At 49.1% G+C, this 107,483-nt stretch overlaps 8 protein-coding genes across 8 annotated transcripts in view; 1 reads left to right on the top strand and 7 right to left on the bottom strand.

The window, feature by feature from the left end:
- Positions 1–1,184, bottom strand: part of Cep85 (centrosomal protein 85) — a 48,270-nt gene extending 47,086 nt beyond the window's left edge. The window contains exon 1 of the mRNA XM_032896498.1: positions 1,067–1,184. The gene's annotated coding sequence lies outside the window, so the exon portion shown is untranslated. The remainder of the gene's footprint in view (positions 1–1,066) is intronic.
- A 4,422-nt stretch (positions 1,185–5,606) lies between these two features.
- On the bottom strand, positions 5,607–17,892 carry LOC116890289 (mucin-2-like). The gene is made up of 8 exons (XM_032891000.1): positions 16,824–17,892; positions 15,158–15,363; positions 12,023–12,180; positions 10,102–10,338; positions 7,834–7,993; positions 7,314–7,428; positions 6,642–6,674; positions 5,607–5,659 (listed from the first exon to the last, which is right to left on the bottom strand). The coding sequence occupies exons 1-8, from the start codon at positions 17,890–17,892 to the stop codon at positions 5,607–5,609; spliced, it is 2,031 nt and encodes a 676-aa protein (XP_032746891.1).
- An 11,863-nt stretch (positions 17,893–29,755) lies between these two features.
- Catsper4 (cation channel sperm associated 4) lies at positions 29,756–46,267 on the bottom strand. Its single transcript, XM_032888231.1, has 11 exons — positions 46,202–46,267; positions 46,032–46,106; positions 45,487–45,630; positions 41,019–41,120; positions 36,445–36,542; positions 36,151–36,271; positions 35,842–35,975; positions 33,120–33,297; positions 31,372–31,583; positions 30,941–31,106; positions 29,756–30,071 (listed from the first exon to the last, which is right to left on the bottom strand). The coding sequence occupies exons 1-11, from the start codon at positions 46,265–46,267 to the stop codon at positions 30,021–30,023; spliced, it is 1,347 nt and encodes a 448-aa protein (XP_032744122.1). The 3' UTR covers positions 29,756–30,020.
- An 822-nt stretch (positions 46,268–47,089) lies between these two features.
- Cnksr1 (connector enhancer of kinase suppressor of Ras 1) lies at positions 47,090–57,985 on the bottom strand. The gene is made up of 21 exons (XM_032896493.1): positions 57,870–57,985; positions 55,351–55,508; positions 55,061–55,242; positions 54,311–54,395; positions 53,854–53,895; positions 53,675–53,779; positions 52,830–52,889; positions 52,669–52,731; positions 52,243–52,344; positions 52,103–52,164; positions 51,954–52,027; positions 51,719–51,825; positions 51,610–51,640; positions 51,021–51,193; positions 49,476–49,549; positions 49,238–49,309; positions 48,669–48,742; positions 48,466–48,527; positions 48,282–48,366; positions 48,015–48,196; positions 47,090–47,693 (listed from the first exon to the last, which is right to left on the bottom strand). Exons 1-21 carry the CDS (start codon positions 57,919–57,921, stop codon positions 47,424–47,426), a joined length of 2,115 nt encoding a protein of 704 aa, XP_032752384.1. The 5' UTR covers positions 57,922–57,985; the 3' UTR covers positions 47,090–47,423.
- Positions 57,986–62,887: 4,902 nt separating this feature from the next.
- On the bottom strand, positions 62,888–65,196 carry Znf593 (zinc finger protein 593). Its single transcript, XM_032896481.1, has 3 exons — positions 64,900–65,196; positions 64,611–64,673; positions 62,888–64,516 (listed from the first exon to the last, which is right to left on the bottom strand). Exons 1-3 carry the CDS (start codon positions 65,097–65,099, stop codon positions 64,375–64,377), a joined length of 405 nt encoding a protein of 134 aa, XP_032752372.1. The 5' UTR covers positions 65,100–65,196; the 3' UTR covers positions 62,888–64,374.
- Positions 65,197–66,571: 1,375 nt separating this feature from the next.
- Positions 66,572–69,740, top strand: C1H1orf232 (chromosome 1 C1orf232 homolog). Its single transcript, XM_032888230.1, has 4 exons — positions 66,572–66,763; positions 68,074–68,157; positions 68,278–68,375; positions 69,440–69,740. The coding sequence occupies exons 1-4, from the start codon at positions 66,680–66,682 to the stop codon at positions 69,738–69,740; spliced, it is 567 nt and encodes a 188-aa protein (XP_032744121.1). The 5' UTR covers positions 66,572–66,679.
- Positions 69,741–70,771: 1,031 nt separating this feature from the next.
- Fam110d (family with sequence similarity 110 member D) lies at positions 70,772–72,275 on the bottom strand. Its single transcript, XM_032896468.1, has one exon. The coding sequence runs from the start codon at positions 71,983–71,985 to the stop codon at positions 71,014–71,016; it is 972 nt and encodes a 323-aa protein (XP_032752359.1). The 5' UTR covers positions 71,986–72,275; the 3' UTR covers positions 70,772–71,013.
- A 22,724-nt stretch (positions 72,276–94,999) lies between these two features.
- On the bottom strand, positions 95,000–105,849 carry Pdik1l (PDLIM1 interacting kinase 1 like). The gene is made up of 3 exons (XM_032896456.1): positions 105,590–105,849; positions 102,633–102,934; positions 95,000–98,256 (listed from the first exon to the last, which is right to left on the bottom strand). Exons 2-3 carry the CDS (start codon positions 102,915–102,917, stop codon positions 97,516–97,518), a joined length of 1,026 nt encoding a protein of 341 aa, XP_032752347.1. The 5' UTR covers positions 102,918–102,934; positions 105,590–105,849; the 3' UTR covers positions 95,000–97,515.
- Positions 105,850–107,483: the final 1,634 nt, after the last annotated feature.

Here is a 107,483-nt window from a genome sequence, read left to right as displayed (position 1 = left end):
AAAACAAAACAAAAAACCCATGAATTCAAGACAGCCTGGGCCTGATATGGTGATGCACATTTTTAATCCCAGCAAGGGAGACTGAAGGCAAGAGGATCTCTGGGAGTTCAATGCCACCCTGGTCTACATAGTGAGTGCCAGGTCAGCAAAGACTACATAGTGAGACCTTGTCTCAAGATCCGAAACAACAGTAAAAGGCCAGCCTGGGCTATACAGGAAATTCCAGGCCAGCCTGGACTACATAGCAAGATCTAAAAACAGAAAGAAAAGGGAGGGAGGGCAGAGAACTAAGTAGTGGAGTCTGCTTCGCTTGGGCTAAGGGCTTATTTAATGCTCAACAACATAACAAAGCAGACACGGTTTGACCTTTCTAATCTACTGAAGTCAAATGTTCTAACTCTCTGCTACACAATCTAAAGTTTTGTTCCATCCCAAGCCTCAGACCAAAATTCCTCAACTTGACCACCGTTGACCTTAGCTTCAGCTAATTGCGAGTGGGAGTTGGGGGGCAGTCACGTACAGGCGTCGAGTAGCATCGCTAGCTTCTTCGTGCCAGATGCAGTAGCAAAGCCCTAGGACAGGTCTAGGCCATCCCCAGGTGTCCTCTGCCCCTCAACTACCCCTCAGCTCAGACACCACCTCCGCGGGGATAGCTCGCTGACCCCACCACAACGGCGCCTTCAGTTCCCGGCCGTTTGTGAAAGGTCTCCACTCGCCGAATCCGGCTCTTCCCGCGGGCCGTGGACTCTTAAGAGAGCAGGGGGCGTCTGGCACACAAGTACGGAAACTGCCGTGCAGTTAATGAAAAGGGGAAACGCAAGGTGCCGGGAGGAGGGACAGAGACGCGAGGGGGCGTGTGAGGATCCTAAGCCAGGAAACTCAGCCGGAGAAGAGATTGGGGTGGAATTACGGCTCGGTCCATCTGCGCATGCGCTTCGCTCTCCACGGGGTTCCCCCCCCCACAAAACCCCAAGAAGCTAGGTCCCGACTTTCCAAGGTTTTCCCGGGCTTACGAAAAGAGGGACAGGGGTCGCCGCTTCGGCGGGAGCCCCCAAAAAGAACTTACTCGGGCCTGAGAGCGAGCGGCGAACCCCCTCACTCTGGGATACTGAAGGCGGCCACCACGTCCGCACGAGCGGCGAATCCGCTCCTCAGGTCGTCTAACGGCCGTTCCACGCCCGTCAAGTCGCACGCCCCGGAGCGCGCGCCGCCCGGCTCCGCCTCTTTCTGCTTGCCCCTAGCCAATAGAAAGTCGAGGCGCGTGGATGCTCCGCCTCTTTTTGCCCTACAATTGACCAATGGAGACCCAGGCTGCTCTCGTGTCCCGCCCTTTCACCGTGTCCAGGGCTGTGGGCGGGTGGATCTCTGCGCTGGAGGCGCTGGACCAGTGCGTCGCTCTGCGCATGACACAGAGGCTACTTAGATCAGTCTCTTCGCACCATACCGGGTTCCGCCACTCGGTGGCGCTGTGTCCACGAGGCTTAGGGAGGCTTGCGGGGCTTTAGCTAGGCTTTAGGGAATCCCGCCCAACCTACCTCGGCCCCCCTCCCTCCGGAACCAGGAAGTCACATTATGCATGTGACCTGCCAGGGTCACTGCCAACTCAGGGTCACTATTAGAATTAAGAGGTAATGATGGGGGGTTGGGGATTTAGCTCAGTGGTAGAGCACTTGCCTAGCAAGCCGCAAGGCCCTGGGTTCGGTCCCCAGCTCCGAAAAAAAGAAAAGAAAAGAAAAGAAAAAAAAAAAAAAAAAAAAAAGAGAGCTAATGATGGGCGGCTGGAGAGCTGGCTCGGCGGTTAAAAGCTATTGCTGCTGCTCTTTGAAGGGATCTATGTTCGGTTCCCAGCATCCACGTCTGGCCACTCAAAACCATGTCTCTCCTGGCCTTGGAGGCCAGAATAAATGAAAAATACAATTAAATCCAAATAAGTGATAAAAATACAATTTAAAGCACTTAGGAATAACAAGTTGTTGGATGTTGACCCTGGGAATGACAGATGAATTTAGAGAAAATTCACCGAAATTAGGATCAAGGAGGCTTTATTAAAACGAATTAATAAAGTCTTGGACGTCTAAAAAATGAATTGATGAACTAATGGAAAGAAGGTGAGTTTTCCCAGTTGGTGGCTTCTGTTTCTTTTGTAGGGAAGGAGGGAACAAAGACAGAATGTGGGCTAAGAAGTGTCGGTCCTGGGGAGGAAGGAAACTTGAAATTGTGGACTTGTTAGGATTTAAATCTATAAATGGCAACAAAAACAAAAACCAGCCAACCAAACCATGAGCTGGGGCAATGTACTATACCTGTAATCACAACTCAGCAAGCTGAACCTGTAGGGCCAGGAGTTTGATGCTAGCCTGGGGCATACAATGAGATCCTGTCTCAAAAGAAGGTGTATTTCTACAGTCCTCTTCAATGGGGTCTTGCTATGCACCCTCAGGCTCCCATCAGACTCCTGATACTACTGACTTGGCCTCTTGAATTGGTTCTTGTGCATTTTTTCCGTGTGTGTGTGTGTGTGTGTGTGTGTGTGTGTGTGTGTGTGTGTGTGCATGTGTTCGTGCTTGTGCATGCTGCTCTATCTACATGTACACCTGCAAACTAGAAAAAGGCTTTGGATCCTTCATGGTTGTGAGCCACCATGTGGTTGCTGGGAATTGAACTCAGGACCTCTGGAAGAGCAGTCAGTGCTCTTAACCACTGAGCCATCTCTCCAGCCCCCGCCCCCCATAATTTTTAAGTATGCATAAATCTTCAGTTACTTTAGTATTGTTTGTCTACTCAGAATTTCATGTAAACAAAGTTAGCTTCAAACTCACTTTGTAATTCTTGCAAACCTTGAGCTTTTGATCTTCCTGTCCCTACCACTTAAATGCTGTGGTTAATTTATTATTCTTTATTTCTTTATTTTTGGTAGACCTGGCTGTCTTGGAACTCACTCTGTACACCAGGTGGGCCTTAAACACACAGAAATCTGCTTGTCTCTACCTCTCGAGTGCTGGGATTAAAGGCATGTGCTGCCGCCCCCTGTCTTACTTTATTATGTTAAAAAGACTTGCTGCATATGTAATAAAATAATATATCAATGAAAGTTTACCAACAAGCATGATTAAAAGCGAAAAGACTAGATTTGGGGTTGGAGAGATGGCTCAGTAGTTAAGAGCACTTGCTGCTCTTACAGAGGACTGGGGTTTGATTCCAGGCACCTACATAATAGCTCTCAACCTGTTCAACAACTCCAGTTCCAAGGGACATAGCACCCTGGGTTTGGCCTCTGTGGGTACCAAACATACAAGTAGTACTGTTTACATACATACAGGCGAAACACTCATTCCCAGCTAAGCATGGTGACTCATATCTTTAATCCCAGCACTCTTGAGTCAGAGACAAGTGGGTCTCTATACATTTGAGGAGAGCTTTGTCAATATAGCAAATCCCAGCACAGCCAGGGCTACATCAGGAGATGCTATCTAGAAACATATAATTTTTATTAAATGTTAGACTTGGTTAAACATAACTTTCCCATTTAACCAAATAGAATCAGAAGAGTGGAATGCAGGGTCGTAAATTCAAGGACAGCCTGATCCATAAATGAAACCCGGTTTCAGAAAGAACTTAGTTAAATCTCTCTCCAGCCACCCACCCGTCTCTTTTCATATAGTTTTTGAGACGAGGTCTCGGAACTCACGATGTGAACCAGCCTGGTCCCCAAGTCGTAGTGCTCTGCATGTCTGTGCTTCCCAAGTGCTGGGATTAAAGGTCTGCACCATCATACCCAGGTCCATAAATGGAATTTTTATTCTGCTTTTTACTGTTGCATAGCTACTGCCTCCAACTGAAACACTCTATCCTGGAGGGAAGCGGAAGGCTCCTAAGAAAGCTACGAAAAATTCCAAGGTTCAGGGTGCTGACAAAACTTCCAACACTCACAGAGCTCTCCCAAGGTTGTATAAGCAATGGCCACTGGGGAAGAGGTTTTGGTACAGCTACCTTTTGGGCAGGCTGCTCCAGGGATGTAGCCTTTGTGGCTTCCCCCATAGCAGGGAGGGCCTCTTGCTGATGCATCCACCTTTGAGTCAACTAAGCTCCTGGAAATAAACCTTCCCCTATGCTCCTATCGGTAACCCCAATAAACTTGTTGGCTCCCCAAGCTAGATTTAGCTGACAACTTTTTTGTTGTTGTTTTGGTTTGGGTTTGTTTGTTTGTTTGTTTGTTTGTTTTTTTTCGGAGCTGGGGACCGAACCCAGGGCCTTGCGCTTCCTAAGCAAGCGCTCTAACCACTGAGCTAAATCCCCAACCCGGTTTGTTTGTTTTTTAATCAGTCTTCAGTACTCCTTGAGTTTGCCATTTGTTTTGGACAAGGTTCCGTGAAGCTCAGGCTGTCAAATTCACTACGTAGCTGAGCAAACTCAGGATGACTTTGAACTCCTGACCTTCCTGACTCCAGCTCTCCCGAGTGGTGATGTCAGACATGCACCACTGGATCTAGCTTCCGTTTTCCAATTGCTTTTTCTTGGCGTATGTCTGGGGGTTGTTTGAGTTTGTTTACTGTGGTTTTGAGAATCAAGCTCAAGGTATTGTATATGCTGTGCAAAGGCTCTACTGCTGAGTCGAACCTTTTTGTGGGATTTTGTTTTTGTTTGTTTGTTTGTTTGTTTGTTTGTTTGAGGCAGGGTCCTGACGTACAACCCAGGCTGGCCTCAGACTCAGGATAATCCTCCAGCCTCAGTCTTCTGGCCACTGGGATGCTAAGATTCCCTTGTGAGCTGTTGAATCCCCAGGGTGTAACACAGTCCCAGGGATGTAATAGATTCTGGTTTGGGATGGTAGCAAAACGACTGTTGCTATAGCTACCCTCGACTATGAAAGGGGGGCTGAGGAGGCCTGGAGTAACCAAGGGATAGGACGAAAAGGCTTGGGCAACATTATATAAGTGCGTTTAACTCTCATTCTGGAACTGAACAGTTTTGATCATTTTACAGGAGAGGGGGGGGGGAGGGAGGAAGGAAGGAAGGAAGGAAGAGAAAGTGGAGTCAGCTGACCAAGGGAATGATTCCCACAGTGAAGCAGAGGTCTCTGGTCAAACACTTGCACTCTACATGTGTGGAGATGAAGCCCCATAGAGAATAAAGTGATTTTCACACAGGTATGCACGCGTGCACACACACCTCTCTCTCTCTCTCTCTCTCTCTCTCTCTCTCTCTCTCTCTCTCTCCCTGTACCACCTCCAATCATTCACCCCATTGACCTGGAACACTGAATCATTCTGCTCAGATTATACAGACAGGAATCAGAAAAGGTAGAATTTCTCGTGTTTACTGAACACAAGTTCGCTACTCTTCCCCCATCGTATTGAGCAGTGTAATCACACCCCTCCCCCAGGAGTCCCCGTTGAAGAAGGTTTGACGAGTAAGCAACAGGCCGTTGTGCAGCAGCCACGTTCCTCACAGCATCGAGCTACACGCTGGCCCATGCGCAGCTTCTCGGGTACCTAACAGAGGCCACGCTACCTGCCTTGGCTAACTCTTCCCCCTCTCCACCCTTGTCTCTGCAAGTAAACTACACACTAATCTCTAGGGTTGGCCTCCGGAGGCTGGGTCAGATTTTATTCCAGTATCCAGCCAATCACGATCAGGAGAAAGATGGCTATCCAGGCTCCTGGAAGAAAGAAAGAAATGGTTGCAAAATAGTATTAAAAGGGCTGGAGAGGTGGCTCAGTAGTTAAGAACACTGGCTGCTCTTACAGAGGACTTCTGCTTGGTTTCCAGCACCCACATAGGACAGATCAGTTCCAGGGTGATCTGACACCTCTGGCATCCCTGGGTGCTAGCACTCATGTGCACACAGTATACACACACACATGTACACATAATGTAAATAAAATAAATATTTAAAAGTGGGATTTGAGGAGCTTTAAGGAGAGTTTTAAATTTTATTACATTGATTGATTGAATGATTGATTGATTGACTGACTGACTGATTGATTGATTGATTGATTGCAAGTCATGGAGTACATGTGGAAGTCAGAGGACATCTTTTCCTGATTCTCTCCTACTAAACATGATTCCCGGGGATAAACTCATATCAAACTTAGCAGCAAGCCCCTCTCCCCACTAAGCAACCTCAGTTTGGAGTGTTATTGTGTTTTGTTGTGTTTGTTTCGTTTCTTCTTTTGCCTTAAGACACATAGTCCAGGCTGGTCTCACATTTGCTCTGTAGCCAAGGATAGCTTTGACCACTTGATTCTCCTGCCTGTATCTCCTAAGTGCTAGGATTATAGGATAAACCTCTCTGCCTGGCTTTTATGTCAAGTAGGGTCTCACTATCTTGCACAGGCTGATTCTAAACTTCCGGGCTCCAGAATGCTACACTGTGCCCGTTGCCTTTTAAACCTTCAACCACTCACTCTGAGTCATTTCTGGGTAGTATCAGAGTTTGAGGCAAGATAAGGCAACAGCCTCACGTTAACTCTGCCACATACCCTCCAACTGAGACTCAGGAGGTTAATGGACATCGGGGTCACATACCTCAGAGCAGAAACAGTATCCAAGGTCAGCACCAGCCTAGACCCCCTGTGAACTCTTAGAGAACCCATGTGACATTCGACCTTTTTCCCCTAAAGCAATCCCTTTATACCAACCTGCTGAGTTCCTGCTGCCGGAGGCTCTGGACTCTGTAACCACACAGAAACAGAGACTGAGTTCAAAGCGCCCCTCACATAGGACATGGCCAGAACACTCACCCTCCAACCCACCGATGTGGCACAAGGGAGGCCGCTTTGTTTGTTTGTTTGTTTGTTGTTTTGAAAACTGGGACTCAGAAGTGTGAGAAGACACGTCTGGGTTGATTTACTAAAGGTGTGGAATTTCCCAGTGAGGGTTAAAGTACTCTAACAATAGAGAAAGACAAAAGAGGGTTCCAGGACAAGAAAAATGATCAAATTGAGCTTGGCATGGAAGACAACTTGAGAAGGCTGAGTTGATGTGACAGGAAAGGAGATGGAAAGTCTAGAGGGACTGGAGAGATGGCTCAGTGGTTAAGAGCACTGAATGCAGGGGGTTGGGGATTTAGCTCAGTGGTAGAGCACTTGCCTAGAAAGCACAAGGCCCTGGGTTCGGTCCCCAGCTCCGAAAAAAAAAAAAAGAACCAAAAAAAAAAAAAAAAAAAAATTAAAAAAAAAAAAAAAAAAAAAAGAGCACTGAATGCTCTTTCAGACATCCTGAGTTCAAATCCCAGCAACCACATGGTGGCTCACAACCATCTGTGACTCCGGTTCCAGGGTATTGGATGCCCTTCTGGTTTATCCATGTACCACTTATTCGAAGAGGTCCAAACACGATCCACTTGCCGCTGCTAGGCTCCATCTGGGTCCCGGCTCGAGCATCCCAGGGTGACTTTCTCCTCAGAGGATTCTTTCCACTACAAGCCTGTGAGTGACAAGACAACTTTGGGGACTTTTCCACAGGACTTCAAAGACTCATGCTCTGCCACCCCATGACCCAAATAAGTTCACTCATTCTCTTTGGGCTGGAGAGATGGCTCAGCGGTTAAGAGCACTGACGGCTCTTCCAGGGGTCCTGAGTTCAATTCCCAGCAACCACGTGGTGGCTCACAACCATCTGTAATGGGATCTGATGCCCTCTTCTGGTGTGTCTGAGGATAGTGACAGTGTACTCATATAAATAAAAATAAATAAATCTTAAAAAAAAAAAAAAAGATGTAGGTCTTCAGATGCCAGCCCTTAACTCTCCCTACAAATCTGGTCCCTAGAAAATGAAACCACCACACAATCCCATAACTGCCCTTGGTTCAGTCCCAGCCGCACTGCTTACCGGTTGGCATGGTTGTCCCACTTGCTTGTCACAGAGGGTCACTCGGGCGTGTAGGTAAAGCATGTCACTATTCAAGAATCGTGAGAGAGTGAAGGCCAGTGTCACAAACATGGAGACCCCATTGCTCAAATCCCGGAGCATCCGGCCCCGGACTGGGCAGCTGCAAGAAGAACACCATGCATCCATCTTTGGGACCCAGGTTTGGGTCCCATGGTTTGGACACAGTTTGATTTCTGCCACTTTAACTTGTCCCTGTGTAAAAATGGGTACTGGTTCTCTGCCTGAGAACTAACTTTACATGGCTTATTTAGTTTCATTCCCTACATCAATACTCTGAGGAAGACCATGCTTTTGACTGCTTTCCATTTTTCAGGGTTTATTTTCTTTTATTTTGTCTGTCAGTGTTTGCCTGTAGTGTGTGTACCACAGGAATTCAGTGTCCCCAGAGGTCAGAAGAGGCTGTCCCAAGACCTGGAACAGAAGTTTCAGATGATTGTGGGCAACCATGTGAGTGCTGGGGACCTAAACCAAGTCCTGTGGGAGAGCAGCAAGTGCTTTTAACTGCTAAGCCATCTCTCCAGACCCCTGCCCCGCTCTTTTGTTTTTAAACAAGGAGGAAACTGAGGTTTGGAGATGTTAGGTAGGTCTTCAAGGTTGGGCCAGAGAGCTATTTGTGCAGGCTGCTGGCCCTAGGTAGGAACCCCAGAGCCTTTGGAATACAGGAGACGCTAACTGCACACTAGGACAAATTCAGCAGTGTGAGCACCCCTTCACCAGACTGAGCCTGCTGCTCTCTCATCTGCACAGTGGGGGGAAATGATCCTTCGTGGGGTTCTTTTGTGATCTGTAAGTGGATGGGTAATTCACTATTCGCTATGGAGACTATTGCCAACATGAATAAAATGTGGTACAAAAAGGAGATATTCATTCTCTTGCCAATTTTGAGAGTCACGATCTCATGCAAACCAGGCTGGTCTGGAATTCACTACGTAGCTGAAGCTAGCCTTTAAGCCCCTATTCTGTCTGAGAACTTGGGTTACAGGCATGCATCACCATGTCCAGATTATTTATTATTGTTGTTGTTGTTGTTAAGATTTATTGATTTATTATGTATGTGGTGTCCTGGCTGCATATATGCCTTCAGGCCAGAAGAGATTACAGATGGTTGTGAGTCATGTGGCTGCTGGGAATTGAACTCAGGACCGCTGGAAGTGCTCTCAACCTCTGAGCCATCTCTCCAGCCCCCAATAATTATTATTTTTTAAAATAGGGTCTTGCTGCCTTACTTGGCTAGCCTGGTACTATAATTGCCCTGCCTCGGGGTTGGGGATTTAGCTCAGTGGTAGAGCGCTTGCCTAGAAAGCGCAAGGCCCTGGGTTTGGTCCCGAGCTCCGAAAAAAAGAACCAAAATAATAATAATAATAATAATAATAATAATAATAATAATAATAATAATTCCCCTGCCTCAGCCTTCGAAGTGCTTGGATCTGGGGCCTAGGCTACCACAGCTGGCTAAGAGACCCAGCTCTTGTCTTAGCATGCTCAACCCTTAGCAAAGCGATCCGCCCACCAACACCTGAGCTAAGCCTTGCTTTCTGCTTGAGTAAGATGGGAATCAAAATAGAACTACACCGTCGTGTGTGAGATTTAAATTAACTGATGTGTGTGAAGTGGCTCAAACTGTGCCTGGCGCGGGACAGATGCTATGATGTTCTTCGCTGTTTGCTACTGCGCCTAATGTACTTCATGTACGACAGCAGGTAGCACGCTGAAATGTTGGCATTATTTTTTAACTCATCCCTCTAGGTCCTCGGTAACTGTTTGGGGAAGGGGAGAAGAATAGAAGAAATGAATGTCGCCTCTTGGCTGTGAGATCTTGAGCAGGTTTCACTCTCCCTGAGCCTCAGTTTCCTCATCTGTAAAGTGAAGCTGAAAGGGTTCACTCAGCAGATACTCACCGGCCCTTGCCTTGCTTCCCGTGTTTGTTTGCCAGGGTGTAGAGGAATCGCAAAGAACTAGAAAGGGTGAGCTTATTCAGCAGTAAGCCCCAAGACAACAATTATGCCGGGAGAATAAAAGTTCCTTTTAGGGGTTGGGGATTTGGCTCAGTGGTAGAGGGCTTGCCTAGCAAGCGCAAGGCCCTGGGTTCGGTCCCCAGTTCCAAAAAAAAAAAGAAAAAAAAAGTTCCTTTCACTCCTGGACTACAGAAAGGAGGCTAGAGTACAAAAGAAACCGAGTAAATCACAGCCCAAGCCTGACGGACTTTACCTCTCCTTCACAAAGTGATAGGTGGCCTTAGCCTCTGTGTTGGAGAAGTTGGTACTTGCAAAGATCTCGTTAACCACCAGGGCAAACCGGTCAGGGTCAGTGTTGGTGGACGTGAGAACCACGTAGAGAGGCATGCCGACAGCAGCCGTACTGTTCTTGAGGGGAGCGGAGAGTTCAGAGTCCGTGAAGATGTTCAGGATGATGACAGTCTCCCCGGTATTTGGAACATGGATGGAGCTGTATCCAGAGAGGAACGAGAATGAGCACCATGAAACCTCCCAGAGAAGAAGGACGCGTCTTCACCTTCTGACTTACTCTCGAGGTCACTGAGTTGCAAACACAGGACCAGGACAGCATATGTTACTGCACAGCAGGAGGACTCGAGATCAAGCCCCGTAACCCATGTTAAAAAACCCCAGAGGGCTGGGGGTTTAGCTCAGTGGTAGAGCGCTTGCCTAGCAAGCACAAGGCCTTGGGTTCTGTCCCCAGCTCCAAAAAATAGAAAAGGAAAAAAAAAAAAAAAAACAACCCAGGATGCCAAGCGGCAGTGATCCCAGGGTTCAGGAGGTAGAGGCAGGCAACCTCTGTGAGTTCAAGGCCAGCCTAGTCTACAAAGAAAGTTCCAGGACAAGGCCGTTATGTAGAGAAACCCTGTCTCAAAAAAACGAATAAAATCTCATAATTGAATTTAAAATTAAACAAATGAAATGTAGCACACTCTTTTAATACCAACACTCAGGAGTCAGAGGCAGGCAGACCTCTGTCAGTTCAAGGGTAGCCTGGCCTACATAGTGAGTTCCAGGACTGTCAAGGCTATGTAAAGAGACCCTATCTCAAAAGAAAAAATAAATAAATAAGTAAGCAAATAAATAAGTTGGAGAGTGATTAAGGAATACCAGAGATTTTCCTTAGCACAAACATGTACTAAGAAAGAGAAAGAAAGGACTGGAGAGATGGCTCAGTGGTTAAGAACACTGAATGCCCTTCCGCAAGTCCTGAGTACAGTTCCCAGCAACCACATGGTGGCTCACAGCCATCTGTAATGAGATCTGATGTCCTCTTCTGGTGTGTCTGAAGACAGCTACGGTGTACTCATATAAATAAAAATAAATAAATCTTAAAAGGAAAAAAAAGAAAGAGAAAGATGGGTCAGCAAGATGGCTTGGTGGGTAAAGGCTCCTGCTGTCATGCTTGACCTGAGGAAATCAAGAACAGACTTGTGCCTCTCTCTCTCTCTCTCTCTCTCTCTCTCTCTCTCTCTCTCTCTCTCTCTCCTCTCTCACACGCACATGCACAAGCACACACACACACAAGCATAATAAAAGAAGGTTAGGAGAAGGGTAAATCTTTTTTTTTTTTCTTTTTCTTTTTTTCAGAGCTGGGGACTGAACCCAGGGCCTTGTGCTTGCTAGGCAAGCGCTCTACCACTGAGCTAAATCCCCAACCCCAGGGGTAAATCTTTTTTTTTTTTAAAGATTTATTAATTTATTATATATAGGTACACTGTAGCTGTCTTCAGATACACCAGAAGAGGGCATCAGATCCCATTACAGATGGTTGTGAGCCACCATGTGGTTGCTGGGAATTGAACTCAGGACCTCTGGAAGAGCAGACAGTGCTCTTAACCGCTGAGCCATCTGTCCAGCCCAGGGCTAAATCTTTTAACCTTCCTATGGACCACCTAAAAAGATGAAGTGCTACATCATAGGTCCCCAAGACCTTGGCAGCTCTCTAACTCCATGGTGATTTACATAGGCAACCAGCACTGCATTTCTTCTCACAAGCAGTCTCCCTCTGTGTGAGAGGTGCTTACATATGCCGGATGAACATGTGCCTCTCTGGCCTGCGTTAGAGATAGCAATGAGAACTCAGGGCGTCCCACGGCTAGCTACAGAGACAGCTGACTGGGCATTATACTCACGGGATGGAGACCTCCTGGTAGGATACAGGTTTGCTGACGTTCACGGCCAGTGGATAGGCGCAGCTGAAGTGAAACACTCTAAAGGCAGTGCTGTTGGAGCCAGGGAGAGCCTGTTCAAGGTACACGTCCAAAGAGTGCAGGGCATGGCTGCTGTTGGTCTAGAAAAGACATTTGGTTGTGAGTTTAATGTGTGGATGTATTGTGGATTGAGAATTTAACATATAAATATGATTGATAAATTAGTTTATTGAGTCCTGATTTCACCAGGTAGTTGGGAGTCTATTCCTTAACTACCAGGGGGCCGTTGTTGGGAGTGCGGGCAAAGTCCATGGCAGGGAGGCGGGATAGGCAGCCCATGCTGGACTTCTGGAGCCCCGACTTTAGCGGTAGCTGGAACCAGAGAGCTCCCGGTTAACAGAGAGCCTCCAGGAGAGATACTAACCAGAGATAAATTATGGTTAGTTCCATATGGCCCTCCAGTGCCAGAACTAACTCTATCTAGGGACCAGCGTGGGGTCCCACGCTGGAATGGCTTGCGGACCGCCTGGGTCTGAGAGTACTTGTAGGCAGCGTGGAGCAATGACGAGCTGGAACCAGAGCCAATGAGATAAAAGTTTCCCACAGTGCCATATGGCCCTACGGTGCCCGCACTAGCGCAGGATAAAAGCTTACCTATTTTTAATATAGGCAACAACAAGATGTTTATTAAAATAAAATTAATAGCTGAACTCTTTGAGCCTGGTCCTGTAGCTTGAACATAGCTTTGTTATTAGCCCCATTTTATGAATGAGTAAATGAAGGCTCAGAAAGGTTTAGAGAAGTACAAAGCAAGCAGCGGAGCTTAAACCCAACGTCACTCCGGCTCTGGGGCCCAACACTTTCATGCCGTGGTGCCTACGTTTCTTTTCTTGAAACGGAGTCTCATGTAGCTCAGGCTAGCCTTGGTGACTATGTAGCTAAGGATGGTCTTGAGTCCATTGACCCACGTAGGATTCCACTGGGTTCCACCTCCCAGGGCCGGTTACCAGTTTGTGCCACGGTGCCCAATTTATACGGTAGTGGGAATCGAACCGAGAGTGCCAAAGGGGGTTCTTATCCCGTGGTTCTTAGATGCCAATGCTTATTTTGATCTTACCTTGTTTTTGAGACAGGGCATCGTGTAGCCCAAATTAGTCTCCAACTATATAGCCAAAGATAGCCTTGAACCCTCTCCTGCCTCTGCTTCCCAAGCGCCGAGCTTATTAGCACGTGTCACCACATCTGGCTTGTTTTATTGTTATTTTGGGGTGATGGTGGCTGTCTTGAGAGAGAACTTTTATATGATTAGTTTTTCCTCACTGACATAAAAATAGTGTATTCCTTTGTTTTGGTTGGATTTTTTTTTATTTATTTACATTTCAAATGTTATCCCCTTTCCCGGTTTCCCTTCCACAAACCTCCTATCCCACCCCTCTCCTCCTTCTTCTATGAGGGTGTCCCCCGCCCATCCACCACCCCTGCCTGCCTCCCTGCCCTGACATTCCCCTATGCTTGTCTTAGCAATCATGTACCTGTGTGTATCTCTCTATGGGTGTGTGCACAACAGTGCGGGTGTCCAGAGAGGACAGAGGAGGGCCTCAAATCGGCTGGATCTGGATTTGAAGCAAGTGTGAACTGCTGGTGCTGAGAGAACTTGGGGGGCCCTCTGAAGTATCAACTCTTAACTGCTGAGCCACCTCTCCATTCCAGGGAGAGCATTTTGCTCTGTAGCCCAGGCTGTCCAGAGTCGTGCAATCCTCCAATCTCGGCTTCCTGAATTCTTGAATTATAGGTCTAAATTTGCATTTTAGAATCTATTTGGGGGGGACACCGAGCTGTTAAGAATTCCGAGTTGGGGGGCTGGAGAGGTGGCTCAGGGGTTAAGAACACTGACTGCTCTTCCAGAGGTCCTGAGTTCAACTCCCAGCAACCACATGATGGCTCACAACCATCTGTAATGGGATCCGATGCCCTCTTCTGGTGTGTCTGAGGACAGCTACAGTGTACTCACATACATCAAATAAATAAATAAATCTTTAAAAAAAAAAAAAAAGGAATTCCAAGTTGGGTGTAACGGTATATCTTAAATTCCATCACTTGGGAGGCAGAGGCCAGCCTGGTCTACTGATCTACATAGAGAGTTTCAGGACACCCAGGGCCACATAGAAAGACCACCCCCCTCAAAAAAGAAAAAAGAATTCTAAATCTGGGCTGGGTGTGGTACACATTTAATCCCAGCACCGAGAGGTGGAAGCAGATGGATCTTGGTGAGTTTCAGGCTAGCCTGCTCTACACAGTGAGTTCCATACCAGCCAAGGTTAAATAGTGAGATAGTGTCTCAAAACAAAATAAATCTTTGAAAAGAATTTCAGCTCCTAGGGTTGGGGAATGTATCTTGGTTGTAGAGTATTTGTGTAGCACACATTGAGTCTCTGACACCGAAAACACAAAATAAAACAAACACAAAATAAAACAACAAACAAAAACAAAAACAAACAAGCAAAAAAAAAAAAAAAAAAAAAAGAAGGAAAGAGAGTGAGCTGAGGTCTGACGATGAGACCGAGGTTTTAGGGGCACTGTTGTTGTTCGAGGGCATTTTATTATTTATGTGAGTTATGCTTTGTTTATGAAACTAATCTCTGTATGCTGGTGCAACCATGTAATCCCAGGACTCAGGAGGCTGAGGCAGGAGAGTTACCTCAAGTTCAAACTGCAATTTGAGAAAGTCTTTTAAGTTCTCTGAGCCATTGATCACTCGTCTATAGTGAAAAACCTCTCAGGATTAGAACCATTAAAAATGATTTGATAGACTTGGCGTTTGGCCGGAAATCAATAAACAACTGCTTGTAGCTAACTATTTTACAGTGTTTCATGGCCGACAGTTCGGGAACCAATCAATATTCCAACTCAGCAAACACAGCACGTGCAAAGAAAGGATTTCCCAGTCTGGAGACTTGGTCTTTTTCTTCGTCAGTGATGGTCTGATGGCAAAGATTTGAGTCCACCAAAGTCGAGTTACCCAACCTCTCCTTTCCCAGCCCCGCCCATAGCCGGCCACAGCCCCGCCCATAGCTGGCCAAGCCCCTCCCACAGCCTCTTAAATCCCGGTCAGCTTACAAAGATGTGGAGTCCACAAGTTCCCTCCTTCTTCTCCAACTGAAAGACCTGGACCCGATGACCCTCTTCTGTCGTATTGCTACTGAAACATTTCTTGAAGGCATCTTGCTTCAGGACCCAGTGTTGAGTCTTCAGGAAGCAGCTCCTGAGCGACACCTCAATGTCCTGTGGCCTGCAGCGCAGGGTCGCTATCTCTCTAGATAGTTCTGCAGAGGAACAAGAGCCAGAGGTGGGGTCTCCTGAGGATCCGGGAGGATGCCGTGAGAAGGAGTAGGTAAAGGCTTACCATGGAGACCTGAGTTCAATTCTTAGAGCCCACATAAAGTAGAAAGAGATCTGACTCACAAAGGTCCTCTGACCTTCGCATGTACACCATGGCATGTGTGCCCCTAATACACACACACATACACACACACACTATACTAACACACCAATAAATTTAAGCATATCTGGACATAGTAGTGCATGTCTTTAATCCTAGCACTCAGGAGATAGAAACAGGCAGATTTTTATGAATTTGAGGACAGCCTGGTCTACAGAGCAAGTTCTAGGATAGCCAGGACTACCCAGAGAAACCTGACTTGAAATTTGAAACACCAGGAAAAATAAATATATTTAAATACAGATTTTCACACACGTGGATCCCAAGAACCATCTTTTGAGTTCTGGGATTCTGATTCTTGGCCCTCACAAGTCCTTAGAATCTCTCTTCCAAGAATTACCACCAGGGGGCTGGAGAGATGGCTCAGTGGTTAAGAGCTCTGACTGCTCTTCCAGAGGTCCTGAGTTCAAATCCCAGCAACCACATGCTGGCTCATAACCACATGTAATGGGATCTGATGCCCTCTTCTGGTGTGTCTGAAGACAGCTACAGTGTACTTGCTTATTTAAAAATAAATAAATCTTTAAAAAAAAAAAAAGGATTACCACCAGGGTCTCAAGGGCTAGGAATATAGCTTAAAAAGAGGTGGCTCCTGCTACTCTCCAATTTCAGTCTCCAGAGTTCTTCTCCAATGCTAAGCAGGAAGCTAGACCCCCTCTCTCTCTCTCTCTCTCTCTCTCTCTCTCTCTCTCTCTCTCTCTCTCTCTGTGTGTGTGTGTGTGTGTGTGTGTGTGTGTTTGGCGTGTGCAAAACTGGACACGCCACACATGCTTGTAACCCCCATCAGTATCTGGACAGAGCAGCTCAGGTCCCGGGAGCTAGAGCAGGATAGATGGTCTCATCTGCACAGCTGCCTACTGTCTCATGAGACATCGCTTGTGGTGATCATTCATTTCATGCTAATGCCTTACCAACCTTTGGACAGGATTCCTCTGGGCCTTCTCAGACTTCCATGACCTTTCTAGTTCCTGCCATCTGTGTGGTTTGCTCACATGAGTTATTCATGTCACTCCATGATATCCATACACATAAAATTAAAATAAAAGAGAAGCTTGAGGAGGAGGAGGAGGAGGAGGAGGAGGAGAAGGAGGAAGAAGAGGATGAGGAAGAGGAGGAGGAAGAGAAGGAGGAGAAGGAGGAGGAGGAAGAAGAGGAGGAGGAGGAGGAAGAAGAGGAGGAGGAGGAGGAGGAGGAAGAGGAGGAGGAGAAGGAGGAGGAGGAGGAGGAGAAACAGCAGCAGCAGCGGACAACGATAACCTCCTGGAACGGCTTGTACACACTTACCCAAGTGGGAATAGTAGCTGTCCTTGCACGCACAGCCTCCGGTACTGTCTGGATCCTCATCCAAAGCACAGGGTCCACCTCCTGGACCACCACTCTGACTAGAGTTGGGGGGTGCTTTTCCAGTCCCAATCACAGTGGAGGATTTGGTTGTCTCTGAAGAGCTAGGAACAAGGCCTGTGGAATGGTCAGATGATTGGCTGTTGCTTGAGCTCATCTGCACTGTCTGGGAAGGTGTCTGTGTGACTGTGCTATGGTGTGTGTCCAGTGGCTTACTCGTTGTGGGGCTTGTCACTGGGGTCGGAGATACAGTTGTAGTGTCCCTTTCCTGAGTCTCAGATGTGGCTGTGCTAAGCACAGTTGTCCTCAGTGTGGTTGTGGTTGGTGAAGAGGTGTCGATAGTTGCCGTGGTCGCCATGGGTAAAGGTTTGATTGTGTCAATGACTTTGTCTGGTGTTGATGAGGGTGGAGTTAGAGTTAACTTCTCAGACACAGTGGGTGTCCCAGTTCCAGATGACAGGATGGTGTGCTTTGGTGTGCTTGATGCCATTGAAGGTGTCATTGAAGGTGTCAACAAAGGTGTCGTCATGGTCACGTCTGTCTCCCCTGGGTTTGGGGACTCTGATGATCTCATTTCAGTGGTGATAGACCTTGGTGGTGACAGTGTTGTGAGTTCAGTCACGCCGACATCAGAGCCAGTCCGTAGTGGCTGGGAAGGTGTCTGTGTGACTGTGCTATGGTGTGTGTCCAGTGGCTTACTCGTTGTGGGGCTTGTCACTGGGGTCGGGGGTACAGCTGTAGTGTCCCTTTCCTGAGTCTCAGATGTGGCTGTGCTAAGCACAGTTGTCCTCAGTGTGGTTGTGGTTGGTGAAGAGGTGTCGATAGTTGCCGTGGTTGCCATGGGTAAAGGTTTGATTGTGTCAATGACTTTGTCTGGTGTTGATGAGGGTGGAGTTAGAGTTAACTTCTCAGACACAGTGGGTGTCCCAGTTCCAGATGACAGGATGGTGTGCTTTGGTGTGCTTGATGCCATTGAAGGTGTCATTGAAGGTGTCAACAAAGGTGTCGTCATGGTCACGTCTGTCTCCCCTGGGTTTGGGGACTCTGATGATCTCATTTCAGTGGTGATAGACCTTGGTGGTGACAGTGTTGTGAGTTCAGTCACGCCGACATCAGAGCCAGTCTGTAGTGGCTGGGAAGGTGTCTGTGTGACTGTGCTATGGTGTGTGTCCAGTGGCTTACTCGTTGTGGGGCTTGTCTCTGGGGTCGGGGGTACAGTTGTAGTGTCCCTTTCCTGAGTCTCAGATGTGGCTGTGCTAAGCACAGTTGTCCTCAGTGTGGTTGTGGTTGGTGAAGAGGTGTCCATAGTTGCCGTGGTTGTGGTTGGTGAAGAGGTGTCCATAGTTGCCGTGGTTGTGGTTGGTGAAGAGGTGTCCATAGTTGCCGTGGTTGTGGTTGGTGAAGAGGTGTCGATAGTTGTCGTGGTCGCCATGGGTAAAGGTTTGTTTGTGTCAGTGTCTTTGCCTGGTGTTGATGAGGGTAGAGTTTGATTTGGCTGTGTGGTCTCAGCTGAAGTGGCCAAGGTGAATTTTGTGGTTTTGGATGACCCTACTGGCTCCTTTGCTGTAGAGGTCACTGTGGGATCTAACTGTGGCATACCATTGGTGACTGTCGTGACGGCTGTGTGCACTGTCGAGGCCGTCCGCTCCGTGGGCCCTGTTTCACTACCGCTTTGGGGTGATATCATCTGTTCCTGGGACTTAGGTGTGGATTCCTTTGACCTGTGAAGCACAACCGAGCTCGTAGATGAGCAGGATAGATTCTCGTCAAGCACAGAGCCTTCTGTGGAACGTAAACCCGAGGCGACCGCCCAGACTAAAACACTGCCTGCAAAAACCAGAACAGCAATGAAAATAAAGTCACTCACTGACCTAATGCTCCTACTGCTTCGCAGGCGCTCTGGCTCCCACGCATCCAATGAGGAGTCCCAATAAAAGTAATTGCAGCGGCGAGTCTGTATGGAGAGCCACGCTCATCCGGTGCCAGCTCTACCCTGATAGATTTCAGTGGCTGGCAGAAGAGCCTACTACTGCGCTTTCCTAACTGCATCATTCCAAATACTCACCTCATAGATAGCTACACAGAAGTGTGGCTCTCACCGGTCAGCAGCAGCAGCAATAGACGGACGCCGTTACAGAAAGCCACAACTGGTTAAAACACAGAGAACTGACTTTGAAGGGCCCAGTCCCAACTGATGGGTCTAAAACATATCCTTTCACCCAAAGGCTGGGGTGGGGGTTGGGTGGGGGTGCTGGAAAGATTGTGAGAGCTAGAAGACTTAGATGTTTACTTAGAAATAGTGTCTTCGGGGGCTGGAGAGATGGCTCAGTGGTTAAGAGCACTGACTGCTCTTCCAGAGGTCCTGAGTTAAAACCCCAGCAACCACGTGGTGGCTCACAACCATCTTTAATGAGATCCGATGCCCTCTTCTGGTGTGTCTGAAGACAGCTACAGTATACTTATAATAAATAAATAAATTAATTAATTAATTAAAAGAAATAGTGTCTTCTTTTTTAAAAAAAAAGAGAGAGGGTAGGGTGATGCTTTGTGTTAAATTCTATTTATTTATTTAATATATATGAGTGCTCTATCTGCATGTACGCCTGCCTGACAGAAGAAGGCATCAGATCCCATTACAGATGGTTGTGAGCCACCATGTGATTGCTGGGAATTGAACCCAGGACCTCTGGAAGAGCAGTCAGTGCTCTTAGCCGCAAAGCCATCTCTCCAGCTACAACTCCCAACCAATTGACGAAACTATTAATTTTTCAAATGCTTCAGGTCAGAGAAGAGAGAGTGTGCAACTCTGTGGCAGCCTTTATCTCATTCAAATTAACGTCTCCTCTAGGAGGGGTGAGAATCCAGACAACACACCTGGAACCCTGTAGTGCTTTATGATGGCAGTGTTGGGGCTCAAACTCAAGGCCTTGTAAAGACCAGGCAGTGTTCTTTTTTATTGGTTGAGACAGAGTCTCACTAGGAAGCCCCATGCTATAACCTAAACTGGCTTGGGATCTGTGGCCATCCTCCTGCCTCTGCCTCCCAAAGTCTGCAATAATAATACTTGGAACCAAGCCTACTTCTTCATTGTGGGTCTCGCAGCTTGGACTAGCCTCCAACTTCCCATACATAGCCAAGGATGATGTAGGTTGATGTCAATATGCAGGTGAGGGCTGGGACAAGTTAGGTCAAGGCCATGATTGGACAGCAAAAAAATAAGGTGGGACAAAGCTTTTGTAAGGCAGGAGAGAAGGAGAAGGAAGGAGAATCAAGATGGAGATGGGGAAGGATGACCCAGATCCGGGTGGTCCTGAATTGACAAGTTAACTGGGATGGATTTCTGTAGGCAGATTTATCTTATCTAGGTGGGCGGTCTATATCCTTATCACTTGGTTGTGAGTTTATTGTGCGGATGTATTGTGGATTGAGAATTTAACCTATAAATCTGATTGTTGGGTTTAGTCTTGATTTTAACTGCTTGTTGGGAATTTATACCATAACTATTAGGGGTCAGATGTTGGGAATGTAAACAGAGCAGCGTCAGAGAGTTACGAGAAGGTAGCCACCTCCGGGACCAGGGGTGGACGCTGGAAGTGTGAGCAGAGTCCACAGTAAGAGAGCTGTGAGATAGGCGGTCTCTGTATGAAACTGTCATGGCAGTGACCCGCCTAGGGAACAGGATGGGTAGAGAGATTGCTGCAGGGCTCAGAGAGTAGCCGTCGGCAGTGTGAGATCGGATGGAGCTTGGTGGGTGAGACACTTTGCTGACTGAGATGAAAATATCCTGCAGATGCCATGTGGCCCTACTGTGTGCCGGGTAGCTCGGGATAAAAGAAACCCTTTTTAATTCTTTTACAGGAACAGGATAACCTTGAACTTTTGATCCTCCGGCCTCTGCCTTTCTATTTTGGAGATTGTCGGTGTAAGCCAGTCAGTCACTCATCTTGCTTTGTTTTTCTTTTTTAATTATTTATTTTTTTTAAAAAAATGGATTTGTGTGTGTGTGTGTGTGTGTGTATGTGTGTGTGTGTGTGTGTATGTGCGCGCGCACGTGCATGCGTGCATGCATGCGCCATAATGAGCATGTGGAGGTTAGAGGACAACTTGCAGGAGTTAGTCCTTCCCTTCTCCCATATAGACATGGATTCTTGGGATTGAACTCAGGTTATCAGGCTTGGCAGCAAGTGACTGTATTCACGGAACCATGTCACCGACTCCTACTTTGTATTTAGTTTACTTGTGTATTATTTGAGACAGGGTCTCTATGTATCCCTGGCAGACCTCAAAGTCTCTATGTAGACCAGTCTCTATACAGACTAAAGTCTCTATGACGTTCAACTCACAGTGATCTGCCCGTCTCTGCCTCGTGAGTGCTGGGATTAAAGGCATGTGCCCCAGGAACTGAAGCTACAGTTGTGAGCCATCGGATGGGTGTTAGGAACCAAATCTTCTGCAAGAGCGGTAAGTGCTCATAACGAACTATCTCTTCAGTCCTTACGGTGTTTTATTTGTTGGTGTTTTCTTCCGGGTTTATTTGTTTAACATGTATGAGTGTTTTGCCCGCCTGTCTATATGTGTAGCACATGTGTGCCTGGTGCCTTTGGAGGTCAGAAGAGGGTGTCACCTCTCCTGGGACTAGCATTAGAGGTGGATGTGGGTGCTGTGAACCAAAACAGACATTTTGGAAGAGGAGATGTCATGATTTGCATATGCTTGGCCAAGGGAGTGGCACTATTTAGAGGTGTGGCCCTGTTGGAGTAGGTGTGTCACTGTCAGTTTAGGCTTAAGACCCTCATCCTAACTGCCTGGAAGCCAGTCTTCTCCTAGCAGCCTTCAGATGAAGATGTAGAACTCTCAGCTCCTCCTGCACCATGCCTGCCGGGATGCTGCCATGCTCCCACCTTGATAATAATGGACTGAACCTCTGTAGCTGTAAGCCAGCTCTAATTAAATATTATCCTTTATAAGAGTTGCCTTGGACTGGAGAGATAGCTCAGAGGTTAAGAGCCCTGACTGCTCTTCCAGAGGTCCTGAGTTCAATTCCCAGCAACCACATGGTGGCTCATAATCATCTGTAATGAGATCTGACGCCCTCTTCTGGTGTGTTTGAAGACAGCATACTCACACATTCTGGTGTGTTTGAAGACAGCATACTCACACATATAAAATAAATAAATCTTAAAAAAAAAAAAAAAAGCAAAAAACAACGTGCCTTGGTCATGGTGTCTGTTCCCAGCAGTAAAACCCTAACTAAGACAGGAGCCCAGGCTCCTAACCACTGAGCAACCTCTCCAGCCCTGTTGGGGCTTTTTGGTTGGTTGGTTTTTAGTTTTGTATGTTTCGTGCATTTAAGCGTTCTCCTACACGTAAATCTGTGTACCACCCGAATGTCTGGAAGACACGGAGACCAGGGGAGAATGTTGGGTCACCTGAAACGAAGTCACAGATGGTTATGAGCCGCTGCATCCTTTGCATGAATCAAACCCAGGTCCTTTAAAAGAGCAGCCAGTGTTCTTACGGATGAGCCATCTCTTTAGCCTTCTGCTTCGTTTCTAAAGGTAAGGTCTTACGTTGTGTCCAGGGTTAGCCTCGAACTCACAATGAGCCCAGGGTGGCCTTAAATTCCCATTTGCCCCATTCAAGTCTTTGTTTTGTTTTTGTTGAAATCGGATCTTATGTATTTTAGGCTGGCCAGACTACAAAGCTAGGGTGACCCTGAACTCCCCACCTGCCTGCATCTACATACTGAGTGTCCATGGAGACTGCCTTTTGTCGGAGCTGGGGACCGAACCCAGGGCCTTGCGCTTGCTAGGCAAGCGCTCTACCACTGAGCTAAATCCCCAACCCCTGTTGTTTGGCTTCTTGATGCCTTGTTTGAACGTAGTTGAATTCGTTGCTCCGTGGTTAAGAGCACACTGGTTACTCTCCCCAAACACCTACCTGCAGTTCAGAGCACCCACCTGGTGGCTCACAGCCATCTGCAACTCTGGTCACACCTACATACATGAAGGCAAAAGGCTGGTACACATTAAGCAAATAAACCCAGAACAAAAACAAAACGGGGGCTGGAGAGACAGTTTAGCCATTAAGAGGGCTTGCCGTTCTCGCAGACAGTTGGATCTGGTTTACAGCACTCATGAGATAGTTCACAACTGTCTGGAGCTCCAGTTACAGAATCTGATGCCTTCTCCTGGCCTCCAAGGGCACCAGATGCTCATGTGGTACGCAGTCATATATGAGTGCAAAATATTCCCTCGACACACATATACCTTGAAACAAAAATGGGGCCTAAACAAACTAAAGATACAAAAGTGTCGTGCGCCGTAATAGTGCAAGCTGTCTGGAGACACACAATGGTAGAAAGCTTTTCTAATAACCTTGGCTTCAATCCTTAGTACCATATACACACACCAGTGCTTCTCAACCTTCCTGACGCTGTGACCCTTTAATACAGATCCTCATGTTGTGGTGACCCCAAACATACGATTGTCTTTATCCCTATGCTGCATCTGTAATTTCACCATTGCTATGGATCATAAAGTAAATATCTGTGTTTTCCTATGGTCTTAGGTGAAAGGGTCATTGGATTCCCAAAGGGTTGAGAACTGCTGAGGTATACAAGAAGCCAGATGTACTAGCAAATGCCTTAATGTAGTGCTTGGGAAGCAGAGGGGGAGTCCCAAAGCAAGTCCGAGGCCAGCCAGGGCCACATAGCAAGATCCTGCTTCAAAAAAATAGAAAACAAAAAAACGCAACAATGTAGGCTGGGCATGAGGTATAATCCTTCAGTCCTACCACTAGGAGGCAGAGGCAGAAAGGCAGAGAGGCAGAGAGGCAGAGAGAGAGAGAAGGGCAGAGAGGGGCAGAGACAGAGGGGCAGAGACAGAGAGGCAGAGACAGAGAGAGGCAGAGAGCAGAGGCAGAGACAGAGGCAGAGGCAGAGACCCAGAGAGGCAGAGGGGGAGAGGCAGAGGCAATGGCAGAGGCAGATGAGGAGGCAAAGAGACAGAGGTAGAGAGACAGAGGCTGAGGCAGAGAGGCAGAGAAAGAGAGAGAGACACAGAGGCAGAGGCAGAGAGAAAGAGAAGCAGAGACAGAGAGGCAGAGGCAGAGACAGAGACAGAGACAGAGACAGAGACAGAGAGGCAGAGGCAGAGAGACAGAGGCAGAGACAGCAGAGGCAGAGAGACAGAGACAGAGAGACAGAGACAGAGAGGCAGAGGCAGAGAGACAGAGGCAGAGAGAGAGGCAGAAGGAGACAGAGAGAGAGACAGGCAGAGAGCAGAGAAGCAGAGACAGAGAGGCAGAGACAGAGAGGCAGAGGCAGAGCCAGAGAGAGGCAAGAGGATCTCTGTGAGTTCAAACCACTCTGGTCAAAGAGTAACCCGGTCTCTCTGCAGGATCAGTAAGATGGTTTATCAGGCAAAAATGATACTCAGAGCTGACACCTGAGTTTAACCCCCAAATCCCATAATCAGAGAGAACTCACTTCTGAGGTCCACCGTCTGACTGCTAGCTGTACTGTAGTGTGCTCACCACACACACGTACACTGATGATAATAATAAATTGGTTTTCAAACATTAGTGGGGGCTGGAGAGATGGCTCAGTGGTTAAGAGCACTGACTGCTCTTCCAGAAGTTCTGAGTTCAAATCCCAGCAACCACATGGTGGCTCACAGCCATCTGTAATGAGATTTGATGCTCTCTTCTAGTGTGTCTGAAGACAGCTACAGTGTACTTAAAATATAATAAATAAAAAACATTAGGCATCCAGGATGACCTTGACATAGTTTACTCCCATTTGTCTAAAGCACCAGAATTGACTCACAGATTGTTCACTGAATTTGGTAAGGTCTATTATCCTTACATACCAGGCATTGACACTGAGGCTAAAACAGATAGAGCATTCTGTCCAAGGCCACGCCCCTAGGAGGTAGGGATGCTGCATTTGAGACCCGATCCATAAGACCTGAGTCTTTTTTTCTCAGCTGCCCTGTGAAGCTTACAATAACATTGCCTCATTTCCAAGACTGAGCTGAGCCACTCTCTCTGTCCCTTGAGGGGAAAACCCACACGAATATGCTGAACCAGGTCCCCAGGAAAGCTTGCTCCTTCCCCTGGGCAAAGGGCAGAAACAGGCCATCACCTGATGCCCTCCTCTAGATCCCTAGCAACTAGCAGTCAGCTGATTCAGAGATGGAAGGCGAGCTCGCGTGGGCCAAGCTCTCTTTCCCATCAACTACATCGGAAGAGGCGCTGGCCCTTGGCCTTTGCACATCTGCATGCCCCTGTCTCACCAATACTCCAAGGTCTTCCTCCTGTGCAGACCTGAGGAGTCGCCATAGGGGAACAGCTGCCTGGAACGCTTGCAAAGAGTAGAGAAGCTTGGGATGGCAGCTGGTTCTAATGTCTGTTTCCTGTGTGACTTTGTGGAAGCCTACAGCTTGCTCTGGTCTCCATGTCCCGCTCAGCATGATTTCCTTGTGCTCAGTGTTAGAGGAGCCACGAAATCCCAGGCTAACAGAGCAGACACCTTGTCATTGAGACCTCATTTGAACTGCGTGCTTTGTTTTTTTTTTTTTTTTTTTTTTTTTTTTTTTTTTGGATATTTTGGAGGCGGGGTTTTGAGTAGCCCAGGCTAACCTTCAAATCCAGATCTTCCTCTTTCCCAGGGCTGGGATTATAGGCAGGCACTACGACACCCAATCTGACTTCATGCTTTTTCTGAAGTGATTGACCAGTTGCTCTGTCCCTCTGCAGAAGTCTCTCTTTTCCCCACTGCTGAATCATACTGATACGTCTTGCAATCTGCGCAGATCCCTGCTGTCTTTTCATTGGCTGGCTTACTTCTGTGTCACTGCACCAATGTCAGCAACATCTGTTCCTTTATGTCTCCCCCCCACCTCTACCCCTAGTCTTCCATTTTTGTCCTTCAAATAAAAAAAAAAAAAAATTGCTTTGGGGTGGGGTGGCCTAGAGAGATGGCTCACAGTTAAAAGTACTTGCTAGGGCTGGAGAGACGGCTCAGCGGTTAAGAGCACTGACTGCTCTTCCAGAGGCCCTGAGTTCAATTCCCAGCAACCACATGGTGGCTCACAACCATCTGTAATGGGATCTGATGCCCTCTTCTGGTGTGTCTGAAGACAGCAACAGTGGACAGTGTACTCAGATACATGAAATAAATAAGTAAATCTTTAAAAAAAAAAAAAAAAAAGCACTTGTTCTTCTTCCAGAAGACGGAGTCCTATTCCCAGTGCCCATGTTGCATGTTGCAACTCTGGCTCCGGGGCATCTGACATCCTAGTAATAGCCAGGGCTTTAAGGGGGCTAATGGCCCAGGGCTGCTTTGGACCCTGCTACCTTCCTCTACCCTGCTCTGTCCTCTATAAGGCCACCAGTCTGATGTCTGACCCTTTCACCGTCTCTTCTCGGGGCTGAGATTACAAGCATATACCACCACTTCTGACCTAACTGTATGCTTCTTCCAATGTCTCTCTCTCTCTCTCTCTCTCTCTCTCTCTCTCTCTCTCTCTCTCTCACACACACACACACACACACACACACACACACACACACACTATCATGGATACTTTTACAATCCTTTTAGTTTTTTTTTTTTTTTTTTGTTTGTGGTTTTTTTTGTTGTTTTTTTACTTTTTGGACTCTTTGACACCGTAGCCAAGGCCGATCTTGAGTATCTGATCCACCTGCTTCCACCTCCCAAATGCTGGGATCACAAGTTTGGGCTGCCACAGTCACTTCCGTCTTCCCTTTCTCCTTTCTAACACATCTCAGAATCAGCTTGTCTACCAGACCTGATTGGGATTTTAATTATCTTCGGGATAACTGAGACTCTCTACCCTCAGCCAGGCCTTGTGACCTAGACTTCAGAGTCTAGGGGGCAATCCCTACTGCGTGATTGGGGACAGTTCCTACTGTGTGACTGGGAGGACAGGGAAATCAACATGTGAGTCTAAGCCTCGGTTTCCTCATTGCGAGGCGGGGATGCTGACCCTGAGATTGCCTAAGGCAGGCAACAGAAGCCCTCACAGAAGCCGGCCCTGGGGCAGGCTCAGGCAGGTGCTCCGTGAGCGGAACCCCGCAACTAGAGCGCATGAGCGGAACCCCGTAACTAGAGCGATGCCATCACCCACGCCTCTGCTCCTTTCAGCACGCTAACTAATGCCTGCCTCTTCAGGGCTCTGTCAAAGAGACGCCTGTGCGCGGTCCAAGTCACAGACCCCGGGAGCTGGTAATACACGCGGTGTCGTGCCTGCATCTTCCCTCCCACCGACCTAGGAACTCAGAACCCAGAATGCTTTCCTTTCTGAAACTGCGAGGCACCAGGGAGCTGGTCTTGTCAGAGGAGGGCAAAGCAACAGAGTCCGAATGCCTAGGCCCTCAGCCCGCTGAAAGCTCAAGGTTATTAACCTGTCACGGATGGAAAGGACAGACGAAGGGGAAGACAGACAGACGGAGGAGTCAGACAGGCAGAGATAAGCTGGTGCTTTGGAAGCGACGTGTGGGAGAGGTCAGGGCCATGGAGGTCATCCTGTCTTTATAACTCTGGTGCCTCTGCCCTGTGCCTTTCAGACTGCCACCTCCGGAGAAGCATCACCTGCATTTCTAGCAAGTTCTTCCCCACCCTGGCCGGTCAGAAAAGGAGCTACGAGTGGGAGATGGGAAGGGGTTGGGTACTCACCAGGCAGGTTGAAGGTTCTGTCCCCACTGAGTAGCAGCAGAAGCAGCAGAAACCAGTGGGTGCCCATGTCTGTGCCGGTGGGTGGTCCTGGGGGATGTTAGGAAGGAGCTGCAGCCCGAACAAAGGAACAGACAACAAGACAACACGGTCCTGGGGCTTTTACCGTTAGAACCAATGCTGGTGGGGAATCAGAGCAGGGGGAGAAACTGTTTCCCATCAGCTGTAATCAGTGGCCCTCTGGGGGACTGCAGTTCCAACTAGTAATTATCCCCAAGGACCCTAGGTGTCAGCCTTTAACGAATAGCAGGGCAGAACTCTGAGCTACCTAGCGTCCCTGTCCCCAGCACCAGAGACTTAGGCGACTCCCAGCTCCCTGTCAGACACCTGACTTGGAACACATGCCATTCTTCTCACATAAAAGAACATCTCCTGTGGTCATGTAGGCTCAAAGCAGAGTTCTCCCTGCTAATGAGGTACCTGGAGGGCTTAGCCAATAAGCTTCCCTTCCCAGACACTGCTCCCTGCAAAAGATATTTAATCCCAGGCCCACCCTGAGAAGTGGGGAATGGTTTTACACATCCGCTTTCCGCCATGACAATAAACTGCTTAGAACCATGGGCTGCCTCTTCTCATCAAGATCGCGGCGAGGAGACACGGAGAAGGCCTTCTGCAGCCTGATCTCCTATAGAAGGCTTCTCTGAGTTCCCAACCACAGTCACTACCAAACCTGCCTCTGCCAAGCCAAGGACAATCATCTCTGCTGGGACCAACTAGAGCTCCCCCCATCCCCCGTCCCAGCTAGACGCTGTCCCCAGCCCCTGGGCCCCTGACTCTGTTCTCTGCTCTTCTGAGACTCCCAGCAGCATCTGGAAGTCTCAAGATGAGTCTGAGAACCTCACAGCCCTGGCCTCTTTGCATACCCAGGGACACCCCCCCCAACCCAAAACCAACTCCAGTGTTCCACAACTCAGCCTGCACTGTCTCACCCCTGGAGCGGTGTCTCAAAGCATTCCCTACACAAAGCACCCCCCCCTGTGGCAGGGTGGGATAAGTACAGTCAAACTCCCTCAGTTCTACCTCCCCAAGTGGCTATGCCCTGTGGCCTACAGCCCTACATGTACTGATCCAGCTTTCTCTGTGGTGGTTTGAATGAGAATGGTTTCCTTAGGTTCCTATATTTATATGCTTGGTCCCCAGTTAGTGGAACTGTTTGGGAAGGATTGGGAGGTGTGGCCTTGTTGAAGACTGGGGATGGCTTTGAGATTTCAAAAGCCTCCACCATCCATTCCCAGTATTCCCTCTACCTCATGCTTGCAGACCTTGATATAAGCTCTCAGCTACCACTCCATCCACAGGCCCTGAGTTCTCCCACCAGACTTCATTTGACTCACAAAATCCTCCCACTTCTCCCCAGTAAGCCTCAATATGGTTCTTTTCCAGAAAGCCTTTGAGGACTCACACTTTAGCTGGCCACCCTTTGATGTCCAAGGGTACAGCTACCTGTGCAGCACGGACTGTGGTAACCCTGTCAGGGCTTCCTAGGGTGAGAGAGGACAGAGGACTCAGCCTGCTTCTTCAGACAGGGACTCCCAAGCATGATACCAGAAACAGCACCCTCACCCTAATTTAGCTCAGGGGTTATATCTCTATCATTAAGTCAAAATGATCTGAGGAACAACTTCATAGGATCAGAAGCCCTTAAGGGGGTCATCAGACTAACCGACCATTTTCCTACCCCAACCCCCAAAACAAGTTCTCACTGAGAAGTCCAGGCTAGCTTCCAACTCTCTTCAAGCTTCCTCTCTCAGTCTCTCAGGAGCTGGGATTGTATAGTTGTCACCACATTCAGCACAGACTGGTGGGTTTGTATGTTTTGTTTTGTTAGAGATGGTGTCTTATGTTACCCATGCTGGCCTTTAATTACATGTAGCTGAGGATGTCCTTGAATTCTTGATTCTCCTACCTCTATGTCCTAACTGCTGGGAATAAGGTATGAACCACCATCTTCCAAGCAAGGGGGCTTTGAGGATATAAGATCTATCTTCTCTTTACACCAAAGGCAGGGGTGCGGAACAGGTAGCAGGCAGACACATTGGTTATAACACCAAAGTTTATTTTCAGTGCACACGGTCTCACTGGCCTGGCTCTTCTCTTTATGGTGCTTGGGCCCGCACAGGCCTCATCCAGCTCTGGCTGAAGCAGAGGTCAGGGATACTCATCTTTAGGCCAAAGTCTGGCTACGCCTTTCTGTACTTCCACTCTCGTCCAGAATCCTGACTCCTCTGGACTTGAGGCTCCCAGGCATAAGCCCTGCAGATGCTGCCACCTTTCCAGCCCCATGGCTCTGCTGCCCGGGTGGAAGGGAGAGGGATGGGCTCCAGTTTGGGATGCAGCAGCTGGCCCTGTGTGTGCAGGCCTTCAGTTCCCATACTGCCGTCTCAGTGGCTGGACTTGTGTTTGATACCTAGGTTTGTGGTAGACTCATACACCTGCAAACCAAGAGATCTTTTTGTCATTCTGCTTCCTTAATGGGACAGCCTGCTCCCTCCTCCTCTTCCTCCTCTCCTCCTCCTCCCCCTTTTCTTCCCTCCTCCTCCCCTCCTCCCTCCTCCTCCTCTTCTTCTTCCTCCTCCTCCTCTTCCTCTTCCTCCTCCTCCTCTTCCTCCACCTCCTCCTCTTCTTCCTCCTCCTCCTCCTCTTCCTCCATCTCCTCCTCTTCCTCCTCCTCCTCCTCTTCCTCCCCCTCCTCCTCCTCCTCCTCCTCCTCCTCAGCAGCTGCTCCATCCGGGTAACTCTAGCATGCTTAGTACCCACTCTAAACTGAAGAGCTCAGGTATCCCCAAGACTGTTTCCCTGCAGTCCCATGAACTAGGAGACAGACAGACAGACAGACAGACACACACACACACACACACACACACACACACACACACAGAAACATATAGACACTCAGAGACAAACACATAAACACATAGATATACATACACACAAACTCACAGAGACAGACACAGACACACACAGAAGGCCCTTTGCCCAAGGTGGAGCTAAACATCTGTTTGTAAGGAAGAGCCGAGCTGGCAGAAGCACTCAAGAATAGATTTGTAGGTGCCGAGGGTGGGGAACAACACGGATTGGCTCCCTAGGCCTGATGGGAGGAGACAGGACCTCTCTGAGAAGGAAATGATAAGGCTTGGCCAGATTGGGTGGTGCCAGCTAAGATGAGTGGGGATTTTAGTGGGTCTACAGGAAAAGGAAGGAAACCTTCGCTATGCGCCTGTAGGCTATTGGTACCCGTGGGGTGTGTGTGTTTGGGGGTGGGGGGCAGGGATGTCGATTAGGTAGAGAAAGGAACTCGCACCTTTTCCCTGTCGACTAGTGCAGTGATCAAGTCTTGCTTGTTAGCCATCTCCCGAATGTCTGCAGAGGACTCGCTTGGGAACGTCATGCTTTTGGAGGTACGCTTGTGCATGATCACGTTTTCCTGCTCCTGGTTATAACGGATGGAGCGCACCTCCTCCATGATCCTGGGGGAAGAAGAGAGAGTGTGTTTGCTGGCGTTGTTGAAGCCTGTCCATCTCCTCCCTGGTGTGCACCTTCTTTTCCCCTCCCTGCTAACTACTTCTCCTGGCCTTTGAAACAGCCTTCAGGGAGACCCAGGCTGTGTGGACTCCTCCCAGCAGACAAGAATGACCCAAGGGTCAGGATGCAGCTCCTGAGCTGAGAAGCATGAACCCTGGGCAAATGAGCTGGAGGCCAGGCCTAGCTCAGACTCCCCAGAACCCTCCCCACGTGTTGAGCTCGTCTCGGATCTCTTTGTATTCCAGCAAGTTCTCCTGTATTGCTTCAAGAACCAAGCAGAAGTTATCACAGGTCTTTTCTGAGAGGTTACACAGGGGGCCCCCAACCAGTGGTTCCTGAGGGACTGCGGAAGTCTCCTTGCGGGCCTCTGTATAATGGACCAGTGGTAGCTCATCGGTCCAGTCCTCTTCCTCTGCATCTGTCTGGGGACAGTGGATGGAGGGAGAGAGACAGTTCAGGGTCGTGGGGCTTCAGGGAGGATGCATCTCTTAGGACATTCCCCTTTAACTTCATTAGGTATCAGAACATTTTAATCTGTCCATACTAAGGATGGAACCCAGGGCCTCCAACAAGCTAGGCAAGCCATCTAACACCTGGCCCAGTTCTTAGCTCCAGTCATACTTAGCCTAGCTTGTTGCGGTAATTCAAATTCAGGCACATAAGCCCCTCTTTTACCTCTGGAAATTCTTACTCCAGCAAACCTCTAAAGTTCTACCTACTCTGAAGTGATGGTGGCCGTGGCTCTCTAACCTTTCCAAAGTCCACGTCCACTCCACCTTACAGAAATTCTGGGGCTGGAGAGATGGCTCAGTGGTTAAGAGCACTGACTGCTCTTCCAGAGGTCCTGAGTTCAATTCCTTGCAACCACATGGTGGCTCACAACCATCTGTAATGGGATCTGATGCCCTCTTCTGGTGTCTGAAGACAGCGACAGTGTACTCATATATATAATAAATAAATCTTGAAAGAAAAAGAAAGAGAAAGAAAGAAAGAAAGAAAGAAAGAAAGAAAGAAAGAAAGAAAAGAAATTCTGCCAAGTGAATACTAGGTAGTTAACATTTAACAAGTTCTCTCTTTCTCTCTCTCTCTCTCTCTCTCTCTCTCTCTCTCTCTCTCTCCCTCCCTCCCCCCCACCCTCTTTTTCAAGACAAAGTTTCTCTGTAGCCCTGGCTAGAACTCATTCTATTAGACCAAGCTGACCTCAAATTAAGAGATCCACCTGCCTCCACAGGAGTCAAAGGTGTGCACCCACGCCCAGCAAGTATTTACTTTTATTGAATGTGTAGGAATGGCTTGCCTATGTATATGTAAGTAAAGGTACCATGTACATGTAAGGCCTGTGGAGACCAGAGAAAGTGAGGGATCTCCTAGAACTAGAGTTACCAATAATTGTGAGTAGCCATGTAAGTGGGACCCGAACCCAGGACCTCAGCAAGAGCAGCAAGTGCTCTTAAGGACAGAGCTACCTCTCCAGAGGCTCTCCAACACACTTGTTGGGTTCTTACTTCTGAGCTGTCATTAGATCCTTTGAGATTCTCCTGAGAGTTCTGGCAAGCGAGTATCATTACCATTCCCGTCATAGAGAGGAACTTCGGATGCAGATGCAGTTGGGTAAATGCCCCAGGGCCACCCCAGGCTCAGCTTCAATTGTGGCATATCTAGGAATGCACTCCCAGTCTCCAGGAGCCTCAGTCACAGAGTGGACATCACAGATGTGGGGTCTTAACTCCAGGCCTTGGATTTGGCTTTCTCCATGCACTCTAGTGTGCAAAACCACAGGCATATCCACAGGTGCTCAGGTCATCCATGCACATATTCTGTCCTTTTCTCCCCATCCCACAGTCCTGGGTGTCCTGGAACTCCCTTTGGAGACCAGGCTGGCCTCGAACTCGCAGCAACCCAAGTGCCTAGAGCTCCCGCGCTGGGACTAAAGGCGTGCACAACCACACCCAGCTCACCTCCTTGACAGTTATGTGCTGCAGATGCCCCTCCTCCTCGCCCGTCTTCATCATTTGTTCCAGATTTGTGGTCACCACGACGACAAACAAGTTGAGGCCAATGAAGGCACCGAGGGTGATAAAGATAGCAAAGTAGATGGCGCCCCCGACCTCCATTGCGTACTCTCTTTCCTCCACCCTGAAAATGGTGGTCAGGGGCTCCATTATTTCCCTGGCCCTTTATGCTTCAGTGATTTAGGGCTGGAGAGATGGCTCAGCGGTTAAGAGCACTGACTGCTCTTCCAGAGGTCCTGAGTTCAATCCCCAGCAACCCCATGGTGGCTCACAACCATCTGTAATGGGATCTGATGCCCTCTTCTCTGTAAATGCAGAGAGAGTGCTCTCCTGCTGGTCGTAGCAGCTCTTCCCTGAGACATGTTCTGCTGACTGACAGCAGGGCCAGCTCTCAGAAGTCAGCACCCTTTTCTATGTCCAGTACAAGTCCCAGCCATACTTAACATCTACTGGAAATGGCAGCACTCTATGCTGAGCTGCACTACAGAAGTCTACAGATCTTTCTAGACTGATCCTCATGCCATCCTATGAGGTAGTCCATACTGTATTTTTTTTAAAGATTTATTTATTTATTCTATATGAGTACACAGTTGCTGTCTTCAGACAGAAGAGAGCATCAGATCCCATTACAAGTGGTTGTGAGCCACCATGTGGTTGCTGGGAACCCAGGACCTCTGGAAGAGCAGTCGGTGCTCTTAACCACTGAGTCATCTCTCCAGCCTGTCAATACCGCATTGCAGTCTCTAATTATGAGTGATTAAATAGAGGATCAGAGAAGTAATAAAGCCCAGCTCTCAGGAAATAGAAATAGGAGAGCAGAAGTTCAAAGCTAGTCTGGATACCTGAGTTTCTGTCTCCAAAACAAAACAAAACAAAGAACCTAGAAAAATGAAACATGGTTGGTGGAGTGTTTGCCTAGTAAGCATGAAGCCTCTGCATCGCCTAAGCTAGTGGGGTCACATGACCATAAGCTTAGCACTTGGGAAGTGAGCAGAGGAAGAGCTAGAGTGATGGACTATCCTGGACTATGCTAGACCGCATTTAAAGACAAAACAGATAAAACGAATCCCTCCAACTTTTTTTTTCTTTTTTCTTTTTTTTTTTCGGAGCTGGGGACCGAACCCAGGGCCTTGTGCTTGCTAGGCAAGCGCTCTACCACTGAGCTAAATCCCCAACCCCCCTCCAACTTTTAAAAGCTAGAAGTTGGAGCTGCAGCTTGGTAATAGAAGGCTTCCCGAGCATGCTTACGGGCCCAGACCCACAAGATAAATAAATACACACATAAACAAACTGGTCTTGGTGACCCACATCTGTAACCTCAGCATTTAAGAGACAGAGGCAGGAAGATGGCTGCCAGTTTGAGGCCAACAGTGGAATCATTTGTCTAACGTCACAGGGCCATTGCAAGGGGAGAGACTCAAAAGCCCAGTGCCACCCCACTGTGCAGTCCACATGGACCTGGCTGGCCTGGAACAGAGGTCGCACTGCCTCTGCCTTCCCTGTGCCACCCAGCAATCATGCTCTGGGCCTCAGTGCCCCACCTTTTGTTGGTGGTGGTGGTTTGGTGATATTGTTTGTGTTTGTTTGTTTGTTTGTTTGTTTGTTTGTTTTGAAACAAGGTCTTACCATGTAACTCTGGTTAGCCTGAAATGGGGTCTGTAGACCAGGCTGGCCCAGTTCTTTCAAAGCTCCTCCTGCCTCTGACTCCCAAGTGCTAGGACTAAAGTCGTGTGCCGCTGTGTCAGCCTTTTCTCTCTGTTTATGTTCTCAGACTGGCCTCTCACAGTGCAATGTAGGTAGAGGCCACCAATCTTGCTTTGCTCAGTTCTGGGGATTGAACCCAAGCTAGGCAAACACTCTACCCCAGCATGTCTCTCCTCCTACCCCTCCCCTCTTGTTCCTTTTTGAAGCAAGTCTTGTTAATTATAGCCAACAATTAACTTGAACTCCTGATTCGCCCCTCTCTGCTTCCTGAATGCTGGGAGCTCTGTTCCCTGTGTCTAGATGAATCCTGACTGCAGAAACCCAATTGGCTTCTACTTCACAGCGAAGAGTGGGACAGAGTGAAACTGGACTTGGACTTGACAGAGAAGAAGCAAAGAATAGAACACAAAAATGACCTTGGGGAGCAGGTTTGAGCAGGAATGGTTAAACCCAAACTTCCCAGGAATCTAGGTGGCTCGTTGCGCTCTGGTACAATCTGGAAGCCACCAGTAACCTCAGACACAACCACAGGCTTGCTTCCTGGCCAGAAGTTGAGTCATACAACTGTACCACAGTAGCTGAGATCTCCGTGAACAGGGTCAGGTGGTCCTACGAACGTGTGAGGCTTCTGTGGCAATAAGATTCAAGTACCACAAAGCCATGATTTCTTTGGGTATTTACTTCCTGTGAGGCCAGCTTCCTGGAAGTCTCAGGAGCCCAGTCTCATCACTTCCCAGGAGCCCCCTCTCTCATCACTTCCCAGGAGCCCCCTCTCTCATCACTTTCCAGGAGCCCCCTCTCTCATCACTTCCCAGGAGCCCCCTCTCTCATCACTTCCAAGGAGCCCCCTCTCTCATCACTTCTCAGGAGCCCCCTCTCACACTTGTTTTCCTCTTGCAGGAACTCCAGCCCTGCCCTAGCCAGGAGGAGACGGAGCTTGAGAGCCCCAGTGAGCTGTACTCACTGGAAGTCCATGTAGATGTCCAGCCATCCGTCCTGGGTGATGCAGATGAAGAGTGTATACAGAGCCACCCCCATGTTCTGGAAATGCCTGGGCACGAACGCACCAAAGAGCGTGACCCCAAACACAGAAAATACCTGTCAGAGAGACCAGAACCCACCCTGATCTCACCCAGCAGCCTTGGAGCTTGGTAAGCAAATACTGCCAAGGATTCAGACCCAAGTCCTTCACTTCTCTGGGCACCTGCCCCTCCCTACTGCCTTTCAGGCTCTATTCAGGGAGAGAGACAGGCTGGGGTCGGAAGACACTTGCCAGCATAAAGAAGAGGATGAGGGCCATGACATTGGCCAGGTCCGGCATCGACTGCAGGATGACCCTGATGATTCTGGCCAGGGGTTCCACCGCCATACACACATGAAACAGCCGAAGAGCCCTGTGGGAAGTGCCTCTCAGAGATGCCTCTTGACCTTTCCCATCCCCTTCCTCCTTGTTGCCTCCCTCCCACCAACTTCCCAAACCGGCAGAGCTGAGCCCCAGGTGGTAACGATTGCTCTTCTTCCTGGAGCCAGACAGATGCCCCTCTTACCTTCAGGGTTCCCAACTCACCTGAGAGGGTAGGTGATGAAGGTTTCGTTCAGTTGTTTTATGAAGAACCCCATAAACAAGATAAAGACAATGGCGAAGTTGAGGATATTCCAGCCATCCTGAATAGGGGAGCAGCCCATAAGGGTATATCAAGCCCAGCCCATGTGAGCATCCCATCAGCCCTACCACACCCCAAGCATGGGAGATTTGACGATCCTCTAAGAACAAAACTAGATGACTGCCATCTCACGGCTGTCACCCCACTGTCCCAACATGCTGCAGACACAGAATCACAGTCCTACACCTATGTCAACTGTCAACAGCCATCACACACACACACACACACACACATGGCTAGCCCCTTAGACAGTGACTTGACCTACAGTTAGGTGACTTGAACACTCCTGGATGCTCCTGCCTTAGTGTGATGTGTAACATACACTATAATTAATACAATTAAAGTAGCTAGGCCTGGTGGTTACGTGTGTCTTTAATCGGAGCACTCGGGAGGCAGAAGCGATTAGATCTCTGTGAGTTTGAGACCAGCCTGGTCTACAGAGGGAGTTCCAGGCCAGGCAGTGTTACATAGTGAGACCATCTCTAAACAAACAAACAAATAAGAAGTTGAAACAACGAACAGGACCAGCAATGGGGGACAAAAGGAGCAACTGTACATCTATCATGTGTTAGTACAGACAGAATTCCAGGACCCGCCCTGCCCCCCGATAAGTGCCAGCAACTTAGTGCAAAAGCGCTGTTTACCAAAGGCTACTGTCAGAGAAGGAAGCACTAAAAATACACGCCTATTTGCCAAGGATTATAAACCAGCCGCTGAGAAGATAAACGGGCTGTAAGAAGATTACCTAAAGAGATTGAACACAATGGGTTGAGGGGTTGGAGTGGACCCAGGACTCCACATGCTTTACAGTAAAGTTTTGGCCACTGTGTCTGAAGAAAAGGTTCAAAAAACAACAAACGAACCCTACATTTTAATGGAGGATGTCCTTAAATTTGGGAAGCAATCTGTATAAATACACGTTTGCCTCATGACTGCAGTCTGTGCCACATCATATATCACACACACAGGGGACACAGGTCTGCCCCTCTGTGGAGTCAAGGCCCCCCAGGAGGCTAAAGTAGGGGTTAGGATGGTGACGTGGGTAAGGGCTCTTTGGAGAGTCAGTTGTGTCGGATGGTGTTTTGCTGGGGCAAACACGTGAAGGGATGTTTCCCTGAAGCAGACACAGGTTAAAGGAGGTTCTGCTAAAGCAAGCACGCGAACGGATGCTTAAAACTTCCGGTGGTGTGCCTGCCGCAGCTTCTGCCACTTCCGCAGACTCGGGCCGATTGGCGCAGTGACGTCACCTCGGACAGACTCACTTCTTGCCGAGGCAAGACACATGGTGAGGCAAGACCTTTGGAGGACATGCGATGTTTGGAGAGAGTATGAGAGGACTCCGCAGGCCGGTGATGGAGGCTGAGCTAGGCTTGCTTATAGAACTAGCTGTCAATGCTTGTTGGTCTCCTGCCTTCACTGATCTTTGCTTTGCTAAGACGGGTACAGCCGAGAACTTCTCTTGGCACCCCTGATGGTCTGAATCCTTCCTGCTGACTCATGCTGAGGCTTAGGATAACTCATGCTGAGGCCTGGCTCGTACTGCTAGGTCATGCCACCGCTGCTGCTGTCCCCCCACTACCAAGCTGGACTGCTGATATATTCATGACGTGTTTGTGAGTGGACTGAGCTGTCGCTGTGAACCTGTGAACTGAGCTGCTGATTTCCTGACAACACAGATGGGACTTGCTCCAAAGAACCATTTTTAAACAGGGCCATTTCCCCCATATCCTTTCTTTTCCCCTACCTCTGGTAAGTGGTGGGCTACAAGGGAGGTTAAAGAGTTTAAGAACCATCATTAAAAGTAGATTTCAAAAAATTAAAGCTACAGGAGGTCTCCCCTAATTCAAGGCTTATCTGGGCTATGGTGTAAGCTCAGGATCATTTCTGGGAAGCTTAATAAGGCTCAAAGTAAAAAGAGGGCCATGGGACAGGCCATGGTGGGCTTATGCTTTTAGTCCCAGTACTTGAGAGGAAGAGGCAGAGGCAGGCAGATCTCTGAGTTCAAGGCCAGCTTTGTCTAAAGAGCAAGTTCCAGGACAGCCAGGGCTACACAGGGAAACCCTGAGGGGCCAAAGTGTAACTTGGCGGATGGGTAAATAAGCCTAGTGTGGTATGGGTTTGAATGAGAGTGGCCCCCGCAGGCTCATATATTTGAATGCTTGGTCACCAGGGAGTAGAACTGTTGGGAAGGACTGGGAGGTGTGGTCTTCTTGGAGTAGATTTGGCCTTGTTGGAGGAGATGTGTCACTGGAAATAGGCTTTAACATTTTAAAAGCCCATGCTAGGCTCAGCTCCTCTCCCTCTTCCTCTGCCTCTGCTTCTTCCCCCTCTCCCTCTCCCTCTTCCCCCACCCCCTCTCCCTCTCCCTCCCCCTTACTGCCTATTGCTGTGGACCAGGATGCAAAGCTCTTAGCTACTGCCTCAGCACACTGCCTGCCTGCCTACTGCCATGCTTCCTGTCTGATGATAATGGACTCACCCTCTGAAACTGTAAGCCAGCCTCAATAAATGCTTTACTTTATAAGAGCCTTGGTCATGGTGTCTCTTCATTGCACTAGAACAGCGAATGAGACACCAGGTAAGTGTGAGACCCCTGGCTCAGTTCTCCGCACAAATTGGCTGGGCTACAAATCCACCAGAGTTAAGCTCCTGCTGGATCCCCTATCTTTTTTTTTTTTTTTTTTAAAGATTTATTTATGTATGAGCACACTGTCACTGACTTCAGACACACCAGAAGAGGGGACCAGATCCCATTACAGATGGCTGTGAGCCACCATGTGGTTGCTGGGAATTGAACTCAGGACCTCTGGAAGAGCAGTCGGTGCTCTTAACCACTGAGTCATCTCTCCAGTCCCTGGATCCCCTATCTTTTTTTTTTTTTTTTTTTGGTTCTTTTTTCGGAGCTGGGGACCAACCCAGGGCCTTGCGCTTCAGGCAAGCGCCTGCACCACTGAGCTAAATCCCCAACCCCTGGATCCTATCTTGATCCATTTTCTGAAGATACAAATTTTTGCCCTGCTGGGCTCACAGATTCTTCTGAGAGAGGCAGATAGAGAATAGACATTAACTTTACCAGAGAGGGCTGGAGAGATGGCTCAGCGGTTAGGAGCACTGACTGCTCTTCCAGAGGTCCTGAGTTCAAGTCCCAGCCACCACATGGTGGCTCACAACCATCTGTCATGGGATCTGATGCCCTCTTCTGGTGTGTCTGAAGACAGCTACGGTGTATTGAAAGTATAATAAATAAATAAATAAGTACATCTAAAAAAAAAAACTTTACCAGAGAGAGAAGTAGAAACTCGAATGGAGACTCAGAGCAACACAGGCCTAGTCTGGAAGAACCTTCCTGAAGACATCCTAAGGAGTTGGTGCGTGGTTTTTAAAGCAAGGGAAGGGGCTGGAGAGATGGCTCAGAGGTTAAGAGCACTGTCTGCTCATCCAGAGGTCCAGAGTTCAATTCCCAGCAACCACATGGTGGCTCCCAACCATCTGTAATGAGATCGGATGCCCTCTTCTGGCCTGCACGTGTACATGCAGGTGCAACGCTGTATACATAATAAATCTTTAAAAAAAAATAAAAATAAAAAAATAAAGGAAGCGTAAGGCCTGGGTTTGGTCCCCAGCATCAAAAAAAAAAAAAAAAAAAAAGAAAGAAAGAAAGGGAAGGAGGGGACATGAGCAGACTGGCTTGGGAAATGTGAAACTTACAGGAAACTCAAATCTCAGTGTTCACACACAAAGTGTCTGGGCTTCTGGAGACAGTGCCCCATGACTTAGGCCAGGCAGGCCTTGAACTCATGACCCTTTTACCTCAGCCTCGTAACTACTGGGATTGTAAGTGTGCGTTACTGTGCTTGGCACACTGGACTAGAGCCAATCCAGATAGTAGTCCCAGTTAATTGGATCTCAGGGGTTTGGGGTCAGCCTGGGCCACATAGTAAGACTCTCAAATAAACAAATGAACAAACACTTTATCAACAACCCTGGGGTGGGGGAAAGAGCTTTTCTGGAATATAGCCACGCCCATTCATCCAGGTTCTGTCTGGCACGGCTTTGTGCTACCTGGCAGAGGTGAATTGTTGCGACGGGGACTAGGACCCAGAAAGCTTAAAATACAAATGACCTAATTACAGAAGTTGTTTACGGAAGTACTGATCCAGGACCTTGTAAATCAAGGTAGACACTCTCAATCCCTCAACTCCATTTCCCAGATACAGAAATCTGGTTGTGGGTGAATAGAGGGGTCTGGGAAGGCAGGAGCAGGGGTTGCAACACAAGGAGGGGGCATTTCCTGAACTCCTCATATTCTGCTACACACACACACACACACACACACACACACACACACACACACACACCCCTTCATTCACTCACCGATACACAATCTCTCCATACAAAAACCCTTCACTTTGCAGGGCAAAGGCTCAATAATGGAGGGATAAGGTAAGGGCATTGCCAGGAATTCCCCCGAGCTCACCTTCCAGAAAATCCAGAATCCGTTCAGCCAGCCAAGGAGAACCTCACAGATAAGGATCGTCAACACAATGTCATCTATAGTCGAGAACAACTCATAGTGTTTCTATATGGAAGACAGAGAAAGGGGGATGAGGTGTCAGTGAGCAGGACTTACGTCCGGCTGGAGACAGGGTACATGTGTGTGGAGGGGGTACCCTGGCTACTCTTCCTCCTCAATATCTCTATGGTTTCCTTTGGCGGGAGGGATACTCCCTGCACAGAAGCCAGGCCGTACCAAAACTGTGTCGCGTGACTGTCAATATTGCTTTGGAAAGTAGTTTCCTTTTCTGTCGCATCTCACAGATGGAGAATTAGGAGCCAGCTAGCCTTCTTCACCCCTGACCTCTAGAGCAGGCTATTTGGGAAAGGGAGATGTAAAAACGTCTAAGTGGACTCTGGAACTTCAAGAAAAAGGCATGGCCCCCAGGAGCTGCAGGGCCCCACATTCCAGGCAGCTTCTCTGCTAGTCTGGCCTCTACAACCCCTGCTTATTCCAGCATCTCAAGTTCTCTGGGTCAGGTCTGAGGTGCCCTCCCCACTGTAGATCCAGGGCATGTACCCTGGGTGTACGATTCGGTGGATGAGTAGCCAGGGTTTGCCCAAACCAAATTCCCTCCTGGCCAACAGTGGTCTTTCTGTTTTCTCATAGCTGTGACCCACCCCCACAAACAACTCCCAGTCCACAGAGTTAACCCCAGCAAAGCAGTCACCTCACTCCTCTATTTCTATGCCCCAGCAGTCAACAGGTTCCCTGTCCCTCGTGTGGGCCATCTTGCTGTTCACACCCACGATTATTGAGCCTACATGCTTCTAGGGACTGACCTCCATAGTCACAAACTCAACAGTAGGCTTTCGGGCTTCATCTTTTTTTTTTTTTTTCCCCTGTTTTACTATGTTATCGGAGACAATCTCATGTAGCCCAGGCTGGCCCCAAAACTACATAGCCAAGGATGACCTTGAATTCCTTATTTACCAACTGCACGACATCCTCAACCCCAGTTCCGGCAGTTTTGACTGAGAACCATAATAAGAGCTGCTTTACATTTGAGAAAATGGTCTTCAGAGACTGGCAGGATGGCTCAGTGGCCAGAGGTGTGCCAGCATGCCTGACCACCTTAGTTGGGTCCCACAATGGAAGGAGAGAACTCACTCCTCCTGCAAGTTGTTCTTGGATGTCCCATTTTTTTTTTTTTTTTTTTTTTTTTGGTTCTTTTTTTGGAGCTGGGGACCGAACCCAGGGCCTTGCCCTAGGCAAGCGCTCTACCACTGAGCCAAATCCCCAACCCCAGGATGTCCGCATTCTTGTTGTGGTAACATACAGAGGCGGGGGGGGGGGGGGAATGTGGCTCCCCTGTCCCTCTGCCCTCCCTTTTTTCTCCCAGTTCCATTTCACTGTCAGAATGCTGACATCTGCAGTCTGAATTCATTTCATAACCTGGCAATGGCTCATGCATGGACCTCCACTGTCCTCACTGTGCAAGTTGCATAAATGAGTTGCTGCTCCCCTGATAGCCGGTTCTGGGGGGAAGCCAAGGGTGCTAACTCTGGGGAGTCTTTGTCAGGCTTGCTCCTCACCAGGGCCTGCCCTACAGGCTGTTCCCCTTGGCTGTCACTCTCCTGAGTTCACTATTTGCCATTGGTCACCCCTCAGTCAGCCTCCCACCTTCGCCATCCCCTCCTCTTCTGGGGAACCTGTCCTGGCCCTCTCCTGCCCTCACACTCTAAATGCCATGTCCGCTCAACCTTGCCCCCGACCCCAACACGGGCAGCTCTCCAGTGCTCACCCCCAGCCCTGTGCACCCAGCCTTTTAGGTCTCTCTGCTCCTCTTGAGCTGTCCCCGTAAGCACCGGTCCCACATGGTTGCCCATGCCACAAAGTCAACTATCAACTTGCTGCAGTTCCTGTGTCTCCCTGCACAAAGTGACATGTGGTCAAAAATAAGGTGGTAAAGGCTCGCTAAATCTGACTAGTCATGTAATTCATCAGAGAAGCCCATGACCTTAAGGCTCTGGTATAAGGTTAGCCTAGCATGTGCCAGGCCTTGGGCTCAGTCCAAGTGCCATGAGGAGGGGCGGAAGAGCACATGGACATGAGCTCTTCTTACCTACCACCATCATCCTGGTCCGGGTCACAGTATCTTTCTCCGGGACATCTCTGACCCATCTCAGTTTATTTTCTCTCATTCTTAGCCCTCTTCATTGCATAGTCCACACTGTTGGCAACCTGTGTCTTTTACGAGATTCTTTTCTTATAAAAAGTGTGCAGTTCGTATGTGCACCACACACGTGCAGGGTGCCCTTAGAGACCAAAAGAGGTCTAGACCTTGTGTTATAGGCCGTTGTAAACTGCTTGATGTATGTTCCAGAAACCAAGAGCTACAAGTGCTCTAACCACTGGTCTATCTCTCCAGCCCCAGCCAGTACATTTTCTAAAAGTCAGCTCAATTCAATTCTAAACTTCATTTCACTTCAACGCTGCTTCAATCTTTTCCTGGATACAAATGTATCTCCCTTGACGTAAAGACCATATGTGATCTGGCCACCGACCATCTTTCTGAACTCAGCTGTCACCACCACCCGGGACTTACTGAATTTAAGCAGCATATATATCTAGAACTCATCAGAAATGCCAGATGGGGTGACTCACATCTGGATTCTCAGAACTTAGGAGGAAGCTGTAGGCTTTCAAATCCCTCCTCGGATTATGCATATATGTATACATATATATATATTTTTTTCTATTCTTTTTTTTTTTTTTTTTTTTTTTGGAGCTGGGACCGAACCCAGGGCCTTGCGCTTGCTAGGCAAGCGCTACCACTGAGCCAAATCCCCAACCCCTGTATACATATATATGCACACACGTATATGTATATATATACATGCACACACATATACGTGTATATATACATATACGCCCACACATATGTGTATTTATACATGCACACACATATACGTGTATATATACATATACGCCCACACATATGTGTATATATACATGCACACACACATATATACACACATATATATGTATGTATGTGTATATGTACATATATGTGTGTGTATATATATAATATACATACATACATACATTTATATGAAGGCATCTTGGGCTATATGGAGCTCTGTCTAAAGAACAAATAAAAAAACAAACAAAGGTGCTGGAGAGATGGCTCAGTGGTTAAGAGCACTGATTGCTCTTTCAGAGATCCTGAGTTCAATTCCCAGCAACCACATGGTGGCTCACAACCATCTGTAATGAGATCTGATGCCCTCTTCTGGTGTGTCTGAGGACAGCTACAGTGTACTTGTATACATAAAATAAATAAATATTTAAAACAAACAAACAAACAAACAACCCATCAGGCACGGCGGCATACATCTGTAATCGCAGCACTCAGGTGCTTGAGATTGGAGAGTCATAAATCTGAGACCAAGCTGAGTCACGCAGTAAGATCTTGTCTCAAACCAAGGAGATAAATAAAAACTAAAAGAACAGGAAATCTATCAAGTGTCACAGAGCACAGGTATAATAGCAGCACTAACAAAACTAAAGTAGTTTGGAGTTTGAGGGCAGCCTGGGAGACAGGGGAAATTTGAAGCAAGCCTGGGCTCTCAAGTTAATGAATTCTCTCATGTTTCTTTTCTCTTTCTCCTCCTCTTCCTCGCTGTGTCCCTGTGTGTGTGTGTAGCTCTGTGCGTGCCTGTGTATGTGCCTGTTGTATGTGGGCCTGTGTATCCCTGTGTATATGTGCCTATGTGTGTCCCTGTGTGTGTGCATGTGTATGTGCCTGCATGTGTGCACACACCTGTGTGTTTGTGTGTACGTGGCAATCAGAGAACAATGTAAGAACTGGTCCCTGCCCGTTTGGAAGCAGGGTCTTGTCTTCCTGTTTGCCACCCTGGTGAATACTCCAGGCTAGCTAACCTGAGTTTCTGGGGAATTCTGCTGTCCCCACTTCCCATGTCTCCACAGGAGAGCTGGGATTACAGACATATACTGGACCGTGGCCTCCATCTTATATTTTGATTCTGGGGATCCATACTGGGTTCGCTGGAAGAGCAGCAAGCATTCTTAGCCCCTGAGCCATGTCTCCACCCCAAGGAGTTTTTCTCAATGTACAGATCCCACGCAAGACCAACACACACTATTTACTTTAGCATAGTCTCACCAGCATAGCATGGAACCTGCTGAACAGACAAGAGATCCATCTGCCTCTGCCTCTGCCTCTCTGCCCCTCTCTGCCCCTCTCTGCCCCTCTCTGCCCCTCTCTGCCTCTGTCTTAGGTTTGCTACCCCACGTCTGGGTGGAGACCTGACTTTGGAAGAACCAATGCAACCATCACACACAGACAAAGAGCCACGGGCCAGAGAGGAAAGCTACTTGTCCCAGGTCAGAGCCTGTGGGGGTAGAGATCAGGCCAGCATCCCACCTGACCGAGATAAGAGTTGGTGCGGAGAGCAATGGTAATGGCGTTAGTCACCAGCAGAAAGGCCAGCAGCAGCTGGAAGGCCGGATGGCGAAGCAACTGCTTGACGTACATTTGAGTGATGAACTCCTGCACGTCCCAGGCATCCTGGAAGGAGACAGAAGCCCTTCCTTCAGGCAGGAGTCACTACCATGACCGTAACTCCTCTGCCCCTTCCTGGTGAAGGGGTTACTCAGGGGTCTGACCTAGAGGAGGATGACGTCTGAGTTCACGAGAGGCCTGTTTCTATATAGTAGTCACAACCTAAATGGTCATCAAAAAGAGGGACACTACTGGGGACCTTCGGGATTTTGGGGGGGTCTCTGCTGCTGAGTGGCTGTCACATTATAGGGGCTTCTATGAAGAATCACTCCAATGGGCATTATTTCCGAAGGAAGGTCCTCAGGGAGGGCATTTAAAGGGCAGAGAGCTGCAAGAGGGACATATGGGGTGACAGTCACCTCGGATATTAGCCCTGCCTGTCCCTGCCTTCCTCCCTCCCTCCTCACCTTCTTCTCCATGACGTCCCTGCGGTTGATAAGCACTTGCTCCTCATGCCGACCCATGAGCTCATAGGTTTTTTTCTGTCGAGGAGAGGAACAGACCTTCAGTGTGGCCACTGTCCCCACCCAACCTAGGATGCCGGCTCGGGGGCAAGTGCCAGGCAGGGGCTCCCTACCTTAAAGCCCCCCTGTTGAACATCGATGGAGTCCACCTGGTGCCACCACTTGTGTTTTTCAGTCATCTTTGCTCTGTCCCCTTCTCCTCAGAGTCTGCCTCTTTGCTGCAAGCAATCTTTCTCCCCCTTGTGGTGAGATCACAGAGGCAGCTGTTACCTACAACCTTCTGTGTTCCATCCAGACATTCCAAGCAGATCAAAAAAAACAAAAAAAAACAAAAAGCAAAAAAAAAAAAAAAAACAAAACTCCTCCCACGAGGTACCTCACAGAGAGAGCCAAGTATTCAGCCAAGGGTGGGAATAGGTCTAGCCTCTCCTACCGTCTAAATACAGCAAACAGAGGTCCCCTTTCTAGATCCAGGTACTAGAGGTGGGGCTGAGTGAAGGGGAAGACAAGAGACATGCCCATGTCCCACTGGCCTTTCAGAAAGATAAATCTCTTTACTAAGTGGACGTTGTTCCCTAGGGCTAGGACAGGGGAGCAGGTCTGACCTCTAAAGTCTAGGAAGAGATAGACAGGCCAGATACATGACAACAGAGCTTAGTACCCTGGCACAGGGGCCCTGGGTGTATAACTCAAGGTAACAGGCTACACAGAGAGCTTGTCACCTATGTCACCCTACAATGGAAAGCACTCACTGTAGCCTGACATGACATCTCTTTTTTTTTTTTTTTTTTTTTTTTTTTTTTTTTTTTTTTTTTTTTTTTTTTTTTTTCCGGAGCTGGGGACCGAACCCAGGGCCTTTGCGTTTGCTAGGCAAGCGCTCTACCACTGAGCTAAATCCCCAACCCCGACATGACATCTCTTTATCCCTGTGTTAGTAGGGCAGGGGTGAGTGGGGGGTGGAAGAGGGCACAGAGCCCAATTCTAAAGCAAAGACACATGGGTTCACTTCAGAAAAATCAACTTTATTTGGTGGAAAAGTATCTCTCGTGTAAAATAAACGCCTATCTAGGAAGGTCTGGGAAACCTTTTTGAATGACCCAGGGAGGCAGGTACATCCCAAATCTGAGGATGGGTTGAGGGATTTCTACCTCACAGAGAAGAGAGGAACTTTCCTTCCACCATGAGGGACTTGTGAGCAGAAACTGTGGAAGCCCAGCATAGAGGGACCGGTTTGGAGGTAAGCTGAGGGCTAACGCTCCTTCTGGTCTCTCACAGACCCCTTGGACATGTTTTAAGCACATCAGAGACTGGGGATGAAGTAGTCCTCAGCCAGGGTCAGAGGTCAGGAGGTTGGAGGCTGTTCTCTGGGGTCGAGGGGAAAAGCTGGGAGGGCTCTTCAGGGTCAGAGGGTAGAGGCTGTGGGGATTGACCCCTGGAGTCAGTGTTTGGGTCTGGGGAGCTGGTCTGGGCCCACATCCCTCCCCAGGTCCTCAGGCCCTCTGAGTACAGCTCGTGGTTCTGTTCCTTCCACTGGCGAAATTTTGCTCCTGTGAGTTCAGGATCACCCAGGACTTCCTCCAGGGCCTGCAGTTCCTGTAGCTTTGCCTGAGGTAAAAGTCGGGGGTTGGGGGGGAAGATCCACTGTCACCCAAGGAGGAACAGAACCCAGAAGTAGCTCTAAGTCCTGTGCCCACCACCAGGATACCCCGGCCCAAGAGTCTCTGTACACAGAACCTTCTAGAACTTGCCTCAGAACACAGTTGAGCCTGGAATGGAGTATGGAGCCCAGGACTGGGCCCCAGAAAATCCAGGGCTTGTAGCCTTCAGTCTCCAGTCCAGAGCTCACAGTAGAGCTGGGAACCAGACACCGCCAGGGCCTGAGGCCCAGAACCTTATCTTAGCTGGTGCTCTGTGCGTCCAGCTCACCTTGAGTGTGCTCTGTAGTGCCCGGACACGGTGCACACGCTCATTGAGATGAGGGTCACGGTTTCGCCGCATGAAAGAACTCCGCCACTGTTCATGGGTCAGGGGCTGTGGCTGGCCCAGGAGGGACACGCCCCCCTGCCTCAGCCCCTGTACCATTCCTTCCAGAGCTCTGTCACTGCTATCTGTGGAATCAGGACGCAGGATGAGTACAGGTGACTATGCTCAGGACAGCCCCAGAGCCCAGTTCCCTGCTCCCAGGGGCAGCACCTAATGAAGAGCCAAAGGAGGTCCTAGGACTCTGCAGGGGTGAAGCCGCGGGCGATGTGTCATTCCAAGCTTGAGCTGGACCAGGCTGTGTCATGGCAGGAGGAGGAGGAGGATTAGCCTGAGCCCCACCCCACAACCTGCCATTCAGTCCCTACCTCCTGCTTGGAAGAGAGACTCTACTCACAGAAGCTGAGCGGGACCCTGCCTCTTCATCAGGGTCTTCCGCTTCGGTCTCACTGTAGCAGTCTAGGGTGGGGATTGGAGGAGCACAGATTGGGTTTGCAGAGCCATGGAGTGGGCCGGGGGATTTGAGTTGTGGCATGGGCCTGGGGAAAGGCAGAGACTCCCTGGTGCTGGGCTGCTCCTCCCACTCTGTGGTACACTCACCTTCCTCTCTGGCGGAGGGGGCCCGGCCTGGAGTCTGATACTTGGAAATGCAGGTGACAAGATGCCGCACCCACCTGTAGGGACATGTGTGGATCATGGGGTTGCCACTCACCGTAGGTCCTAGCTCTTCACGGTTAACCGACATCTTCTAATTTTTTCCCCCTGAACTTTTTGTCTGATCCTGGAGCCTGAGTGTAGGGAAGTACCCTACACTAAGCTAAATCTTCCACTTTCTTTCCACTTTCTTTGTTTTCTTGAGACAGTGTCTTACTAGATTGCTCTGGTTGGCCTGAAACACACCACGTAGCCCAAGCCGGCCTCATACTTGTAATTCTCCTGCCTCAGCCTTGTAAATGCTGGAATTAGAGGGGTGACCCACCATGTCCCAGATCCACAGAACTTACACTCAGGGAGCAAGTGAGGTAGGAATACTTCTTTGCCCGTTTTGCAGATGACGAAACTGAGGCTTTCTGAGGGTTGGGGTTTGAGTCCCGAGTCCCCTGAGCTCAGCTCTCAAGCGCTTGGTAGCTAGGGACTGCATAGAGTAGGGACGAGGAAGAGGCACTCACATGCTCAGATCAGACAGGGTCTCCGCGGCAAAGATGAAGGGCTTGTACACATCGTGGGTCAGCTGGAACACACTGCCAGGACACAGAAAGAAGTCACAGCCCGCTCTGGCCATTCCTGGCCAGAATCCAGAAAGAGGCTAGATCAGGAATCCCAGCCGCCTGCCACTCTCCCGAGTCCCCTCCACCCTACCCTTCCTCTCCCCTTTTCTCCCAACCCCATCTCAGTCTGAGACTTAACTATTTTTTCTTCTGGTCATGCCCGCACTCCAGGCTGTAATTGGAGATGTTGATAAGTCCTTCCGCCTTTTCATCCTGGGGCAACCACAGCATGAGGGTCAGCAGGAAGCCATGGGCCCTCGAGGCTCAGCCAGCTTCCTAGTTACCCCTGACGCTCAGGGCTGAAGGTGTGGTCAAGGGTCACCTCTGAGCAGGGAAAGGGAGCAAAGGCAGCCGGAAAAACAGCCAAAGGGGAGGAGCCCTGCTCCGGTACACCCTTTAGCTGCTTTGTCTCCCAAAGCCTTTCCCTTCCTCATTTTCCTCCCTTTTCCCTTTCATGTGACAAACATCCAAACTCAGCTTTCCAAAGAAGTCTAAGGTCCCTGGAATAGAATGTGGGGGACCGGGCTCCCACACATCCCTTGTGATTTCCTGTATCCTAGCACGTGGCCCATTGTCCTTAAGGATGTATTCAGCCTTTTCCCCCCAAGTGCCTCTAAGATGTAGAGGGTCAGGGACTATCCGAGTCTTCCCTGTGGCCTTCAGTGCTCTACCTCAGACCTAGATGCAGTAGGCACCCAAATGTCTATTGAGTGGCCTATCACTGGGAAGGATAAAAATATCGGGAGGGAAAGAAGAGGTAGGGAGAATAAAAGTGACTTTCTCTATACTTAAAAAAAAATGGTTTAGGGCTGGAGAGGTGGCTCAGCAGTTAAGAGCACTGACTGCTCTTCCAGAGGTCCTGAGTTTAATTCCCAGCAACCACATGGTGGCTCACAACCATCTATAAGGAGATCCAATGCCCTCTTCTGGTGTGTCTGAAGACAGTGACAGTGTACCTATATATAATAAATGAATAAATCTTTAAAAAAAAAGTTTACATTTATGCATTTGGGGGCGGGGCTTCCCACGTATGCCACAGACACATGGAGCTCAGAGGACTGCTTGTCAGACCATGTGGGTTCTGGGTACCATAACCACCCAAGTCATCAACCTTGATGACAGGTGCCGGTACCCGCTAAGCCATCTCACTGGCCTTTGTTTTCCAAAACGTAAGTCTCACTCTAGTCTGGGCTGGTCTGAAATTTGCTATGTAGCCCAGTCTGATGCATGTCTGTGCACCCACATGAGTGCCCACGGAAGTTAGAAGAGGGCACTGGATTCCCTGGAACTGGAGTTACCGTGTGGGTGCTGGAACCAAACGAGACCTCTGCAAGAGTTGTTTCAAGTGCTTTTTTTTTTTTTCTTTTTCTTTTTTTTTTTTTTTTGGTTCTTTTTTTCGGAGATGGGGACCAAACCTAGGGCCTTGTGCTTCCTAGGCAAGCGCTCTACCACTGAGCTAAATTCCCAACCCCTTCAAATGCTTTTTAACTGCTGAGCTGCTCTTCCAGTCCCCCTAGAACATTCCTTTATACATGTATAAACTCATTTCTCTACGAAAAGCCACCCCCACTTTACAAACAGGAATATTGAGGCCTGCGAAAATATGGGGCTCCCCTGAGTGGAAGGTGAGAGAGGTGGCCCTCAGGTTCCCCTGTTACCTAGGCAAGTGTATGTGGGCTCTCACCTGCGGTTGGCGGTACCAGTATAGGGTGTGTCCCTTGAGCACGAACCAGCAGCGGCGCCAGCGTGCGCCCATAAAACCACCGGGGACCTTCCGCAGTAGAAGCCATCCATCACAGTCTGGCAGACCCAGCTGTCGGCAGGACACCCGCCGGCGGCTCAGCCTCGTGGCTATACCTGCCACAACACAGCAGACCCTGTTGGTGAGCGGCTGGCAAACATCCTTCCCTGAGTCTGCCTGCCCCTGTGGGACCCCCCCAGTAGAACTGAGATCCTCCTCAGGGCTTGTAATGACGTTACAGATGTCCTCAGGCAGAGTGACTTTGACTAGAGAAGCTGGGCATATAGATGGTGGTAGAGGGCAGAGTCAAGTGTGACACACACACACACACACACACACACACACACACACACACACACGACAAAATTGACAATAGAGGGTGCTTTCTCACTGTCTCAGAGGCCTATGCTAGAAACCAAGATCTATGCTTCCGGGAAAAGCTGTCGTGCAGGAGACATGGATGTGCAGTGAGGGGGTCATACTCAGCCCTGTAAAGATTTCTAAGACCCCACTCAGTCAGGGCCTCTCATACCTTTTGAATTCTTCCGACCAACGGTGGGACTCTGAAAAGACCACGAAGAGATTAGAGAAGGGTCTAGATCCGGAGCCCGCGCCCCTCCCTGCCGAGTCCTTGAGTTTACCTTGTCAAGGTGTCCCGAAGCCTCCAGAGGTTCAGCTGTTTCTTCTGGAAGAGTGCCTGGTGGCCCAGGGGGAGTGGGCGTGGGCTGAGCGTCAAGGGAGGTAGAGTCTATCAGGCAGGGAGGAGGGATTGGGAAAATCCATGAGCTAGCGAGCTAGGCCCAGGCCTGAGGGCAGGAGTGTCAGCATGGAGAGTCCGTTAGGCACTCAGAGGGCCTGGCCAGAGCATGAAGATACCTGTCCACGCAGGGCTGGGGCTGGGGTTTCCATCTGTAGACAGGTTGAAGGCAAAAAGACCTTCGCATGGAACCCTGTGGAGAGCAAGGAGACAGAAGATGAGCCCGTGGTCCCTGCTTCAAGACACACCCTAAGGTGGAGCTTGTTACCTGGGAGACGGTGGGTTCAGGGGCAGCGATTGGCTTAGCGGCTGAGGGGAGTCCGGGGGCGTCTGGAAAGCAAGCAGAAACAAAGTGACCAAGGTGACCATGGGAGTCTGAAAGCAGGTGTGGAGGGGCGGAGCAGCTACCTTTGAGGGGGTCTCTGGCACGGGAATCTTCTTTAGTACAAGGCTGACCCTTGCTGGCTCCCTCAGCAGCTCCCTCAGCATGTTTTTATGGGGCCAGCCGACCTGAGAGACAGGGAGACTGCGTTGGGGGGTCTGCAGCAACCCCGCAACTCTTTCCCTCTCAGAGCTACCTGCTGGGTCTAGCGCACGCGCTTCATGCCACCTTCAGGGGACCTCCAGGAACCCCTTTAATTGAGCTCTGTGGAAGGTCGTTCTAGCACCCAAGTGAGTTTCCACCCATCAGCAGTCATCATGAGACCTTCCCGTGTTGGCTCATATCATGCAAGGCAGGTCCCACAGCCCTGGTCTTCACAAGGAACAAAACCCTCCGGTAACAACCCTCCTCAGTGCCCCTTCCCTTCAGCCTGCCCCTTCCCCAGCACTCACCACCACCTGCTCATTGATTTGGACGATCTCGTCTCCGGGCAGGATCTGGGAGCCCGTGGCAGCCTGGTGTGAAGAACCGGGGCTCAGAGAATGAGGCTTTCCTGGGGCCTGAAGCTGCCATCCGGGATAGACAGGGTAGCGGGAGAGGTCGGGGCTCTTACCTGGACGCCTACTCGAGACACAAAGTGTAGGCAGTTGCTGGTGGTGTGAATTTCTAGGCCCTGGAGAGATAGAGGCCAAGTCAAGTAAAGCTTGGCTTCAGTAGAGGCAGTGGGCAGGGCCCCACCGTGGACCCCGGGACTCTAAAGTGAGCAGAATGGGAATAGAGCCCCACGATGTCATTGTCCCAACTGCTGTGTAACTTTGGGCTTGTTGCCCTCACCCCTTACTCCCAGTAAGGCCACAGGGAAACAGTGTCACTGATTTCTGAGGTAACAGAGTCTCAGAAGTTTCTTTTTTTTTTTTCCGGAGCTGGGGACTGAACCCAGGGCCTTTCGGGGTTGCTAGGCAAGCGCTCTACCACTGAGCTAAATCCCCAACCCCTCAGAAGTTTCTTGAATGGAGAACAGGGGATGGCATGGGGTTGGGAGGGAAGGGGGGGGTGCTGGAGAGATGGCTCAGTGGTTAAGAGCACTGACTACTCTTCCAGAGGTCCTGAGTTCAAATCCCAGCACCCACATGGTGGGAGGGAAGGAGGAGCAACTCTGATTTTCTCAACTGGTTGTTTCAAGTGTAAGTATCCTCTGCTTACACTCTATTAATCTGCTCTCCCCGCAGAACCCTGCCAGGGCTGAGATGTGCTGCCTGGGCCACACGAAATAACCCCTCTGGTTTGGGAAAGATACCCAGGGATGGTGAGACCTCCGAGTAAATCCTCTGGGTCTCCATCTAAACACTTGTACACAGAAGACCTATCGATACAAGACGCTGGGGCTCCTGGGCCATGTTTCAGGGCTCGGCAAGGCTGCCAGGGGTCTGCAGGAAGAGGTTAGGAGTCGGAACTCACGGAAGGGTCGTCCAGCTGCACCAGCTCCAACACGGCCCTCTGTTCCAGCAGCTCCTCCGGGCTGCAGCCCAGGATGTTGTGACAGATCCCAGCCACACGGCCGCACTAAGGGAGGAGCTCAGTTGTCCGGCTGCATCTGGTTCATGCCCTCCACCTCCCCACCCACTCTGGACACTCACAATCCTCAGGGTGTTGCTTTCTTTCTCAGCCTCTAGGCAGTCCTAAAAGTAGAGAGCGTAGGGGCCCTCCTTTAGAAAGGAGGGGGGAGGGCACCTTCTCCTGAGGACACACAGGGTGGGGATAGGAAAGTCCTCTGATGTTCCTCCCTTGCTTTCTCTATACTGGTCCCCTTGCCAGAACTATAATGGTCTCAGAGCTCCAATTCCAAGGTTTCATTCTGGACACTTGACTCAACAACGATCACGACACATGTCCTAACCTACCGGAGCTTCTGCCAGGGAAACCCCACGACCCACCCCATGGTCTGCTACCCCGCATCCAGAGCAGGCTTCTCTTCTTGCTCACCACACACACACACATCCCCCTCCCGCCCCAGCTCTCACACCCAACCTTGGTCTGATTCACAGGTTATAAAAAGCTCTGTGGCCTAGACCAGCCTGTCCCCTGTCCCCATACCTCCTGCAAGACTTGGCCCAGCTCTCCGCACAGCACACCAATCTCTTGGCAGGCGGAGAAGTCATTTAAGTGAGTGAAGAGGTACCTGGGAGGGGAAGGACAATTAAGATGTTGGACATAACTGTCCCCTGAGAATTGGAGATAATTCCTACCTTTGGTGGGATCTGCTCGGCACAGAACTTATTTGTCCTGTATGTACCCGTTGTAGGCACCAGGGAGACAGCCATTAACAGAAAGCGATATTATTAATGCTTTAACTACAACTGTTCTGGGTATTACAAATGAGCTATAACAGTGTTAACAGGGAAGGCATCCCTGAGGAGGTGATATTTGAGGTAAGACACAGGACAGACAATTGCTCTCCATTGGTTGAGGGACCAAGGAGATGATTCATTAGTAAAAATGCTTGCCTCTAAAGCTGTCGACCTGAGTCCCTGGGTTCAGTGTCTGGGATGCCATGGTGGATGAGAACTGATCCTTACAAAAGATGCTCTGACCTTTGCCATACTCCTATGCGCGTGTGTGTGCACACACATACACATCAAACACGCAAACAAACTCAACCGTTGATAAAAATCATTAAGACAACAAGCTCTAGGGTGGTGTGGGAAGCAAGGTGGCCCAGTGGCCCAGCACAGATCTGCTCTGACCTATCAGATCAACAGCCAAGGACTGTTTTTCTGTCCCAGACCCTAGAGGATACCAAGGACAAGAACAGTCAGTCACTAGTCACCCGTCCATCCCTAGTACCTGTTGAGCCAAGAGAGCAGGGCATGAGCCTCCCGTACCAGCTCTACAGCAGCATTGAGGACATCGGCGGGTGTCTCAGCACAGTCTCTCAGACGGCCTTGGACCAAGCTTTGGAAGGCCTGGGTCCTGTCCAGCAGCCCCTGGGCTAGGCTCTTGAGGTTCTCGGTCTGTAGCTTAGAGCCCTGCAGCATGAGGGGGGCATGTTACTGCATCCGCCCTGGCAGCCAGCCCACGTGGGCAAACCCCTAAGCTAGTGGATGCTACAGCCAGTGTGGGCAATGCTCACTCACCAGGGCCCGGAGCTGTTCCACTCCATGTAGAATGAGCTCCTGGTGGCCCAGAGGCCACACGGTCAGAGCCTCGAGGTTTTGGGGACAGAGCTGCAGCAGGTACTTTCCAGGCAGCTCCCAGTCCTCGAAGGGATAGTCCTGTAGGACGTCATCAAGGCCTGGAGCAAAAAGGGGGTCAGCGTGGGGAAACAGGTGTCATTACCATTCTGAGATGTTATTATATCAGAGCCCTTCCCCTCCCTCCTGTCCCTAATGACAACCCTGAGACCCTGGGTGTGTTCTGCCCTTCTCACGGCTGATTCTACTGAGTCGAAAACCATAGACAGCGGTGACTCTAGCAAGTGTGCCCAACCTACTGATGTTGACATCTACCGAATTCATGCCCAAATATCTTGAAATATAGTCACCACGGAATACAACAAACAGGGCCCTGGCAGATCTTCCCAAGGACCCACGTTCAATCCCCAGCACCCACATGGCAGCTCACAACTGTCTGTAACTCCAGTTCCAGAGGACCCGGCACTCTCATACAGACATATATACAGGTAAAACACCGATGCACATTTAAAAAAAAAATCTTTAAAAAAACAAAAACAACAAAAGAAGCTAGCGAGATGCTTCTGTGGTTAAGAACAATCCATACTGTTCTTGGCAGGGACCTAAGCTTGTTTTCCCAGTATTCATACCCCAAGCACGTGGAGTAACGGAGACCTGAGTGGGGGCTAACACTTAAGATATAGACTGGGGTTGGGGATTTAGCTCAGTGGTAGAGCGCTTGCCTAGCAAGCGCAAGGCCCTGGGTTTGGTCCCCAGCTCCGAAAAAAAGAAAAAAAAAAAAAAAGATATAGACTAGTTCTGTCCCTAAATTTCTTCGCATACAACAGGAACAGGACTGGAGAGATGGTTCAGTGGTTAAGGGCACTTTACTGTTGTTACAGAGGACCCAGGTTCAGTTCCCAGCACCCACAGGGTAAATCACAACCATCCAAGAGCACTCTCCAGGTACACATACACGTGCAGGTAACACACACACACACACACACACACACACACACACACACACACACACAGAGTAAATAAAATACCTAAAATGGGAACGACAGAAGTGCCTGCTTCTAACCATGCATTGTAGATGATGACTGTGGGCCACTCAGTCCCCAGTCACACAGCAGCAGCCATTCACATTGCTGCCGGGCTGTCTACCGTGACCTGACTTTGTGGGAGGCAATGTTTTGAGAACTTTACCCATAGTTGGTGTGGTAGTGCATGCCTTTAATCCCAACACTTGGAACAAGGAGACAAGAGGATCCCTGAGTTCACAACCAGGGCTACACAAAGAAACCCTGTCTCAAAAAAACAAACAAACAAACAAACAAACAAACAAACAAAAAACCCAACCAAAAAAAAAAACAAAAAATAAAAAACAAAAAAACGAACAAACCAACCCAAAAACCAAAAACCAACTTTACCCATCTGGCTCCTTTGCCATTTCTACAAGGTGGGGACCACCCATCATCGTCCCTGATACAGAACTGGGAAAACCAACGGAGATGCAGCGGCATGTTCAGACTTTGGTAGAAAACCTCCCAGAGCTGACTGTCATGGGGAATGTGTGGTCATTAGATGCTCCTCCCGATTTCCCCTGCACCATTAAGAGCGCTGGATTGGGAGCTCAGGAGCCAGGGTTACTCAGACAATTTCTTTACTGTGTTGAATGTGCTGGTCTGCCGTCCTCCTCATTTTGTCCGATTCATGAACAGAGAAAGCCAGACCTGTGGTCACCGTCCTGGTGAGTTGGTAGTGCTGGTCTGGGCCCCAGTGTGGGAGTCTGACTGGGCTCTGCTGGGCTGCTCACACGGAAAAGGCCTCCAGGCAGGCTCCAGCTGCCCCCACCCCCACCCCCCAGCCTGCACACTCCCTGCTGCAGTCACAGATCGCCCTGAGTGTGACTGTGTTTGTGACTCTTGGTCACCTGGGGAGTGATCCTCACTCTCGACGGAAGCCCCAGGGCGGAGCTGTGTCACCCCTTCAGTATGACTGGGGTTTCTGTTTCTCTTACTGCCAACCTCAGGCTGAGAAAATGACACCAGGGCCGGGCCTGTTCCAAGACTGAATAAATCACTTCCTGGCTCTGTGTATGTTTCTACTTCTGAAAAATGGGCTTACTAATAGCTCACAGGGCCCTGGGGCACAGAGAAGATGACGGAGATAAAGGGGGCGTGGGCCACCAGAGCCTCCCTGTTTTACTTATTACTGTACCTGCCTGCTGCCACCCTGGCGGGCGCTAGAACACACAAAAGTCCAGAAAAGACCCCTTCCTGCGTCTTGGGCCCTGTAGTGTCGCCTGGCCTGTACAGGGGACTCTGGTAGGCTGGTACAGGGCAGACGCTCTATAAATACCTGTTGACTAATAGACTCCGCAGGTTCTTTCTCCTTTTTCCTCCCTACTTTTTGGTCCAAGGGACACCGCACTAATCCCCTTGAGCCCACCCCGCCCCCGCCTCTCCCGGTTCACCCACCTCTCAGCCAAGCTGCCACCTTCCCGGGGGTCCAGGTCTCCACGGGCTCCATACTGAGCTCCGCCCGCAGCGTCCAGACCCTGCAGGAATTTCCGCTCCTAGTCGGAGCCGGGAGCCCGCGGGGCTGGGCCAGAGTAGCAGGGCGGGGCCGCTGCATACCTGGGCCCACGTGGCCACCCAGGTGAGGCGCTGCCACTGTCATTGGTCCACCGCCTGTCTTCCTTCTGCCCTGCCCCTCTGCCATCCTAGGACTTTGGCAGCTAAGCAGTTGGGACTCCTGGGCTGGCGCCAAGAGGTGTGACTCAGGCAGTCCGGAACTGGCATGGGGTTCATTCAAAACTGGCCTCGCCGAGGAGGATCCCTGCAAGTTTGACCTTAGCCGGGTCTACGTAGTGAGTTCCAAGCTATCCAGAACTGTGTATCAAGACTTGTCTCAAATATCAACAAAACAAAAACCAAACAACTAGGCCCATACCCCAGCCGAGAGGACCCTAACCTCTCAGCACTCCCTCAAAAGAGTACTTGGTGAATGTTTGGCACAGAAGCAAAGAGCATGATTAGCCCCCAACCACCAACCCCCAGATCCCTGTGTTATTGCTATCTGGAGTTGTCGCACAGACAGCTGACCTAACTTTCAGTGCTCAGTTCCAGGGCATAACAGTCCTTGCTCTATGGGACATTTGCGAGTATATCTGAGCACATGCTGACTGTAAATGGTGTAATCTCAGGATTCTGGAGGCTGAGGCAGGTGGATCGTTCGAGTTCAGGGAGGGCCTGGACTACAGAGTGAGTCCATTCCAAAACAAAATGAAAACAGCAGAAACTAAAACCTAAGGAAACAAAAGCTTCAGCTCGAGACTCTGTCCCTTTGACAATCTGATGAGACTTAAGAGTCCCTTTCTCAAAGTAAGACTTTAATCAATTCAGTTATTACTTATTTTAGGACACGACATGCCTTTATTGGTCACCATAAGTGAAGAGTAAACTCACCAGCCATTCCCGAGAGACATTTGCAGACATATTAGCTGCCTCCTGAAAGCACTTTTATTCTTTTTTAAAAGATTTATTTATTTATTTATTTATTTATTTAATCTATGTGAGTACACTCACTGAAGCTGTCTTCAGACACACCAGAAGAGGGCATCAGATCCCATTACAGATGGTTGTGAGCCACCATGTGGTTGCTGGGAATTGAACTCAGGACCTCTGGAAGAGCAGCCAGTGCTCTTAACCGCTGAGCCATCTCTCCAGCCCGCACTTTGCTTTCTTGCTACACATTTTAAGCTGCTCTTAATTCTATGTTGCTCACAGTGCTCTACAACTCATGGGTTCCAGTGATTTTTCTGCCTCAGTTTCCAAAAACAGTTTGTAACACAGAGCCAGCAATTAGGGCTGGAGAGATGGCCAACAGTTAAAAACAGGCAGAGGGGTTGGGGATTTAGCTCAGTGGTAGAGCGCTTGCCTAGGAAGTGCAAGGCCCTGGGTTCGGTCCCCAGCTCCAAAAAAAAAAAAAAAAAAAAAAAAAAAAAAAAAAAAAAAAAAAAAAAAAACCACCAAAAACAGGCAGAGAACCAGGTTCAATTCCTAGGGCCCACATGTTGATTCACAATTGTCTGTAACTCCAGTTCCATGGGATCTCACGCCCTCTTCTGGTCTCCTCATGAACTGCATGAATATGGTACAAAACCCAGGCAAATACCCATACTCACAAATCTTTTCTTTTTTTTTTTTTGGTTCTTTTTTTCGGAGCTAGGGACCGAACCCAGGGCCTTGCGCTTCCTAGGTAAGCGCTCTACCGCTGAGCTAAATCCCCAGCCCCCACAAATCTTTTCTTAAAAAAAGCATAAAACCGGGTTGGAGAGATGGCTCAGTGGTTAAGAGCACTGACTGCTCTTCCAGAGGTCCTGAGTTCAAATCCCAGCAACCACATGGTGGCCCACAACCATCTTTGTAGTGGGACCCAATGCCCTCTTCTGGTGTGTCTGATGACAGTGATAGTGTATTCACATACATAAAAATAAATACATCTTATATTTTTGGTTGTGAGCCTAGCCTTTACTGGCTGAGCCATTTCTCCAGCCCAAAATAAATAAATCTTAAAAAAAAAAAAAAAAAAGCACAAACCAATGTTTAGAATCACACCAACAATTATAACAAGTCACAAATCTGTGGATAGGTGTGGTAGCGCACACCTTAATCCCAGCCCTCAGGAGGCAGAGGTAGGTAGGTTCTATGAGTTCAAGGAGAGTCTGATCTACATTGTGCGCTCTGGGACAGTCAGGACTACATAGTAACCCAGTGATGCACGCCAATAAAAATTCAATGTAAGCATGTAATAATATATATTTTATTTATATTTATTCTCAAAGAATGCTGGCCAGGTATGGTGGAACGCACAAGGGCTGCAGAGACAGCTCAGTGTTAAGAGCCCTGGCTGCTTTCCCAGAGGACCTGGGCTCAGTTCCTAGCACCTACTTGGTTGGTTGCTCAGCTGTCTTTGACTGTAGTTCCAGGGATTCGATGACCCCTTCTGGCCTCTGAGGTAAACCAGTCATGATAATGGCACGTACACATTCATGCAGGCAAACATGCACATAAAAATGTTTAAATGCTCTCTTTAAAAAGAAAAATGAAGGGCTGGAGAGATGGCTCAGCGGTTAAGAGCACCCGACTGCTCTTCAAGAGGTCATGAGTTCAATTCCCAGCAACCACATGGTGGCTCACAACCATCTGTAAAGGGATCCGATGCCCTCTTCTGGTGTATCTGAAGACAGCTACAGTGTACTCAATATATAATAAATAAATAAATCTTTAAAAAAAAAAAAAAGTGTGCACCATCACCACCTTTTTAAAAAAAAAAAAAAAAAAAAAAAAAGAAAAATGAAGGGGTTGGGGATTTAGCTCAGTGGTAGAGCACTTGCCTAGGAAGCGCAAGGCCCTGGGTTCGGTCCCCAGCTCCAAAAAAAAAAAAAACCCAAGACACAGATGTGATATGCTGAGGTGCTTATTAATAAATGGCATTAGAAAAATTAAAGTTGGGCTGGAGAGACGGCTCAGTGGTTAAGAGCACTGACTGCTCTTCCAGAGGTCCTGAGTTCAATTCCCAGCAACCACATGGTGGCTCACAACCATCTGTAATGGGATCCGACGCCCTCTTCTGGTGTGTCTGAAGACAGCGACAGTGTACTTATATAGAATAGATAAATAAATCTTTAAAAAATAATAAATAAAGTTAGGGGTTGGGGATTTAGCTCAGCGGTAGAGCGCTTGCCTAGCAAACGCAAGGCCCTGGGTTCAGTCCCCAGCTCCGAAAAAAAAGAAAAAAAAATAAAGTTAAATCCTACTTTTTAGTGGTATTAGGGCATCATTTTTCATCTCAAATGAAACCATGAAACTGGGCTGATGAGACTGTTCTGTCAGTAAAGGCACCTGCCTGTCCCCAAGCCTGACAACCTGACTTCAATATTTGAGACCCACATGTAGAACTGATTCCTACATGTGGTTCTGTGACTGCCACACGCACACCACAGCATCCATGCACCCCGGTTAATTTTAGTATGATTATTCGTAGATTTTAAATATATTTCTTTTAAAGAACGATAACCAAGTATGGTGGGAACACCCCTTTGACTCCAGCACTGGGGAAGGAGAGGCAAGTGGATGTGAGTTTGAGGCTAGCCTGGTCTACAGAGTGAGTTCTAGGACAGCCAGGACTACAGAGACCCTGTCTCAAAATAGGAACATTTAGTAGGACGAGTGGTCTAACTTAGCACTGGGGATCTGAACCTCAGGCCTTACATGCTGGGCGTGTGCTCCAACACACAACCCTGTACCCAGCCCTCCTCCCAGATTAATTGGCAAACAACTCTTAAGGTAGGGAGCGCAGGAGTGTGACGGAGAAGCCTGGGTCAACAGACTGAGAACAGGCAGTGGCCATTCGGCCATCCAAAGTCTGATAGCCACAGAGGTCCCTAACCTATGGCAGCTGTATGACATGGGGCCTGGGACAAAGAACGCCATCAGGTGGAGTTGAGAGTAGGTTAAGGTTGAAACAGGTATAAACGGTTTCTTTCCTTTTCAGAGTCCTGTGGATCCCAGATGGCCTGAGGTTCCCTGTATGTCAGAGGATGATGACCTTAACTTTTGGATCCTCCTACTGAGTACTGGAGTTATAGACAAGACACTGCTTATGGGGTGCTATGAATGGAAGCTCAGGGCTTTACACATGCCAGTGTGAACTCCTGAGTGCCCCCGAGCTGGGGACCGAACTCAGGGCCTTGCATTTGCTAGGCAAGCGCTCTACCACTGAGCTAAATCCCCAACCACCTGTGTTTCACTCTGTATTCAGGTCTGTATTCTTTTCTTTTTTGTTCGTTTATTTGTTTGGGATAGGATCTCGCAATACAGCCATGGCTATCCTAGAACTCAACTCTGTGGACCAGGCTGGCCTCGAACACAGAGATCTACCTGCCTCTGCCGCCTGAGTGCTGGCATTACAGAGTGTGCCACCGTACCTGACCACCTGTTATCTCGTTCTCTCCTTTTGTTCTTGAGACAAGGTCTCTCTGGCCTCCAGTTCAGAGATCCCCCTGCCTCTGCCTCTGGAGTGCTGGGACTCCAGACATGTGACACCATACCCAGCTAACACTTTTTTTAAATCTAGTTTTCCTTTCTCCTCTTTTTTGTGGTTCTGGGGATCTAGTCCAGAGCCTGCAGATGACAGAGAGGCACTCACTCACTGTATACAGCCCTCTTATTCTTTCCTTAGCTATTCTACACGCCATTCTGAAAACTGTCCTGTTTTCATTTTCACACAGAACAAAAAGCTAAGCACGCTGGCCTAAACCTTTAATCTTAGCATGATTGAGGCAGAGGCAGGTGGCTCTCTCGAGTTCAAGGCCAGCCTGATCTTCCTAGTGAGTTCCAGGATAGCCGTGGGCTATGGAGAAAGAGTCTGTCTCAAAAAAAAAAAAGAAAAAAAAAAGCAAGAGATAACAAAATACATACACACAAATAAATGCAGTTAAAAATTTTTTTAACACAATATTATAGACAACTTAAAGGCATAAGCAAATCTTTTTTGATCATCCTCAAAAGAGATGTTCTTGTGGGAACCCCATCTTTGGGGAGGAATGAAGGGCACCCTCCCACCAAAGTGGTTGAATTTACAGAACCCAAATGGCAAAGTGGCTAACAAGTCACATGACCTCTTTCGCTGAATGCTCGCACATGGTCCAGACTATGGCTGAGGAAGGCTGCCCAGTACCTGTGTGATGCCTGGCCTCCTGGGCACTGCCAGCCAAGGCTTTGCCTACGTGCCTGGCCTGGCCTCTCTGGTGAATGGGGGAGGAGCTGCTACTCAGGCCTGATGCTGATCTCTCCTGACAGCTGCCCCTAAGGCTGGCAAGGCTACAGCAGGCAGGGGGGAAGGGAGCAGATTTAAAGATCCAGCTGCCCTGCCCCCTGCCAGACTTGGGTAAGGCAGCATCGGTGAGCATCCTCTGAGCCACACGGTGCCCAGGCAAATAGGTCAGGGACCTTACGCTATGGTTTCCACTCCTTGGTACCCTGGGCGACATCTAGTCTTCATTTCTGCTCCCTTTCACAGGCCAACAGGGAGACCAGTGCCCTCACTATGAGATTTCGACGCCTGACTCCTGGCTACTTCCGGGTGCTACAGGTAAGTAAATCTAAATAGGCTTTTGGCACTACTGACCTCTTCCTCCCCACTTCCCCCAATGACAGGGCTGATACCCCCAACAGCCTGGCCATCGCATTCCCTGCTGCCTGACTAGCCAGGACCCAGATGGGCAGTGAGGCGAGAAAGATTGGGGTGGAATCTCCCTGGGGCAGAAATGGCGTCCGTATCTTCTTCAGCCAGCTACGCCATCTTATCCCCTTCCTGCCTAGAAGTCTCAGTTGACCCTTCATGTGCACCTTCTGTGTTCTCCCAGATGCAGGTGGCTGGGGAGCTGAAGGCAGAGCCCCGGAGTCCGCTGGTTGGGATCGTGGCTACGCTGTTGGCCGTCCTCGGGTTAGGTGGTTCCTGCTATGCTGTATGGAAGATGGTGAAGCAGCGGCAACCACCACAGGCCCCATGACGAGGCAGGCAGCCGCTCACCCAGGCTTGGAGGTAGGCGACTCAGGGGAGGGGGCTGCAACAGCAGAAACCCACGTTTTCCCCTTGGGGATTAGTCTCTGCCATTGCTAGATCCTACTCTCCAGTTTTACGCTGTACCTAGACTCCAGCCCAGATTCAAAGAAGCAGGCAGAGGATACACTTTCCAAAGCTGGACCTAGTAGGGAGTAGACATCTTGGCCCAGAAACCCCGTGTAAGGGAAGTTCACATCGGAGGTGCACCCTCTGGTCCAGGTCCTTTATTTTGGGCAGAACACCCAGAAGAGGGCATGTCTGCAAACCCCAAACCCAAAATACCCACTCTCAGCCTGGCCAATGAACCACACTGCCCATGGGCAGTTTCTCTGTCCTGAATCCTTTGGCCACTCAGGTGGACGTGTCCATCTCAGGGATCTCAGTGGACACTTCTGTGGGCACGCCCAGTCGCTGAGGTTGCACATATGAGCCCATGCCCGCGGCCCTCTCAGCCTCTTCCTGACTGTAGGGTTCGACACTCAGTTGCTTCAGCCTGGGAGAAAGAAGAGTAGGAGACCGGAGCTCACCAAGTGCAAGACCTTCCTGCATGCCACCCATCCACGAGCCCTCTACTGACTTCTTCATACCTTTTCTTGTGGTCTTTGGATCGGAAGTGGGTCTTCAGGTTGGCAGAATCGATGAAGTACCTCCTGCAGGGATGTAGAGTGAGGGAAAGAGTGAAGGGGTGAGGTCTCTCAGCTGTGCCTACCTCCCTGGCCCTAGCTCCTTGCCGGATATCAGATTCCGAACCCGAAAGGATGAGAGGCGGGCTGACCCACGGGTCCCAAGACAGAGAAGCTTCTAGCGGCTCTCGACCCAGACCTTGCCGCTCCGGGCTGGTATCTCAGACCCTGCTCCGCCCCTGGCTAGACTTACGCGCAGGCCAGACAGCGATGTAGGCCGCCCCCTGGCAGGTCCGGATCCGGCTCTGCGCACCGCTCCGGCTTTGGACGCGGGAGAGCCTGCGGCCTCAGCTCGCGATGGATCTCATCCAGGTCCGGCCGCCGCTTCTTGGCCTTCATCTGGCGGGCTAAGGAATGTGCTCTGTGCGCGCCGGTCCGCCGGGAGCGACCCATGATAAGAGAGAGAGACACACACACACACACACACGCAAGACCAAGAAACAAGAGTAAGGAAAAGACCCACACGTGCTGGCGTTTCCGGGCCGTTCGATGACGTCACGAAAGGCCCGTCCGGGGGCGGAGCAGGACTAGGCAGACTGCTTCTGATGACGTCACGGGCGGGCTGACTGCTTGAGCGCCCCCAGGTGGTCATCGAGATAGTGACTGGGCTCTGAAGGGGGCAGGAGCGGGCCTGAGGGAGCCGGTCCCACCATTCCTCCTGCCCCAGCATCACTTCACGGTTTCCACACCTCGGATTTCAGTGGTAGGGAATGCTTTTAACGTCTCTGGACAGCACCGATGCTTGTGCCATGAATAAATTACTTCATCAATGAGAATTAGTGTGATCGTGGATGGGTCACCCAGAGAAACCTCTAGGTTCTAACAAAGAACCTTCTTCCTCCCCACCTCAACCCTTGGCGTTTCATTTTACCTCTCTCCTCTGTCCCCCAGCTCCACGCCCCTCTACTCTCAAGCAAATTCCTGGGGCAAAAAGCGTTAAATTGTTTCACAAAGAATCTACCACCTAAGGGGTCTGTCCTTGAAGAATGTTCAGCGCTTCTTACAAAAAGAGCTTTTTGTCTGCTGTTGTTTGGTTGCTTGCTTGAATGCTCGGTTGGTTGGCTGGTTGGTTGGTTGGTTGGTTTTTCAGAACTGGGGTTGGTGCCCGGGACTTCATATAATCCAGGCAGGCAGTCTAACTCGGGAGTTTGGTGTGGGGCACTGTATCCCTAGCCCAAGAGGAAATGCCCCTAGAAGAACCCCCCACCTCTGCTTTCTTTCTCTATGCCCAGGCTCCCAGGGCAGGGCTGGCAGAAAACAGGAAAATGACCAAGAAGTGGTGCCTTCACTCCTCTTGGCCTGGTGCCTCTCAGGCTGGCCAAGGCCAGCTCTACTCTATGGGAGGAGAGGACCTCAGCAATAATTCAGAGTTCTGGCCCTTTGGAACGAGTTGCCAGGAAACAGGGAGTCAGGCACGTGCATCCCTGGGGAGAACAGGTTTCTAGGCCAGACCAGCAGTGAAATGGAAGCCCAGGATGCTGAGTGGAGGCCTGGGATCCTCCCACTCCAGCTCATGAGGACTGGGTAGACACAGGGTGGGACCCTGACGAGGACTTAGCTAGAATGGCTGCAATCACGGAATGCATAGGTATGGCTCCTGGACTCAAGACTTTGAGTGGAAAACATTTTCTACAGCTCTTCTAAGAGATGAACCATCAGCCAGTATCCAGTGCAGGCAGGAAAACAGACTCTCCAAAAAGACTGACTTCATTAACGTTTGTCAATGTGGGTCAAGACCAGCAAGACAGGGTGGGGGCTGAGATGGTACAAGCCCGTCCCAACCTCAACCTCGCCGGGATCAGGTTTACCTGCTTGGCACTGTGCCAGCTGGGGAGGCTAGTACATCTTTCATGAAGTCACCGGATCTCTGGGACAGGCTCTCAGTTCTTCCAAGCTTCTGGAAGCAGAGCCACTGCTGGCCATTGAGCTCCCACCTTCCGTGCCTGGGTGCCAGTCCCCTTTCTCTGGCAGCCATGAACCAAGCCTTCTGGAAAGCTTACAAGTCCAAAGTGCTACAGACTCTGAGTGGAGAATCTGAAGAGGACCTGGCAGAGGAGGTAGGTTCTGTCCGTGTTTTCTAGGACAGACAGACAGTAGAGCGAGGGAGCATAGAGAGCATCGAATGGGCTGGGGAAGAAGATAGATTCCTTTGTGGGATCAGGAACAGTGCAGTGCAATGACAGATGTTCAAGAGAAGGAGAACAGGGAGAGCCAGGGCCACGAGAGAAGCACCACTGACCCCAAGCATCTCATGAGCTGCCGTGTGGTAAAGATCATCCCAGTGCCGCTTGGCAGTAGACACAAAAGCGAGTTGCGCTTTATACAGCTTTCTGGTGGGCAGAGCTAATCGGAGCGGGATCCCTTGCCTGGAGAGTAATGAACTCCAGTTTATAGGAGTGGGGAGTAGCTCTTAATGCTCTGCAGACCACAGTAGCAGCATCCGATCAAAGCCATACTTGCACCATACTTGGTTGTGACAGGGAGGGCCCAAAAGGACTTTGAAGCAAAGACAGTTTACATCTAGACTAGAAGCTGTGGTAAGTGGAGGGTACACAAATAGAAGGGGCAGGGGCAGGAACTAGCCCAGTGAGGGGGCGGATAAGCATATGACTGGACAGGTTGGTGTCCAAGGCTGGGTTTCTGTGGGTGTGACCGTAGGAAAAACGCTAGCAATTAGTGTCTCTGTGGAAACTCCGGTGCCGGTGTGAACTGGACTTCGTGAGTTTTCGTGGATGTGTGTTTTGAGCATGCTTCTGTACCTGTACACTTTCTTATTTTTTTTTTTTATTTTTATTTTTTCGGAGCTGGGGACCGAACCCAGGGCCTTGCGCTTGCTAGGCAAGCGCTCTACCACTGAGCTAAATCCCCAACCTGTACCTGTACACTTTCGTGTAGGCATTTCCAGGTGTTACACTTGGTTGGCGGGAGAAAACTGCTGTGCATAGGTCTCTGTTTAGCCAGCTTCCTGCTGGAGAAGAGGATACAGGAATCGCTTAGCCACATGAGTACTCTCGTGTGGGCGCCTGACTGCACATCCATGCGTATACAGGGGGGAAGGTGTGGCCACAAAGAGGCATGGATGCCGGTAGTAGTGCATGTCGGGTGCCCTCGTCTGAGGTTTTGAGTTCGTCTGGATGTGTTTGGGAGTGGGCAGGCGTATGTGCTCAGAGATTTACCAGGCTTGTGTGTGTGAGGAGAGGCATTATGTAGAGATAAGTGTATCTGCAAGCATTCCCAGGGGCTCTCGTGGAGATGCAGGGTGCACAGCAGATGTGCTTCTATGGTACACAGACTGCCTTGTGTGTGTGCACTGGTTAGCAATGGGGCTCCTCTCATGCCAGGGGTTGGGGGGTGTCTTGTGTCCCAGAGGGAGAGCCCAGCTTTGGTGGAGTCTGAGACCGCAGAACCCACGGAGGAGATGTTCAACCCCATGTCACAGCTGGCCCGCAGGGTGAGTTCAGCAGTGCTTCCATCCGAGCCTGGGAAGCCTGCCGGAGGCAGTGGTGAAGCCCTGGAGGCTTGGCTGCCTCTCGGCCATATTCCTGACTGACTCCCAGCTCTTCCCTCCCAGGTTCAGGGGGTCGGGGTGAAAGGCTGGCTGACAATGTCATCTCTGTTTAACAAAGAAGATGAGGACAAACTGCTGCCACCAGAGCCCTGTGCTGATCAGTACGTGTGTCCTTAGGGGGCGGGGCTGGAAGGGTCCTAGGATCTCCCTTCTGCCACCAGGGCTCCCTCTGTCCTTCTAATCCTCTAGGGCTTTATAGGGACAGCCCCAGACTGCTCTTTCCTATCAGGAGACAGCAGACCTGGGTAGGAGATAGAATCAGACCTCTTGGGACTGAGGTAAAGGGCAGTCCTTATGGGCGGCTCCTCCCTCTTCTTGAGGACAGCCATCTCCCTTGAACCCAGGACAGCAGAGAAGACCTTGACATGGTCTAGATGATAAACCTTCACCCTCCAAAGCAGCTTGTCACCAGCGTAGATCCCCTTCTCCTGATTCTCTTGGTGTCCATAGAGGTCTGAGGATCCCAGAGGACCCCAAGGCACACCAGTTTGGAAAGCATTGCTTGACAAGGTCTTTGGTATTGAGAACAGACTCGGGCTTCATCTCTAGCTGGCTTTGTTTCTTACACACTCAGCAAGTCTGCCTTCTTTCAGCCCCTCGCACCCACCCACCACATTTCCTTCTTCCCTAGGACCTCCAACCATTATTACTCTTGCCTCAGGGGTCCTACCCCCCACCCTCCAGTCCCAGTTCTCCAAGGACTTTTCCAGAGGCAAGGCTTCTTCTTCAAGTCTTATCGCCCCTCCTTCCCAGCCCTTCTCCACGTCGAATCCGCCTTACCCCTCATCTTTTCTAAGCATCTGTGCCAAGATCTCTTCCACTTTCTCCGTGTACCAAACTCCTCTTTCCCTCAATCCTAGAGCCTGAGGGATTCCCTTCTATAGGGCCTAAACAAGCCCACTCCAACTCTCTCCTGCCCTCCTCCTCTCAGAGACCCTCCTCTCTGCGCCAGAGTCACTTCTCCAAATTCCTGACCCCCCACCCACCCCAACTCGGAAATCCCAGTTCCCCTCTGCCCAACCATCTCATCTTCTCTCCTGTCCCCGCCTGCCCTTGCTTGCAGACCTTGCCCGGACTCTTTGGCCGCACTGCCTGTCCTTTCTTCTGCCCACTGCCCCTCTCCGGGACCCCTGGCCATCATGCTGACCCCCTACCTCTCCTGCAGCCCACTGGCTGCGCCCCCTTCCACCCAGGCGGTCGCCCCCGAGACCGAGCCGCGCGGACCAGGATTCTGGGACGCGTTCGCCAGCAGGTGGCAGCAGCAGCAGCAGGCGGCGGCGTCCATGCTGCGCGGCGCGGAAACCACCGCGGAGCGGAACCCGGAGTCCCAGGACGACAAGCCTGCCGAGGAGGCCACCGAGTGCCCCGAGACACGGGAGGCGGATCCCGCGGCAGGCTTCAAGTGGGGTTTCCTCACCCACAAACTGGCAGAGATGAGGGTGAAGGCCGCGCCCAAGGGCGACTAGCCGGCCAGCCTCGCTGGCGCCCGTCCTTCCCTACCTTCCATAAAATTTCCTGGATCGACACTCAGTGTGACAGCGTAATTTTTTTTTATCGGACAACAGGAAAAGCTACTTTTAGGCGGGCGACCTCGTAGGTGGGGGGCGTCTGGCTAAAGGGTTCCTTACCTTCTTTACTGACAAGTTCCAAGGCCCTTCAGGTGACAGGATGGATGGCCTTAGATTTAAGATGCGACTTTCCAGAAAGCCCCAGAAGGCAGACTCCCCTGTCCAGCTTCCTTTCATTCAGCAAACCCTGCTAGTGACCCAACGGCATATGCGATTTCGAAATACACGAAAATGCTGGTAGGTAGCTCCCTACCAGCGGGTCCCATTCAAGGTTTTGCTGAGGCACAAAACAGGGCTACCCGTGGGAGCTCAGAGGACATGGGGAATTTTGGGAAAGTTTCCTGGAGAAGAATGAAGAGTCAGGGAAGGAAATCTGAGCTGAAGGAGGAAAATCCTGAACAAAGGCTTCGACCGGAACCTGTGAAGAAAACCCGCGACTTTGTGTCGCCTGAGAAAAAGGAACCCTGCTGGGCATATAGTTGTTTGAGGTCTTCTAGCTGCACGAAATCCTGTGTTCAATCCCCAGTGTTAAAAACCACAGTGGTTGCTAACAGGGCGAGGCTGACCTGGGACACACACAGACAATAATAGTAGCAGGAGGATCCGAATCCTGACCTAAAGGTGTCCCAGTTTTAGTAATTTCCATCGCAGATCCTCCAAGCCTCAGCCTTTCTTGCCTCCGGACTCGGAGGGCGAGGCTGGTGTGCGAAGCTCGGGGGATCCTGGGTAATTCAAGCAAGCTACAGTGTACCGAGCACTTTCTAAATTCCAGGAACGTTGGCCACATGCATTACAGCTCCTCCAGAAAGCTATCCTCTACCTTCTTAATAACCGACAAAGGTCCCGCTTGGCCAAACTCTCACACTCAGCCACGCGAACCAGTTCTCCTTTTTCTTCAACATATGCCGGCTAAGCCAAACTCATGGTCCTTTTAGTAAATAACATTTTAGCTTTATTCAGTAGTTCGCTCATCTCCCACCCCAAGTCCATCACTGTTCACATTTAGCATCTAGAGAGGACACGTGGCCACTCTACCCGTTTCCACAGTGCTTGCCTGGCCCCTGTGGTCCCGCCTGTTCAGCGAGCAGATCGGGGAGCCTAAGAACCAGGGGAAGGGTTTGTTCACGGACGAGGCGAGCTCTCCGGAAGCCGTCCTCCGGTGTGGTGGTGGTCACACCTCGGACTCGCGCGGCGGGGCGCGCGCGCGCTGGCAGCCATACAACCACTGGATGACGCGCGCGTTGCGTTCCACCACCGACACCGTGGGGCGTCCGTCCCGCGCCGACCCCGCCGCCTCCGAGCCCCCGCCGCCGCCCGCACAGTCCGGGCTACCCGCGTCCCTGTCGCTGGATGTCCAATCGCTGGTGTCCCCGGAGCCTGGCGGCGGCGACGTTGCAACCTGAGGGCTGTGCTCTGCGCCCCAGCTCTGCGGAGAGAAGCGCTCGGCGCCCAGCACCTCCACCAGCGCGCGCTCCAAGCCGCAGTAGTTGAAGAATCGCTCCTTCTCTGACAGTGGCAGCGAGCATGTGGGACACAATGCGCGCTTCCCTGTCGCCTCCGGAGAATCTGGGGACCCAGCCCACCCCGCGGGAGCCCCAGGTCTCTCTGTAGGGGCAGGGCTGCTCGGAGCTGCGTCCCGGGTAGCGCCCAGGAAGAGGCGCCGTACTAGCCCCTGGCCCTTGGCGTTCTCTTTGTTCACTGAAGCCTTGCAGTCCCGCTTCTGGCGGTAGAAGATAAGGGAGTCAGGTCTTGGCTGTCGCCTGCCGCTACCCCGGCGAGCAGGCCCAGGCGTTCTGGGCGAGGCAGAGGCCCCCAGCTCATTGCAGGGGTGTGGTGTCAGTGGTCCTGATCCCCCGCGCAGGGCTGGCTCCTGACGACGTACTATCACCTGGTGCGTCTTGACGTACTTGGCTTTGTCAGCCTCCAGTCTTTCCACGGCGCTAGGGGTTCGTCCCCTCGATGGTGTAGTGGGTGAGGACAAGAGCATCTTAACGGAGCTGGGCAGGTCAGTGCTCCATACACAGTGAAGGATGCACAAGTAACTGAGAAGCAGCGAGCAATTCTCTGGAGTTGCTGGCGCCTGTAGGAAGAGAGGAATTGTCTGGAAGAGAGTAGGCTGTTCCTGCCCCTCTCCCGCAGGCATTTCTGGGTAGAGGATCAGCCAGGCACCCCTCCCCCACCAACTGGTGCCATGCCCAGAGAGCAGAAGGTAGAACCTCCCTCCCAATCCTTTAGAGACATTGGGTGGTTCTTGGGGACGGGGTATCTACGCCCCTTTGAGAGCAGCCCAATCCGGTCACTGGGCCACGCACACAGGACAAGCAAGCAGGACACTTGGAAAGGAAAAATCAGGCGGGTCCTAACCCGATTCCCGAAATCGGCCTTAACCGGAAAAAATACCTCTTCCCAACAGTGTAGCTTCAAACCCAAGACAAGGAGGTTCCCCAGCCACAGGGTGACTGCAGTCGACCCACCCTTCCCGCCCCCAAGCACCGAGGTCAGGGACATAACCATAGGGTAGAAGCCTCTAGGAACTGCTGCCAGCTTCCTTGCCCAGGCCCGGCAGGGCTATTCAGGAAGGAGAGGGAGGTGGTCCCTAGGCCATATCAGTCTGCGACTGCCAGCCACTCCATGCCCCTGCCAAGGGGAGTCCCAGAAAGCCTAACCGTAAACACCATTCCATCCAACAACCCCCACACTTCCATTTCAGAGGCCAGGACAATGGCCTGGAAAGAAATGGGTTTATACTGGTCCTTTTGAGAGTTAGGGTGCCACCTTGGGATCCAGATTTCTTGCTTTACTGTGCAGATCTAAATCAGCTTAGGCTCCCTGCTGGCCTATGAGAACATTTCCCTCTGGGGTTTGGTTTCTGATCTCGCTGTTATAAAACCGGGCAGGAACCCCAAGTCTCACTAATCGGTTCCCTCCACCGATTCTTCCGAATAACTTACACACCCAGAAATTGATCCTCAGGGTCCCTGCCTCCTTCCCATCCAGAAACCTCTGGCCTTTTCCCTTCACCTCCCTTGTGCTGCGGAAAAGGGCAAGAGGGAAGGTAAATCAAGGACTGACAGTTTTCTTGTCAGCTAACAGAATGGGCCACCCACATGGCTCAACACACCCACCCTTGCCCGCCGACTTCCCGTCCCCGCACAGCTGAGAAGGACTTATTGGTTCTGCGGACTGAAGGAACCTTGGATCTGGAGGCAACAAAGGAACAAACTAGGCAAGAGTGTGTGAAGAAGAGGTGACCTCCACCCTTCACAGAAACCTCAGAGCAGAGACCCTGGCAACTGCAGCCCCAGCCCACACCACAGGTTCCACTCCACTACTCGGCGGTATCTGGTAAATCTGACTAGAATGCGAATGGTTGAAACCTAGGTAGCAATGACAGTCTCCCGGAGCCCCGCTCTATTCTCTCAGGAACTACACTCAGGCAGTGGGTCAGATTCCAAGGTCCCAGGAGGGCACTGAGCATGTCTGACCTCACGGATGGCCTCTGTCCTCTCCTCTCTTTAGTCTTGAGCAGAGAGGCTATAAAAAGTCTCTAAACACAAGGACCAAAATAGTCTACTGTCCCCTGCCTGCTCCCTGTTTTCTGGGCTGGCTTTGATGTTTGACCACAGACAGCCCATTCTAGACTGGTAGTCACTCTTGTCTTCTCTGCTCCACTGCCTAACCTCTCCCAGCCCTAGACTTAGTAAATTCCAGCTCTGTCCACCCCAGCTCTGACTCTGCCCTTCTAGGTTCAGTAGCCTCCTTACCATCAATCCAAAGTTGCTCTCCCACCCTGCTGCCTTCCCACCCAGTGCTGGGCTCTGGATACACTCACCTCTGTGGAGACGCAGAGTTTCAGTGGTCCCCGGGTACGCCCAGACGGCAGGAAGGCAGACAGGACAGCAGGGACTATGGAGTAACTTTGGCCGCAGCCAACCCTTACTCTCTCCACAGGAAAAGCGGAGAGCCTCCACCCCCTAGGTTAACTCTTCCTGACCCAGAGCTCAGACTCAATTAACTCCTTCCTGACCAAGCTTAGTGCTGTCGGGACCCTTGGGCTGGGTTCCTGTAACTTCTCTCTACAGGTGGTTAGATAAATAGTCTCTGTCAGGTTCAATGGTTGTCGTGGAGGCACCGTAAACTTGGGCTGAAGAAACAGGACCTTGAGCTCTGCAGGCCCCCTCTGAAGTACTGGCCGATGTAGAACAGGGGGCAGACGTGGGTGCTGTACCATTTGCTTTTTCCCTCCTCTATCAGGTTTAGGCCTGTTTTATTCCTGGTGTTGGAGCGTGGGAAGCCTGCTCTTCTTAGAGGTGAGCCCCGGTATCTGCACCCTAAGGGTGGGTGCAGTGTGCTGCAGGTGTGCAGGGAACATGAGGATCAAGCAAGAACTCGGGGGTGGGGGTGGGGTACAGCCTTAATCGTGGCAAATGGAGCTAACGAGAAGAGTGTGACGGAAGAGGTCTTCCAGGGCTAAGCCTCTATCCTTTGGCCACCCACTTGGGGACTCCTAACGCTTGAGCCTACTCTTCTCTGACACCATTTATCTCCAGGGGAAGCCCTATCCATAAAGGAGCCCCACCCCTCTCAGTAGGTGACTGTCTTAGCACCCAGAGTTCAAAGGCCAGTGCTTGGCTCTGGTTTTAGCTTTTCTCCCGTCGAGACCACCCCCTACCAGCCCAACCGCTTAGCATAAACCCTCTCCCTCCCTTTTAACACTTCTAATGTTTGCAAGGCACATTTGCATCGATACTCTCTGATCTCCTAGGTTCCCCCTCCCGCGGAACCTAGATAGGGCTCAGCAGGAATAGTAACCCCACTTAATGAGGAAGGAAATTAGGGAAGTAGGAGAGACTTGTGCAGACCCTTCAAATCCCCTCTCTCCTCTGCACCCACTGTCCGTCTGGCAAGATGGAGTCAAAGATCCCAAGGCTCATAGCCGGTGTGTGTATGTTTGCGTTGAGGGTGAATGCTATTATCATACCTGGACCAGAATGAGACAAGACCCTAGGGCACACAACATGCCTTGAGGGCAAATGGATAGATAGCATGGAGGAGAGGAAGGGAGTATTTGGCTTCCTACCTGGGGAGCCTGCCAGACTGCCTTGACCCTGTTTATATGAGGAAGCCCTGTCCTGTGGACAGGTGAACGCTCCACCACCCCGAGTTCAAGTGTCAATGCTTGGCCCCAAAACCCTCCCACCCTGGCTCCTGATCTCCTGTGGGTCCCTGGATCTGTGTCCCACTGTCATGAAGGGAGGGTTTGCTTCTTTTTTGTCCCTAACAAAACTCAGTTGTTGCAGTGTCTTAGAAAATGCTCCCAAGTTCTCTGTCACGATCCATCTCAGGGACGATCTTTGGGGATTAGGTTTTATTGTTCTCCTCACTTAGAGCTGAAGAGATGGGAGGTTCAGGCAGGGAAATGACTTATCCAAACTCACAGGAGGACGAATAATGAGCGCTCACTCTTGTTTTGAGGCAGAGTTTTAAGTAGCACAGGCTAGCCTTGAACTTCTTATCCTCCTATCCCCACCTCTAGAGCCCTGGATTTACAGGCCTGAATCACCATGCCTGATTTTGTACAGTACAGTGCTGTGGGTGGAACCCTGGCCCTGTGTATGTGAAGCAAGGCCCCCACCAATTGAGCTGCACCGCCAGCCCAACAGGTGGCTTTTATTGAAAAATATGTATGTGCCAAGGGCTGCTTTCGATACTTTACATGATGATCTATATATTTAATCCAGAGAAATAGGAGAAATGGTCCCTTCTAGATGGGGTACAGGCCAGTAACCCTATGGCCTGAGCATGAAAGGGTTAAGCAGGGGGGGGGAGGCTGGGCGGGGCCCAGCTGGGATGCTGTCAATGGCAGGAAACCTGGCCTGCCAAAGGAGGATGGGGCCTAGTGTCTCACTGAAGCCACCCCCTATCCCTTTGGTCTTAACCCAGCATCCGGGTGGGACTGGCAGGGGGCCTATGACAGCAGTGTTCTGGGGATCAAGGACAGAAGCTAGACTACTGGAAAGGGAACCCAGTGGGTACCACAAAAGTCATCCTGACGGGATGTCTTCTTTCCCATGCTTCTAGACTGAGCCTGACTCCCCCTCAGTACTCAGTCAAAAAGCAGAGACTTAGGGAGCCTCAGTCAGAGGGCAGTGCCATAGCTGTGCTCTTGGAGGGGGTGGTCTTCAGTTGTGCGGGGGATGGGAAAGTCTGAGAGTCTGGCTCTCAGGACACCCAGTCTGAAGTGTCAGTGTCCCACGCCAGGATGCCAGTGGCCAAAGTGTTCAAGGTAGGCACAGACCTTGGACCACGGAGCCTGAGCAGGCGCACATGGGCGAGGGCTAAGGGGGTGGTCTCTAGGTGAGAGACACCCGGAAAGAGCTAGAGGAGGAGGGTAAGGCAGACAAAGAGTGGAAGGTGAGAGGTCATATATCTGTCTGTGCTAAGAGGATGGGGGCCCACATCCCTCTGTCCAGCTGCCCTCATTCCTCTCTCTTTCTGGTCATGGGTCCCCAGGGAGATCTTTAAAGTGGCTCCTTCCGGCCCACTAGCTAGGGCCTGGGGGAGGGGGAGGCCAAGTCTGAGGGCTGTTTCCTTCCTATATCCTATTCCCGGAGCACCTGAGCTGGGAAGGGGCCTGAGTCAGAAGCGGCTCCTCTCAGAGAGGGTTGACGCCAGACTGGGGATAGCTCCAGTCAGTGTCAGGAATCGTGATTTGACTGGAGAAGCCCTTCAGGTCTGCCTACAGACTCCATTGTCACAGAGGAGAGTCTTATCTACTTCTCTGCAGCCAGCTATAGCCCCCAGGCCACAGACAGCCACACTTCAGCCCTGCCTTGATTCAAATCCTGACTTTCCACTTTTTCTACTTGGCCTTCAAAAAAAAAAAAAAAAACAAAAAAACAAGTGACTTTTCTGGGCAGCTCTTGTCAAATGTGGGTGATGATGAGACCTGGCTTTTGGGTAGTTTGAGGGTAGGCTGAAAAATCGCCAGCACCTTAGGGCACTCTGGAAATGCTGGACGATTCTGACTTCCCCTTGGGCACTCCTCCAGTCAGCCGTCAGACTTGGATTAATACATGTGACTCGAGCCCTTTGTCCTTAGCCCCCAGCCTCACCCACAGCTGCTGGCGACAGATCATTTGGGACACTTTCCCTGTGCTGTGGGGTCAGCAGACAGGGGTCACAAACTCTTGCAGAACTCATCGGGAGGGTGGCAGCGAGATGGAACAGGAGGAAGACGATCAGCCTCTCCTCACAGAGAAATGAACAAAGCAGATGACAGGGGGTGGGGCAGGGGCGATTTGTTCTGCCTGGGTGGGGTGGGGGAGCTTCAAAGAAGGGATTTGAGCAGGGCCTGGAGGGGATTGGTGTTTGTTCTGGGGGGAAAGGAGCCCGGGAGCCTCAGGTCAGAGGACAGCAGGAGCTGGGGTCTCGGGGAGGGCAAGAGGCTCAGGGAGAAGCTAGGATTCAGAAATGTGGTGTTGAGAGGGGACTAGGTTTGCCCTGAGGCAGAACCAAAGCTGACCCCCCCTCCCCCCCAGAACTGAGGATCAAACTCAGGGCCTTGCGCTTGCTAGGCAAGCACTCTACCACTGAGCTAAATCCCCAACCCCCAAAGCTCCTCTTTAATTTGTGGTTTTCCATTTGGGGAACGAGTCTTGGCCACAACAATAGCCTGGCTCTGGCTGTCACCCCTCAGAGGGGTGTGGCTCAGAGCAGAGCCGGGTCCCAGTACCACCCAGGCAGGACGCACAGAGGTGGGTACCGGAGAGGGGGATGCCAAGTCACTGGACACGTACTTCTCTAAGTTAGAGAGCAATGCAGAAAAGACCCACAAGATGTCTCTTAGTGCAGGTCACCTAGTATAGCTAGCTAGATACAATTTTTTTTTTTTTTTTTTTTTTTTTTTTTTTTTTCCGGAGCTGGGGACCGAACTCAGGGCCTTGTGGTTGCTAGGCAAGCGCTCTACCACTGAGCCAAATCCCCAACCCCTAGCTAGATACAATTGATGAGTGCTTCTAGTACTTGGTACTGTGCAAAGAAAGTGCTTTATACTCGGTACCTCGCGTACTTATAAACTCCGGAGTGAAGTAGGAATTATTATTATTATACAAATTTTATAAGGGGTTGGGGATTTAGCTCAGTGGTAGAGCGCTTGCCTAGCAAGCGTTTAAAGGCCCCCGGGTTCGGTCCCCAGTTCAAAAAAAAAAAAAAAAAAAAAAAGAAAAAAATTTTGGTGTTTGGATTTATTCTTTTTTTTTTTTTTTTTTTTGGCAGTGCTGGGACCATGCCTAGGACCCCACAGATAGTAAGCATTTAGAGAGTAATAACAGAGTTATCACCCTGGCCCTATTAACACAAGAGGGCTAGTTAACGCCTCCGTGATCACACAGGTGGTGCACGGGAGTTTCCTTTTTCTTTCTTGTTTGTTTTCGTTCCTTCTTGTCTTTCTTCCCTCTTTCCTGTCACATTAGTTGTAATACTTACCTCATTGCCGCAGCAAAATGCCTTACAGAATCAACCTGAGGAAAAGAAGGTTTGTTTTGTTAGCGCAGCAGGAAAGGCATGGTGCCAGGAACAGGAAGCAGCTGGTCACGTTGCGGCCACTGTGAGGAAGCAGAGAGATGGATGCAGGTGTTCCGGTCCCTTTCTCCTGTTTCCTCAGTCCAGGATCACCTTTGAGATGACGCTATCCACAGTTCAAGTATATCTTCCCACCTCCATGAACTTAACTGAAAGGATCCCTCACGGGAAAGTACAGAGGCTGGTCTCCGTCTCCTAGGTGGGTCTAGATCCTGTTAAGTTGACAGCATTAACCATCGAAGTTTGTTGTTTGTTTATATTTGCATTGGGGTGTGTGTGTGTGTGTGTGTGTGTGTGTGTGTGTGTGTGTGTGTGTGTGCATGCTACTGCCTCTGAGGTGACCTCTGAGACTCACATTAACCAGTTTGGTTTTTTTTTTCTCTTAGTGCCTTTATCACTTTGCCAGCCAGATGCCTTCTCTCTCCTCAGTGGTATTTAGATGCAGCGGTGTTTTTAAAGGATGTTGAGAGAATGTGAGGCCGCATTTGCTTGTTTCTGGAGCTGCTCAAGCCATGACGTAGCTGGTGATTCTTTGGTTTGTTTTGAGACAGGGTCTCACTATGTAGTCTGGCTGGCCTGGAACTCACAAAGACTCTCCTGCTTCTGCCTCCCACTTGCCAAGATTAAAGGAGGTGGGCACGATGCCTGCCCTATCTCGAGGCAGGTTCTGAAGTAGCCCAGGTTGGTCTTAAACTACATAGTCAAGGATGACCCTGAACTGATTCCCCTGCCTCTGTCTCCTGAATGCGAGCTACCCTGTCCAGGTTTTAGGCAATGCTGGGGAACAAAACCAGGGCTTCCTGAGTGCGACGAAAGCTCTCTACTGACTTAGCCACAACCCCAACCCCTCTGAGGGTAACCCCTCCTTCTCTCCCATTCTCAATCAACCCAGCTTCAAGACCCACCGGTTATCTTCAGAAAACATCTGGATACCATGGCCGTGGCTGCTTCCTCCTCCTCCTCCTCCTCTTCCTCCTCTTCTTCCTTCTCTTCTTCCTCCTTCTCCTCTTCCTCCTTCTCCTCCTCCTTCTCCTCTTCCTCCTCCTCCTCCTTCTCCTCCTCCTTCTTTTTGTTTAAAGATTTATGTATTGGGGTTGGGGATTTAGCTCAGTGGTAGAGCACTTGCCTAGCAAGCACAAGGCCCTGGGTTCAGTCCTCAGCTCGGGAAAAAAAAAAAGATTTATTTATTATATATGAGTACACTGTAGCTGTTTTCAGACACACCAGAAGAGGGCATCAGATCTCATTACAGGTGGTTGTGAGCCACCCTGTGGTTGCTGAGATTTGAACTCAGGACCTCTGGAAGAGCAGTCAGTGCTCTTAACCACTGAGCATCTCTCCAGCCCCTAAATAAATCTTTTTTTTTTTTTTTTTTTTTGGTTTTTTTTTTTTGGAGCTGGGGGCCGAACCCAGGGCCTTGCGCTTCCTAGGCAAGCACCTCTACCCCTTAGCTAAATCCCCAACCCCTAAATAAATCTTTTGAAAAAAATAATCCCAGCACTCGAGAGGCAGAGGCAGATGGATCTCTGAGTTCGAGACCAGCCTGGTCTACAGAGCAAGTTCCAGGATAGCCAGGACTACACAGAGAAACCCTGTCCCAAATAACAAAAACCAAACTAAACCAAACCAAACCGAAAACCATTCTTGGTGGCATGCAGGTTTTCCGTGTCCCGTTAGCTCTGTGACCTTATCCCTTCCTCCCTCCTCCCCATCTTGCTCTCTTCGGACGCTTTTGGTCTCCTGGCCTACTCTGCTCTTTGCTTTTGGGTTTTTTTTTTTTTAAAGATTTATTTATTTATTCTATGTATGAATACACTGTAGCTGTCTTCAGACACACCAGAAGAGGGCATCAGATCCCATTACAGATGGTTGTGAGCCACCATGTGGTTGCTGGGAATTGAACTCAGGTCCTTTGGAAGAACAGTCAGTGTTCTTAACCACTGAGCCATCTCTCCAGCCCGGCTGACAACTTTTTTGAGTTTTCTTATGGTCGTCCAGAATGACATCTAAGTGCAGACGAGAATGGTCTTGATCTTCTGACCTTCTTGCCTCCACTTCCCCAGGGTTGGGACTGTAGGCATGCACCACCACACCTGCTCTGGCCTGCTCTTTGAACCACACATTTCCCGCCACACGGGCACGATGGGCCCTCTTCTCACTGTCTGACCTTCTGGCTCCTCTAGCTTCCTCGGCGCTATTCAGATTTCACCTTGAGGGCTGAAGGTCGTTCGCTTCCAATGTGTGAGGGCCTGGGTTCCATTTCCAGCTCTGTAGAATGTTCAGTCAGCTGACTGTTTGGTTCCCAGCACCCTGATGGTGGCTTACAATTACTGTAGCTCCTGTTCCAGGGGACCCCTTCTGGCCTCCAAGGGCACTAGGTATACCCTCAGGTATGAATAGTTACACTAAGATTAAATATGTATGTTCGTGTATAGTATGTATGTATGTATGTATGTATGTATGTATGTATGTAGTATGTATACTTGAATTTTCTTTTTTTTTTTTTTTTATTCATTTATTATATATAAGTACAGTGTAGCTGTCTTCAGACACACCAGAAGAGGGCATCGGATCTCTTTACAGATGGTTGTGAGCCACCATGTGGTTGCTGGGAATTGAACTCAGGACCTCTGGAAGAGCAGTCAGTGCTCTTAACCGCTGAGCCATCTCTCCAGCCCCTTGAATTTTCCAGATAGGGTTTCTCTGTGTAGCCCTGGCTGTCCTGGAACTTTCTCTATAGACCAGGCTGGCCTCAAACTCAGAGATCTGCCTGCCTCTGCCTCCTGAGTGCTGGGATCAAAGGCATTCACTGCCATGTCCAGCTCTGTCTTTGAAGAATACAGGACCAAAGGAAGCAAGAGCCAGGGAAAGAACAGTTCACTCACCAGGACTCCAAGGACCTGGGGAATCATCTTTGGGTTCTGCAGCATTGAAGCTTTTTTTTTTTTTTTTTGGAGCTGGGGACCGAACCCAGGGCCTTGCGCTTGCTAGGCAAGCGCTATACCACTGAGCTAAATCCCCAACCCCGCTCTGGTCCTCTTAAGGCCCCTCACACTTTTCTTTTTTATTGCAGGCATGTGTTCCTGTCTGTGTGTGACAATGCTCACAGTAGTTAGGTGACCTCAGAGGCCAGAAGAAGGCATTGGACTCCCTGGAGCTGGAGGTACTGATGGTTGTGAGTGTCCTGATGTGGGTGCTGGGAATGGAACTCTGGTCCTCCGCCAGAGCAGCTTGTGCTCCTAGCTGCCATCTTTAGTCCGGGACTCCATACTTGTCCATAGGAATAGCATTGAACTACAAAGCTATGGCTGCCTCTTGTGTCCAAAGAGTGAAGAAAGGAGTCTTGACACCCCGTCTTTTTTTTTTTTAAAAGATTTATTCATTTATTATATATAAGTTCACTATAGCTGTCTTCAGACACACCAGAAGAGGCCATCGGATTCCATTACAGATGGTTGTGAGCCACCATGTGGTTGCTGGGATTTGAACTCAGGACCTCGGAAAGAGCAGTCAGTGCTCTTAACCACTGAACCGTCTCTCCAGCCCTTGACACCCCATCTTACCAGGCATCTTTGGCTCTGGTTCTAAGTGGGGATACAGCCTCTGAGACACAGCAGGGAGGAGGAGCAATGTGGGGGGCGGGACCTGGGTGCCTTTGGAGTCCCTGTGTTGATAGGTGGTGGTTGTAAACAGTCATGTCATGAAGGGAATGGGAGGCAGGTGCTCAGGCAGTCTGACAGCATGAGGGTCTGCACTGGGCCACCCTGGGAGTCATGAAGAAGTGGTAAGAGGGGGAATGAGAGGAGGGAGAGGACAGGCTGCTGCTGAGGCTGCTTATTGTGGGCTGTGGCTGGGCCCTCCCACAATCCTTTCTTTCCCTCAGGAAGATCCGGCAGGACCCCAAGGAGCTTCTCTCTCAGTGCAGATGGTGGCATGATCGTCAATCAGTTTTCACGGGAGGACTTGCCACCCACACATGGTCAGGGCTCTTAGCAATGTCACGTTTACTAAGTGCACCGAGGCTGCTGCCAAGGTCACTCGCTGCTCAGAACAGCCTGTATTTGATGGCCAAAGAAAGTGGGGTACAAAAGTCAAGCCACTTGATGTCCCGTCCTGCCTTCAAACAGACTGGGGCTGCAGCTCACCGGTAAAGCACTTACTAGCATGGGTTCAGTCTCCACCGTCTAAACAAACAGAAAGGAGCTGGGATGAGGCTTTGTGGGGTCAATGAATTAGATGCACATCATGCCGCTCCCTTTGGAGGTTAAAGACAGCCAGAGAGCCTGGCCCTGCCAACTCTATTGACCATCAGAAGATAGCATTGCCCAAGTCTTGGTTGACCGCACATCATAAATTGCCTTGATGGTAATATAGCTTCCAAAGTTATCCCCCCAGACCTTACAAAATCCACAGGCAAATTCATGCAACTGGGGCAGTGCAGAAACTCTTTGGGGGAGTGGTTTGTGCCTCGACACCCCAAAAGTGTCGGATTATCCAAGCTTGTCCACCAGGGGGCAGGCTGCACCAGGCAGGACGCCTTCCTGATCCCTCAACTTCCCTGTCTCTTTCCAGAACCTCGGGGTCTGCCCACACGGCTGCCTGAACAGACGTTCCTGCCGCCCTAAGCCACCTGCAAGGGTTCAGACTGCTCTTTATGCTGACACGGGGAGGCGGGGGGCGAGCTCTGTAAAGGTAGTTAACGACCAACAGCAGCCACTCCTCCGTTAGTGACCCTCCTGGAGATTAGGAAATGGCTTTACTTCATATGTTATTGTAATCTGGTTAGCAGAACAAGTTGGAAAAATAATTTATTATTCCAGCCTCTCCTCGGAGGATGTGAAGCTCACAGAAATTAAGTGGCTAGATCGAAGTCACACAGCAAAGGCACTTCTGCTGCTCTGATCAGTTAATCCCTGACATTTATTAAATTCCTGATGTGTACTATCATGTGACAAGACTTTCCCCGGGGAACATGCAAAACACAAGTCTACGCCTTCCAAATAACGAGCCCACTGGGGCTCAAAGTACAGATACCACCAAAGTCCGACCTGGGGAACCAGTGGGTTTTATTGAGGTCCTTCCGTGGATATGGGTGAAGGTCACTTCCAGTAGCAGAAGTGACTCAAAGACAGCCCCATCACCAAGGCCCACCCCAATTGGCTGGCAGCTCACAAGGCTGGGAACCTGGAGCGCACTACCCAGTTTGCAGGCAGCTCAGCTGGTTTCTGCTTCTTTCAAACAGCTGGCCTGGTCTCAGAGCCTCTGCAGCATGGCTAGTCTGGGCGTGACTCTCCGCCACTTGACTGGTCTGCTCTGGGGAAGAAGAGACACAGTGACTCTGGTCAGTTTCAGAACTTCCTGGAGTTATTTTAAGATGTTTAAGGAGCATCTCTGTAGGATGTAATGGCCGTCTTGGCGGGAACTGCTACCGAGTATGTGCCAAGGTTGATATGGGGGACCATCATCAGGTAAGCAAGATGGCACACGCCTTTAATTCCAGCACTTGAGAGTCTGAGGCAGAAGGATCATGAGTATGAGGTCAACGTGGATTCTATAGCAAGACACTGGGATGGCAGGAAGACTTATTTAATTCTACAGTAATTGGGACAGTGAGTTACCGGATTGACTTGGGGTAAACAGAATACTGAAACAGAGCTCATTACTGCTTAGTTCAAAACGTTTACATTTTTACTAATTCTTTTTTACTTTGCTTATTTTACCAATTAGTAAGAGAGATATTAAAATGTTTTTGCTACAGTGGACTGTCAGTTTCCCGTGCAAACAAATATATGACATTTTGGAAATGCTAAATCTTTCTGGTGAATTGCAATTAATTTCTTATCTTTATATATATATTTTTAAAGATTTATTTATTATATATAAGTACACTGTAGCTGTCTTCAGACACACCAGAAGAGGGCATCAGATGGTTGTGAGCCACCATGTGGTTGCTGGGATTTGAACTCAGGACCTCTGGAAGAGCAGTCAGTGCTCTTAACCCCTGAGCCATCTCTCCAGCCCTATCTTTATATTTATTTTGTGTGAATGTATTTACCTGTGTGTATGCACTGCACCATGGAAATGACCGATGCCCACTGAGGCCAGAGGAGGCGTTCCCTGGAACTGGAGTTATGAATGGTTTTAGACCACTATGTGGGTGTTGGAAATTGAGCCCAGGTCTTCTGGACCAGCAGTCCGTGCTCTTAACTGCTGAGCCATCATTCCAGCTTCAAGAGTGTTTCTTTAAGTAAAACAATTTTTTAAAACCGTGTTAGAAAGTGCCTTGCACACAGTAGGGCTTGTTGTTTCCCTTTGCCATTTCCACACAGTAGGCTTTATCTATCTCAGGGAGGAGACAAAGGCTTTGCTTGAGCCGGGGGTCATGGACAGGTAGTTGAAAGCATGAGAAGTGAGATCGGTGAGTCCTGACGGCAGGGCTTCTCAGAGGACCAGATGTGCTTGCATAGGGCATGAAAACTGACCGCTCCCAGGGGCCAGATACTGAGCCCTGTGGACCTGGCCAGTGGTCATCTCCATGGAAGATGCTTTCTGTACCCAGCCTCAACCCAGGAGACCAGAGAGCATTCTCTAAGTGTCATGGGGATGTGGAGAAGAAAAAAGACACCAACATACTAAAATGAGACTTAGCTGTCTCTAGTCCTTGCTGTTTGAGAAGGCTTACCCTTCCTTCCTTCCTTCCTTCCTTCCTTCCTTCCTTCCTTCCTCCCCTTCTTCCTTGTTTTCTTCTTCTTCTTCTTCTTCTTCTTCTTCTTCTTCTTCTTCTTCTTCTTCTTCTTCTTCTTCTTCTTCTTCTTCTTCTTCTTCTTCTTCTTCTTCTTCTTCCTCCTTCTCCTCCTCCTCCTCCTCCTCCTCCTCCTCCTCCTCCTCCTCCTCCACCACCTCCTCCTCCTCCTCTTCCTTTTTCTCGTCCTTCTACACAGTCTTACTAGGCAGGTGTACCACCATGCTCGGGTGAGATTTACTAAACCTCACTGTCCTGGAACAAATTTATACGCCAGGAGGTAGTGCCACTCACACTTAGTCCCAGCACTGAGGAGGCAGAGGCAATGGAACTCTTAAGTTCAAGGCCAGTCTGGTCTACAGGGTGAGTTTCAGGACAGCCAGGGCTGCACAGAGAAACCCTGTCTCAAACCAACCAACCAACCAACCAAACAAACAAACAAACAAACCAACTTACAGCCATACACACATAAGGCTCTCGCATTTTGCTTTCTTTTCCCAATCTGTGGCTTGAACCCATGGCCCAGGCTGGCTCTTACAGTGAGCCGTGTCCCTCCTACTCCTCAACTCCTATTTTCTCTACCCCGCCTTCCGCTTTTTGTTTTGATTGGTTCTTCTCTTCCTGAGACAGAGTCTCTTATAGACCAGGCTGGCTAACCTTGAACTCCTGCCTCTCGGTGTTGAGATTACAGGTGGGCACAACACACTCATTTTGCTTTCTCTGCGAGGATCTGAGGATCGAATCCCATCAGGCCCTTGAACATGACAGTAAGTGCTCTCTCTCTGTCTCTCTCTGTGTCTCTCTGTGTCTCTCTCTGTGTCTGTCTCTGTCTCTGTGTCTGTCTCTGTCTCTGTCTCTCTCTCTCTCTCTCTCTCATGCCTCATGAATGCTAGCTAAGCACTCTAACATGTGAGCTAGATTCCCAGCCCTCTTTCTTTCTCTTGAGATAGGGTCTTGCTTGGCATGCGGCCCAGGCTGACCTCTGACTCATGACCCTCCTACGCATGCACCACTGCTCCGGGTTTTACTCAGAGCTGGGGATCAAACCCAGGTCTTGGACCAGGCTAGCCATGGAGCCACAGGTCCGGACTCAGACTTTTTAATTTCCAATTGTGAATTGTGTGTCTTCCTCAGCTGAGGGCAGGATCTACGTGGCCTTCCTTTGTGACTATCAGCAGTAGTTTTCCAGGAATGGGCAGAACCCCTGAATTTCACAGCAGGAGTTATACACAGGTCACTGACGATGATTAATTATTACAAAGACCCTTTGAACTCTTTGAAGACCGTGTACTTAAAGGAAATCCTGAGGCCAGGAAGTTTCTCCTCTAAGGCCTGGGCCTAGGCTGAGATGAAGGCCTAGATAAACTTGTGACTTAGCTCCAAAGATCACACACGCAACTCACTGACCAGGAGAAGGAAGAGTAGGCAAGCGTAGGCTCATCAACACCATTGATGAGAAGAGAGCCGCAGGCGGAGGCCTCACAGGTTTCTCAGCTTTGGGAAATCTTACTCTCTGAACTGAGAAAGGCAGGGCCAGGAGGGTTAGTCCCTGAGTCAGCTGGAGAAGGCCCAGCTCCTTGGTTAACTCCAGTAGTTGTATTCTGTGTATTCTGATAGGTGGACCCTGAGGAGAAGGGTCACCTAGGAGACAGCCTATCCATGCCAGGCTGGCGAGGAGGGGAACTAATCCCTGGGGGAGCCTGCCAACTCCTCCTTTCAAGTGTCCCGGGCCTTGCCCCAGAGTGCTTGTGACGGATGTGTTCAGTCTTTCAAGGGTGGGTCATGGCTGTTTGGATCTGCTGGTTGAGTATGGCGACGCACGCTTATAATCCCAGCATTCAGGAGGCTGAAACAAGAGGATCAAGAGTTCGAGGCCAGCGGGCCCTATAAACATACACTCTTAAGCTTTTGCTAGTAATTCTAGGGGATCTGCTGCGCACCCTAGAGTCTCCTTGGAAGCCAACTTGAGAAGTTCTAAAGTAGGAAGCAAGGAGGAGGTGGTGGGTAAGGGGAGGCAAATATAACTGATTTGCACTATGTACAGTATAAAAAGAATATGCCATGGTGAAATCCATTATTTGGTACACAAAAATAAAACCAGAAGGGCTGGGGGCATAGCTCAGTGGTTAAGGGCACTGACTGCTCTTCCAGAGGTCCTGAGTTCAATTCCCAGCAACCACATGGTGGCTCACAGCCATCTGTAATGAGATCTGGTGCCCTCTTCTGGTGTTTCTGAGGACAGCTACAGTGTACTCTCATACATAGAATAAATAAATAAATCTTTTTTTTTTTTTTTTTGAGCTGGGGACTGAACTCAGGGCCTTGTGCTCACTAGGCAAGCGCTCTACCGCTGAGCTAAATCCCCAACCCCTAATAAATAATTCTTAAAAGGAACAATAAAGCCAGAAAACACTGGACAGACCCGATGGCTCACCAGATAAAGGCACTGGCCACTAAGCTGACCACCTGAGCTTGATCCCCGGACCCACGCTGTGAAAAGAGAGAACCGATCCCTGCATGTTGCTTTCAGACCTCCACACGTGTGTCCTGGCATGTCCACACCCATATGTATTCATGTAAAATAGAGTTTTAAAAATGCATTTTTTTCAACGCTTTGAAAGAAAGTCCTGCTCTAGAGTCAAAGACCCCTGAGGGACAGGTTTCAACCTTCTTACTGCCTCTCAGAAGCGCAGGGAGCTGTGCATGACATGAAGAGACTTCCAAAGTGGAGATGGGGCTCCCAATGGGGGCACTGCAGTGGGGTCTTTGCAGACGCTTGGTGGAGGTAAGTGAATTTTCAAGATGCTATACTGACCTTTTCTACCTGTCCCTCGGACTAATTAACTCGGCTTCTTCTGCTGCTCTTAAAAAGATTTACTTATTTTCTGTGTGTGGGTCTTTTGCCTGCTTCTCCGTCTGTACTGTTTTGAGTGCCTGGTGCTTGCAGAGGTCACAGGAGCATGGATGCCCTGGGACTAGAGAGATAGTTGTGAGCTGCTATGTGGGGGTGGGGGTGGGGTGGGAATCAAGCCTGGGTCCTCTAGAAGAGCAGCCAGTCCTTTGAACCTCGGAGCACCTCTCCAGCTCATCGGGAGCCCTCTCTTCCGGTTTGTGTCTTGTTTTGTTTCTGGAGCAGTGTTGCTCGATCTGGTCCTTGAACTCATGATTTTCCTGCCCAGGAGTGGGAGCAAGACAGGTGTGTACAACCATTTTACCCTCAGTTCACATTAGAGCCCCTATCCTGTAATATTAGTGTAAGGGCTCTGCCTACTGAAATTCTGTTGGCTAGAACCCGGACACTAGGCTTTCTTTGTCTGTTTGATTTTAGTTTAAATAAGTAATCAAAACAAAAGGGTATAAACCGTTTAGAACAGCTGCAGCTCCTCACGGGTTCTTCCTGTGGATTGGAGTCCATGCTATGCCACTGCACGCCCAAGTAACCACTGACATCGTGTCTGTCACTTAGTTCTAGAATACGCTAAGACTTGCAAGCATATAAAATGTGATTTGGGAACTGAGGATCACAGTTTATAATATTGTGCAGGTTGTTTTTTTGTTTTTTTTTTGTTTTGTTTTGTTTTGTTTTGTTTTTTTTGTCAAAAACTCAGGTACACCTGGGAAGAGGGCGTCTTAACTGAGAAAATGTCTTGCACACGCACACACAGAAATAAACAGATGCATTTTAAAAAGATAAATTAGTGATCGAGAAACACACTCAACACCAACCTCCGGCTCCCACACTTATGTCCCCCAAGTGTTTGCATTTGGGAAGCTTCTCTGCATCTGCCTGTTTCTTTCTTCAACTCCGGGGACAGCATTTGCCCTGGAACCTAACTTTCTTTCCTCTCTCCCTCTCCCCTGCCTCCTGTATGGTCTTCTACTGTAGCCCAGACTGCCTTCTAACTCACAGTGATCCTCCTGCCTCCGTTTCTCCAGTTCTGGGATTGACAAATGAAAGTTACCACACCTAGGGTGACTTTGCCTTTCTACGACAAGTTGATTATTTGATTCCTCCTGGGTGGTGGATGGTGACTTTCTTTTGCCGAAGGCAAACCCTCAGCAGAGTGGTGTTTTTGAGAAAGGGTCTGACTAGCAGCCCAGGCTGACCTAGAACTGACCAGGCTGGCATCAGATTCAGACATGCGCCTGCCTCTGCCCCTGTACTGGAATTAGCCAGCATGGCTAGCCCTAATCCTTTCCAGTCGAATGAACAGCAGACACTGCAATTTCTTCCTAGTAGGAAACGGGACCTCCACTACCACAGATTATGAAGTTGAGCTTCCAGAGTGCATACATCTTGCCACGATCAGCACGCCAGCGGTGCAAAGTAGGAACGCCCCTCTAAAGGGCCACCTTCAGTGCCTCCCTGCTACGTGACATTATTATGACTTTTACATTTTTTTTTGTCTTTTTTTAAAAAATTAATTAGGTACACAGTGTTCTGTCTGCATATGTGCCTGCACACCAGAAGGGGGCGCCAGATATCATCATAGATGATTGTCAGTCACCATGCGGTTGCTGGGACTTGAACTCAGGACCTCTGGAAGAGCAGTCAGTGGTTTCAACTTCTGAGTTATCTCTCCAGGCACCACCACCCCCGGCCCTACCAACACACACAGTATTTTTTTTTTTTTTTTTTTTGAGACAGGGTTTTTTTGTGTGGCCCTGGCTGTCCTGGACTACACTGGACTACAGAGCCCTGGCTCTGTAGACTATACTGGTCTTGAACTCGGAGATCTGCCTGCCTCTGCCTGTCAAGTGTTGAGATTAAGGATGTGCACCACCACCCCACCTACCTTAAAAGTAATTAAAAAAAAAAAATCTAAGCACTGAGTCAAAGTACAAAATCATCTAATTATTTCGAAAGTTTTCCAGTTTTCAAAAACATAAAAGTTAGGGCGATGATGGTGGCTCACTTCTTTAATCCCAGCACCCAGGATCTCTGAGTTTGAGGTCAGCCTGGTTTACAGAGCAAGTACCAGGACACAGAGAAGCCCTGTCTCAAAAAACAAGCAAGCAAGCAAACAAACAAACAGATTACTTTTAAATGTAAAAAGAAAGTCTGTTGAAGAAGGGGTCAGTGGTGTGACTGTGACCAGAACGTGTCACACCTTCTCATGGCGGTCTATATAAAGGACAGGAAAGAAGGAAGCTTTAGCTGTGGGCTGCTTGCCTTCACACTGGTGAGTTCATGTGTCTTGCTCTAGTGACTGTCTCTCACTGGCGTTAGAGCCTGGTTCTTCCATTCTGACTTCCACCGAAGACCAGCTCAGACATCCAGCCTGAGCTGAACAACTACTGGATTCCTGCCCTTTCCGTCAGGAGACGGCCATTGCTGGACTAGCTGGACCACAGCCGTCCGCCTCTTTAAAATCCCCTTAGTATCTCTTAATATCCCCAGCACCTAGTCTGAGAGACAGCAGACATCTTGAATTATAATACTCTCAGAGGAATGAAGGTGGGGCCGAGGAGACCTGAGGCGTACATCCGCAGAGGGCTGTAGGGCACAAAAACTGGCTAGACACTGCAGCCTTGACACAGAAGATGCTAACCTCCTCAGTGAGGTAAAAATGGAAGCTAACTTTAATTAAAGAACAAACAAACAAACGACCCAATGTCTCTCAGCAGTGCACATTAGGAGTTAGGGCAGTTTTGAGCTACTTAGTGACCTGGCACGGTGACTCTCAGCACAGTTCTGCAGCGAGTTCCCTGTAGAGAACCTTTGCACAGCAGGAGTTAAGGGTTCTATGTAAATTCAGGAGATTGAGCAAGGTGGTGTCTGTCTGGAATCTCAGCACCCAAGAGGCTGGAGCCAGGCTAATCCACAGAGTGACTCTGCCTCGTTAATAATAAATAAATAGTCACAGGAAACAGAATTGAAGAGGTTAGGATACTCATGATGTTACACAGGACCAAAAGATGAAAAGGTGGCTGTTTTTCCTGTCAATCACAGTGGATAGTCTCCAGTCCTGTACACTTGTTTTTTTTTTTTTTTTTTTTTTTAATTATGCTTTTGGTTTGGTTTTGCTTTTTTCAAAACAGGGTTTCTCTGTGTAGCCCTGGCTGTCCTGGAACTTCCTCTATAGACCAAGCTGGCCTCAGATGCCCAGATCCTGCTTGCCTGTCTCTCTAGAATGGGACTAAAGGTGTGCCACCACCACCTACCTTTGCTTTTGATTTTGAGACAGGGTCTCACTATATAGACCAGGCTAGCCTCAAAGTCACATACAACTCCACTTCCCTCTCCTAAGTGTTGATGCGTTAAAGGCATACTCCACCACACCTGCTGTGTGTGTGTGTGTGTGAGAGAGAGAGAGAGAGAGAGAGAGAGAGAGAGAGAGAGAGAGAGAGAGAGAGAGAGAGAGAGAGAGAGATATTTGGGGAAGGAAGCCATGGCTTAGGCATGCTAACCACTAAGCCATACTCCCAGTCTCACATTTATTATTTTAGGTTTGTGGCTAAGTTGGTAGGCCTTGGGTCCAGTCTTCAGTAGTGCATAAATTAGATGTGGTGGTACACACCTATAACCCATGCCCTTGGATGGTAGAGGCAGGAAGATTAGGGGTTCAAGGTTATTTTCAGATACATAGTTTGAGGCCAATCTAGGGCAAAGAAAACCCTCTCTCAAAAAAAAATTTAATTGAAGTATAATAATATATCTGAAGTATAAAAATTGTATGTGTGGGCTCTGGACCTTCGGGGGCAGTAGACCAAAAAAAAAAAAAAAAAAAAAATTGTATGTGTTAGAATCAGGGGCACTTGCCTTGCACCTGTAAGGACCGGGAAGTGATGCCCCAGACCTCAAAGTCAAGTGTGGCTTCCTGAGTTTACATACAATGACACCTGTGTAGCCATCACCTAAGGCAAGAAACAAAATCATGTGGGTTCACGAGAATCCCCAGGTGCATGGCCTCTTTAAGTTACGAAGGCTAGCACAGAGGCACGCTGGGCACCCCAACACAGGATCCCTCAACTTGGGGGTCTATGACATCAGACTCCTGACATTTGCACTCCCTTGACATTTTAGGCAAACATTTTCCTGAGGAGAGGGGGCAGTGTCTTCACCAGATTCTGCCAAGGTGGAGGACAATCAAAGCTATATTGGAAAACCGGCTCCGTGACTCCTTCCTTCCTCCTCTCATGGAAATTCCCTGTGGTGGGCTTTGTTGACGTTGTTGGGAGAAAGGATTAGGCTATGCAGCTAGAACTCTGCTCTCCTAGAAACTTAAAATACACGAGCAAAGACCATCGATGAACTCAACAGGCAATGAGACCTGAATATCGTGTTCATTTGGCAGCTACGGGGGAAACTGAGACTCAAAATGAAGCCACTTACCCAAGGACACACGTTACTTATGTGGGTATTTGCAAAAGTTAGTTTTCCGTACCGGTTGCTAGACCACAACAGCTTCGGTAATACCAAATTGCTTAACTTCAGCTCAAAACAGGATAAGCTTGAAATACCTACCAGGTTGAACAGGAGAAGGAAATTCCAAAGCTCGGGGCTTTTGTTTCTCTTTCTCTCTCTTTTTTTTTTAAGCAATTCACCTCTAACCAATGGAAACTCTTTGTCTAGGTGAAGGTACCACCTTTGAAAGACGCGTTTCGCCTCCTAGAGGTGTGGCCTCTGTGGGTTTTCTCAGGTTGGAGTTACTTTCTACCCACAAACCGTCACTTTAGAGGACGTCTTTGATTGGCTGATCAAGACAGCAACATTTGAATTTAAAGGAAGGCCTGACAAGGCGGGTTCCTTCCGCTGAAGAGATAAAGCTTTGTGTGAGAGGAACGCCAACTGGAGGCAGAGATTAGGCTGTATCACCTGCTGTTTCTACCTTCAGCTCTTCACCAGGAATCAGCTCCTACCTCAAGTAAAAGATATGAAAAGAATGAACACCGTATAGCGGTGCTTTGTAAACTGCAAAAGTGTTGATGGCTGCAAATTTATAGTTTGAAATTGAATTCTAATTTTCCTCCCAACCTAAGACAGGGTGTCTCTGTGTTGCTCTGGGTGTCCTGGAACTCACTCTGTCCTGGTCACTCTGTAGACCAGGCTGGCCTTACCTCAGAGATCTGCCTGCCTCCCCTCGGGCTTGAAATTGAATTTTAAAAAGATGATTTCTAAGCAGACACAAAGTTTGTTTTCGAAGTTTCTAGCTGCAGTAGGAGGCAGGCCAGGGACTTTTCCTATCCCTCAGTGGTCCCACTGGTTATGGGGCGAGTGTATGCTGAGGCAACCATACATTTTAAGAAAGAAAATAGGCTGGCGATGACAATTTCTTTCCCTGAGTTTTTCATTGTGTAGTCCTGGCCTAGAACTCAGTATGTAGTAGACCTGGTTGTCTCAAACTTCTTAGTCAGTTACCTGGCCTGTCCCCCAAGTACTGGAATTATTAAAGGAACCGTGGGCTACCACTCTCAGCTAAACCCAACGTCTTTAGAAATCATTGCCTCCTGTTATCAGTTGGAGTTACATCCACTTAGTACATTAAACAGAAATAGGATAAATGGGAGGGAAAAAGACCTGTGGGCTAGAGAGATGGCTCAGTGTTTAAGATCCTGGAGGGCTTTGGAGGAACTTGGGTTCGATTTTCAGCACCTACATGGGGGTTCATGAGTAACTCCAGTTCCAGGGGATCTGACCCCTTATCTGGCCTCCTTGGGCACTGCATGTACACAGTGTACAGACATATGTAGGTAAAACATTCATACATGGAAAACATTCATACACCGACCTTAAAACAAGAATCTTCTCATGTAAAATCAGAAATAGCCAGATAGCATCACGGTTTCAGAGAACTCGAAATGCTACAGTCTTGTAATCCAGTCACTGTCCTTGGCAATGGCTTCTAGGAGAGAATGATTTACTCCATAAGCTTAAATACTTTTCCAGGATGTAGGTCACTTCACACTCATGGCTTATAGAACTGTACAACTCAGAGTAGTAAGAGAACTTTCAAGGATTTTTTTTGTTTTGTTTTTGTTTTTTGTTGAAATTCACTTTATTTAAAAAAAAAAAAAACCTCGTGAACAATAAATTACAATACTTTCCCCCTTTATAAATTCTTCATAAAATATATTTGACAATTTTAAAAGAAAAGTTTTAAAGTTGCCTTCTTTTCTGATGTGCTAATGACATCTTCTTTTGTTTTCTGACTATTTTGTCATGCTGGTGAATTATTTTGTAGCTATACAATAGTTTGATTGGTAACATTTTACAATTAAAAACAAAAACCCAGACCTGCAGAAGGAACTATTCTGTGCTATTTATCTGACACTTAACACTTACTTCATCGGAATGACAAAGTATCCCTTAGCACCAAGAATCTACAGAGCCCCGAGTTTCTAAGTGACAACAGGTGCAGATTAACAGCCTAGGAGACTAACTGTACAACCCTACAGTGACTGGACACAGCTGCCTATACGCTTTATTTGAAATATTTGGTCTTTTTTTTTTTTCAATTAAGACAAATTTCATAAAACACTAGAAAACCATGGCAACAGACTATGAGGGATAACTGTTTATTGAGTACCTATTATGGGCAAGGCACTGTGCACAATTTCTTGATTGCATTTTTTTCCTTTAGCAATTATCCAAAATTCATCTTTTATTTCTTACATGTGTCTGAAGAAAGTGCATGGCTAAATGCCATTTTAAGAAATGGTTTGTCTTTATTCTTTAAAGTGTGTGTGTGTGTGTGTGTGTGTGTGTGTGTGTGTGTGTGTGTGTGTGTGTGCGCGTGCGCACATGGAAGCAAGAAGAAAGTATCAGATCCCTGGGAGCTGGACTTAGATGGCTGTGAGCCACTCAACATGGGTGCTGAGAACTGAACATCAGGTCCTCTTAATGACTGAGTCCTCTCTCCAGCCCCTAGAACTGCAAATCTAAACAGTTGTCGTATCAACTAAATTTAAGTGCTGAGCACACAGTAGGTACTTAATAAATACCCCTGACTGAAAGAACAAAGACAAATTACTGTCCTTCTGCTGATATAAGCTATTTCAGAATACAAGGACTTAAGAATGTTCTGGAAGAAATTTTCTCATCATCTCACACCCTTTCCTTTAATGAAGGAAAGAATTCTATTTCACAGATCTTTCAAAATAAATTATAACTGTGGCTAGACATTTAGCTCAGTGCTAACCCCTTTGGGTGGCACATGCAAGGCCCTGGGTACGATGCCAGTACCAAGGAAAACAGAAGACAAACCAAGTTACTTGTTATTTTCAAGGGGGCAGGATCAAGAGCTATGTGCTCAGGTCACCGAGGCTTCAAGTGCACAGGTATTTGTAGAGCAGAGGACTGTTGGCACGCATCACGTGTCACTCTGATGAGGGCCAAGTCAATGTTAAGCCATTGTAATGAGACTTTTTCTCAACTCAATCCACTGGTCAGATCTGTGTCAACTTGGTGACCCAGAGGGTCAATTACCATGAGGATCCAGTACACTTCTACCTCTTATTTCCGAAATAATTATTTTAGTTAAGTCTGCAAGTGATATTAAGTGTATGTGACTTTTTTCCATATGATAAGATTTTTTACTAAAGCCTTTCAGTTCACGTTTTTAAACTTCCAGATTAATTCAGTCTAGCAGGTTTTTTTTTTTTTTTACATATTCCATTGTTTTTGTTTTATCTTTAATCACCTTCTGAACACATTTGTTGATTTATTGATTTTGTGATGGCAGGGATTGAATCCAGAACCTTGTACATGCCAGGCAAGCGCTCTCCACTGAACTACAGCCAGCTCTACTGTGAGGGTGTGGAGGTTCAGCACTGAGGAGGCGGTGAGAACTGCCAATAACGGCAATATACTTCTATTATTTTGTCTTTTGCATCTTGGTGCTTAAAAAGATCCCTGTAGGATCAGTGGTGGATCCTCCCCTCACATGCCTAAGGCCCAAGGTTCTACCCCAGCACTGGAGATGGGCAGCTAGTGCCTTATAAAGCCTCCCCTAGATACAATGGTAGAATCCAATTCATCTTAAAGACTGGTGTTCTGATTTAAGAAAGAATCCTTTCCTTAATGTTCCTGAATTAGCAAGAACAATCTGGAGGCAACCATGCAGTTAGAATTTCCCCTCAGGAGTTGAGTCTCTTGCTTACTTACAGATGCCAGGTGACCATATGAAACGGACAACTTTTCTACTCAAAAAGCAGTTGATGGCATAGAATTTTATCCATTTGCCAAACTCTGTATGCATTATCTCGCTTTGGAAGAAAGCGACCAGTATTTATGACAGTGATTACCAGTATCACACGAGACAAAACAGTGTCAGTGTCAAAGTGACAGAGACTCCAGTGATCCAACAGGAAGCCACACCAGGGCCAGCAACTGGAGGGTGAGCTCGCTTGGTTTCGTCAATTTCACGCTGAGATTTAGAAAAGGTATCACAGCTGCGTAACGCCACGTTTCCAGACCAGAAGAAAACCATCCTCAGGTTGAGTCACAGCTCAAACTCCTGCTCGTCCCAGTGCAGTGGTTTAACTACTTAACAAACGCTGTTACCTAAAAGTGTGAGTGAGCCTTAGGCAACCTTGCCGACCTTCTACCGTGAGACTCAATGACTAATTCAACTCAAAGAGCTACAGGGCCCTGGAGAGCTCAAACGTCCTCCAGCGGCTTAGAGCTGCTTAGCTTCAGTTCTGTTTAACCAGCCATTTAGACCCTCCAAGATGATCAAGATGATGCCTTTAAGAGATGCACACTGTGAAAACAACAACAGCAACAACAACAACAACAACAACAACAAAATACCCTTAGCATGTTTCCAGTAGCAGGAGGGATAGGGAAGATGAGTGGTGGTTTGTGTGGTTTTTATCACCAATTTCATCCGCAAATCTCAAAAACGCAAACCTGTATCAAATAATTTAAACAGAAGCGGCATTTCCTTCATGTGGGATGCAAAATGCACACGCTCACACACTGACATATACATAAATATATACATATATGTTTCCTTTACAAACCGCGAAGGCTGCATTACCAGCATGCAAACCTCCTCTTCCACAGAAATGCCTAATACTGACAAGGAATGTCTAAAATACTTAAAGATAGTTCTAGAAAAATGGGACTTTCTTCTCTGCTTGGCTTTTAAGGGAATTTTTTCTGCCAACCTTTTACCAATGATCATTAAAAAAAAATCTTTTTACAGCCACATTGGTAATACACATTCAAAACATACAATAAAATGGCCTGCATGGATTAAGAAAAACGAGAGAAAAAAACTACCCCACAATAAAACCTAAACCCTTAGAGAGTGGAGCCTCACTTCCGTCTCCTTTTCGGCCATGTAATGTGTTTCCCTTGACTCTGAAGCAGCACCACCTTAGATGCCTGCAAACAGCAGGTCACGTTTCCCAGCTGCTGTCTTTAAATGCAATTTGGACTAATCTGAGTTCTAGTTCAAAAGCATCCGGGCGATCCTGAGGGTTTGCGGCCAGCATTTCCTTTATCAGTTGTTTCATTCGCCCATTCATAGACTTTTTCTTCACAGGGATGAGAAGTTCCATTTTGGGGTTTTCCAGAAGTGCCTCCCCGACAGGCACGATTTCGGTCCCCTGCTTTACATAACTCCCCAAGAGCTCCTTCTTTGTCTCTGTGTCTATGAAGGTGATCCTCTCCAGCATGGCCCAGATGATAATTCCCAGAGCAAAAATGTCCGCTTTTGCCGTGTAGTGTCCTTCCCATACTTCTGGAGCCATGTAGAAATCCGTTCCACATGCCGTGGAAAGGAAACACTTGTTTACACTGACAGGTTCTTCTGGGTTCTGCCCAGATGCTGAGCAAACTTTACTTAGGCCAAAATCGGCCACTTTCAGTGTGGGTTCCAAGTCACTGGTATCCAATCTGCTCTGAGAAATCAGGATGTTATCAGGCTTCAGGTCTCGGTGGATTATCTGGTTTTTGTGCAAGAAGGCCAGAGCACTGCTGAGCTGAAGCATGAAGCTGGTGTTAGTCTTTCGATTGGGTTTCCTGGACAACAGATACTCATTCATATCTCCTCCGTCACAAAAATCCATCACAAACCACAAATAGTAGGCGCTCCTGGGGTCAAAGGCGATCTCTCCTTTTAATGATGTCTCGACAAGCTGTGAAGGTGAGGAGAAGAGTAGGTACAAAACACACAAAGGTTAAAGGGGTGGGAGATACAGCTCAGCAGTTCTGAGCTCACTGCTCTCACAGGAGACCGCAGTTCAGGTCCCCAGTAACCACGCCAGTGGCTCACAAGTGCCTGCAGCTGTAGCTCCAGTTTTCTGTCTGGGTTCCAAGGCAGTGCACTGACACACTTATACCCATCTTCCCCTCCCCAACATAATTAAAAATTAGTAAGGTAAGTCTTTATTTGTTCATGGTTTTGTCTTGTTGAGACGGAGTTTTAGACAGGTGTAGCCCTGGCTATCCTGGAACTTGCTCTATAGAAAAGGCTGGCCTTGAACTCAGAGCTCTGCCTTCCTCTGCCTTCCAAGTGCTGGGATTAAAGGTTTGCGCCACCACCACTAGCCATAAATCTTTTAAAATTATACTAAAAAGAAAGAAAGAAGTTAGGTCAACTTGCAGCTTTCTTTTGTTTCTGAAATGTTGGGAATTGAACCCAGGGTCTGGTACATGCCAGGCAAAAGTTTCTTGAACTGAATGTAGACGTCACAAAAAAATTGGCAATAGTCAAAGGTTTAATGAATGTCTAGCTACCAAAAAGTAAGTCAAAACCAAACTGTATTTTTAGTACATACACAAAGTTGTCTGTTCTTAGGAACATGATGGCTTAATTGGGGGAACCAAAGACTTCTGATATTGTCCTACTGTCATTCATCGGCAAGCAAATACCAAAGTAGTTCATCAGTGGATTGTGTTATGGTATAATGCTTAATTTGGGCATCATTTCTTTCTTCTTCTTCTTCTTCTCTTTTTTGAGATAGGGTCTCAAGAAATCCACAAAGGCCTCAAACTCATTGTATAGTTTATGGCTGGCCTTGAACTCTATCTCCAGTGATAGAATTACAGGTGTATATGTGTGTGTATGTGTCATTACACCCAGCTCAAGCGATCTCTAATTTAAGGCCAGCTAGAGTTACATAGTGAGACTGTTTCAGGGGGAGAAAGAGAGAAGGGGAGGGGAGGGAGAGAGGGAGGGAGAGACAGACAGAGACAGAGGTTAAACACTGCTGTTTAAAGGCGGACGTAGTGGCACACACCTGTAATCCCAGCACTACAGAGGCTCGAGCTCAGTGAAAGCCGTTAGGACAGAATGTGCCTTGAACATATGTACCACTCTGTACTAATACAGTCATATGAAGCACTGTTCTCACACTGACTTTTGTTAAATACAAATCATCAACTGTCGAAAGCGCTAAAGATGCTCTATGTCCTAAAGTAACAAATTCAATCCAAATGTTCTTTTCAAAAAATGAGTTTAATAGTGTGTGTGTGCACTCATGCACCATTCATTGCACATGTGTCAGAGGAGAACTCTGGGAAGCAGGTTCTCTCCTGCCGCCTTGTGAGACCTAAGGGAGGTCTGCATGAGTGCCTCTGCCCACAGCGCCATCTTGTCAGCCCAAGAGTTACCTCTATGTAGAAATAAACAGGTACACTCACTTCATTACTGTAGTTAGCTTTCTACTTTAAATGGTAAAATTATGTTTATACCGAAGGATTGCTTTAACATGAAATTATTTATGATTCATTATCAGCACATTTGATTTGTAGATATTTTACACACCCAGGGTTGTACAAATGTTTTTCTGGTGCGAGGGCCTAGGTGGAAGAGTTAGGAAGCCCTGTTCTCCTCTGCTCTGCACTGAGTCAAGACCCAGTCTCCAGCTTTAACTGAAAACCTCAAGAATATTTTATTTCATCTGTGTTTTCATACATGCATCACAATCCTTTTCGGTACATCAGAAGTCTACCTTTGTAGCTGTACTTTGGAAAGTGCCCAACTGGCCGACATTTTCTACATATGTTAATATGGCTGAATTCTCTCACCACCTAGCTCATTGCTTCATGAACAGACTAAAATCTAGAGGTATATGGTTTTTCATTTATTTTTTATATGGTGTCTAAAGAGAACAACGAAAGGGGAAGAACCAGAGCAGAGCTGTTGAATGATCAAGTGGTAAGTTTACGTTACAACCATTACTATTCCGAATCACTATTACTACTTGGTCTGGTTATTCTGGTAAACACAAAGAGCAGCCTCTATCTGCTTCCCCCAATGGCGGCGGCCTGCAGGAGTCTCCTTGCTGCATGGTATGCCGTGCAAAGAGGCTAAAACACAGGTGTGTTATCTCTGACTTCAGTTTTTCTATCTTTAAAATATAAACTTACTAAATAGCTTTGTATAATGCAGAGTATCAGTGCTCAAACAGTGGTTGAGAAGGCAGGCATGGTGGTGCACATAACACTGGCTTTCAAGAAGGGAAACAGACAGTTCACCCACTGACCTAGATAATGCTTGTTAGAATCTCTCAGTTTTAAATGGCTGACAATTCTTTTCTAAGTCCCTGGATAGGCTCTCACTCTGTACCCAAAGTCTATATGTAGCCCAGGATGGCCTTGAACTCAGCAGTTCATAATTCTTCAGCTCCAAGAGCTATCAGATCCCCTATTATATGTTCCTACAGCGTCTATGTCATTTGTCTGAAACATACAGACCCTATGCATGAGAGTGAGCCCTGTTTTACATTTTCTCTTGGATGAGGATTTTAGCTATTAGGAATTGGTTTAATGATTCCAACTGAGACCAAGGAAAAACATAAAAAAAAAAAAAAGAAAAGAAAATTTATAAAGATAGTAAGGCCATGCATAGGGACTCCCTGACTATGTTACAGATTTGTTTATTGATGTTATCGCATTATTTTGATACAATTCTATTGATAAATACATGGTCAATTAGCTGGGTGTGTGGTAGAGTATGCTTTTAAGCAGAGGCAGAGGTAGGTGGACCTCTTTAAGTGTAGGGCCAGTCTAGCCTACACAGGAAGTTACAGGTTAGCCAGGTCTACACAGTGAGAACCTGTCTCAAAAATAAATGAAGAAAGAAAGAAAAACCAGGTTTACTTATTAAATCCACAGGAAAGACTATTTTATTTCAACCCAGGCACCTCTTTCTGAGTTCCTATAGACCAAATCTAGCTTCAGCACCTCTCTGACTTGGACAAGGCCACAGAAGGCAGAACTGAACCACAGATGAAGAGAGAGCTACCAGGAAAGCTGGATTATTTATTTCAAGTCATTCTGACAGCAGACAGTGCCATAAATCAAATACACATCAGTAAGGCTTTAAAAGGTAAAATCGATTCACTAAAAAGTCAACATAAGTACAAAAGTCACTTTAGTCTGGTACTTCACATCTTAAAGCCTAAAGGACTAAATAAAACCCAATTCTTATTATGTTGCTACTATCTCTGGACATAGCACTGTCAGATGAGTTAGTGTCTTCACTTTCCCATAGGAGGAGATGATGTGCCTTAAAACCTTAATGCAAAGTCGAGGGGTTTAGGAGGGACTGTTCTTTATGTAGTACGCCCCAAACCCCAGGCTCAATCTCTAGCACTGGCAAAAAAAAAAGGGGGGGGGGAGTTTCCAATATTTTTTATCACGACAACTTAAATACTTTTAGAGAAAAAACACTATAGTTTTGAAATTTTTAAAAATTGTTTGTTTTGTGCTAAGGGTAGTATGGAATACTCATGGAGGTATGAGAACAGGTTCTCAGGAGTCCAAGGCCTCTTTCTACCATGTGGGACCTGAGAACTGAACTTGGGTCATCAGGCCTGGCAACAACTCCTTTACCCTCTGAGCCTGTTCACCAACCTAAGCATACTTTTTGTTGTTACTATATCTTGCTTTAACTGTTAAATTACATTTACTTATCTTATATATACATACATACATATATACATGCTTACATGCGTGCATGTCACAGTGCAAGTGTGGGGGTCAGAGGACAACTGTCCTGGAGCTCAGGACTGAGTCTAGGAATGTCTTAAAGTCAATATACAGGTGAGTTTGGACTTGGACTCCCGAGCCCCTGCCTCCCCCTTCCAAGCACTAGGATCTCAGCACATAGCCATTTACTCACCTAAGGCTTATTATATTTAGACCTGTGACTTAGGAAAGAAAGTCCAGCTACCAAGGGTGTGGCTATTACTGATTGTGGTAATTTTTCCTTGTCTTCTGGGTTTATTTTCAAAATAATTGGTTTCCAGGAACTGACCTTAGATGCTAGTCTCAAACCTCCCCTAGTTCCCATCTTGTTCTGTATGCAGACTGGCTAAGTACCAGGCATAACAGCGGCTTGCGTTACTTGGAGGTGTGCACAGCACAAGTCTAAAGCAGACCCCTCTCCTCCACAAACCTCCATCTACACCACAGAACACCTGCATCTTAGGGAGAAGCTCATCTGACACTCTGGTTTCCTCTCGCTGACCAATATTACGTCCACTTCCTATGCATTGACACATACCTGTAAATAAAGGGAAGAATTAGAGCCGTGGGACATCTTTTGCACCATCCCATCTTTCTGTAGGATGCACTCTTCCAAGTGAATCACATTTGGGTGTTGGCTCTTGATACTGCTTAGTGCCCAGAACTCTCGAAGGGCTAGTTCAACATTTTCGGGTGCGTGGCATCGAATTTTCTTCACGGCTACTCTCGCAGAGGTCTTTCTGATGACTGCTTCATACACAACACCGTAACTACCTCGGCCTACCTCCCGTATTAGATCGTACTTTGGCTGGCTACTCACCATCTTCAAGGTCGAGGATTCTGGAAAAATCAACAAAGTGCTCTGTTGAAATTAGGTGGACCTATTGGCTTGTATTCCTATGTATGATTTACCCATCTGTTTCGCTGTCTGTGGTACTTGAAGGGTATCCAGCCATGCTTTGGACCAATCTATCAATCATAATAAAAGTAATAGCATTTACCATGTATCATGAACTATTTCAAGTACTTTATAACAATTTTTAAAGTTTGCTAAGTTTCCCTGGCCTGGAGCTTGCTGTAGAGATTATGCTGGCTTTAGAAGGCATGGTTACAGTACCATCATCCCTGACTTGTGTGTGAGTGCCGGCATGACCATGCCATGGCACACCTATTAGGAGATAACCTTGGCTCTCCTGTCACTGCTACAGCACGTGCCAGAGTAGTTGCCTGTGAACTTTGGAGTTTCCTCACCATGGCCCATCTGGCTTCACATGGGTTGTAGGGATCCAAACTCAGTTCTCCAGATTTAACTCAGCAAATGTTTTACCCACTGAACTAAAATATTCTCATTCTCTCTCTCTCTCTCTCTCTCTCTCTCTCTCTCCCCTCTCCTTCCCTCCCTCCCCCTGTCCAGGCTCCACCCACTCACTCCTTTTTTGAACAAGATCTCACTATGAAACCCTGACTGGCCTCCATCTCAGAAAAAAGCCTGCCTCTGCTTTCCCAGTGCTGGGATTAAAGGTGTGTCACCATGCCTTGTTGTTTTTTTTTTTTTAAAAAAAAGACAGGCTTTTGTGATTATATAGCTCAAGACGGCTTTCACTTCTTTTAAGGCTTTATTATACATGTTGTAGGTGTGTAGCTTTGTGTAAGTCAGAGGACAACATGTGGGAGTCAGATCTCTCCTTCTGCCATGTTCTCCAAAAACTGAACTCATGTTGCAAGGCTTGGCAGAAAATAACTTTACCCACTGAGCCATCTCCACAGCCCTGGCTACCTTGGTCTCTGGAATGGTGGCATTACAAATGTGTGAAGTAGCCAACCTGGCACTTTATATTAAGTTCATTTAATCCTTAACTGCTTGAAGAAGTCATTGTTAAAAGTAAACCTGAAATTTGAAGTTTTGACAAGTGGCGGTGGCTCACTTAATCTCAGCATGTGGGAAGCAAAGGCAGGTGGATCTCTGGATTCAAGGCCAGCCTGGTCTACAGAGGGAGTTCCAGAACAGCCAGGGCTACAGAGAGACCCTGTCTTAAAAAGTATACAAACAAAAACAGTGAAACACAAAAATCCCTCACACTTAGAAATATAAAACACCTGACTTCTGTTTATGAACTAAAAGTGGACCAGGTCACTTACTTATCCTTTGCTTGCAAAGTGTCTCAGGTAGCCCAGGCTAGCTTTGAACTTACTATATATAGTGGAGGATGACCCTGAACTCCTACCTCCACCTTCCAAGAACTGGGGTTATGGACCTGCACCAGTATGTTGGTTATTTATTGCTTACAAAATGAGCACAGATAAAGTTTTTTTTTTTTTTTTTTTTTTTTTTTTGCACAACTGTTTCCTCAAAATGAAGCAAGTCGATGAGAATAGAACTACCTTTTTATTGTTGTCTAACAAAGCTATTTAATGCTAGGTCTTTTCTTGCCAAAGGGGGAGCATCGTATACATCAAAGGGAACTCTCTGACAAAGTTCTCTGGAGCTCTAACTTGACAAATCATTTTTTTTTTTTTTTGGTTCTTTTTTTTCAGAGCTGGGGACGACAAATCATTTAAAGGCAAGCTGGAGCACAGTCGGCAGCGTGCTCGCCCGCCCACTGTCATCGCCGGCAGGAAGAGTAAGATTTGTATTTACACTGCACAACCAGGAAGCAGAGTGACTGACCCAGGAACCTGAGACTCCCGGAACAACTACTTTACGTTCCTAGGCCAGCTTTCAAAGAAAATGACTGTTTCTGATGTTTGCCTTGGGCGTTACTTCCTTTAATTGGACGCCTACCCTTTCAAGTTCTTACTGGATTCTCTTAATGTCAGGTTTCCTGTCACAGGCGGACCTTCGGTCCTGCTCTGTGGGGATTCCCAGTTACTCTGAGCTTCCAAGCGACTCTTTCCTCTGCAGCAGTCCCCTCTCCTCTCCCACTTGCCGTGGTCCCCCTGAGAGAAGGACACCTTCCCGAATAAGAAAGGACGGTGTCTAGCACATCCTCGGGGTCCTGGCTGGAAAGACGCCCTGCTGAAGAATCCTTCGAGAGCCCAGGTGCCTTACGATGGCGTGTCCTGGACCCTCCTGCCTGCCATTCTCCCTCCGGTGCTGGGCACCGCAGGCTCGGACATGCACCTGCTGGTGCCGGGGAAGGGACAGGTCAGGCCAGAGGTGCTGCGGACCCGAGGCTCAGGCCGCGCTCACTGCCCAAGCAGCAAGATCACTCCAGGGGGCCGTCCCTGGAAACCCCGAGGGACCCTCCCGTGGCCCTTCAGCAGGCCCCGCGGTCGCTTCAACTCCTCGCGGCTGCGGACTAGGGGCCGGTACCCGGGAGTGGCCCGGGCGGGAACGGAGGCCGCAGTCCCCGCCGGTGGCCGGGGCAGCACCGGGCCTTCCCGGGGATGACTCCGCTGAGAGGTCTGTGACAGGCCTGCTGGGGACAGAGACACATGCAGGGAGGTCGGTTCTGACTGCAGGGCATCCGTGCCGCGACGAAGGGCCAGGTTTACCTCAGGGCAGCCGCCGCCGCTTCTCCCTCTCATGAGCTCTGCAGGCCGCCATTATCGGGCAGCTCGCGCCTCAGCTGCCGCGGCCTCCAGTCAGAAGCCGGCGCGCGCCCCCGTGGTGCGCGGACACACCCCCTCACGCCGGGCCCCGCCCCCTCCGGCTTTCCGTAGTGCGCGTGCGCAGCCGAGCGCCGCCTGCTGGGCGAGCGCCTCTCCCTGCGTGCTCCGGCCTTTGCACTTCGCCGCGGCTCTGGCGCTGCACACAGTCGAGCGTCGCCAGCGGTGTGCGCGCTGCAGGGCAGACCACTGCTGCCCTGGCCCGCAGGGGTGACGGCAGGGGACGGTCGCCCTCAGCCGCAGCGGGGACGCGTCCCGGGAGCACAGGGAAGCTGCGGCCACTGGCTCGAGCGGACAGTGCACGTGCCCATTGCGGGCTACCCTGCCCGCTCTCTTCAGACCTACCGAGCGGCGGGCACGCGGTTCACTGGGGCCGGATGCCCGGCGCATCTTTCTCGCCGGTGGTGGGGCTGGGCGGCGGGCCCGTGGGGAGGCGCGGCCGGTGCTGGAAGGCTGGCTACACCTTCGATCCGAGTCACCGAGCCGTGTTTGCGGGCGGCGGAGTGGCCCAGGCAGCGACGAGGGGCTGGGTGCGATCATCTGGGTGGATGCTGTCCCCTGCCCCACCGGCGCGGTGGTATCTCCCTTAAAGAAACCGGAACCTCATTGTTCCCGGCGGTGAGGATGGTGGTGTCCTGTCTGGTGAGAAAGAGAGGGTGCAGCCTACCTGGCTGCGGCGCCCCGCCTAGCGGGCCTGAACCCGAGTTGGGAACCACTTAGGCGGGTGCATAAATACAAAACAGGTTGCCAAAGACTAGGATTTATGGCTAGAACTGCAGTTCCCCGGAGTATTTCAAACCCCCCCCCCAACAGCTGTCAATTATATCCCCGAGTTGCCCTGGGATCTACCATTAGGGTGACAATCACGGACCAATTGGCCGGCCCGTTAGTTACATGGATTCAGTAAGCATCTGCCAGAAACGCCCATTCTTTTTTTTTATATATTCTTCACCTACTGCTTGTTAATAAGGTTGATCCAGCTCTCATTGCCCCGAAAGGCACATAGCCTTCTTAACGCCTCTGGGATCATCTTCTTTAGATTTCTGTTTATGGAACTAATCATTGGGGTCTGAGCAACTTTTTATATAACGTAAATCATATTTCTGAAAGTAAAGACTTTACTACTGACCCTGCTTCCATAGGAGAGAAAACCAACGCCTGTCACATTTGACCAAAAGGTGTTTTCCTAGAATACCCACTCCTTCCCTGGAACAACCTCCAGCCCCTCTCCTAATAAAAGCCCAGTAGTCTGTTCGAGTTTGACCTGAGGGCCATCCTGGTATTGGTCTTCACCAGTTTGCTGGGAATACTGACGTCAGCCAAGACTTGTTTCCTGCCCTGGAAAGTAGGGGGAAATAGGAAAAGTCTACAGACAGCCGCCTACCCGTGTTACAGAAGGATGGAGTGGGAAAAGATCTCTCAATGAGACTAGCCTTTTGGTCCATTGTGGTCGTCAAATGTCACAGGAACTTCAAGGGACATACCTGGTCTAGCTGCTTTCCTGTTGCTGTGATTGAAAAGAAAAATCAGTGACCAAAAATACCTTAGGGGAGGAAAAGGTTTGTTTGACTTAAACCTCCAGGGTTAGGGTCACTGGGAATTCATCCATCACTGAAGGAAGTCAGGGAGGGAACTGGGGAAGGAACTGTGGGGGAAGACTCCTCCCTGACACGCTCTAGGGTCATGGCTCAGCTACTTTTCTACACAGCCTGGGCTGGCTTGCCTAGAAAGAGCACTGCCCACAATGGGCAATCAATAAACCCCCTCACAGATATGCTTA

Source organism: Rattus rattus, chromosome 1 (genome assembly GCF_011064425.1).
Source record: "Rattus rattus isolate New Zealand chromosome 1, Rrattus_CSIRO_v1, whole genome shotgun sequence".
In the NCBI taxonomy this organism is placed as follows: domain Eukaryota; kingdom Metazoa; phylum Chordata; class Mammalia; order Rodentia; family Muridae; genus Rattus; species Rattus rattus.
This window is presented reverse-complemented; position numbering and strand designations above follow the sequence as displayed.

Bases quoted from the DNA above. Each gene is read 5' to 3' on its own strand.
- Catsper4 (XM_032888231.1), bottom strand. From the start codon at position 46,267: ATGACTGAAAAACACAAGTGGTGGCACCAGGTGGACTCCATCGATGTT. The intron at 35,976-36,150 runs GCAAGTGTCTTC...TCTCTCTGACAG, and splicing joins TCATCCTCTTCTTTATGCTG to GTATTTTCTGTGTTTGGGGT. The intron at 31,107-31,371 runs GTGGGGAGGGTT...TTCTTCCCCCAG, and splicing joins ATCCGAGACGAGCTCAACAC to GATCATGGAGGAGGTGCGCT.
- C1H1orf232 (XM_032888230.1), top strand. From the start codon at position 66,680: ATGAACCAAGCCTTCTGGAAAGCTTACAAGTCCAAAGTGCTACAGACT. The intron at 66,764-68,073 runs GTAGGTTCTGTC...CTTGTGTCCCAG, and splicing joins AAGAGGACCTGGCAGAGGAG to AGGGAGAGCCCAGCTTTGGT. The intron at 68,376-69,439 runs GTACGTGTGTCC...CCTCTCCTGCAG, and splicing joins CCAGAGCCCTGTGCTGATCA to CCCACTGGCTGCGCCCCCTT.
- Cnksr1 (XM_032896493.1), bottom strand. From the start codon at position 57,921: ATGGAGCCCGTGGAGACCTGGACCCCCGGGAAGGTGGCAGCTTGGCTG. The intron at 52,732-52,829 runs GTAAGAGCCCCG...TCTTCACACCAG, and splicing joins TGTCTCGAGTAGGCGTCCAG to GCTGCCACGGGCTCCCAGAT. The intron at 48,743-49,237 runs GTGAGTGCCTCT...ATGTCCCTACAG, and splicing joins ACCCTGTCTGATCTGAGCAT to GTGGGTGCGGCATCTTGTCA.
- Pdik1l (XM_032896456.1), bottom strand. From the start codon at position 102,917: ATGGTGAGTAGCCAGCCAAAGTACGATCTAATACGGGAGGTAGGCCGA. The intron at 98,257-102,632 runs GTATGTGTCAAT...TCACCTTCACAG, and splicing joins ATTCTTCCCTTTATTTACAG to CTTGTCGAGACATCATTAAA.
- LOC116890289 (XM_032891000.1), bottom strand. From the start codon at position 17,892: ATGACGACACCTTTGTTGACACCTTCAATGACACCTTCAATGGCATCA. The intron at 12,181-15,157 runs GTAAGCTGACCG...TGTCTTTTCTAG, and splicing joins CTTGTGGACTCCACATCTTT to ACCAACAGCAGCCATGCCCT. The intron at 10,339-12,022 runs GTGAGTATAATG...CTCTGGATACAG, and splicing joins TACCAGGAGGTCTCCATCCC to CTCCATCCATGTTCCAAATA.
- Fam110d (XM_032896468.1), bottom strand. From the start codon at position 71,985: ATGCCTGCGGGAGAGGGGCAGGAACAGCCTACTCTCTTCCAGACAATT.
- Znf593 (XM_032896481.1), bottom strand. From the start codon at position 65,099: ATGGGTCGCTCCCGGCGGACCGGCGCGCACAGAGCACATTCCTTAGCC. The intron at 64,674-64,899 runs GTAAGTCTAGCC...ACATCCCTGCAG, and splicing joins CATCGCTGTCTGGCCTGCGC to GAGGTACTTCATCGATTCTG. The intron at 64,517-64,610 runs GTATGAAGAAGT...TCTTTCTCCCAG, and splicing joins TCCAAAGACCACAAGAAAAG to GCTGAAGCAACTGAGTGTCG.